We start from the raw sequence: 144,179 nt of genomic DNA, 5'->3' as shown, positions 1-144,179 counted from the left end.
GAGACATGCTGAACATCTTTGTTTTCGTTTACCTTGACGATATCCTGATTTTTTTCACCGTCACTCCAGATTCATGTTCAGCACGTTCGACGTGTCCTCCAGCGCCTTTTAGAGAATTGTCTTTTTGTGAAGGCTGAGAAGTGCACTTTTCATGCCTCCTCCGTCACATTTCTCGGTTCTGTTATTTCCGCTGAAGGCATTAAGATGGATCCCGCTAAAGTCCAAGCTGTCATTGATTGGCCCGTCCCTAAGTCACGCGTCGAGCTGCAGCGCTTTCTCGGCTTCGCGAACTTCTATCGTCGTTTCATCCGTAATTTCGGTCAGGTGGCCGCTCCTCTCACAGCCCTTACTTCTGTCAAGACGTGCTTTAAGTGGTCCGTTTCCGCCCAGGGAGCTTTTGATCTCCTCAAGAATCGTTTTACATCCGCTCCTATCCTTGTTACACCTGACGTCTCTAGACAGTTCGTTGTCGAGGTTGACGCGTCAGAGGTGGGCGTGGGAGCCATTCTTTCTCAGCGCTCCCTCTCTGACGACAAGGTCCACCCATGCGCGTATTTTTCTCATCGCCTGTCGCCGTCGGAACGTAACTATGATGTGGGTAACCGCGAACTGCTCGCCATCCGGTTAGCCCTAGGCGAATGGCGACAGTGGTTGGAGGGGGCGACCGTTCCTTTTGTCGTTTGGACTGACCATAGGAACCTTGAGTACATCCGTTCTGCCAAACGACTTAATGCGCGTCAGGCGCGTTGGGCGCTGTTTTTCGCTCGTTTCGAGTTCGTGATTTCTTATCGTCCGGGCTCTAAGAACACCAAGCCTGATGCTTTGTCTCGTCTCTTCAGTTCTTCAGTAGCCTCCACTGACCCCGAGGGGATTCTCCCTGAGGGGCGTGTTGTCGGGTTGACTGTCTGGGGAATTGAGAGGCAGGTAAAACAAGCGCTCACTCACACTCCGTCGCCGCGCGCTTGTCCTAGGAACCTTCTTTTCGTTCCCGTTCCTACTCGTCTGGCCGTTCTTCAGTGGGCTCACTCTGCCAAGTTAGCCGGCCACCCTGGCGTTCGGGGTACGCTTGCTTCCATTCGCCAGCGTTTTTGGTGGCCCACCCGGGAGCATGACACGCGTCGTTTCGTGGCTGCTTGTTCGGTCTGCGCGCAGACTAAGTCCGGTAACTCTCCTCCTGCCGGCCGTCTCAGGCCGCTTCCTATTCCCTCTCGACCGTGGTCTCACATCGCCTTAGATTTTGTCACCGGACTGCCTTCGTCAGCGGGGAAGACTGTTATTCTTACGGTTGTCGATAGGTTCTCTAAGGCGGCCCATTTCATTCCCCTTGCTAAGCTTCCTTCTGCTAAAGAGACGGCACAAATCATCATCGAGAATGTTTTCAGAATTCATGGCCTTCCGTCAGACGTCGTTTCGGACAGAGGTCCGCAATTCACGTCTCAATTTTGGAGGGAGTTTTGCCGTTTGATTGGGGCTTCCGTCAGTCTCTCTTCCGGCTTTCACCCCCAGTCTAACGGTCAAGCAGAACGGGCCAATCAGACTATTGGTCGCATCTTACGCAGTCTTTCTTTTCGCAACCCTGCGTCTTGGTCAGAACAGCTCCCCTGGGCAGAATACGCCCACAACTCGCTTCCTTCGTCTGCGACCGGGCTATCTCCTTTTCAGAGTAGCCTCGGGTACCAGCCTCCGCTGTTCTCATCTCAGTTCGCCGAGTCCAGCGTCCCCTCCGCTCAGGCTTTTGTCCAACGTTGCGAGCGCACCTGGAAGAGGGTCAGGTCTGCACTTTGCCGTTATAGGACGCAGACTGTGAGGGCTGCTAATAAGCGTAGAACTAAGAGTCCTAGATATTGTCGCGGTCAGAGAGTTTGGCTCTCCACTCAGAACCTTCCCCTTAAGACGGCTTCTCGCAAGTTGACCCCGCGGTTCATTGGTCCGTTCCGTATTTCTCGGGTCATTAATCCTGTCGCAGTTCGACTTCTTCTTCCGCGATACCTTCGTCGCGTCCACCCGGTCTTCCACGTCTCCTGCATTAAGCCCGTTCTTCGCGCCCCCGCTCGTCTTCCCCCCCCCCCCCCCATCCTTGTCGAGGGCGCACCCATCTACAGGGTCCGCAGGATTTTGGACATGCGTCCTCGGGGCCGTGGTCACCAGTACCTTGTCGATTGGGAGGGGTACGGTCCTGAGGAGAGGAGTTGGGTTCCCTCTCGGGACGTGCTGGACCGTGCGCTGATCGAGGATTTCCTCCGTTGCCGCCAGGTTTCCTCCTCGAGTGCGCCAGGAGGCGCTCGGTGAGTGGGGGGGTACTGTCATGTTGTCTTGTCTCTGTCCTTTCCCTTCACCCTGTCTCCCTCTGCTGGTCGTGTCAGGTTACCTTTTCTCCCCTTCTTTCCCCCAGCTGTTCCCTGTCTCCTCCTAACTACCCATTCACCCCGTTCCCCACCTGTTCCCTTTTTCCCTCTGATTAGGTCCCTATATCTCCCTCTGTTTCTGCTCCTGTCCTTGTCGGATTCTTGTTTGTTTGTGTTTCATGCCTGAGCCAGACTATCGTCATGTTTGCTGTAACCTTGTCCTGTCCTGTCGGAATCTGCCGGTCTATCTGAGCCTACCTATGTTTTGTTATTAAAGAAGCTCTGTTTAAGTTAGTTCGCTTTTGGGTCCTCATTCACTCACCATAACATAACCAAGTAGGCTAGTTGAGAACAAGTTGTCATTTACAACTGCGACCTACCAAGATAAAGCAAGCAGTGTGACACAAACAACAACACAGAGTAACACATGGAATAAACAAGCGTACAGTACAATAACACAATTGAAAAAAATAAAGTCTAAATACAGTGTGTGCAAATGGCGTGAGGAGGTAAGGCAATAAATAGGCCATAGTAGCGAAGTAATTACAATTTAGCAGAGTAACACTGGAGTGATAAATGAGCAGATGATGATGTGCAAATAAAGATACTGGTGTGCAAAAGAGCAGAAAAGTAAATAAAAACAATATGGGGATGATGTAGGTAGATTGGGTGGGCTATTTACAGATGGACTATGTACAGCTGCAGTGATCGGTTAACTGCTCAGATAGCTGATGTTTAAAGTTAGTGAGGGAAATATAAGTCTCCAGCTGAAAATGTTTCACATTTTTTCAAACACATTTTCTTTCAGTTCAACAAGGTCACTACACATCAATCATCAGGCCATTACTTTTTATTGCAAACATTTCCTTTACTTTGAAGAAACAGATGCACTATCATGTTACATAAGCACACCCTAAATAGCATGAGGACATCCTGTCAAGGGCATAAACATAAGACACAGACATAAGTAATCGATCACTTTCTGACACATATCGTCTACTATATTCTCTCTCTCTCTCTCTCTCAGCTTTCCAAGAAAACAAAAATGTTGACATTTATGGTCTGTTTACATATACACAGAGCATACAAAACATTAAGGACACCTGCTCTTTCCATGACATGGACTGACCAGATGAATCCAGGTGAAAGTTATGATCCCTTATTGATGTCACTTGTTACATCCACTTCAACCAGTGTAGATGAAGGGTAGGAGAATGGTTAAAGAAGGATTTTAAGCCTTGTGACAATTGAGACATGGAGTGTGTATGTGTGCAATTCAGAGGGTAATTGGGCTAAACTAAATATTTAAATGCCTTTGAACAGGGTATGGTAGTATGTGCCAGGTGCATCAGTTTGAGTGTGTCAAGAACTGGAATGTTGCTGGGTTTTTCACATAACAGTTTCCCGTGTGTATCAAGAATGGTCTACCACCAAAAGGACATCCAGCCAACTTGACACAACTGTGGGAAGCACTGGAGTTAACATGCTCCCTCCCCATCATGACAGTGCAGCTGAAGCAAGCCTCACAGTCCTGGCTCATTTATTTTTCAGAAAGCTACTCTGAGAAACGCCATGCTCTATTAGAGACAAAAAAAGAGAAACAGAAACACAGAGAGAGGAAGATATACTCATGACACCTTGCCCCTTTCTGTATCTACTGCAGCATAAGTGTGAATGATAGCATGCGGAATGTGAAGAGAGCGGTAATGCAGGGAATTGGAGCCCCCACCCGCCCAACAGAAACAAAACTATAAAAAGAGGATACCAAAAACTAATAAGAGCCACAGCTTCAATCCATGGAGTCAGGAGGAGTAAAGAAACATTATTAAACAGTAAAAACTACAACAGGACAGGCAGGATTGAGTGGAAAAGTAATTTATCTCTGAAACACCTAGCAAAAAATCTAAACTCTGCCGCAATATCACAAAATACTTTATTCAGGCTCCGCTTGTTTACTCTCCCTCTGTCCTTCTTGTCTGGCTTCCGGAGGAGTACACAGTATCAATCTTTCTGGATTTAGAAATTATTTCGGATCAATTTATTTTCCACACTTCTCTGTAGGAGTGTGTGTACATGTTGTATTTTCTCTGATGCAGTGTTGGTGTTTTTAACATATTATAAACTATGGGAGTAATAAAGGTTTGCTGTGCATTTTATTCACGTGATAAATAAAGCTTCAATCTACAGGATGTTTTACTCTGTTTTACTCTAAAACATTTTACCTCGAATGACAGTCAGGTCAACAGATCGGAAACGACAAGATGGAGACAGACAGAGAGATGGATAAAGACAACAGACGGGTAGAGAAGTAGAGGAAATGTCAACAAAATAGATTTTGTGTTTGTCAACTGAGGTACAGTGTATTAAGATCTTTCCCAGTTGAGCTATTTTTTCCATCATATTTTTCCATCATATTTCCTCTCTTTTGAGGATATTAAAAATATTAGAAGCTTTAATGATGCTTCAATTTGGAGACAGCTAACAGCCCCACCCCAGCCTTAGCCCATGCTGTCCCTCCCTCCACTGTGCGTCATCGGGTAGTCCTGTACCTGTGACTCAATAGACTACGGAATGTTTACCGCCAGGAGAATGCAGTCTGTCAGCATACAGTATCTGTCAGTGTCCTGAGCAGCAACTGCCCCACCTCATCCTTAGCCCATGCTGTCCCTCCCTCCCCTGTGCCATATTTCCCTCTGTGCATCATCTGGTAGTCCTACACCTGTGACTCAATAGACTACAGACTGTTTACTGCCAGGAAAATGAGTGCAGCGCAGCAGTTGACTAGTGTAGCAAATTTGGGGGGAACCCCCGACCAGGACTCGAACCTGGATCCAGTGACTGTCAATCTGTCTTTCTGTGTAAGGGCCCATGGAAAGAGAATGATTTACACACAGAGAGACAGAAAGAGGATTCCCTCATTGCTCCAGCTCTCAGAAAATTCTAGCAAAGGCATTATCTGAGGCATAGTGTCATCTGCTGTTGTACCTTCCTCCTGTGAGGTCCTGTCCATTGGGACATCTTGCCTATGTCTGTCTGTGATCACGTAAGAGCATTAACTAACAATCATTATTTTTGTTAATGGTTAAGCAAGTGAAAATATAATGAATATAAATTGTTTCCATTCGCCATTTTGTTTTAAACAACATGTTCTTAAGTTAAACACATTACTTGAGAAAGTATAGGTTAATAAGTTTATATCCCACGGCCTACTCATATAAGGCATGGTTATATGATCAGTAGGTCCACTGTACACACGATTTCCTCGTCAACCGAGTCTGAAACGAAAGTGAAACAGTGGATGCAGTGAAAGAATAGGACGACGCGTTTCATACCCAAACAGTATTCGCATGAGGGGTGAAACGATGGATGAATATCCTTATCCCATCACTATAGACGTCAGTTGGACAAACTCTGTCTCTAAAGGGATACAGAACAAGCTTCAGATTTATTTTCAAAGTAAAAAGAAGTCGAGTGGAGGGGACTGCTTGGTGCACTACGAGGATCAACGCTCCACTAGAGCAACTGTTTATTTCAAATCTGAGGATGGTAAGCAGATCACCACGGATGACGATTTGTATCGTACAGTTGTCATTTTATAGCCTACTGTAGGATATCATAATAGTGAAATAGTGTTAACCATACAAATGTAAATATGTACAAGTGACTTCCAGTAAAGTGACGTGTGCATGATGTCGCATTTGTCTCCACAGTCAGGGAAAGCGTTCTATCGAGAGATAACCACGAAATTACTGTAGACAATGAAACTGTGAAGTTGCGCTTGTCATCATCATCATCGGGGGGAAATCTGAAAGAGGCTTGCACTCTGTCGGTGAGTAGTTCATGTCAGTGGTTCCCAAACCTTTTATAGTCCTGTACCCCTTCAAACATTCAACCTCCAGCTGAGAATCCCCTTTAGCATCAGCGCAATCTCAAATGCTGTTTTTTTGTAAGCCTGCCACACGCACACTATATGATACATTTATTAAACATAAGAATAGGTGTGAGTTTTTGTCACAACCCGGCTCGTGGGAAGTGACAAAGAGTTCTTAAAGGACCAGGGCACAAATAATAATAAAATAATCAATAATTTTGCTCTTTATTGAACCATCTTAAAACCTTATTTGTTCATCGAACATTCGGAATAACTCACCACAGGTTAATGAGAAGGGTGTGCTTGAAAAGATGCAAATAACTCTGCAATGTTGGGTTGTATTGGAGAGAGTCTCAGTCTTAAATACTTTTCCACACAAAGTCTGTGCCTGTATTTAGTTTTCATGCTACCTAGGGCCGAGAATCAACTCTCACATAGTTACATGGTTGCAAAGTGCATCAGTGTCTTAACAGCACAATTTGCCAAGTGTTAGGGTTGCGTAAATTCGAATCTGGTATCAGGATAAATATAACAATGAGTCACCGATTTTATACTACGTATTTTTTTATTAGCTAAGTAATAAATGGCAAATGCAACTTTCGTATATACGGGCTCACTGTAATACCACGCAGGGCAGAACAGAGAACTGACAAGACGTATGTAAAACAGTATTCTTTATACTGTGATAGACAGTTCCAACCCGTCTGTTGGCCTATCACAGTAGAGACTGGGCATGGTTTAAACTTGCTCAGCCTATTGCAGGCACTCAGGCGGGTCCCTGCCTCTTGGCGCTTCTGTTGATAGATGTAACTGTTGCTGTAAAGAACATCCATGCGCTCATATCGTTATCTCGCACCTGGCTCCTGTTATCTAACAAAAGACTGCTTGTTCTCACAACACCCCGCTCTGAATGTTCCCCCTTCCCAACTAATTTGAACAGTTCCTGTCTTCATGCTTCTCTGTATTTTTCCATCATGAGAAAGTCCCATGGCCATGATACTTTTAACAATGTTTCAAGTCAGCTATGTTGCATAACACATACACACATCCACACAAGCCAACAGCAGATAATATTCAATCATATATATGGTAATAGCTATAATGTAAAACACAGGATCCAACAATCCCCCCTTTTCACAACCCCAAGGGTGTGAACAAAAATTCAGCAATGAATCATATAACAGTGACAAAGTTTAAAATACCTTCATGTCCTCCATTCGATCCCACTATGTACTAGATTGGCTACCAGCCACCTAGGAACTTACAACCCTCATGTAAAAAGAGAACAACAGCTCATTTAAAAACAGAATAAAAGAAAATGGTGTCAAATTTAAGTCCCCCTTTTGACACCCACTAGGGTGTCACTCATTATCCTTTCTTTCAGCGGTCCCAACATAGTAATATGTTAATAGCATTTCATGAAAATAACAAAAACATAATTATTTTTATTTTTATTTATTTTTTACAGAAAAACAGAAAAGAAAACTCAACCAAGAAAAAATAAAAATCAACAAGTGATATATGCTTTTGTCTCCCCCTTTTGACAAAAACAGGATAAGACTATATTGTTTATTGACATGTAAGATGTAGGATAAAACGTTGGTCATGGAAAACAGAGTAAAGCAGAGCAAAGCATTATAATAAACCATCTGGTCCTCTCAGCTACTCCTATCCTGCACCAGGTGGGCACCATACCACCCAGGGACTCCAAACCTTCACAACAGGGAGAACAATCATACTGGAAAGAAAACTTATCATAAAACAAAAATGTAAAACAAGGAAACGTGGTGGTGTAATATTTATTCTACTACCTCACCCACAGCATACCATGGGTCATCCTCAGTCAGTCCCATCCTCCCCTGAAAGCATGATTCAGTATCAGCATCTCCAACTGTATCATCAAGCAAAGGCATCATGCCTGAAGCCTTCACCACATCTGTAACAGACTTCTTAAAACACGGTATGATGCAAGCAGCACAACACATCAATAACAAAAATACAAGAATTAGGGTCAGAAATCCAGTAACCACCATACCAGTGTACTTACCAAACCAGGCTCCCAACCAAGAGAACAGTCCAGACTCCTCCACCCCCGCCATGGTCCTCATCTCAGCAGATAGTGCACCAAGCCCATTAAGGGCCTTAGATATACTACCCTCTGGACTGGTGTTATTAGGAATATACGTGCAACATTGTTCACCGAACATCTTACAGACACCCCCCTGACTGGCAAGAAGCATATCCAAAGCAAGTCTATTCTGTCTGGCAACCCTAGATGTGGCCTCAAGCTGTTCAGACATACCAGTGAGTGCATCACGGGAGTAATTCACAAAACGCTGTTGATTATAGTAGATATAATTCATCCATGCAGTCTGTCTAGCATCCACTATGGCTGGACCCATAATAGGTAGTAAGTGCCAGAGTCCATCATTCCTACCCAAGGCCTGAAACTCATGAGGAACCCCCACTGGCACTCCCAACAGGTTAGCGTGTATGTCAACTACATCCTCTGTCCATGGAGCACTACGTCTATGTCTCTCATGGGATGGAATGTTTTCAGGTCCCCTGGATACAGAACCCAACAGCTGTTCAGCAGTAACATCAACAATGGTCAGTGGAATTATCAAACTGGTCAGAGCACACGTACCTTGCCAGTCTCCTCTAAGAATGGGTCTCAGCACTCTTTTGGGTCCACAGATCCACCACACATCAGCCAGACCACTAGTTTGGTTTAGGCCTGTAACTGGCCAAGTGGAATTAATGGTTATGTTACTACTGCAATCAGCTTCAGGCAATCTCCCATAATCAATGCCATTACCTGTACCCGTGATGCAACTGTAATTGCCCCCATATGCCTTAACACACCAAGGGGCTCGATGAGGAGGTACTGTAGGAAACACAAGGCTCAAAGAGGAACAGAGAGTTGAATTGGGCTGAACCTGGTAAAAACCTCTCAGAATACACAACCACCCCTCTCCTTCTCCTATAGCAAATGGGTGTGTAGCCAGAACAGGTCTAGCATGACCAATGTTTCATGTAACTCATGCAGTCCTTTCTTTTCAGGGTCTTAGCTGTATACCTCATATAAGACAGCCACAAATTGTCCCTACCATCAAAACCAGTCTCAGTGCCTAATTGATCAATAGCTGAATAGTCTCTAACATTAATTACCTGAATGGGATTTTTAACACAGTGGTGGCAGGTTCGGTCCAGGGGTGGTAGAGGAGTGTGTCTGGCCCTGGTTCATCTGGGACCTCTGGTTTTGGCAGCACCTTAATAGAAAACACACCCATCGTGTCTGTCTCGGTCCTTTGTAGTCCGAGGGTGTAAGTGCCTGCATCAGAGAGCTTAATAGTTTTGATGGTTAGTAGGATGTCATCACCTTTACAAAGTTCAACAGTGCTCCCAGGTTTTCCCCATATCATGGAAAACCTATCCACCTTTGTGGGATCCCCTATGCTATAAGGATACCCTCTTCTCCAATCCCAGAACTGTCCCAAGTCGGTTATCATGTAATCCCCATACGGACACCCTCCCAATTTAATATAATTTAATTTATAATTTTCGTCCACTTGTTCTGTAGACATACATTCAGCACTCCACGGGTCAGAACCTGGAATCCGCTGGTACCTCACCATCTATTGCCATCGATTTCTCCAGAGTCCTGGAAATAAGGCCTCATACACAGGGAATTAGACAACAGCCCCATAAAACTAAAACAGTCACACAGGTGAATGTAGCCCATAATACAGTGATCCTAATATTTTTTCCCATTTTCCGAACATGCTATCAAAACAATTAGTCAGAGGTATCCACCCCAGAGTTTTCTGCCAAACCGTGAGCCAGGGTGGTCAAACCAGCTGAGGCTTCGGGCACTGATTCGTCCGGAGCTGTGTTATTTGGGATGTAAGCACAAACATGGTCCCGATAATCACGCATACTTCTCCCTTTTCAGCCAATAACTTATCTAATGCAAATCTATTCTGCCAAGCCATCAGGCTGGTTGCTTCAGTCTGTTCTGCAAAACCTTTAATAGCATCTCTGGTATAATTGTTAAAGCGCTGTTGATTATAATAAATATAATTAATCCAGTCCACATCCGTGGAACCCCAATGTTATCAATGTATACTTTGTCCTTCCATACTGGGTGAGTGGATTCATATAGCCCTCTCTCTCCAAATGAGCTATGACCTGTGTCCACGATCAATATGGGAACCTGCACCGATATATGCCATAATGGCTCAGTGTCCTAGACTGCCATGTAGTTAGAGACTCCCATTTTGGGCTACATAAAACTCCATTGAGAGATCCTTCCCAATCTCTACTCTAACTTCCTGTCTACCCAGTTCTAGGGATCTCTTATGCTTATTTTGGAACAAAATCCTCATCGTTTAAACCCTGGGTCAAATTAGGATGTGCTGTATCAGGAATATGTCACCCACGATAAGACAGCTCAGACGAACAGCTTCCATGTGAAGCCCCACCCTTTCCCCTAGAACACATCACTTAGCAAGAGCCAGACACATCTTCACTTCTATGAACAAAAACAGGGGTGACAGGGGTGGGAGGGTTACTTCATTCGAGAGATGGCCCCCGGAATTCTGTTAATTCCAGTTCTCCTCTCGAACACTGTTTATTGTTTGACAGTGTCAATGTGTCTTACCCTCCCGCCGTGCGATATGACTCCGGGTAGCTCTTTAGTTGAAGTGTACCTATGATGCAATAAATTGCAAATTAATTACTTAAAAATAATGCAATGTGATTTTCTCGATTTTTGTTTTAGATTCCGTCTCTCACATTTGAAGTGTACCTATGATAAAAATTATAGACCTCTACATGCTTTGTAAGTAGGAAAACCTGCAACATCGGCAGTGTATCAAATACTTGTTCAAGCTCCAAACTGCATTTCAATCATTTTTTATCTCAATCAGTTTCATGGGAATATGCATTAAGATCTTCTTGAATTACTGTTTCGTGAGCGAATTAGAAACGATGATGTTACATACTATTTACCTTGTATTTTGTTTCAATCAAAGCATAGGCTGTTTCCTTCTTGGTGGCGTGAGCTGTTGAGTTTTGGCCTCATTAGAACTAAAAACATTGACATTTAGCTTCACTGAGCATCCTAAAAGAAATGACTGAGGTGTTTATGGTGTAATAGTAATTTAGTCCAACTACTAATCCTAGAGTATAACTGATCCCCAAAAATGGAGGAGGCAGCTGGCAGCGGGAGGAGGTAGGGAACTGGTCTGTCTGCCCAATATAAAGGATCAAAACTGGCGGAGGAATAAAAATAGCATAAATAGGAAAGTATACCAGTTTCAGTTGAGGACCAGGGTGTTGACAACTGTGCCATACAGATTGCAAAATAGTTGGAAAGAGATTTTTGATGTACTGATTCCATGGTATATGAGTTGATATAAAAGAAAAACAAGATTCAAGACTTCGTGCTTTTCCGATAAAATGATTATATAGAATTTTTGCCACCATCAAAATGTTGAAAAATTGGGGCATAAAATCATCGAAGCTCTGCAGATTTTGTTGTGAGGATACAGAATCAATAGACCATTTATTTTGGTATTGCCCACAGGTAGCCTGTTTCTGGTCTCAGGTTCAGGAATGTCTGAAAATGCAATCTGTGGCATTGATCTAAAATTGACCCTAGCAAAAGTACTGTTAGGAGATCTGGAGAGACCGGGTCAGTCAATTGCTAATACTTTTAGTAAAAGTATTTATCTTCAACTCGCAATGAGTTGATTCTATTCGATTAGATAGATTGAAATTGTACGTTAAACATCACAGAATAGTTGACAGATAGTCAAAATAAAACAATAATAAGTAAGTTTATGACACTGAGGGGCAGTGTTTTTACAGCTAGTGTTGGTTTGCCTGAGGCTGATGCCATGCAGGTGTTTGTTCACATGCATATACACACATTCTCATTCAAATTGTCATGTATTGTCATGTTGTGTCTTTCTGTCCTTTCCTTTCACCCTGTCTCCCTCTGCTGGTCGTACTAGGTTACCGTTTCTGTCCCTCTTTCCCCCAGCTGTTCCTTGTCTTCTCTGACTACCTCATTCACCCCTTTTCCCACCTGTTCCCTTTTTCCCTCTGATTAGGTCCCTATATCTCTCTCTGTTTCTGCTCCTGTCTTTGTCGGATTCTTGTTTGTGTGTCTCATGCCTGAACCAGACTATCATCGTGTTTGCTGCAACCTTGTCCTGTCCTGTCGGAATCTACCTGTCCATCTGAGCCCACGTGTGTTCATCATTAAAGAAACTCTGTTTGTTAATTCGCTTTTGGGTCCTCATTCACGCACCTGACACAAATAAATGCATACAAGAACATGCACATACATGTAATAGTGCCAGACGGAGCATGAAAATGTGAAGGAAAAAAACGATATATATATGAAAAAAAAAATGTGAATCACATTTTTATTTGGCGTATCCCTGACGGCACGTACCTCTGGGGGTAAAAAGTTAATTTGAGTTGCCTCTTCATTAATTGATCTGCCCCCCTTCCCCCTTCATAAATAACATAATGTAAAAAAGTAGATTTTCAGCCCAGGCCTGATATTCTAACATGCTGACCAGTCTGACTGCCCATCCGCATGCTGATTTTTGTCCACCCACAGACGCGATCAGGACATGCAGGTTGAAATATCAAAACGAACTCTGAACCAACCATATTAATTTGGGGGCAGGTTGAAAAGCATTAAACATTTATGGCAATTTAGCTAGCTAACTTGCTGTTGCTAGCTAATTTGTCCTTGGATTTAAACATTGGGTTGTTATTTTACCTGAAATGCACAAGGTCCTCCACTCTGACAATTAATTCACAGATAAAAGGGTAAACTGAGTTTGTTTCTAGTAATCTCTCCTCCTTCTTCTTTGGACTTTATATGGCAGTTGGCAACCAACTTTAATGTAGGAGAATATAACACATTGGATCTGGTAAAATATAATACAAACAAAAAAACATGTGTTTTCTATTTTTGTCCCCAATCATCTTTGAAATGCAAGAGAAAGGTCATACATTCAAATAGAATTTTAGGTGTAACTTAGATGTTGTCCACAAGATGGCAGCAGTGTGTGTGCAAAGTTTCAGACTGATCCAGTGAAGAATTACATTACTACAAAACATTTTGTATGAAGTCTGCCAGGAGTTTGCCTAAATGTGCCGAATTGGTACATTTATACATTTTCAAGTACATAACTATAGAGAACATGCAAAAATGCTATTGTAATAAAAAAGTTTACACACTCCCAGGAATTGTCATACATGATGGATCATGTATGATCATCATTCCCTACAGAAAATACACTAAGCTTCCCACATCTAGATAGCCGGGCGGGGGATGTGGAGGCAGAGACAGCAGTGGTGTCAAACTGTAGAACCAGTTCCTACATTTGAAAATAAAGGTTAAGGAATACCAATCCCATAGTGGATAACGTGCATTACCACCACCAACTGGACTGGAGTCTGGACCTCAGTTCATCTTTCAATCACCCACGTGGGTATAGGCTCCTAAAAATCAATAAGGAGATGGGGGAGGCGGGACTTCCAGCACGTCAAGTGTCACAAATAGAACCAAGTTATATTTTAGCGCCTGTCTAAGCAGCCACTTGTGACTAGTGTGGGTGCAATGATTGAATAACATGTATGTGTACATTTATTTTGCAAAGCTTGCGCACGCTACTCGAGCGGTGTGGTCAGCATGTAACATGCTAACCAGACCGCTTGGCAAGTTCGTCCACCATCGATCACATGTTGATTTTGTCCACCCACACCAGACGCGATCAAGACACGCAGGTTGAAATATCAACATGAACTCTGAACCAAATCAAACCAAATATTTTTTTATTTTTTTCCCCTGTTATTGTGGGTGTAGTGAAATGCTCCAACAGTGCAGTAGTATCTAAAAACGATTCACAACAATACACATCAATCTAAAAGTAGAAGAATGGAGTTAAGAAATATATAAATATTAGTTTGAGCAATGTCGGAGTGGCATTGACTAAAATACAGTAGAATCGAATACAGTATATACCAGAGGTATGGACTCGAGGCACATGACTTGGACTCGAGTCAGACTCGAGTCACAAATATGATGACTTGCAACTCGACTTTGACACGAATGACTCGCGACTTAACTTGGACTTGAGCCTTTTGACTCGAACTGACTTGATACCATCTCCAAGCCCAAATATGAAAAATGATGCTATTGAAAAAGTGTGCAGCACATCAACTCTTAATTTAACGGATTACAGTTTGAATCAGACAGCAGCCAATCAAATTGTGCCAGCTGAGAAAAAGTTACGTGTGGCAGTGCAGAGGAATGTCGGCAAGTGAATTCAGATGGAGCCCTTGGAAAGATGATACCCCCAAAAATGTTGGATATAAAGACTACGCTGTATCAACAAAAAACGGATTGCAACTTGCAAAACATGCGGGAAGATAATGACAGACGGAGGCGCAACAACTTCCAACTTTGTTTGACATTTGAAGCTGCACAAAGAACGGTAAGTCGTGGCTAATATAGCCGACGGCTATATCATTCATAACTTTGCCAGTGTAGCATGTTGGCTAACGTAACGTTAAATCAATGAGCCTCCACACAGTCAGTCAGTGCAGGAACGTTATCATTGCACCCAAGATTGAGCTACAACTAGCTAGGCAGTTGGTAGCCTAAATCCTGCCTGATGTTGCGGCTGTTCCTAAAGCCATTGACATATGTTAGCCTACTGTAACCACATTGTGTGTGTGTGTGTGTGTGTTAAGGTTGGGTGATTGTGTACAAGCCTACATCGCCCAATTGCACCCCATAGCGATCCTCGATAGTCGAGGGGGGGGGGGGGGTCTTTCTCATGGCTACCCATGTATTTCCATGGAAATATAAAGTTTATTTGGAAAGTAATAAATATATTTTTAAAGCATTCATGATTTGCGTAAATGTAATATAATAACTATTAGTCTTGTTAAAAATATGAAATGGTATTACATTTGGTGAAGAGCACATTATGACTCAAAACTTAAAGTTTAGGACTTGAGACTTGACTTGATACTTCTCGGTCTTGACTTGAGATTTGACTCGTACTTGCCTGTCTTGGCTTGGGACTTGACTTGGGACTCGAGTGCTAAGACTTGAGACTTACTTGTGACTTGTAAAACAATGACTTGTTTCCACCTCTGGTATATAAACATATGAGAGGAGTAAAGCAGTATGTAAACATTATTTCAACTCAAATCAAATTCTATTAGTCACATGTGCTGAATACAACCTTACAGTGAAATGCTTACTTACGAGCCCCTAACCAACAATGCAATTAAAAAAAATAAGAATAAGAGATAAAAGTAACAAGTAAGAGCAGCAGTGAAATACAGTGCCTTGCGAAAGTATTCGGCCCCCTTGAACTTTGCGACCTTTTGCCACATTTCAGGCTTCAAACATAAAGATATAAAACTGTATTTTTTTGTGAAGAATCAACAACAAGTGGGACACAATCATGAAGTGGAACGACATTTATTGGATATTTCAAACTTTTTTAACAAATCAAAAACTGAAAAATTGGGCGTGCAAAATTATTCAGCCCCTTTACTTTCAGTGCAGCAAACTCTCTCCAGAAGTTCAGTGAGGATCTCTGAATGATCCAATGTTGACCTAAATGACTAATGATGATAAATACAATCCACCTGTGTGTAATCAAGTCTCCGTATAAATGCACCTGCACTGTGATAGTCTCAGAGGTCCGTTAAAAGCGCAGAGGGCATCATGAAGAACAAGGAACACACCAGGCAGGTCCGAGATACTGTTGTGAAGAAGTTTAAAGCCGGATTTAGATACAAAAAGATTTCCCAAGCTTTAAACATCCCAATGAGCACTGTGCAAGCGATAATATTGATTCTTCACAACAGTTTTATATCTTTATGTTTGAAGCCTGAAATGTGGCAAAAGGTCGCAAAGTTCAAGGGGGCCGAATACTTTCGCAAGGCACTGTAACAGTAGCGAGACTATATACAGGGGGGTACTGATACAGAGTCAATGTGCGGGGGCACCGGTTATTTGAGGTAGTATATGTACATGTAGGTAGAGTTATAAAGTGACTATGGAGAGATGACAACAGAGAGTAGCAGTGGTGTGTGGTGGGGGGGGGGGCACTACAAATAGTCTGGGTAGCCATTTGATCAGATCTTCAGGAGTCTTATGGCTTGGAGGTAGATGTTTAGAAGCCTCTTGGACCTAGACTTGGTGCTCCGGTACCACTTGCCGTGCGGTAGCAGAGAGAACAGGCTATGACTAGGGTGGCTTGAGTCTTTGACAATTTTTAGGGCCTTCCTCTGACACCGCCTGGTATAGAGGACCTGGGTGGCAGGAAGCTTGGCCCCAGTGATGTACTGGGCTCTGTCGTACTACCCTCTGTAGTGCCTTGCGATCGGAGGCCGAGCAGTTGCCATACCAGGCGGTAATGCAACCAGTCAGGATGCTCTCGATGGTGCAGCTGTAGAACCTTTTGAGGATCTGAGGACCCATGCCAAATCTTTTCAGTTTTGTCGTGCCCTCTTCACGACTGTCTTGGTGTGCTAGGACCATGTTAGTTTGTTGGTGATGTGGATACCAAGGAACTTGAAGCTCTCAACCTGCTCCACTACAGCCCTGTCGATGAGAATGGGGGTGTGCTCGGTCCTCTTTTTCCTGTAGTCCACAATCATCTCCTTTGTCTTGATCACGTTGAGGGAGAGGTTGTAGTTCTGGTACCACACGGCCAGGTCTCTGACCTCCTCCCTATAGGCTGTCTCGTCGTTGTCAGTGATCCGGCCTACCATTGTTGTGTTATCGGCAAATTGAATGGTGTTGGAGTTGTGCCTGGCCGTGCAGTCATGAGTGAACAGGGAGTACAGGAGGGGACTGAGAACACACCCCTGAGGGGCCCCTATGTTGAGGAGCAGCATGGCAGATGTGTTGTTACCTACCCTTACCACCTGGGGGGGCGGCCTGTTAGGAAGTCCAGGATCCAGTGGCGGAGGGAGGTGTTTAGTCCCATCCTTAGCTTATTGATGAGCTTTTAGGCCTAAACAGTCATTTAAACATTATTAAAGTGACTATTGTTGCATTATTAAAGAGGCCAGTGATTCCAAGTCTATGTATATAGGGCAGCAGCCTTCAAGGTGCATGGTTGCGTAACCGAGTGGAAGCCGGCTAGTAATGGCTATTTAACAGTCTTATGGCCTTAAGATAGAAGCTGTTTTTCAGTCTCTCGGTCCCAACTTTGATGCACCTGTACTGACCTCACCTTCTGGATGATAGCGGGCTGAACACGTGGTTGATGTCCTTGACTATCTTTTTGGCCTTCCTGTGACATCGGGTGCTGTAGGTGTCCTGAAGGGCAGGTAGTTTGCCCCCGTTTATGCGTTGGGCAGACCGCACCACCTTCTGGAGTGCCTTGCGATTGAGGGTGGGGCAGTTGCCATACCAGGCTGTGATACAGCCCAACAGGATGCTCTCAATTGTGCATCTGTAAAAGTTTGTGAGGGTTTTAGGTGACAAACCAAATTTCTTCAGGCTCCTGAGGTTGAAGAGACGCTGTTACACCTTCTTCACCACACTATCTTTTTGGGTGGACCATTTCAGATCGTCAGTGATGTGTACGCCTTCTGCACTGCGGGCCCGTCAATGTGGATAGGGGCATGCTCCCTCTGTTGTTTTCTGAAGTCCACGATTAGCTCGTTTTTTTATTGTTTTTTTTAACCTTAATCTAACTAGGCAAGTAAGTTAAGAACACATTCTTATTTTCAATGACGGCCTAGGAACAGTGGGTTAACTGCCTCGTTCAGGGGCAAAAAGGCGAAAGGCCTGTTTAGACTTCATCCTGTTATTTCACTGACAGATTTCCTGCGCATTCCCAACTGTAGGCTATGCCTTGTTATTGGACTACACTCCACAGCTAGGCTATTTTTAAAAATAAATAAACTATTGATCCTCTGTGTCTAACCTTCTCATGGCTAGGCAATTCTGAATTATTTCATTTATTTCTGAGCACACAGCAGTAATTATATGACTTTGGCAAAGGTATTTCGATTGATCAGGGGTGGTGCAGCTCCTTCAGAACCCTTCGCGATGCTATGATTCCATTAGGAAATAAAAAAAGAAGTGCAACGCCGTAGGAGATGAGAGTTGCAGGCTCATGTCTATCAGAGCAGAGAGATCATAGAAAGTGAATCTAATTCTAGTTCTGTGATAGATACATGGGCACCTTTCACACAACCATGGTCACGCTCGTTTAGAGAATGATTGGACCAAGGCGCAGCGTGCATAAAATTCCACATGTTTAATAAATATGAAACTCAACAAACAAAACAAAATGAAACGTGACGTTCTGGGCTGCTCACAGCTACACAAAAACAAGATCCCACAATCTAAGGTGCGAAAAGGGCTGCCTAAGTATGATCCCCAATCAGAGACAACGATAGACAGCTGCCTCAGATTGGGAACCATACCCGGCCAACAAAGAAATAGAAAAACTAGAATGCCCACTCAAATCACACCCCAACCTAACCAAATAGAGAAATAAAAAGTCTCTCTAAGGTCAGGGCGTGACACACGCGTTGGTCTCAAACATAAATTACAATAACACTATGTTTACATCCACAGTAGTAATTTGATATTAAAATGATTATGGCAGTAGGCAGATTGTAATAGTCATGTAAACCCCTTACTCTGCTTATCTTAAACGGCGTAGCTTATCTTGAGCGGCGTATGGTCGCTTAAACGGCGTATGGTCAAAATCGAAGTAAGCACGCGTCGATTAAAACACCTTTTTTATCGTTGCAATCTTTTGAATTATTAGGAAATGTAAACACCTTAATCTGCAAACCAGCTGTATATTTGATTAATGGATGTGCTAGCAGCAAAGGAGCGAGCCTACTGTAACTCTATAGCGCAAATTAAGTGAGTTTGGAACAACTGAATGTATGCGTCTTAGAAGTAGTTTTCACATACAAACTTTATATGTCTGAACCCAGAATCATATCATCTACCTCATATCATGTTTGCCACAATTAACATGGTCAATGTGATCCACCATTCCAGTGTTTAATTGCTATATTGTAGTTACTTCGCCACCATGGCCTATTTATTTCCTTAACTTACCTCATTTGCACTCACTGTATATAGACTTTTTGTTTTCTTTTGTTCTACTGTATTATTGACTGTATGTTTTGTTTATTCCATGTGTAACTCTGTGTTGTTGTATGTGTCGAATTGCTACTCTTTATCTTGGCCAGGTCGCAGTTGCAAATGAAAACTTGTTCTCAACTAGCCTACCTGGTTAAATAAAGGTTAAATAAAAAAAAAAACTTGTTTTTTTTTTAAATGTGGTAGAACGTTTATTTTGATTGGCGATTTTATGCATTTATCAGAGTGCCATCAAGTTGCCTGATTTCAGATGTAAACAGGATTATTAGGGTAATCGTTCTTCTTGCAAAGCATGTAAACATTTTATTCAAACTGTTATATTAATCTGATTATGTTGCATGTTGAGCAAACCATAAACTCAGCCCGGCCCAAACCGAAACAACTCTTACATACTGACCACACCACTTGCATCGCGTGTGCAAGCGTTGCAAAATAAATGTACACATGAATGTTATTCAATCATTGCACCCACACTGCTTGCACATCAACGAGCGTCTGTGTAGCCAGGTGCTAAAATAGAACTTGGTTCTATTTGTGACTCATGACACACGGCAAGTCCTTCTTCTGCCATCTCCTCCTTGGTTTTTAGGAGTATATACCCACGTGGGTGATTGAAAGATGACCTGAGGTCCAAACTCCAGTCCAGTTGGTAGTGGTAATGCACCTTAAAGTTGGCTGCCAACTGCCATATAAAGTCAGAAAAATAAGAAGTCTGAAGGAGGAGATATTACTAGAAACAAACACGGTTAACCCTTTTATCTGTGGATTCATTGTCGGAGTAGAGGACCTTGTGCATTTCAGGTAAAATAATAACTCAATGTTTATATCCCAGGACAGCTAAATTGCCATAAATGTTTAATGCTTTTTGACCTGACCCCAATTAATATAGTTACCAACAATGACGAGACAGGGAGAGTGGTGCCAGGAAAATAACCTCTCACTCAACGAAAACAATACGGCAGGGTAGCGGCATGGTAACTTAGTGGTTAGAGTAACTGAAGGATGCAAGTTCAAACCTCTGAGCTGACAAGGTACAAATCAGTCATTCTGCCCCTGAACAGGCAGTTAACCCGCTGTCATTGAAAATAAGAATAGGCATTAAAAATATATATACGTATATATATTCTTTTTTAAATCGGCGCCCCAAAATACCGATTTCCGATTGTTATGAAAACTTGAAATCGGCCCTAATTAATCGGCCATTCTGATTAATCGGTCGACCTCTAACCTTGACTTTGGAAGAATGCTTTTGGTCATTGTCCATTTGGAAGACCCATTTGCGACCAAGCTTTAACTTCCTGACTTATGTCTTGAGATGTTGCTTCAAAAGATCTACATAATTTTCCTACCTCATGATGCCATCTATTTTGTGAAGTGCACCAGTCCCTCCTTCAGCAAAGCACCCCCACAACATGCTGCCACCCCCGTGCTTCACGGTTGGGATGGTGTTCTTCGGCTTGCAAGCCTCCCCCTTTTTCCTCCAAACATAGCGATGGTCATTATGGCCAAACAGTTCTATTTTTGTTTCATCAGACCAGAGGACATTTCTCCAAAAAGTAGGATCTTTGTCCCCATGTGCAGTTGCAAACTGTACTCTGGCGTATTTTACGGAAGAGTACAGCAGTTGCTAAGCGGTCTTTCAGGTTATGTTGATATAGGACTCGTTTTACTGTGATTATAGATACTTTTGCACCTATTTCCTCCAGCATCTTCACAAGGTCCTTTGCTGTTGTACCGGGATTGATTTGCACTTTTCGCACCAATGTACGTTCATCTCTTGGAGACAGAACGCGTCTCCTTCCTGAGCGGTATGACAGCTGAGTTGTCCCATGGTGTTTCTACTTGAGTACTATTGTTTGTACAGATGAACGTGGTACCTTCAGGCATTTGGAAATTGCTCCCAAGGATGAAACAGTCTTGTGGTCTACAATTTATTTTCTGAGGTCTTGGATGATTTCGTTTGATTTTCACATGATGTCAAGCAAAGAGGCACTGCGTTTGAAGGTAGGCCTTGAAATACATCCACAGGTACACCTCCAATTGACTCAAATTATCAATTAGCCTATCAGAAGCTTCTACAGCTATGACATCCTTTTCTGGAATCCCCAAGCTGTTTTAAGGCACAGTCAACTTAGTGTATGCAAACTTCTGACCCGCTGGAATTGTGATACAGTGAATTATACGTGAAATAATCTGTCTGTAAACAATTGTTGGAAAAATTACGTGTGTCATGCACAAAGTAGATGTCCTAACCGACTTGCCAAAACTATAGTTTGTTAATTAACAAGAAATTTGTGGAGTTGTTAAAAAACAAGTCTTTGTGACTAGGGGGCAGTATTTTCATTTTTGGAAAAAAAACGTTCCCGTAGTAAACAGGATATTTTGTCAGGACAAGACGCTAAAATATGCATATAATTGACAGTTTAGGATAGAAAACACTATAAAGTTTCCAAAACTGTAAAAATATAGTCTGTGAGTATAACAGAACTGATGTTGCAGGCGAAAGCCTGAGAAAAATCCATTCCGGAAGTGCCTCATGTTTTGAAAGCGCTGCGTTCCAATGAGTCCCTATTGAGCAGTGAATGGGCTATCAACCAGATTACTCTTTCTCCGTATTCCCGAAGGTGTCTACAGCATTGTGACGTAGTTTTACGCATTTATGTTGAAGAATACCCGTAAGCGGCTACATTGCGCAAGTGGTCACCTGATGCTCCCAGAGAGATTCTCGCGTAAAATACAGCGGTAGCCATTACTCCAATCGGTCCTACTGAAGAACTAATTGTCCCGATGGATATATTATCGAATAGATATTTGAAAAACACCTTGAGGATTGATTATAAACAACGTTTGCCATGTTTCTGTCGATATTATGGAGCTAATTTGGAATATTTTTAGCCGTTTTCGTGACTGCAATTTCCAGGCGATTTCTCAGCCAAACGTGAAGAACAAACGGAGCTATTTCGCCTACAAAAATAATATTTTTGGAAAAAAGGAACATTTGCTATCTAACTGGGAGTCTTGTGAGTGAAATCATCTGAAGCTCATCAAAGGTAAACGATTTAATTTGATTGCTTTTCTGATTTCCGTGACCAAGTTACCTGCTGCTAGCTGGACAAAATGCTATGCTAGGCTATTGACAAACGTACACAAATGCTTGTCTAGCTTTGGCTGTAAAGCATATTTTGAAAATCTGAGATGATAAGGTGATTAACAAAAGGCTAAGCTGTGTCTCAATATATTTCATTTGTGATTTTCATGAATAGGAATATTTTCTAGGAATATTTATGTCCGTTGCGTTATGCTAGTTAGTGTCAGGCGATGATTACGCTCCCGCATGCGGGATGGGGAGTCACTAGAGTGAACTTCTGACTTCAACTGTATATATTCACGACATGACCAAAGCTGCTAGAACAGCCTCTAATCTTCTCGGAAGGCTTTCCACTAGATGTTGGAACATTGCTGCAGGGACTTGCTTCCATTCAGCCACAAAAGCATTAGTGAGGTCGGGCACTGATGTTGGGCGATTAGTCCTGGCTCACAGTCGGCGTTCCAATTGATGGGGTTGAGATCAGGGCTCTGTGCAGGCTAGTCAAGTTGTTCCACACCGATCTCGACAAACCTTTTTCTGTATGGACCTTTCTTTCTGCACTGGGGAATTGTCATTCTGAAACAGGAAAGGGCCTTCCCCAAACTGTTGCAACATTGTTGGAAGCACAGAATCGTCTAGAATTTCATTGTATGCTGCAGCATTAAGATCTCCCATCACTGGAAGTAAGGGGCCTAGCCCAAACCATGAAAAACAGCCCCAGACAGTTATTCCTCCTCCACCAAACTTTGCAGTTGGCTCTATGCATTGGGGCAGATTGCGTTCTCCTGGCATCCGCCAAACCCAGATTTTTCCGTTGGACTGCCAGATGGTGAAGCATGATACATCACTCCAGAGAACGCGTTTCCGCTGCTCAAGAGTCCAACGGAGGCGAGCTTTACACTACTCGGCCATGGAAACCCATGTCATGAATCTCCAGACCAACAGTTATTGTGCTGATGTTGCTTCAAGAGGCAGTTTGGAACTCGGTAGTGAGTGTTTCAAACAAGGACAGACAATTTTTACACGCTACATGCTTCAGCACTCGCCGCTCCATTTTGTGAGCTTGTGTGGGCTATCACTTCGAAGCTGAGCCATTGCTGCTCCTTGACGTTTCCACTTCACACTATCAGCACTTACAGTTGGAGGTAGTTTATATACAGTACCAGTCAAAAGTTTGGACCAGCTACTCATTCAAGGGTTTTTCTTTATTTTTACTATTTTCTACATCGTAACCAAAAAAGTGTAAAACAAATCAAAACATATTTTAGATTTTAGATTCTTCAAAGTAGCCACCCTTTGCCTTGATGACAGCTTTGCACACTCTTGCCATTCTCTCAACCAGCTTCACCTGGAATGCTTTTCCAACAGTCTTGGAGGAGTTCCCACATATGCTGAACACTTGATGGCTGCTTTTCCTTCACTCTGCGGTCCAACTCATCCCAAACCGTCTCAAAAAATCAAATCAAATCAATTGGGTTGAGGTCAGGTGATTGTGGAAGCCAGGCCATCTGATGCAGCACTCCATCACTCCATCAAATATCCCTTACACAACCTGGAGGTGTGTTTTGGGTCATTGTCCATTTGAAAAACAATTGATAGTCCCATATAGTGCAAACTAGATGGGATGGCGTATCGCTGCAGAATGCTGTGGTAGCTATGCTGGTTATGTGTGGCTTGATTTCTAAATACATCACAGACAGTGTCACCAGCAAAGCACCATCACACCTCCTCCTCCCTACTTCACGGTGGGAACCACACATGCGGAGATCATCCATTCACCTACTCTGCGTCTCACAAAGACATGGCGGTTGGAACCAAGAATCTCAAATTTGGACTCATCAGACAAAAGGACAGATTTCCACCGGTTTGTCCATTGCTTGTGTTTCTTGGCCCAAGCAAGTCTCTTCTTATTGGTAACCTTTAAGAGTTGTTTCTTTGCAGCAATTCTACCATGAACGCCTGATTCACGCAGTCCACTCTGAACAGTTGATGTTGAGATGTGTCTGTTACTTGAACTTTGAATAATTTATTTGGGCTGCAATTTCTAAGGCTGGTAACTTATCCTCTGCAGCAGAGGTAACTCTGAGTCTTCCTTTCCTGTGACGGTCCTCATGAGAGCAAGTTTCATCCTAGCACTTGATGGTTTTTGCGACGGCACTTGAAGAAACTTTCAGAGTTCTTGAAATTTTCCGGCTTGACTGACCTTTATGTCTTAAAGTAAGGATGGACTGTCCTTTCTCTTTGCTTATTTGAGCTGTTCCTACCATAATATGTACTTGGTCTTTTACCAATTATGGCTAACTTCTGTACCACCACAACACAACTGATTGGCTCAAACGTATTAATTGAAATGCATTCCAGGTGACTACCCCATGAAGCGATTAAGATAATGTCAAGTGTGCAAAGCTGTCATCAAGTCAAAGGGTGGCTACTTTGAAGAATCTCATATATAGAATATCTCAAAATAATAAATATATTTTGAGTTCAACACTTTTTGGGTTACTACATGATTCCATATGTGTTATTTCATAGTTTTGATGTCTTCATTATTATTCTACAATATAGAAAATGGTTTATTGTGTCCAAACTTTTGACTGGCACTGTATATCTATCTATATATTTAGCTGAAATTCTCATGATTTTACAATCTTTTCGGACCAAAAACAAAAATCTAAGCATGCAGCTGTCCAAATTTTGCAAGATTTTAGTTTTGGCTTAACAGAGTTTAACTGCAGGCTAAATTAGTGCTGTCTTGGCTCGACAGGCTAGCCAGGGCTTCAAACTGATGGATAATACATTATTTTTATGGCTACTATTAAACAGCATACTTGTAAAGATTCCCATTGGTTAACTATTTGACATATACATTTAGTTTGTTTTGCTTGTTTTCCAGCTTGGTGCTACAAGCAATGAATTGTCAGGTAACATCTTTTCCTTGCTTCTGTGGTTGTTGATGCATTCCCTTGACCTAATATTATTATATTGAATGTTTTGCCTAATACATTTCATAATGATCCCTATTGGCATATCATTAGACAGTGTTGCAAAAGGCAGCCTTATCAGGCCATATCTACTTGTAAATTTGTCGTAGGCAGAAATGTGCCGGTGAAGTCAGAGAAAGGTGAAATTATGAATGAGGTTATTGGATATGAATATCTAGTGTGTTTAATCCCAGATGTGTCAAGTGAAGCACAGCAAGATCCCAACTCTGAGAGTGGGCCTGGAGAGGGAGGTGGAGCTGAGGTGTCTCCTCAGAGCTCTGCTGTGGTGCTGGAGAGAGTTCCTGAGAGCATGTCGAGAGACTTGCTGTTGTTGCTGGTGGAGACCATCTCTGGCCTGGAGGAAGACAACTTCTCACTGGAGGTCATCAGTGAGACAAACAGAGCTGTTGTGACCTTCAATAATCCCAAAGGTTGGTCACTATTTCAAATTATCGATTTTTTTTAAACAACAAAAAATAAACAATGAATTTAATTTCTGAAGCATTTTAAAACAGATCTCTCCCTCACATGACGGGATTATATTTTAAAAAACTGTTGTGCATGATATTAAGGATATGATTGCCTCCTGTCTTTAGATGTGGAGCGTTTTCTCACTGAGAGCAAGAACAACAAGAGTTTCCAGAAGCAGGGTTTGATTGGCCGGTTGCTAGAGAGGTGCCAGAGTGTGAGAGTGGAGAACCTGGCCTCGAACATACTTCAGGATATGCTGGAGCTCTACATTGAGAAGTGGGCTGGCCCAGCAAAGGACATCACTGTGTTTCGTGAGGAACAGGCAGCCATTGTCACCTTCCATGCACCAGAAGGTAAAACCTGCTGTTTGAATGAGCTGTTTTATTAAATAAATGTTAATCCATTTGTTTATTTGGTAATCTATTTATTTCTATTATAAGAATAATTTAATGTAGCATTGCTATTCTGTTGCTGGCCTCGACAGAAATATTCAGTTTCTGCCCTCAGTTCATGCTATAACAGACAGTTCGTTATCTATGTCATTTCAGTTGTGCACACCACTCTAGATAAACGTCTTGTAATTGGCAAAGTCCCAGTCAACGTGTATCCATATTACGAGTCCTTAGGAACTGCCTTGTATGGAAAGGAGAGGCCAATGTGGAAGATGCCTGACCCCTTCATAGAGTGTGTGCATTCTGCCATATGGAAATTCCTCTCCACGAAGAGACAGTTTTCCCGCATCACTGACCAGATGAAGGCCCACTTCTGTCAAGTAGACATGGATACTCCTGAGGTAAAACTCAGTCCTTTGCCAACCCTGCTAAGGCAGAAAGGACTAACAAGCAAACATGTAGATGGATGGAAGCAGAATGCCTTGATCGTCTTCCGTGACATCATGGCCCAATATGCTGTGTTTGAGTGTTTTGCAAGTGCCCCAGCGTGGAAGGCAGTGGAGAAACAAGTCCGCTCGGTGGTGAAAGAGGATGCTGTCCTAGCTATGGATGCCTCCAAAGGGTCTCTGACAGTTGCAGGTCTGGCCGAAGACACAAAGCGACTCCAGGGGCTGGTGGAAGACCTCATGCAGAGGGCCATGAGTCGGATAGAGAGGCAGAAGGATGGCATCTCGGAGGAGATGGACATGTCCCCTGCCATGTTCTATATCCTACAGCAGGAAGGACTTCTGAAGCGCGCAGCAGACGAAGCCCCAGAGATGGGTTTTTCTTACAGAGACGACACCAAGAAGTTGGTTCTCTCAGGTCTTGTTGCAGAGGTGTACAAGATGAAGAACTGGATTCTGGAGAGGGAGCTCAAGATGAATAAGAAGCAGCTGAATCTGGACCCCCAACTCCTGGACTTCCTGAGGTCAGTGGACAGTATGGAGATGTCCCAGGACCTGTTCACGTCCCGGGGCATCAACGCTGTGTACAGAGTGGAGGGTGGAAAGGTACTTCTGACTGGTAGCTCAGACAGAGCATTGGCTGATGCAGAGCAGAGGGTGAAGACTGCCCTGTCCCTGCAAAGCATGATGGTGGAGGATCAGGAGGTGCTGAGGAAGCCTGAGTGGAAATATCTGAACAACCAGCTGGTGGATGCCTACAACTCCCTAAAGAAAAGAACAGTGGTGATAAAGCTTCACCCAGAGAGGAGAGACAGAATCATTGTGTCTGGCTTCCTGGACCCGGTCAGAGAGGTCAGCAATAGTCTCCGGGACTTTGTTGAAAACTATTCACGAGTCGAAGAGGCTGTCCTTCTCAAGTCCTGTGCCGTGGTTAAATTCATCCAGGAGAACAAATCCCAGGACTGGGAACATTTTGCCAAGCGTGATGAGGTGAACATCCACTTTGACCCCAGAAGGCCCAAAATGGTCCTTTCTGGAGCGCGTCTCTACGTCAAGAAGGTCAAAGAGATCTTTCAGAAGATGGTAGCACCTTTCTGCACTGATAAGCTCACCATCATGAAGCCTGGAGCAAGAAAGTACTTTCAAGAGGAGGGAAGAATGTTTGTTTCCATGGCGATGAAGGAGCATGGCTGTGTGGTGCTGCTGCAGGAAGACTACATGCTGGAGGAAGAAGAGGGCGATGATGAAGATGGGGAGAAAGGATTTGGCCCATCATCCTGCTGTGAGGTGAGGACACACAATGGAATCCTGGTCTCCGTCAGTAAGGCTGACATCTGCAAGTTCAAAGTGGACGCAGTAGTCAACGCAGCCAATGAAGACCTGCAGCATATTGGAGGCCTGGCTTTAGCACTACTCAAGGCTGCTGGTCCACGGCTGCAGGAGCTCAGTGATCAACATGTCCGTAATAACCGCCGACTGCAGCCAGGAGACGCCATTGTGACAGATGCAGGCAATCTGCCCTGTAAGTATGTGGTCCATGCAGTTGGTCCACGGTTCACAGACTTTGACCAGGGAACAGCCATACAGCGTCTGAAACAAGCTGTGAATGAGAGCCTGAGGGAGGCTGCGAAGGTTAACTGCTCAACTGTTGCCGTCCCGGCCGTCAGCTCTGGGATATTCGGCTTTCCTCTGGACCTGTGCACTGAGACCATTGCTGTGGCAGTGCGTGACTACTGTGAGAACCTGAGTGGTCAGACCTCCCTGACTGAGATTCACCTGGTGGACAACAGTGACAACACTGTGAGAGCCCTGGCCAGCGCTGTCCAGAAAACGTTCAATGACCTGCACCCAAAAATGACCATGCCTCCGCAGGGTGCACATAGGGGAAATGGACATCGGGGAAGTGAACAATGGGGAAGAGGACAACGGGGAAGAGGACAACATAGTTACGGACATCAAGGACCTGGATATCAGGGACAGTCAACATGGGGACATAGGCAATGGGAACATGGAGATGGAGGTAGAGTGGGAGGAGGAAGTGCAGGTAGAGGAGGGAGTGGAGGTAGAGGAGGAGGAGGTAGAGGAGGTGGAGGTAGAGGAGGTGGAGGTAGAGGAGGAGGAGAAGGTAGAGGTAGAGGGGGAGGAGAAGGTAGCGGAGGAGGTGGAGGAGGTGGAGGTAGAGGAGGAGGAGAAGGTAGAGGTAGAGGGGGAGGAGAAGGTAGAGGAGGAGGTGGAGGTAGAGGAGGAGGTGGAGGTAGAGGAGGAGGTGGAGGTAGAGGAGGACATGGATATAGGGGAGGAGGAGTTAGAGACGGCATAACTCACAGAAATTATCATGAAAACCAAGAGGAGCAGAGGAGAGAGTATGGCCAAGAGAGGGAGTTTGAGGGGGCAGGCAGTGGGGAAATCCTACAGACCAATCGCACACAAGAGGGTCTGAAGATCATTCTGAGGAAGGGAAATATCCAGGAGGAATATGTGAGTACACATACCGTAGTTATCAGAGCACCACGTAAACCATTGATACGTGTATTATAAGTAGTACATCAGATAACCCAGAGTATAAGGTGTATAATTTGTTTACTTTTCATTCTACTTTTCTTTATCTGGAATGACAGCTGTCTTGTAGAAGTCATAATTTAAGTTTGAATAGAAATACATAGCTGTCCCCTTCTCGCTTCATGAATGTTTGGTCATTTGTTTTGAAACCTCTAGTCTGAGGGCATCGTCAACACCATCTCTGAGGATTTGGACCTGAGTAAAGGTGCTGTGTCCAATGCTATCCTAAAGGCAGCCGGTCCTGGGCTCCAATCAGCAGCCACAGATGAGGCTCGCGTCAACAGATTGGCCTATGGTGACGTTGTGGTCACCGACGGTTACAACCTGCGATGTCAGAGGGTGATCCATACTGTCTGCCCCCATTGGGACCAGGGAGCTGGCTCAGCAGAGAAGGTAAGCTATGAGTTTTTGACAGTGTTTAATTTGTAAATCGGGAGGTCCCGGAACACATAGTGAGTGTGAGGGGTGGGGGTATCCGGAGGGCTCTGAGGTACTGGAACACATTGAGAAAAAAAGTGTCAAACACAACATAGCAGCACAGCAGACAGAGTAAACAGCCAAATAGCCTACTGTCTATGTTGGTTAAATGGACAGCACTCTCCAAGGTGCTGTTCTCTCCAAGGTGCTGATTAATTGAAAGCATGTTAAACGTCACTGCAGTATGCCCACATACTTGAGTATAGCTGCAGGGCTTACACAAGTCCATATTTCTTATAGTCAAATTTTCTAGACATCGATGTATAGCAACATTTTTAGACGACACTGCAGAACACCCGCCATATGCACACATACTCAGCTGTGGGGCTCAGAAGACCCCAATTTAATATCATTTTCAAGACATCAATGTAGCAGTAGAACAAATATCACAATATCAGAATATAACTTCAAATAAAATACATCTCTGTCGGCGACAGCAGAACACACATATGAGAATATATATGCCTCCTGCCATTGTGATAATATGAAGCACATATTCAGATTACCGTAATTGCTGGACTATTAAGCGCACCTGAATATAAACCGCACCCACTGAATTTAAAAAAAATATGTATTTTGTACATAAATAAGCCGCACATGTCAATAATCCGCAGGTGCCTACCGGTACATTGAAACAAATGAACTTTACACAGCCTTTAAACGAAACACGGCTTGTAACAAAAATAAATAGGTTTTTAAACGAAACACGGCTTGTAATAAAAATAAATAGGCTTTAACGAAACGCGGCTTGTAACAAACATTTTAAAAAATAGCAGTAAACAGTAGCCTACCAAGAAAGTCATTGGTCACTATCTTCCTCCTCCTGTGCACTGAAACCACTGAAGTCATCTTCTTAGGTGTTGGAGTTGAATAGCCTCAGAATTGCTTCATCCGATGTTGGATCGTTTTCATTGTCGTTCTCGTCACTTTCATCCGGAGGCAAATTCAACACGCAGCAGTCCAGCCTTTCGAAACCCGTTGATGATAGTGGATTTTTTGATAATGCTCCACGCTGTCAGCAGCTCTATTTCATTTTCCAACAGCCAGATCGATCGCCTTCAACTTGAAAGCTGCATCATATGCATTTCTCCGTGTCTTTGCCATGATGAGGGTGACAAAATAACTACCGTAATCAGAATGATGGGAAGTTTGAGCGCGCTCGATTTACGTCACATTATGTGACGGTGCTCAGTTTTTTGGCGGCATGAATCTTGTGAAAGCGGGAAAAATTCATAAATTAGCCGCGTCATTGTATAAACCGCGAGGTTCAAAGCGTGGGAAGAAAGTAGCGGCTTATAGTCTGGAAATTACGGTACTTTCACAGTACAGAACAAGTTTGTAAAGGGGAAAAAATGTCCTACCTTAGTTTTCCAAACCTCCAGCAAATACTCTCCCCATGTCAAGTCCATTTAACTCCTGAGAGTCCATTTCTTGCTCAAAGCCATGAGCGGGCCTGTGGCTGTGACCTTTAGCCTCCTTCTAAGGCTTTTCTGAAGACTGTCATTTTTTTATTGTCCTCTTTAGCCTCATCTACAAGACTTTCTGCCACCAAATGTTCCCTGGTTCGGGCATGTTCAAAAACCTTGTTATACGTCTGAGGCATAGGATGTTAACTTACTGTACATTGCACCCACTCTTTTGCTAGTTTAATCCCTCCAGTCGTTTCTAGACCCAAGCTATCTTCCCTTTTGCATGTGGTACAGACCAATTTTGATTTATGAATGACAAGCATGGGGTTATGTGTTTGCTTGAACTGCAAATTGCACCTGACCGAGTACTTTGTCTGTGGATGCACTGCCCCCCACCTCCCAGCTCCCCGTCTGCCTCTCCATCTGAGTCTGACTCTCTAGTAGGCCTACTAGCTAGTGGAGGTGGTGATGCTGAACTGTTGGGATTAGCAGCGTTGCTAGCTTAGGCATTGTCATCAGGAACAGTTTGCACCTCACTCCTCCTGCACTGACAGTTCTCTGGTTTGTTTTGGGTTCAATTGACCATCTTTCTCTAGATTTTTGGACTTGAAAAATGTCAAACTCGATTGCCTTTTCTTTTCCATTTTTTATTTGGCTTTCCCAAGATTCAAATTCAGTAGGGAGACGACTAGCCTAGGCTATGTAACGTGATTACGTAGGGACCTCTTCACTAGCTGACCACCTACCAAGACCTGTGTCGAGATCAGTTACTTACCCCACCCTTCCTCCCAATAACATTGATGTACAAATAAAAGAGCAGGTATAGAATCAGTGTGGCAGGAAAGGATGAAGGATCCCCACGCTTTTACATGGTCTTTCTGTTGGGAAGGAGAAATAACGAGGAGGCAACTTGATTTAACGCTGATCGCTTTTATTAGAATGTATACAGTGCGAACAGTGAAACAATTAATAAATCATGTTGTGAGAGGTACCGGATCCGTCCACATAGGTGCGGGAACAAACCAAGTCAAATCTGATAGATGCCGTAACAGGTTCCAGCTCAAATTAAGTACTGGTTATTGAGAGTGCATAGAATGGTTTTAGTAAAATGTTTCTAAAATTGTCCATGTGTTTGTGATTTAAGATATTGAGAACGATGATCAGAGATTGCCTGAGTGTGGCAGTGAAGCATAGGCTGGCATCCCTGTCTTTCCCTGCAATTGGAACTGGGAACATGGGATTCCCTAAGGGCCTGGTGTCCAAGCTTCTTCTGCAGGAGGTCAAAGACTTCAGCCAGAAAAGAAACTCCACACACCTTAAAGAGGTGGCCATCGTGGTCCACCCCAGCGACACCCAAACTGTGGATGTAAGTTTGAAGATGGAAAATTATTTAAAAGTGGATTCAGTGTATATCATCACACAGATGTAGTATTGTTGCATAACCTCACCTTTTTCAGTGTGTGTTGTGCTCTTAAATATGTTTGATAAATGCTCCACACTTTATATCTCCTGTTTACAGTGCTTTGTCAGGGAATTCAAAGGTCAGACACAAGGGTATACTTGGCAGAGTTCACAAGGTGCCGGCCAATCACAACATTCCAAATCTCATGTTGGCCAATCACGGCAGCCCTCTGGTAAACTTAATTCACAGCCTTCAAAGTCTCCCCAAAAATATTCAACCACTGAGACCCTGCTGCCTCTTTAGAGCATGTCTGTTTCCACAGAACCCCCTTGTCTAAACATGTTATTTTCATTAGGCGCAGGCTTCTTTGGACAGGTGTCATCCCCTTCTCTGGGTGTGTACAACATGCAGATTGGTCACATTACTTTTAAAGTGTCATCAGGAGATATCACCAAGGAGTCCAGTGATGTCATTGTCAACTCCTCCAATAAGGACTTTAACCTCAAATCAGGTAACTTGTACCTCTGACAATAGCATAGGTGCAGTAACCAATGTTTCATGTTTATGAGGCTACTAAGACAAATATTAAGGAACACCTTATAAGGATGTTTAACATGTACACATCTGAAATGTTGGAAATCCAAATGAACAGTGTTTACAGCTACACAATCAGGATGCAAGCTAAATCCCATACACCCCCACAGACACACAACTTATTTAATGGTACAATTGTTGACTTAGAATAAAGAGCCATATTGTACTAATGTCTTTGTTTCTTCAGGTGTATCCAAATCCATTTTAGAAGGAGCTGGATTGAAGGTGGAGTTGGAGTGCTCAGAGATTGGTGTGTATCCATGTCCTTGAGTCAACATATACTGTAGTCATGTTTCTGGTCAAGGAGACTGGTGTCATGTTGGATATGAATGAGATGACATTTCAGTACTGTTTGATACTGTCTGGTAAAAGTCTAAAGTCAGTTTCTAATCCATGGGTCCTACAGCACTGGTGTGCATTGATTTTACATTTTAGTAACTTAGATTATTGACATCTAAACCTTTCCTTTTATGCTTTTCTACAGTCAGATCCCCAAGCTTCCAACCATGCAGGATGATCGTGACATCAGCAGGATCTCTCCCATGCAAACACATCATGCACATTGTGGGACAGAATGACCCTGAGATCATTAAAGAGACTGTGTACGATGTTCTCAAGAAGTGTGAGGAGCGAAAGTTCACCTCAGTGTCCTTCCCAGCGCTTGGAACAGGTACTCTGCTTTAAAGGTCTTTATTAGACTACACTGTCTTGTGTAGTTGCATGTTTTTATTGTACTTGTTGCCTGTTCTGTTGTGTTCTTTGTGTCTACTGTAAGGTTGTAAAGTGGCCATATGCTTTGCTTCCATGTGCTCTGAATGGGACTACCTTCTACTTTTCCTAGCCTAATTTTCAAAAAATCTTGTTCTTTCTTCATCTTTCTGCTCCTCCCACCCAAACATACTTTGCCTCGCTCTTTTACTTGTTTTGTTCTCTTCCTTGCATCTTTTTCTTGTCTCCTTCACTTCCTTTCATATTTTCCTTGTATCCTTCCCTTCCATATTTTTCTTGTCTTCTTCCGTTCCACATTTTTCTTGTCACCTTCCTTCCCTTTCATCTTTTTCTTGTCTCCTTCCCTTCCATCTTTTTCTTGTCTCCTTCCCTTTCATATTTTCCTTTTCTCCTTCCCTTTCATATTTTCCTTTTCTCCTTCCCTTCCATATTTTTCTTGTCTCCTTCCCTTCTTTTATTATTTTCCTTGTCTCCTTCCCTTCCATATTTGTCTTGGGATTTGTCACTCTCAGGGACAGATTTGCTTTCATCATGTCATTGTCTATCTGTACTTCTGCCTCCATAGCCATGTCATTGTGTGTCTGCCTCCGTCTGTCTGTCTGTCAGGCCAGGGTGGAGCGAGTCCCTCTGCTGTTGCGGACGCCATGATTGATGCAGTGGTGGACTTTGTGAAGAAGAAAATTGGACAGTTTGTGAGAAGTGTGAACATCCTGATATTCCAGACTGCCATGGTGACTGAGTTCCACAAGAGCATGAAGAGGAGAGTGGGAGAGGGAGTGGAGGAAAAGGACATTTTTACCATGTTTAAAGGTCAGTGAGAACGGACGTGTGCGAGGTAGAAGACAATATGAGCTCAATGTGTACTGATACAATATAGTTATTATAATCATAAGTGACATTTTGTCAAGGAGTTTATGTTGTGTGTGCTCTTTCTTCATAGATTCACACTCTGCCCGTGAGAACTTTGTCATGGAAGGAGAGGAGTTTGCCCCGACTGTGTTCCAGCTGTGTGCAGAGAGCCCCCAGGCTGTGAGCCGTGCCCGGGACTGGGTTGAAAAACTCATAATGAAGGAGCAAACTGAGAAAACCATCAAGAACCCGTACATCAGCCAGCTGAGCCAGGGAGATGTGGAGAAGTTGCAGGCCATGCAGAGGAAGCTGATGGTCAGGATACGCCTGGAGAGGAAGGGCCCAGACTCCCTGATCCGCCTGGAGGGCCTGAGCCGCGATGTGCTTACAGCAGACAGCCTCATCAGGGACATGGTCCTGGACCAGGAGAGGGCAGAGAACCGCAGACAGGCAGCTTTCCTGGTGAGCAGCCTGGTGGAGTGGCAGTACAAAGACCACAGTGGAACAATGGTGTCTTTTGACATGCTCACCAACTACATCCTGGAGGAGGCTGTGAAAGACAACAGCAAAGTGACAATCAAGATCAACAATGAGGATTATGAGGCAAATGTAGCCCACAAGAGAGCTGTCAAGATTAGGGGCATAAGAGACATTGAGTTACTGAGAAAAGACCTGAAAGGTGAGTTCATCCATAATAAATACTCATCTGTCTAGACTGCATTAAAATGAAATTATGGAGAACGGTGATATTAAATATAAAAGAATGTCTTATTTTTAAGATCACATTTTTTTGTGTAATTTTGTGGATGCATACAGTATATCAGGGGTCTCTAACCTTTTTTTGTTGATCACAATACCTACTTTATAGCTTTAAAATAGGCACATTCTTCTCATATCCTCTACCCTACAACGCGTCCCCGGGTTCTTGGTGTACAAGAGATGTTTTCTGTCAATATACCTGGTAAAATAAGGGTTAATAAGCAGTATTTGGCATGACAGGACTCCCATAATTCTCTCACTTCCATAATCCTGTTTTCTCTGTTTGAACTATTTCTGTACTCCCAATATTGCAATTATTTATAAAATGGATTTTTTTGGAGTGCAGGTCAATGCTTACCTCACATCAGAAGACAATTTTTTAGGTAAAAAAATAAGAACAAAAAAGCATTTCGATTTTTTGGTTTAATTCACCTTTATTGAGCATCTAGCAAGAGAGGAATGTGTCGTTCTAGCGATGTTTCTGCGGTTAGACCTACTGCTGTAGCACGTCATGGAACTGAGTATGTCATCAATATGTATTTATAGTTGTGAATGATTGAGTCTTTTTAATGACAATACTTATTGCGGAATTAATTGACACCTAAATGCCAAATTCTCTACTGTGTTTCGTCCAGACGATACATCAGTGTCTCTACCTGCACACTGGGATGACATGAAGGGTTCCCTCTTAATGCTGGTCCCACTAACTCCAGGATCCAAGGGATACAATGACGTAGAGAAGGAATTTCGGAAGACTTTACTCACTGACACCATCATTACAGTATGTTTGTGAAAATGTATACCTGAATATAATTTGCATTCCACAAAAGACTGAGTTTCTATGGTGACGTTATACGAAAGCCTCACATTTTTGCTATCATTTAAAAAAAATGTTACATTAAAGGCAACAAAGCTTTGTGGATTTTTTTTTCAAGAATGGAACTGTAATTCCTGGAACCAGTGAAATGTGTAATTCCTGTTCCTTTGCTGTTCGATACATATTTGGCTAGGTGGGATTGCACTTCAGTAATAAATAAATCACTGTCGATTTATACGTGTTTGCTATTTGAAGATTGAACAAGTCCAGAACGATTCACTGTGGAAGAGCTACCAGATAAGAAAGAAGCTCCTGGAGGAGAAGAACAAGCACACAAACAACGAGAAACTGCTGTTCCATGGCACCAGTTCCGACTCCATCACCCAGATCAACAACCATGGCTTCAATCGCAGCTACGCTGGAACACATGGTATGAGAATGGTCTCATGGAAACATGTCTGATGACCAATATTCTTTACTGTTATATTGAGACCTCTTCCTAAGAGAGGAGGAGCTTGATGTTGAGACATAAATCAATTTGATCAATTCGGTATCATTGTTATATATATTTTTTTAACTCTTGAAGTACAATATGTTTTTCGTCCAGGTGCTGCAATTGGCAATGGATCATACTTTGCTGTGGACTCCAGTTATTCAGCAAAAGTGTATTCTAAAGCTGATGCACAAGGGAACAAGCACATGTACCTGGCCAGGGTTCTTGTTGGAGACTACACTCAGGGACAACCAGGCTTGATCGTTCCTCCTGCCAAACCTTCAGGGAAGGATGCTGATTTGTACGACAGTGTCACAGACAACACCTCCAATCCAACCATGTTTGTGATCTTCAGTGATGTGCAGGCTTATCCAGAGTTCCTCATCACATTTCAGTAAATCAGATTTAACTGTACCTTCATCAGTATATCATTACTTCACAACAAATTCCATATGTCTGTGTAAAGGGTTTTAAAGGTATGTGGGTTAGTTGTAATAGCCATGGCTGAGGTTAGACATCCTTAGAGTAACCAGTGGTGTAAAGTACTTAAATAAAATACTTTGAAGTACTACTTAAGTTTTTGGGGGTGGTTTCTGTACTTTACTATATTTATATTTGTGTCAAATTATACTTTTACTTCATTACATTTGTAAAGTAAATAATGTAGAGGAGACTGGGGATGGTTGAACACGGGACAGTTGTAACCCTTGCAATTCCTCCAATCAGGAGCGAGGTAGAATCATATGATTCACTGTGCACATGCTCAGTTTAGTCCTGAACCCTCATGTGAAAAAGTCCTTGTGATTATGTTAGTAAAATTATGATTAAATGACTGAACAAATCATTTTAAATGGAACCGTAACTAAGTAAACTTATACTCTGTTTTATTATATCTGATTAACAATATGAGTTCATAAAATGGGATTGTGTGACACAGACAAGGAGTAATTAAAGTTAATGAACACCATTCCAACTAGGAAGAAAGAAGTGGACTGTGTAAACAGATAAGGTCATTAACCTATGGTTGAATCGACGAAACTGAGCTCTGGGGTGTTTAAGATAAGACAGTGAGTGCATTCCTAGGTTTTCTGTTAATTAGAACTGTCAGCTAAGTGGTGATCGATAATGTTGAGGGGTCAAAAGTTACCTGGGAGTGTGTTAGTAAGTTAGAATGAACTTTTCACCTCACTTTGTCCCGGTCAAGAGGAGGGGAGTCTGTTAAGCAATGAAATGACGTCATGTTATTTTTATATAAACTGTTGCTCGTGGTAACGTGGGAGTGCGCTCCGAGAATAAATTCTGTTACCTATTATTGAAATGGCTGGTCTCCGTCTATTTTATGCAAACAAGAATCTTACAAATTCTCATAAAATATATTAAGGGTTTTCAATTAATGAAAACACATTGGCATAATTAAATTACAGTAACAGATTACCTCTTAAGATTTTGAGGTAAAAAAGTAATTATTTTGAACAAATTTGTAATGCATAAAGTGTTATAGTTCCATTCACCGAATTTATATCAGGTTTATAACCAGTCCGTGTAGAGATAGTTGATGCAAGTTAGCAATGCTAAAGTTTTAACATTTTAGCTCAAATGGAAGCTAACTAATGGCTGCAAGGGTCAGGGTTGGATATTGGATATTGGATATTTTTGGTACATGTTTTCTTTTACTTTCAGCATGCCGAGATCATGGAAAAGAAAGACAGACGGGAGTACCTCTCCACACTTTGAAAATACCATCAAATGATGTAACAGAGCAGGGGAAATCAATCAGATCAGTTGCAAAGTTGTATGGTATTTGTCATGTGATGCTGTGCAGATTCTGCAAAGAGTGAAGAAGCTACTGGAGAAGGAGTTGAGAGAGCTTATAGACTACCGTAGTGGAAATAGGGTCTTCATTGATGAGCAGGAGCAGAAGTTTTCAGAGTATCTCTTGAGGCCAGCTGATTTATGCCCACTGATATCCAGGCCACCTCTCCGGATGCCTCCCAGCCCAGCTATCCAGCTGCCTCCCATGTCACCTCTCCAGCTGCCTCCCATGTCACCTCTCCAGCTGTCTCCCATTTCACCTCTCCAACTGCCATCCAGGCCACCTCTCCAGCTGCCTCCCATTTAACCTCTTCAACTGCCATCCAGGCCACTTCTCCAGCTGCCTCCCAGGCCACCTTTCCAGCTGCGTCCCATGTCACCTCCAACTGCCTTCCAGACCACCTCTCCAGCTGCCTTTCAGGCCACCTCTCCAGCTGCCTCTCAGGTCACCTCTCCAGCTGCCTTCCAGGCCACCTCACCAACTGCCTTCGAGGCCACCTCTCCAGCTGCCTTCCAGGCCATCTCTCCAGCTGCCTTTCAGGCCACCTCTCCAGCTGCCTACCATGCAACCTCTCCAGCTGCCTTCCAGGCCACCTCTCCAGCTGCCTTCCAGGCCATCTCTCCAGCTGCTTTTCAGGCCATCTCTCCAGCTACCTTTCAGGCCCACTCTCCAGCTGCCTTTCAGGCCGCCTTTCAGGCCACCTCTCCAGCTGCCTTTTAGGCCACCTCTCCAACTGCCTTCCAGGCCACCTCTCCAGCTGCCTTCCAGGCCCGCTGGAAACGCCTGATTACTCTTCGGATTTCAACCCAGTTGATGTACTCCCATTCAAGCACTCAGAAGGCCAAAACAAAATGTGCCCTGCCTAAAAAAAACTGCTGGAAATAAGCAAGCCAAAACAAACCACACTGAACAACAACAAAACAAAACAGATTGAACCAGAAGAATCAGATTCCTCCAACGGGGAAAACTTCTGCATTGTGTGCATGGGGCACTTTAACAATTCCATGTCCAAGGAGGTCTGGTTGCAGTGCTGGGAATGCAAATTAAGGCCCCATCAAACCTGTACCACTGTCACAACGGTGACTGATTAAGTGTCCAACCTTCAGTCACACACCAAATAAACATGGCAATGTTGCTCTAATGGTCTCAATAAAGACATTCAATTAGTTGCATGTCATGATTTATACACTTTTTCAATCTGTTACAATTCACCCCTAGCACTGTTACAACTAACCGAGACCACTCCTTGTATTTATGACCACACCATGCATTTGCAGTTAGATTTACATAATAACCACACCAATTTGTAAAGGACAAATGTAGGTTGTTTGTATCAAGTTTTGAATACACTACCATAAACAATCTCTGAGAAACTGACGGAAAGGTGAGAAGTGTTACAGCCATCACTGGTCTCCCCAACTATTTACTCCATACATTTTCCCTGACACCCAAAAGTACTCGTTGCATTTTCCAATTCACACACTTACTGTATCAAGAGAACATCCCCGGTCATGCCTACTGCCTCTGATCTGGTGGACTCACTAAACACATACTGTATGCTTAATTTGTAAATTATGTCTAAGTGTTGGCGTGCCCCTGGCTATCCGTAAATAAAAACATAAAAAAGCTGTGCTGTCTGGTTTGCTTAATGTGAAGAATTTGAAATGATTCATTCTTTTACTTTTGATACTTAAGTATAAGCAAATATTTTAGTATTTTACTCAAGTAGTATTTTACTAGGTGACTTTCACTTTTATTTTAGTCATTTTCTAAGGTATCTGACACGACTTCCGCCGAAGTCGGCTCCCCTCCTTGTTCGGGCGGCGTTCGGCAGTCGACGTCACCGGGCATTCTAGCAATCGGCGCTCCATTTTTCATTGTTCCATTTGTTTTGTCTTGTTCCCCGCACACCTGGTTTACATTCCCTAATCACACTGCATATATATGTATATATATATTCCTCTGTTCCCCCCATGTCTTTTTGTAGAATTGTTTTATTTTGTGCTTGTTGTATCGCGCCAGTCTGGTTTTTCACCCTGGGCATCGCCTGTACCCTATTTGGGGAATTATTGGTGAACCTTATTATTGTATTATTGACGCTATTTTGCACCCGTCTGTTTGTTGCTCTTGGCTAATAAAGTCACCTGATCACCTATTCTCTGCTCTCCTGCACTTGACTCGAATGACCAGCAGCGAAAACCCTGACAGTATCTTTACTTTTACTCAAGTATGACATTTGGGAGAGTGTAACTGCTCTTTATTGACATATAACTTACATTGCTTAGGACCTGGACCCGGTTGCATAAAACATCTTAAAGCATTTGTTTAAGATTACCAAGAAACACTCTGTGTGCCCCTGATTTAGCCCACTGAAGTAAAAGGTTATTTAGGTAAGCATTAAAATGGGACCATCTTTACAATAAGCCATTCAAAAGAGGATGGCGTAATTGACAGAGACATACATCGTACATTCCATCCTCGGGCGCCGGACATCCTTGGACTTTCCCAACGGACATCCTCTAAAAAAAACTTTGTTTGGGGATGTACAGTCGTGGCCAAAAGTTTTGAGAATGACACAAATATTAATTTCCACAAAGTTTGCTGCTTCATTGTCTTTAGATATTTTTGTCAGATGTTACTATGGAGTACTGAAGTATAATTTCAAGTGTCAAAAGCTTTTATTGACAATTACATGAAGTTGATGCGATACAAAGAGTCAATATTTGCAGTGTTGAACCTTCTTTATCAAGACCTCTGCAATCCGCCCGGGCATGCTGTCAATTAACTTCTGGGCCACATCCTGATTGATGGCAGCCCATTCTTGCATAATCAATGCTTGGAGTATGTCTGAATTTGTGTGGTTTTATTTGTCCACCCACCTCTTGAGGATTGACCACAAGTTCTCAATGGGATTAAGGTCTCGGGGGTTTCCTGGCCATGGATCCAAAATATTGATGTTTTGTTCCCCGAGCCACTTAGTTATCACTTTTGCCTTATGGCAAGGTGCTCCATCATGCTGGAAAAGGCATTGTTTGTCACCAAACTGTTCCTGGAAGGTTGGGAGAAGTTGCTCTCGGAGGATGTGTTGGTACCATTCTATATTCATGGCTGTGGTGTTAGGCATAATTGTGAGAGTGAGCCCACTCCCTTGGCTGAGAAGCAACCCCACACATAAATGGTCTCAGGATGCTTTACTGTTGGCATGACACAGGACTAATGGTAGCGCTCACGTTGTCTTCTCCGGACAAGCTTTTTTCCGGATGCCCCAAACAATCGGAAAGGGGATTCATCAGGAAAAATGACTTTACCCCAGTCCTCAGCAGTCCAATCCCTGTACCTTTTGCAGAATATCATTCTGTTCCTGGTGTTTTTCCTGGAGAGAAGTGGCTTCTTTGCTGCCCTTCTTGACACCAGTTCATCCTCCAAAAGTCTTCGCCTCACTGTGTGTGCAGATGCACTCACACCTGCCTGCTGCCATTCTTGAGCAAGCTCTGTACTGGTGGTGCCCCGATCCCGCAGCTGAATCAACTTTAGGAGACGGTCCTGGAGCTTGCTGGACTTTCTTGGGCACCCTGAAGCCTTCTTCCAAACAATTGAACAGCTCTCCTTGAAGTTCTTGATGATCTGATAAATGGTTGATTTAGGTGCAATCTTACTGGCAGCAATATCCTTGCCTGTGAAGCCCTTTTTGTGCAAAGCAATGATGACGGCACGTGTTTCCTTGCAGGTAACCATGGTTGACAGAGGAAGAACAATGATTCCAAGCACCACACTCCTTTTGAAGCTTCCAGTCTGTTATTCAAACTCAATCAGCATGACAGAGTGATCTCCAGCCTTGTCCTCGTCAACACTCACACCTGTGTTAACGAGAGAATCACTGACATGATGTCAGCTGGTCCTTTTGTGGCAGGGCTGAAATAGAGTGGAAAAGTTTTTTGGAATTCAGTTCATTTGCATGGCAAAGAGGGACTTTGCAATTAATTGCAATTCATCTGATCAGTCTTCATAACATTCTGGAGTATATGTAAATTGTCATCATACAAACTGAGGCAGCAGACTTTGTGAAAATTAATATTTGTGTCATTCTCAAAACTTTTGGCCATGACTGTACATATAATGAACATCAACAGTTGTTGACCATTCATATGTATTTGCTGAGAAGTCTTTTTGAAAGGTTAAACAGGTTCATTACAGTACATTCTCGGACTCTCTGTCCGGACATAACTGTTTGCAGACAGATGTTTCAAAGACCCTCCACACACCCACACACTCACCCAATGATCCAATTAGCTCTTGTGTGGAGATAGAGATAAACAGATCAGGGAGACACACATAGAGAGACAGAGAGATTTCATCAGAAGGTAAATACAATTTTATTTTAAAACCGTTTTTTATTGTTTTCTAAATCTTTAGTATAGGCATTTAAACATATTACAATTCTTAAAGTTTACTATGAATGTATAGCCATAACGTTTTTTTTAACTAAAAATCTATGTAAATCATACATATTATCAACACATAATACCACACTTTAGTACGCATTAAATGTTTATTTTTAAAATTATTTTTTGCTATAAGAAAGATTGTTTTTAAAATGTATCTTGTTCATGAATATACGGTTTTGCTCAGGGATCTCTCTCTCTCTCTTGACAGACAGACAGACACCTCTTGGAGGAGAGATTTCTTTCATTGAATGTAAATGATTTAAAAACCCTTTTATTTTCTTCAAAATATTTAGTAAATAAATGCATACATATTACAATTGTTATTTGGTTGTAGGAAAGATTCTAAATGTATTTTGTTCATAGAAATAATGTTTTCCGTACGTTTCTCTCTGGTTGTAACCTGACACACACACCCACAAGCAAATTTGATGAGAGACAGAGTGCCAGATGAATAGAGATTTCAATCATTAAAAGTAAATTATTTTTAAAACTCCTTATTTTCTTCAAAAATGTTAGTACCGAAATGCATACATATTACAATGATTATTTTGTTGTAGGTGTAACAGGGTTATTTATATTGGTGATTCCCCTTACCACATTATTGTTAAGCCAATGGGGTTTTGGTTTGAGTTTGTCTTGCCTTCACCTATTCAACATGGCATCTTATTGGTTGGTTTGCGTAGCTTCCTTACGAGGGGGGATGTTCCAGTTAGAATTGTCCCAGTGAACAAGCACCAAACCAGCGGTAAGTTGTTGGTTGCAAAGCACTGTACATCAAAAGTGATTTTTATACTCTCAAGTGATGATTTAAATGTACAATTTATATCAAATAGTTTGTAAATGTTATTCGAACATCACACATAAGATGCAGCGTTTTTTGGAGAATATTTGTTGTGCATTTTGTTGTAGAGAATTCCCGCCAGTACTAGCTAGCAACTTACTGTGTCTGGTGGGGGGGTTCATATATTTTGTACAGTGCGTGAGTGCAGAGTTGGATGGTGTGACGTGCATTGCATGACGTGCAATTTTGTGCCGTTCCTATCAGAATAAATCTACATGACTGGTGCTGGAGTTGGAGTTCCGTGTCGATGACTGATTGTACACAACGCAAGAAGAGTACTGTTACATAGGAAAGATTGGGGCTGTGACCTCTCTCTCTCTCTCTCTCCTAGCGTGTAACCTGACACCCGGCCTCACATACACACACACACACACACACACACACACACACACACACACACACACACACACACACACACACACACACACACACACACACACACACACACACACACACACACACACACTTTGAAGTGAGACAGAGGGCCAAAGTAAGTGTCACGCCCTGACCATAGAGAGCCTTTTTAATCTCTATGTTGGTTAGGTCGGGGTGTGATCTAGGTTGTTTTATTTCTATGTTGGCCTGGTATGGTTCCCAATCAAAGGCAGCTGTTTATCGTTGTCTCTGATTGGGGATCATATTTAGGCAGCCATTTCCCCACTGTGTTTTGTGCGATCTTGTTTAGGTGTAGTTGCCTGTGAGCACTCCATAGCTTCACGTGTCATTTGCTCTTTGTTGTTTTTTGTGCGGTTCACTTCTAATAAAATGTTGAATCGATTTCACGCTGCGCTTTGGTCCGAATGTTATTATGACGATCGTGACAGTAAGAGATATTTCATTCAATGAAGGTAAATACAATTTTCTTTACATATCTTTAGTCCCGAAATGCATACATATTACAATTATTATTAAACAATACTACACAATGCATGTTTATATGCATATTTAAAAAAAAATACCTTTTCCATGATAGATCGATCTTGCCGTTATCCCCAAGTTATGTCTTGAGTACAGAAGGGACCATCTTCATAAATGTTCACAATGGTGGAAAAACTGCTGCACTTGTTTCATCATATCAAGCACACCATTAAAACAATCAGGAGCATCACAAAGAATGTCATCGATGGTTTTCTCATTGTGACCCAGCCATGAAGGACACAATACACCTAGAATTGGTCTAGGAGACATGTTTTTTTGTGGTTGAGCTGTGTTAGACTTGTCACAGGACAAGTCTAACACTTACAGTGCCTTGCGAAAGTATTCGGCCCCCTTGAACTTTGCGACCTTTTGCCACATTTCAGGCTTCAAACATAAAGATATAAAACTGTATTTTTTTTGTGAAGAATCAACAACAAGTGGGACACAATCATGAAGTGGAACGACATTTATTGGATATTTAAAACTTTTTTAACAAATCAAAAACTGAAAAATTGGGCGTGCAAAATTATTCAGCCCCCTTAAGTTAATACTTTGTAGCGCCACCTTTTGCTGCGATTACAGCTGTAAGTCGCTTGGGGTATGTCTCTATCAGTTTTGCACATCGAGAGACTGACATTTTTTCACATTCCTCCTTGCAAAACAGCTCGAGCTCAGTGAGGTTGGATGGAGAGCATTTGTGAACAGCAGTTTTCAGTTCTTTCCACAGATTCTCGATTGGATTCAGGTCTGGACTTTGACTTGGCCATTCTAACACCTGGATATGTTTATTTTTGAACCATTCCATTGTAGATTTTGCTTTATGTTTTGGATCATTGTCTTGTTGGAAGACAAATCTCCGTCCCAGTCTCAGGTCTTTTGCAGACTCCATCAGGTTTTCTTCCAGAATGGTCCTGTATTTGGCTCCATCCATCTTCCCATCAATTTTAACCATCTTCCCTGTCCATGCTGAAGAAAAGCAGGCCCAAACCATGATGCTGCCACCACCATGTTTGACAGTGGGGATGGTGTGTTGCTTTTACGCCAAACATAACATTTAGCATTGTTGCCAAAAAGTTCAATTTTGGTTTCATCGGACCAGAGCACCTTCTTCCACATGTTTGGTGTGTCTCCCAGGTGGCTTGTGGCAAACTTTAAACGACACTTTTTATGGATATCTTTAAGAAATGGCTTTCTTCTTGCCACTCTTCCATAAAGGCCAGATTTGTGCAATATACGACTGATTGTTGTCCTATGGACAGAGTCTCCCACCTCAGCTGTAGATCTCTGCAGTTCATCCAGAGTGATCATGGGCCTCTTGGCTGCATCTCTGATCAGTCTTCTCCTTGTATGAGCTGAAAGTTTAGAGGGACGGCCAGGTCTTGGTAGATTTGCAGTGGTCTGATACTCCTTCCATTTCAATATTATCGCTTGCACAGTGCTCCTTGGGATGTTTAAAGCTTGGGAAATCTTTTTGTACCCAAATCCGGCTTTAAACTTCTTCACAACAGTATCTCGGACCTGCCTGGTGTGTTCCTTGTTCTTCATGATGCTCTCTGCGCTTTTAACGGACCTCTGAGACTATCCTAGTGCAGGTGCATTTATACGGAGACTTGATTACACACAGGTGGATTGTATTTATCATCATTAGTCATTTAGGTCAACATTGGATCATTCAGAGATCCTCACTGAACTTCTGGAGAGAGTTTGCTGCACTGAAAGTAAAGGGGCTGAATAATTTTGCACGCCCAATTTTGAAGTTTTTGATTTGTTAAAAAAGTTTGAAATATCCAATAAATGTCGTTCCACTTCATGATTGTGTCCCACTTGTTGTTGATTCTTCACAAAAAAATACAGTTTTATATATTTATGTTTGAAGCCTGAAATGTGGCAAAAGGTCGCAAAGTTCAAGGAGGCCGAATACTTTTGCAAGGCACTACTTATACTCAGGCAGACCGACCCCGGAAATTACTTTTCATTTTACAAGGTCACTACCCAGCAGCTCCATAAGTTCACTCGGAAAATTCCCAACTGTTTCACATTTTTTCAAACACATTTTATTTCAGTTTCTACAAAGTCACTACACACCAATCATCAGGCTATTACTGCTTTACTTCAAAGAAACAGCTGCACTATTATGTTACTTAAGCACACCCGAAATAGCATGAGGACATCTGGACAGGACTTTTTGACACATACCGTATATTATATTCTCTCTGCTGAGAGTGCTATTATATGATACAATATCAGTACTTGTTGCATTTACAACATGTCTAATGAAGTGATAATGCCTGAGAAGCTGATGTTTGGAGGATATGTTGTCACAGGTGTTGTTAAGCCAGAGACCAAGTCGAGGACCGGAAAATTGTGACAGTGTACCCTCCAAACACCAGCTTATAAATTTTATACAACGGGTTACCAACATATTCAAATAATGATTGAAATATTTTCATAAAATGTATTTATACATTTATTTATACTATTTCATCCTTCCACAATATATAGTCCCGACACAACTCTAGGGTTGCTACCCAAGCCGGCTGGTCATTCCTTCTATCGGTTCGGTTGCCAGAGACGTTTTGTTCTGTATCTATGTCCTTCGTTCTAAATGTTCCATTCCCATACTGGCTGCCAACGTTCTTATCCCTTGCTTGCTAGCTAGCCAACTAACTTACAGTCACTGTCACGCCCTGATCTGTTTCACCTGTTCCTGTGATTGTCTCCACCCCCTCCAGGTGTCGCTTATTTTCCCCAGCGCATTTATCCCTGTGTTTCCTGTCTCTCTGTGCCAGTTCGTCTTGTATGTTAGTCAAGTCAACCAGCGTGTTTTTCCCGTACTCCTTTTGCTATTCTCTTATTGATAGATTCCCCGATTTTGACACCTGCTTGACTGTGGACTACTTTCCTGCCTGCCTGATTATCCTGCCTGCCCTGAACTTGATTCTGCCTGTCCTTTGGTACCTTTTGGAATCTGAACTGGTTTTGATCCTTTTGCCTGTCCACGACCATTCTCTTGCTTTACCCTATTAGATTAATACATATCGTAAGACTCCAACCATCTGCCTCCTGTGTCTGCATCTGGGTCTCACCTTGTGTCATGATAGTCACGTCAAACAGTACGGCCAGAGTAACAACAGTAGCTCCATTTGCGTTTGTTTAAGCTGTTTTCTAGTGACATTTATTTGGACACATCCATAACAATGAGCTAATGAGGCGCGATTTCACCTGGTATAGAAAATGTGTTCTCTCGTCAGGACACTTTTTTTTTGTGTTAACACAGCTAACACAATCACTTCAAACTGAAGCTGGAAAGACTGCAAACTAGCTGCACTTCGATTCTTATTAAAAAAAAATTCAAATGTACATTTCTTTGTATATATCCATAAATATTCTGCCAGCTGATTCATGATTTAGACTGGGTGAGAAACGCTTTCTGCCTGTTTGCTTCGTCCCGATGCCAGACACTTTAATTACTATTGGACAGCTGGAGACAGACAGACAGCAAGGTTTATACAAATCTCTTAAAAAACAATGCAAAGTTTTCAAAAAGTTAGAAGATATTTTCAACACCAAAAAATGATACAAATGAATAACTAAAGTCTAAAAAAGTAACACAATAAAATAACAATAACCAGGCTATATTATATACAGTTGAAGTCGGAAGTTTACATACACCTTAGCCAAATACATTTCAACTCAGATTTTTACAAAAGTTTATTCTAGTAAAAAGTTATTGTCTTAGGTCAGTTAGGATCACCACTTTATTTTAAGAATTTGAAATGTCAGAATAATAGTAGAGAGAATGATTTATTTCAGCTTTTATTTCTTTCATCACATTCCCAGTGGGTCAGAAGTTTACATACACTCAATTAGTATTTGGTAGCATTGCCTTTAAATTGTTTAACTTGGGTCAAATGTTTTGGGTAACCTTCCACAAGCTTCCCACAATAAGTTGGGTGAATTTTGTCCCATTCCTCCTGACAGAGCTGGTGTAACTGAGTCAGGTTTGTAGGCCTCCTTGCTCGCACACGCTTTTTCAGTTCTGCCCACACATTTTCTATAGGATTGAGGTCAGGGCTTTGTGGTGGCCACTCCAATACCTTGACTTTGTTGTCCTTAAAACCTGCTCGGGAAAGGGGGCATTATTTTCACCACCGGATGAAAAGCGTGCCCAAAGTAAACTGCCTGTTACTCAGGCCCAGAAGCTAGGATATGCATACAGATTTGGATAGAAAACACTCTAACTTTCCAAAAGTGTTTAAATAATGTCTGTGAGTATAACATAACTGATATGGCAGGCGAAAACCTGACTAAAATCCATCCAGGAAGTACCATTATTTTGAAATGGGTGTTTATCCATTGAAAGGGATATGACCCAGATTGCGTTCCCTATGGCTTCCACTAGATGTGAACAGTCTTTAGACATTGTTTCGGGCTTTAATTCTGAAAAATGAGGGAGAATTACTACTTTGAATGAGTGAACAGTGGAAAGTCCCAGAGCTGTTTGGTGCGAGTGCACCTTTCGTTGTTTTTCCTTAATATTGACGACGCTATTGTCCGGTTGAAATATTATAGATTATATAGACAAAAAACAACCTGAGGATTGATTATAAACGTCGTTTGACATGTTTCTACGAACTTTACTGGTACTATTTGGATTTTTGGTGATTTTTGCCTGTTGTGACCGCCTTTGAGCCAATGGACTACTGAACAAAACAAAGGTTTTTGGACATAAAAAGGGACTTTATCGAACAAAACAAACATTTATTGTGTAACATGGAGTCTTGTGAGTTCAACCATATGAAGATCATCAAAGGTAAGTGATTAATTTTATTGCTCTTTCTGACTTTTGTGACTAATCTACTTGGCTGGAAAATGTTTGTATGGTTTTGTGTGCTGGGCGCTGTCCTCAGATAATTGCATGTTTTGCTTTCGCCGTAAAGCCTTTTTGAAATATGTCACATTGGCTGGATTAACAAGAAGTTAAGCTTTATTTTGATGTATTACACTTGTGATTTTATGAAAGTTAAATATTTATAATACTGTAATTTGAATTTGGCGCACTGCAATTTCAACGGATGTTGTCGAGGTGTCCCGCTAGCGGCACGCCTTTCCCAAACAGGTTTTTAAGAAATTTTGCCACAACTTTGGAAGTATGCTTGGGGTCATTGTCCATTTGGAAAATCCATTTGCGACCATGCTTTAACTTCCTGACTGATGTCTTGAGATGTTGCTTCAATATATCCACATAATCGCCAGCACAGCCCAATGCGGTCTGTTCCACCCCGCCGCACTTGCCGGACTACGGGGAGTATCCAGCCAAGACAGGTTGTGAAGGCACGGAGCTCGAGACCTCCAGTGCGCCTCCAAGGTCCGGTCCATCCGGTGCCTCCTCCACGCACCAGGCCTCCTGTGGCTGCCCCACGCACCAGGCTGTCTCTCCATCTCCTCCCTCCAGGTGCTTCCTCCTGTCCAGCACTTCCAGGGTCTCCCTCCTGTCCAGCGCTGCCAGAGTCTCCCTCCTGTACAGGGCTTCCAGAGTCTCCCTCCTGTCCAGCGCTGCCAGAGTCTCCCTCCTGTCCAGCGCTGCCAGGGCCGCCCGTCAGTCAGGAGCTGCAAGAGCCGCCCGTCAGTCAGGAGCTGCCAGAGCCGCCCGTCAGTCAGGAGCTGCCAGAGCCGCCCTTCACTCCGGAGCTGCCAGAGCCGCCCTTCACCTTGGCGCTGCCAGAGTCGCCCTTCAATCCGGCGCTGCCAGATTCTCCCGTCTTTTCGGGGCCCGCTGAAAGGGTCCCCAGTCCGGGGTCGGCGGCGAGGGTTGCCGCTCCAAAGGCGCCACCGAAGTAGGCACCAACGTCCCGCGCCAGAGCCGCCACCGCGGACAGATGCCCACCCAGACCCTCCCCTATGGGATTAGGTTTTTTGCGGCCGGAGTCCGCACCTTTGGGGGGGTACTGTCACGTCCTGACCTTAGTTCCTTTTTTATGTCTCTGTTTTAGTTTGGTCGGGGCGTGAGTTGGGGTGGGCATTCTAGGTTTTGTAGTCTAGGTTTTGTATTTCTATGTGTTTGTCCTGGTATGGTTCCCAATCAGAGGTAGCTGGCAATCGTTGTCTCTGATTGAGAACCATACTTAAGCAGCCTGTTTTCCCACTATGGGTTGTGGGTAGTTGTTTTCTGTCTTTGTGTGTCTGCACCAGACATAACTGTTTTGTTAGTTCCGCTTTGTTGTTCTTTTGTTCTAGTGTTCAGTTTCTTTATTAAATTGATCATGAACACGTACCACGCTGCACCTTGGTCCTCTTCACCTTCTTCCACCTACGACAACCGTTACAGCGTGAGTGTGTGTGCAAATGTTAAGTGTGTGTCTGGTGATAAAGCAGCTCTCTGCATGGTTTTGCTGCCCCAGAAATCCCTCTTTTCTCTAGCCTCCCGCTGTCTCTGTCACATCCCATAATGCCACACACCGTTGACTGCTAAACTCCTGGAAGCAGCTGGAGATCCGGGGGCCAGGTTCCTCTAAGCGCTCTCAGTGTGGGGCTTGGCACACTCATGGTGGATTCTGCTACTGGCACAGATTGTGTGTGTCTACCCCCTTAGTGTATGGATGATGTATGTACTCTATTTATTTCAGTCGCAGTGTATGCTGTGTCATAAATCTGTTCTTTAGTGCCATGCAGATTAGTGTCTTCATAGCGGGAGACAATAACTCTACATCTGTTTTTCCAGTCATTTGAAAGTTGATGAAAGTTCAAAGCCAAATTTTAACTCTAAAATGTTAAACTGTGGTGAACTATCATATTGTCCTACACTCTCTTTTCTTGTTTATTATCTCCCTGCTTTTCTTCCTACTCCAGCTCTATCTGTCATTGGCGACGTTCCCTCCAGCTCGTTGCTCATCCAGTTGAGCTGGCAGTTAGTGCTGTTGATGGTTAGTGGAGGGAAGGGTTGGCTGTTGGCTGTTGGCTGTTTGCCAAATCGACTCAGTCATGTATATGAGCTTCCTCTCTTTTGAAATGTGTTTAATAATACGACTATGGTTTTACTCTACACAACCCCCAAGACTTTTCTATTTCTCTCACTCCTTTGTGCAAAGACTCATTCTCCACACTAATATAATATATTAATGTCTTCATCTTTCTTTCTTCTTGCTCACCATTCAATTAGTTTCCTCTAACTGATCCAATTAACACTCATTTCAGTTGTTTCTACCTTTCATAATAGCTACACACTTTACAAAAGCTGCTTAAAGCAAACCTTCAAAGAGGAGGTTTGACTGGATTAGTGATATGCTGTATGATATGCTGGTACTTGTTCTGACAGTGTGGCTGGCTATTTTTTGAGTGCTATTTTTACCCTGACTCTCTTGGTAAAGTGCTCCTCTCCTGGGAGACAGGGTTGTGTGAACCACCTCAGGTCATGAAAGAAGTGTGTGTGTTTGGGTTTATAAATAGAATATAAACACTTCATATATTTCAATGAACTGTTGGTATTTGTCGGTGACAAGGAAAGGTTATTGTGGTGGTAACCTTGTCTGAGGAATAATTGTCAGCTTTTCTAGACAGAGAAAGGTGGAGATAGAATTAGACGGAGTGAAAGAGCAGCCTCCTGCATTGACTGACTAAGCATTTCCCCAGTTCAGTGGAGTGAGAAACAGAATGTGGTCTAAAAGCTCGGTGTCTCCATACAGAGCCAGCTTACATAATGGGTCCCAATCCAGTGTGTGTATGTCTCTCTGGGTGTATTGTGAATGTATATTTGTATGCCTGTGTGAATGAATCTCTTGGTGTATGCGTGTGACCGCAGGCAGGCGTGCGTGTCCTCTGTGTCCCCAGCAGCTTCCTTCCTGTATGACTGCATTCTGTAGATTCACTGTATTTGTGAAAGTTTGCATTATTAATGATGGTAAAACTCATTGCTCTGCTGTTTAGTAGGCAAACTTTTCTTCACGCAAAGTCCCTTTTCTGGTCAAGGGCTCAGCTTCCACTGACAATTTAACACATTACATCACAAATGTCCTCTGTGTCTTTACTGAGAAACAGTTCAATCATGCAGTCATATTGGACGCGTCATCAGAGGCGTCATGCCCATAGGGGGCACAGGGCCACGTGCCCCCTCAGATTTGTCCTGTTAACCCGTTCATGCGTGAGTTCCAAATATCTCTAACGGTCACCCCAGCATGAGTTTTTTTTGGACCCTGATGTTAGAACATTCTCTCCATTCCAGAATGTGATTGTTACGCAACAGTACATTTAATCCGCGTTGCCCTCAAACCAAGGAATTAAGCCTGTTTTTATTTATAAGCTATTTCAACTTCAATTTCAAATGATTTTCTAACAAGTTTTTATTTTCTAAGAACAGTTTGAATTGAGGTGTGTTTTGCCTCCTCATTCATTCACATAAAAATAGTCATTTTAACTTTTGCTGACAATTTCATTTTTGGAACATTTCTGACCCGGACAAAATTCCCCAAGCACTTCCCAATTGTTTGTGCAGTTCAAGTCTGCAGACATTTGCGCATCTCCCGTCAGAGCAGGATCTTTGGAAATGTGTGCGTTTCTATCAAAGTAAGTGCCTTATTACGTTGTAATAGTTTCTGTACGTCGTTTCTATTGTAGCTCACTGTATGTATGGAGCATAATATTTTTGTGTTAACATTAATAAGTTAATTTTAGCAATCCTGGGCTTGAACGGAGAACAGGAATGATGAAAAGGGTGAAGATAATGGATGGCAGGTGAAGGGAAAGGAAAGATTCAAGAATTGTTATCTTTATTTTACCAGGAGATCTCTTGAGGTTATATTTTTAAAGGTTTTTAGAAGCAGGGAAGAATTTGAAATGTGAGCGATAGGAGAAGGAATAGAGCAGTCCAGAAAGGTTTACTAGGAAGGGTAAAGATGGACATGATATTACACTCATACACAGATATTTATGAGAGGATGCAGAGGCGGTGAACAAGGAACAGATGAGAATAGAAAGTTATCATAGAGGGTTATACTGTAGATGTGCTTAGGACACGTCAAGATTTCACTGCAATGCTAGACTTAGTGGGCTGTTTCGCTTGGACATCAACGGAACCACTGAGGTGTGATGCATTAGTCTTATGTTTTGGGGAAGAGTTACAAAGGGACTATCTTTAAAGACATTCTCCGGTACTTTGGCAACTAAAAATATCATTTTTAAAATCTCCCCTTGGGGCTGGATGTGTCAATGTGTAGTTCATATATGCATAATCTTTTAGCAGTTGTCGTGTCTTTACTATCATTAACTGAAGACTGATAGGTTTTATCAAAGATTCTCTGTAATTAGTTATTACGCGATTAGACTGATTCATTACTAGGAAGTCGGGGCACCAAGGAAAAATATTCAGATTACAAAGTTATCATTTCCTAAAATAACTTTTCGTATATTTTATCTGATCAATTAGTCTTTGAATTAATTAATTATTTACTTTACCTCACGTTAGTCTCATTCCAAACGTCGTAAATTGTTGGCTATCTGCACGAACCCAGTCTTCACTATGAGTCATCCATACATCAATTGTCTTAAATAATGTATTTATTACTAACTAAGTAATTCACAGAAATGCATAAACAAACAAACAAACAAGGTAAATGTGGTTACATGAAATGATCGGAGAATGTGCCCTAGTGGGCTAAACCGGCATGGCGGCTTGTTAGACAAAAGGGGAAGTGGGGGTTGACTAAGAAGTCACTACAGAGTGATAATTATAACAATTGAAATGCTAATCCTTTGCACATGAACGCTCACTCATTCGGGAACAATTGCAATCAATATATATATTTATGCTCAGTGTGTCATCTTGATCGCTGGTGAAAAGTTCATTTATTTTGTAGAATTGTCCGTCTCTCTCCCTCTCTCTCTCGGTTGTTATAGAATGGATGTTTCGGCGGTTGTCGTTCTTTGCGTTCAATGATACCGAATTCCTAGCTGCAGACTAGTAATTCATATCAAAGACTTGTTCTTATTCTGTCGGTATCGATAGTCTAAGAGTTTAACCACGTGGTATGGTTAAAAGATTCAGCAATGGTCTGCAACATTTTGTCCTCCCTTGATTGAGAGAATCATGGTCTGCAACCTTTAGCCATCTCGTAATTGAGGTAAGCTCGGTCTGCTGATCGAAAACCCGAGTGAGGGCTGTCCCAGGATGTCTGACCCTAACTGGGCTCAGGGGCGGTCCTCTGATTTAGTTCAAATCAAAATGGAATTGTATTTTTCTTCATTAAACAGTCCAAAATCATATTACACAATTATACAAACAGTATCATACTCACTCATTCATCTTATACAACAATTAGATGTAAACCTCATATCTGAGACTATTATATTAACAGCATTATGGTAATGTGGCCACACCGTCTCCCATGAGCTTCCCCAAGTTGTGACAAACGGACCAGTTCGTAGCTGGATTCTTTACCGATCTTTTATACTTTCTCCGGAACATGAAATTTGTTAGTACCTCAAGTTCTGTGAGGTGGAAGGAATTCCTTTGTTCTCCATGAAAATCTACTCTCTCTATACTGTGTGTCCATGAGGAGATTCTCAGGAATTTACGACGTCTCTCTGACCACAGTAACCTAGTTGAAGGAGGAAAGGGGGAGGCAGTGAGAGGGGGATGGGCTTGCTATACCCAAAGAGGCCAACGTCATGACACAGTGGTGTAAAGTAACTAAGTAAAATATTTTGATGTACTTCTAAGGTCGTGCTTTGGGGTATCTGTACTTGACTATTTATATTTTAGAAAATTTTTACTTTTACTCCACTACATTCCTACAGAAAATATTTACTTTTTACTAGCATACATTTTTTTTGGTGGACTCACTAAACACAAATGTTTTGTTCGTAAATTATGTCTGCCTGTTGGAGTGTGCCCCTGGCTATCTGTACATTTAAAAAATAAAGATTGTGGTGTCTAGTTTGCATTTGAAAGTATGTATAGCATTTACTTTAACATTTGATACTTAAGAATATTTAAAACCAAATATCTTTAGACTTTTACTCAAGTAGTATTTTACTGGTTGACTTTTACTTTTACTTGATCCGTTTTCTATTGAGGTATATTTTATTTTTACTCAGTATGACAATTGGGTACTTTTCCCCACCACTATCTGAGCATTATTATGAGATGAGGGAGACATGGCAGAGGAGAAAGGATCTGAGTAGTATAACTTAAGTAGTATAACTTAAGTAGTACTTTAAAGTATTTTTACTTAAGTACTTTACACCACTGGAAACAGTAGAATAGATACTAACAGTATTTTATCTACAGTATGACTCCTGCACTTAAGACAATGAAAACAGGCACGAATCATCGCAAGGAACATCAAGGGAATGAATAATCCACCAATCAAACCAAAAACAACCCACTGCTGGCTTACATCCTCTGACGGTTGTCATGATCATAGTCCATCCATGTTTGAACAGTGTGGTTGGGGTCTAGAAGAACTTAAAGCTAGAGCAAAGCCCCGGCTGCATGAACAGGCAGAAAAACAGCGCTGATTCATATCAGAAAGGGTCCAGAACCCAGATCTGATTAAATTGGTGTAAAAATACCAGAGTGAAGCTGAACTGTAGTTTCTGTTCTCACAACAGTCTGTCTGTGAGTGCCTCATCGCAGGGTCTGCAGGTAACCTGCTGAAACCCTGGGTGGCAACTTGCAAAGCCATTAAAATGGGTAAAAACACTGTAATTTCCATGCAGGTTTTCAGCATTATCTGTTCTCCCTTTTACCTACTCTCCACTACCACCCACCGTGTTTGCAACCTTGTTAATTGTCAGTTTCATGGATATGAGCAGCCTGGAGTGTTTTATTTAATTTTTTAATGAATCTATTCAGCGGACAGGAGAGAGTCAGATATTCTCTGCTCACCCTCTCCAATTAAACTCAGGCCTCCTGGTGTGAGGAAGGCTGGTGGAAGGCCGGAGGAAGGGAGGAAGGGTGGGGAGACGGAGAGGAGAGACAGGGGCTGTGTGGAGGACGAACAAGGAACAGAGAAATTGAAGGTGCTGCCGATGAAGGGACTTTAATACGTATTCACATACTGTACATGCACAGCTTGTTTTTCAAATGTCTTGTTTTGCTATGCTTAACTGCAGTGCCATGGTCCATTTATAGTCTTGAATCTAGATACTTTGTTTTCAGTGTGTGTTTTGAGCATATGTAATTATTAATATTGATCACTATGTTGTGAATTTATGAGCTAGCCAATGAGGGAAGGTTCTAGAGCACCAACCTTTCCTCTCTATGCTCTCCCAACAGCTCTGAACTTCAAGGCCATCCAGCAGCGATTGCAAGTCTGTTGAAGCACAAACTTAGAGCATTATTTATGACTTTCCTCCTTTGTGTCCAGTCACAGTGAGAGGAGGCTACTGTTGCCTTCTGCCACTTTCCATCCCTTTCATGACAAGATCAGGGATTACTTTGGATGATTAAGTAATGACAACATGACAAACATCATGCTAGCTACATACATATTTACCATCATATGATTCCTGATCTTTGATTTTATTTTTATTTTATTTCACCTTTATTTAACCAGCTAGGCCAGTTGAGAACAAGTTCTCATTTACAACTGCGACCTGGCCAAGATAAAGCAAAACAGTGTGACAAAAACAACTCAGTTACACATAAACAAACGGTACAGTCAATAAAACAATAGAAAAATCTATGTACAGTGTGTGCAAATGTAGAAGATTAGGGAGGTAAGGCAATAAATAGGCCATAGAGGCTAAATCAATTACAATTTAGCAGTAACACTGGAGTGATAGATGTGCAGATGATGATGTAAAAGAGGAGATCCTGGGGTGCAAAAGAGCAAGAGGGTAAGTAATAATATAGGGGTTGGGTAGTTGGGTGGACTATTTACAAATTGGCTGTGTACAGGTACAGCTGATGCTTAAAGCTAGAGAGGGAGATATAAGACTCCAGCTTCAGTGATTTTTGCAATTTGTTCCAGTCATTGGCAGCAGAGAACTGGAAGGAAAGGCGGCCAAAGTAAGTGTTGGCTTTGGGGATAACCAGTGAAATATACCTGCTGGAGCGCGTGCTACGGGTGGGTGTTGCTATGGTGACCAGTGAGCTGAGATAAGGCGGGGCTTTACCTAGCAAATACTTATAGATGACCTGGAGCCAGTGTGTTTGGCGAAGAATATGTAGTGAGGGCCAGCCAATGAGAGCATACAGGTCGCAGTGGATAGTATATGGTGACAAAACGGATTGCACTGTGATAGACTACATCCAGTTTGCTGAGTAGAGTGTTTGAGGCTATTTTGTAAACGACATCCCCGAAGTCAAGGATGAGTAGGATAGTCAGTTTTACGAGGGTATGTTTGGTAGCATGAGTGAAGGAGGCTTTGTTTCAAAATAGGAAGCCAATTCTAGACTTCATTTTGGATTGGAGATGCTTGATGTGAGTCTGGAAGGAGAGTTTACAGTCTAACCAGACACCTAGATATTTGTAGTTGTCCACATATTCTAGGTCAGCGCCGTCCAGAGTAGTGATGCTAGTCGGGCGGGAGGGTGCAGGCAGCAAACGGTTGAAGAGCATGCACTTCGTTTTATTTGCATTTAAAAGCCGTTGGAGGCCACGGAAGGAGTGTTGTATGGCGTTGAAGCTCGTTTGGAGGTTAGTTAGCACAGTGTCCTAAGAAGGGCCAGATGTATACAGAATGGTGTTGTCTGCATAGAGGTGGATCAGATAATCACCAGCAGCAAGAGCAACATCATTGATATATACAGAGAAAAGAGTCGGCCTGAGAATTGAACCCTGTGGCACCCCCATAGAGACTGCCAGAGGTCCGGACAACAGGCCCTCCGATTTGACACACTGAACTCTGTCTGAGAAGTAGTTGGTTAACCAGGAGAGGCAGTCATTTGAGAAGCCAAGACTATTGAGTCTGCTGATAGGAATGAGGTGATTGACAGAGTCGAAAGCCTTGGCCAGGTCGATGAAGACGGCTGCACAGTACTGTCTTTTATTGATGGGGGTTATGATATTGTTTAGGACCTTGAGCATGGCGGAGGTGCACCCATGACCAGCTCGGATACCAGATTGCATAGTGTAAGGTAAGGTAAGGTATGGTGGGAATCTAAATGTTTGTTGACCTGTTGGTTAACTTGGCTTTAGAAGATTTTAGAAAAGACAGGACAGGATGGATAAGGTAATCTGTTTGTTAACTTGGCTTTCGAAGACCTTAGAAAGGCAGGGTAGAATAGATATAGGTCTGTAGCAGTTTGGGTCTAGAGTGTCTCCCCCTTTGAAGAGGGAGATGACGGCGGCAGCTTTCCAATCTTTGGGGATCTCAGACGATACGAAAGAGAGGTTGCATAGGCTAGTAAAAGGGGTTGCAACAATTTCGGCAGATCATTTTAGAAAGAGATGGTCCAGATTGTCTAGCCCAGCTGATTTGTTGAGATCCAGATTTTGCAGCTCTTTTGAAACGTCAGCTGTCTGGATTTGGGTGAATGAGAAGCGGGGGGGACTTGGGCAAGTTGCTGTGGGGGTGCAGGGCTGTTGACCAGGGTAGGGGTAGCCAGGTGGAAAGCATGGCCAGCAGTAGAAAAATGCTTATTGAAATGATCAATTATCGTAGATGTATCAGTGGTGACAGTGTTTCCTATCCTCAGTGCAGTGGGCAGCTGGGAGGAGGTGCTCTTATTCTCCATGGACTTTACAGTGTCCCAACACTTTTGGGAATTAGTGCTACAGGAAACAAATTTCTCTTTGAAAAAGCTAGCTTTAGCTTTCCAAACTGACTGAATATATTGGTTCCTGACTTCCCTGAAAAGTTGCATATGGCGGGGGCTATTCGATGCTAATGCAGAACACCACAGGATGTTTTTGTGCTGGTCAAGGGCAGTCAAGTCTGGGGTGAACCAAGGGCTATATCTGTTCTTAGTTCTACATTTTTTGAACGGGGCATGCTTATTTAAGATGGTGAGGAAAGCACTTTGAAGAATAACCAGGCATCCTCTACTGATGGGATGAGGTCAATATCCTTCCAGGATAACCCGGGCCAGGTCGATTAGAAAGTCCTGCTTGCTGAAGTGTTTTAGGGAACGTTTAACAGTGATGAGGGGTGGTCGGTTGACCGTGGACCCATTACGCACGCAGGCAATGAGGCAGTGATCGCTGAGATCCTGGTTGAAGACAGCAGAGGTGTATTTAGAGGGCAAGTTGGTCAGGATGATATCTTTGAGGGTGCCGATGGTTACGGATTTAGGGTTGTTCCTGGTAGGTTCCTTGATCATTTGTGTGAGATTGAGGGCATCTAGCTTGGTGACCATCCTTTATTTCCCCTTCCCACTGCTCAGGTTCATCTGTACTTGTCTGCCTCAGAGAGCCACCCTCCTGCACCACTAGCTGCATTCCGAAACAGTAATTCAGCAGAGCACAACACATCTAGTAATCTATGTAGCTGTGTGTTCTAGAGCCCCTACTGTTCTGCCCTGGTCTCTCACTGTGGCAAACTCTGAGTTTACATCTGTTCCCACTCTCACTCCAATAATGTCAGCTGGCCACTTGTTGACCCCAATCCCAAGAGGTGAAGACTTAGACACACCTGAGTGAGCTTCTTCTCTTTGCATCTATAGGCCTACAATACACACATCCACAAAGTCAACCTCCCACTTGCACTTACACTCTCATTTACTAACACAGCTCAAATGAGATCATGTATCCTCAGTGTATGAGATTTCTGACTGTGCCGAGGGAGCACTCTAAATTTGGAACAAGGAGGAAGCCAGTGTGTCTCGTAACATCTTTCATTAACCTGCCGTCCTTTGACCTACATGTCACTCCATTCCCACTGGATCTGTAGCTTCACAATGCTGCCCACTGGAAGGGATACTGAGGACAGAGTTTTATATTCTGTATGACAGGGGACCAAAAGGCAATTCAGCATTAAGTCCAAATAACCCAATTTATTATTCTGGGTGAGAGCCATTTCCTCTGTGTTCAACAGAAGTACAGAAATTGTAGTTTCATCCTCCTTTGTTGGCCTCTAAACCCTGAGCTCTTCTCAGCTCCGGGCTAATAGACACTGTATCTCTGATGTAATATCTGGCTTTAAAAATAGAGAATGATTAACATTATACCCACCCTTCCCGGTGGTGTGTTCTGACCCCATAAGAATTGTAGTAATGCCAATGGTTTGAACAGAGTGGGTGAAAATATCTGGGTTGACCTGGCCACAGGCAGTGGTGGAAAAAGTACTCAATTGTCATGCTTGAGTAAAACGAAGAAGGAAATGCTGTAGATTCAATTCCTTAAGCAATGTTTTTTTTAACGGACAGCCAGTGGCACACTCCAACACTCAGGCACGATTTACAAACACAATATTTCTGTTAAGTGAGTGCCCCAGATCAGCAGCAATAGGGATGACAATGTGTTATATTGATAGGTGCATGAATTGGACCATATTGCTGTCCTGCCTAAGCATTCAAAATGTAGAGTACTTTTGGGTGTCAGGGAAAATGTATTGGAATAAAAAGTATACGTTTTCTTTAGGAATGTAGTGGAGTAAAAGTAAAAGATGTCAACAAATATAAATAGTAATGTACAGATACTAAGACACTGACGGAAGACCACATGTGCCACTGTTTATGTAATGAGTTTCTTAATGAGGTGGTAATAGCACTTATGGGCTGTTATTATGGGGTGGAAATACTGCAGCAGCAGCAGCTTAGTTGGTGCCGAATGAAGATGGGGTTTTGGGTACTTTTGGATACTGTTTCTTTAGCGTTATTCTATAATGTAGAATTGCTACAGTAGTTGGTATACTGTATAGTGTACTGTAATGCAGGTGGAGCTGCTCCTGACTTCATACATTTTCGACATAGCAGCAGTGCTTTCCAGTCAAATAATAGCATTACCGTTTGTTTGCCTTTCAGAAGGATTGTTTTTACTGCACAGGGAGCAAAGTGGCAACACTGCATGAAGAGGTTTAGCAAATTTATGGCAGAGTTCGATTTAGGCTAGCGTTGCACAATGACGTACCAAATGGGACAATAAATAGGCTGATTAAGATTATGATCATTTTATTGGTCAATTGCACACAAGGGCCAACCGAAATTTGACTTTTTCTTTTAACCCAACCCCTACGAAAGACACACATACAGTGGGGCAAAAAAGTATTTAGGCAGCCACCAATTGTGCAGGGTCTCCCACTTAAAAAGATGAGAGAGGACTGTAATTTTCATCATAGGTTCACTTCAACTATCACAGACAAAATGAGGAAAAAAAATCCAGAAAATCACATTGTAGGATTTTTAATGAATTTATTTGCAAATTATGGTGGAAAATAAGTATTTGGTCACCTACAAACAAGGTAGATTTCTGGCTCTCACAGACCTGTAACTTCTTCTTTAAGAGGCTCCTCTGTCCTCCACTCGTTACCTGTATTAATGGCACCTGTTTGAACTTGTTATCAATATAAAAGACACCTGTCCACAACCTCAAACAGTCACACTCCAAACTCCACTATGGCCAAGACCAAAGAGCTGTCAAAGGACACCAGAAACAAAATTGTAGACCTGCACCAGGCTGAGAAGACTGAATCTGCAATAGGTAAGCAGCTTGGTTTGAAGAAATCAACTGTGGGAGCAATTATTAGGAAATGGAAGACATACAAGACCACTGACCACTCCATTTAGTGATAGGTGTTACCTGTGTTACCTGTGTTTGTTGCGTATCATTATAAAGCAGGTTGCTAACGTGGTAACATTCATGAACATACAAGTGTCTTATATCATTTAAAAGTTTAAATTCTTGTTAATCTAACTGCGTTGTCCAATTTAAAAAATGCTTCACGGCCAAAGCATACCATGCGATTGTCTGAGGACGGCGCCACCACATCATCATATTTTTCAACCAGCACAGGCTTCATAAAATCACAAATAGCGATTAAATAAATCCCTTACTTTTGAACATCTTCCTCTGTTTGCAATCCCAAGGGTCCTAGCTACAACATGAATGGTCGTGTTGTTAGATAAAATCCTACTTTATATCCCAAAAAGTCTGTTTAGTTGGCACCATCGATTTCAGTAATCCACTCGTTCAACATGCAGACAAAGGAGTCCAAAAAGCTACTGCTAAACTTCATCCAAACAAGTCAAACGACATTTCTATTTAATCCTCAGGTACTCTAAAATGTAAATAAACTATAATATTTCATATGGAAAGTAGTATGTTCAATAGGACAGGAAGCCTAGTGGTTAGAGCGTTGGACTAGTAACCGGAAGGTTGCAAGTTCAAACCCTGAGCTGACAAGATACAAATCTGTCGTTCTGCCCCTGAACAGGCAGTTAACCCACTGTTCCTAGGCCGTCATTGAAAATAAGAATTTGTTCTTAACTGACTTGCCTGGTTAAATAAAGGTCAAATAAAAATAAAATAAATTTGTAAGCACGCGCCAAAAGACTGATATTGTTCCGGGGCTCTTCTCACAAAAACTTCAAATACTTGTTCATTTTTCAAAAACAAGCCTTAAACCTTGAATAAAGACTGTTGACATGTAGTGGAAGCCATAGGAATTTCAATCTGGGAGATTAATTTACATAGAAACAATAAATTTCCATAATAAGAGCCTGGGGGCAAAAAAATACTAAATTCTTCCTGCCTGGATTTCTGCCTGCCATATCAATTATGTTACAGTCTCAGACATTATTTGAACAGTTTTAGAAACTTCAACGTGTTTTCTATCTAATGCGACCAATTATGTGCATATCCTGGCTACTGGGCTGGAGTAACAGGCAGTTTACTTTGGGCACGTCAGTTAGGCGGAAATTCAGGAAACTAGACCCCTTAATGCCTATCTATTTTTAAACCAGCTATCAGAGTGCATCCTTCACTTCTCATCAATCAAGCACTCCTCCCCTTCTCCTCCAGACATCTATATCTTCTCATCCTCTGTGTACCCCCTCCCCCTCGTGAAGTTCCCCCCTCACTGTTAGACATGTACAGTATACACTTGATCATGTACACCCCCAACAAAAGCCTATTTCTCTCTCTCGCTCTCTCATTTTCTCTCTCTCTCTCTTTCTTTCTCTCTCTCGCTCTGTTTCTCTCTCTCTCTCTCTCTCTCTCTCTTTATTATGTGGCAGGTATATTGTTTATTTTGAAAGAGTTATTGCTATCCTGGTATGCAGCTGTGTGCCTCTAGCTGTACTGGCAAGACAGACACTACACAAAGCCTACATGCCCTGTTCTCTTTCCCCGCCAGTACTCTCTCTGTTGTTTCCATTTCGTGATAGGTGGCTATACCTGTGTTTATTGCGTGTCATTATAAAGCAGGTTGCTAACATGGTATTTAGGTGCACATGTGTGTATAGAGTATATGGCTTTATGAGTGCGTTTCTATGCGATAGTGTTTATATTTGTCCATGCATGTGCCTGTGGGCATGACTGAGCAGTGCTTAATTTGTAAATCGGGATGTTCCGGAACAAACAGTGAACAAGAGAGGGGGTTGACCTAGGGAGTTCTGAGGTTCCGGAACGCATAAAATAAAAAAAAAGAATAAAGCATTACATTCATCTCTTCGCATTTGCGTAGTGACACAGAGCAGTAGAGTAGAGACACTTGCAGAAGTGGCACACATGGGAAACATTTTTAGTAGCATAATGTCCGGGAAAATGTTGGCCTTTTATAAATGCATTTCATGCCATTCTACATCATTTTACATGACTGGATACTTTGGCAGAATCTTTGTTAATACAACACAAATGATCGATATATCAGGCTACTTTGACACTGACAAACTGAGAATCAGAGATCAATAAAAACAACCTTGTCTTGAATCCATCAATAGCCTAGGCTAGGTGTGTGAAGACACATATTGTAGGCTACAATATGAGGAGGAATTGATAGTCCTAAAAATGCTTTCCAGTTTCACTGACTCACCCAATGATGCACAGCTCATTCACTGGTGATGGCTCATGCACTCGTGCCAAAAGCCCATCTCTCTTTCGGTGGCCTACAGCATAGAGTCTAAATAAATGATTAAGTGCAACGCTTGAGAGATGAGAGTTCAGGCTCATGTCTATCAGAGCAGAGAGGGAGAGAGATCATAGTAAGTGAATCTCATTCTAGTGTCGTGACTTTACTTTAATTAATCTGTAGACTGGTATTTATCTAATCAACTAACTATGTTTAATTGTTACCAGATTAAATTAATCATGTAACAATTAACTCAGTAGGATTTGGGGCACCAAGAGAGCGGTTCTTTAAAGAGTTACCATCTCCTAAATTAAACATCCATAAACAGTAAACTTATTAATCATAACCTTGTATTATATCATCAGTCTGAACAGTCATAACCTTGCATCTGCAAAAACCTGAGCCTTGCTTATGATTCAGTAATACACAAATTTGTTTATTTATTTACTAGCTAAATAAATTGTAACACAGGATAAACATACACACTTAATATATTAGAAACAGGTCACTAGCGGACTGAAAACAATATGGCTGCTCGTTGCAAAATACATGGAGAGGGCGAGAGAGAGAAAGGGAGAGACATAATACGTTGGTACATTTAGAAGCTACTTTCGCAGTAATCAAATACTTTGCACACAAACCCCTTCCCTCTTTGAGTAAGAAATCATGAATGTATTTACGTGAAATGCCTTGGTTCGTCATGTATTTCTGTCGGAACCAGGCCGCCTTGGAAAGGGAGTTGGGCCTTTTCGTGGCACGCTTGTAAGGCTCTGATTGTCCAAAAGGGGTTCCCACCCGTCTTCCACTGTTGTTCTCCTCTGCCATCGTCCGGTGTTTGGTGACTTGTCATGTAGTCCTGAACAGAACTACAGTTTATTCTACTTCCATTCGCTCTGGAAGAGGCTTATTTGAAGATGGGCTTGTGTCGGTGGTTCCCAGTGGGGTGATGAGAGTAGCGTACTACAGTGATTGGAGAAGAGTAGTAGAATGGTCCTACTTAAATTCCCTTTCGAAGATACTTTACTAAGGACAGCTAATCAGCCGTGACCAGTGATTGTCCGGGACTTGACTATCGTCTCTACCTCGTGTTGAGATTCAGAGTTCAAACCACTTTAAAGGTGAGACACAGCCCAAAGTCACTCTGGTCTGATATGTTAATTCTTAACCCACCATTTTAAACAGTTTGTTCAAAATGGGCGGTTCTGACAGGCTGACATGCTCTCTGACATTTCCTCTTATAGTTTCTCAAATTAAATCCCGCCATGTGCACACATACTCAGCTGTGGGGCTTACAAGACTCGAATGTCATATACTTTTCAAGATATCAATGTAGCAGTAGAACAAACATATCACAATCATTTGATTTGATATCAGAATATACAGTGCCTTCAGAAAGTATTCAGACCCCTTGACTTTTTCCACATTTTGTTACGTTACAGTCTTATTCTAAAATGGATTAAGTAAAAAGAAAGAAAAGAAAGATCTTCAACAATCTACACAGAATAACCCATAATGACAAGGGGAAAACAGGTTTGTCGAATGCTTTGCAAATGTGTTAAAACTAGAAAACAGAAATACCTTATTTGCATAAGTATTCAGACCCTTTGCTATGAGACTCGAAATTGAGCTCAGGTGCATCCTGTTTCCATTGATCATCCTTGAGTTGTTTCTACAATTTGATTGGAGTCTACCAGCTCCATTCGTTTTTTTGTTGGATACGCTATGAAGCACATATCGCTTGTCCATAAATATTTTAAAGTGTTTGATAGCTCCCATCTCTTTTACCACTGCGAGCTCAAGCCTGTGTGCCGAGCAGTGCCAAACAGTTCTATTGGGGAAGAGGGCCTGGAGCCTTGCTGTTACTCCGCTCTTGCGTCCCAGCATGACAGACGCAACATCACACGTAATTCCAATGAGGGTTTTGGAGATAAAGTCCTCAGTAAACTTTACACCCTCTAATGCAGATTACAGATTACGAACAATTCCCCCATCAGATAATTCCTCCAGTTCCACAAGATCAACAAAAATGTTAGCTGGTACGTTCTTATCTGCCAGCTGAAGTTTGATGTATACAATCAAGGCACTCTTTTTTTATTCAAACTAGTAGCCTCATCGAGCATTAGGCTGATTTTGGGAGAGCACTGTACTATTTTTTCAAATAGTTTCAATTCAGATTAAATATGCTGCTGTACATTGCCTTGCAAAAGTATTCACCTCACTTGGCATTTTTCCTATTTTGTTGCCTTACAACCTGGAATTAAAATTGATTTTGGGTGGGTTTGTATCATTTGATTTACATAACATGCCTACCTCTTTGAAGATGCAAAATATTCTTCCAACTATTAAATGGGACTTGGTTTGGGCATGTTCAAAATACTGTTTTCTGAGGGCTTTTTGTTGCTTTTTTACATCAGAGGCAGAGGATTGTACTGTACATTCCACCCACTCTTTTCTTAGTTTCTATGTTGTCCAACTCCGCTTTGAATTTTGCTTGACAAGCCGGGGGTTATAAGTTTGCTTGGTCTTGAACTGAGCCTCAATCCAAATTACACCTGCTCCAGGCACTTCGTCGGTAGATGGACTACCCCCCGCTCCTCGTCAACCTCTCCCTCTGAGTCTGACTCTCTAGTAGGCCTACTAGTGGAGGTGCCGGTCGTGATGCTGAACTAGCGGGATAAGCAGCGCTGCTAGCTAAGGCATTGCCATCAGGAGCAGTTTGCTTTTCACTCCTCTCATCCGGCACTGGCAGTTCTCTGTCTCGTTTCAGTTTCGATTCACGCTGTTTTTCAGGATTTTTGCACTTGATAAACTTTTATTTTCTTATTTTCTTATTCCTTTCTGATTTGGCTTTCTCTCAGTTTCAACTTCAGTAGGGAGACGACTAGCCTTGGCTATGTGACGTGTTTTCACAGGGACCTCTTCACTGGGCTTTTATATATGGTTTTTCTGGTAGGCAGGAGAAGTAACCAGGAGGCAAATTGATTTAACTCTGATTGCTTTTTTTTTAAAATTACAGTGCAAACAGTGAAAAAATTGTATAAATAATGCCGCGTGATGTACACGAGCCGGGCAAATAGGTGCCGGAACAAATAAGGTCAAATCTGAGAGGTGCCGGGTCCTGTCCCGGCAGAATCCAGCTCAAATATTTACAATTAACTTTGCAACTCTTCCAACTATTTACTTTTTTCACAACTGCCACCAGTTTGGTGCCACAACATTGCAGAAATACTCATATCACCAATGGTATTCACTAAGTTGATGGTTTGTATGTAGGGTAATGTTTCACAGCTTTTGTCATTCTATTTTTTATTTTAGAATGATCTTATTTCATTATTTCATACCTTTTACAGGGACACACAGAGGACACACAGAGGGCCAGATATAATTTCAGACACTTGTTGATAATCTAAAGTCCCAAAAATGGCCACTAGATGTCTCGTGATAAATTACATAAAATCCTTGAAAGTTACCAAAATTCTGGTAGTTTACTAGTAACCTTTGAAAGTTTCCAGTAATTTACCCTCCTTTGCAACCCTAATCCTGGCTGAACGTTTCTGCTCAACCTACCCCAATATACAGTTATGCTATTAGTGTTTGGTTGTGATATTATTATACAATGAATAGTAGTCATATGAATGGCTTCAGTAATTGCAATGTGAGATATGCCTTCCCGTGGGGATAATCCACTTCTGAAACTCGTACAATGGACCAAGCAAGGCCCAACACTAATCTGGACTTCAAATACAAATGTGAAAGGCTTTTTAAAAGCATATCATCGTCTGACCTCACACCTTTTATTTTTTTATTTTATTTATCCGTTATTTTACCAGGTAAGTTGACTGAGAACACGTTCTCATTTGCAACAACGACCTGGGGAATAGTTACAGGTGAGAGGATGGGGATGAAAGAATAGGAATACCTATTCCCCACCTTTCCCTCTTCCAGGCTTCCATCCATCCCTCTATCCCATCCTTCCACAGCCTCTTCACACAATAATCCCAATAACTCGTCCTACTTCACTCTTAGAAAAAAAGGTGCTATCTAGAATCTAAAAGGGTTCTTCAGCGGTCCCCATAGGAGAACCTTTTAAAGAACCCTTTTTGGTTCCAGATAGAACTATTATGGTTCCAGGTAGAACCATTTTGGGTTCCATGTAGAACCCTTTCTACATGGAATCCAAAAGGGTTCTTTCTACCTGTAACCAAAAATAGTTATCTTATTGGGACAGCCGAAGAATCCTTTTGGAACCCTTTTTTCTAAGAGTGTACTGTCATCTCAGTGACGTCCTCCTCTAGCAGTCACAATCCCTGCAGCTGGCTGGCGTATTAACACAATGACTGCAAATAATAATCAGTGGCTTAAGGCTCACTTAAAATAAATTGAAATAGAGAAAAAATAAATTACGTGGTGGAAGGGGAAGATGGAGCAGAGGGATGTCAGTTTTTTGGAGGCTCATCTGCAATTGGGTATGCGCCAGAGTGGGGTAGGAAGAGTGTGTATGTGTGTGAGACAGAGAGAGAGAGAGAGAGAGCGAGAGAGAACACAAGCACAAGCGGTCGGGTGGTGGCTGGTGTTCTCTGCTGCAGCGATCTGTCCTGGAGCAGAGCTACACAGCTACACTACACAGCAGCACAGCACAGCCGCAGGGTTCCAGCTACAAGCAGCCCAGAGAGGACTAGCCAACACACAGAGAGAGACCCCGCTGGCTGTCCACAGAGACACGCAGAGAAACACACCAGAAAGGGGGAGATAGAGGGTGATCAAATAGACATAAATATAGAGGACAGGAGGGGAGAGGAGGTACTCGTCATCTCCATGGACACAGGGAACTTTCAGCAGTGCACTCTGCTCTCCACGATGGTTATTCATATTTCCCTTCTCATCCGACAGCAGAAAACTTTTCCTTTTAAAAGTTTGAGAGACGGAGGTTCGAGTATTTCTTACCTACCAACATCTCTTTGTGTCACTTGTTGGCTGTTTTGTGTGTGTGTGTGTGTGTGTGTGTGTGTGTGTGTGTGTGTGTGTGTGTGCGTGTGCGCGTGTGCGTGTGTGTGGGTGGGTTAGTGTTGGTGTTGGTGAGAAAGTGTATTAGTGAGTGTGCGATTGAGTGTATAAGTGATTAAGTGAGTGTTTGTCTGAATGAGTAAATGATTGAGTTTGAATGCATCAATGTTAGAAAGGCTAGAAGACGGGTACCTCTAACTTACAAGCAACTTCATCTTTCCTCACAGTTTTCCCAGTGAGGATCCAATCTCTTCTCTAAGGACCTTGTCAAGAAGATTTGTGTTTTCTACCGGGATCATTTCAAAGGATACCTCCTTCGCGTGTAAGGAACCACTGGATATATTTCTCCACCTTAGACTCCTATCAACACTTTGAAGGAGGCATTCCTCTCTCCTATAAGGACCCTTTGAGAGACTCTTTTACCTACTCTACTCTATTAGGAGTGGGTGAGAAGGACAGTGGCAGATTTTCTCCAAGGATTTTCGCTGTCTCTGTGTCAGGATGGCTGGCTGTACCTGCCGCTGCAGACAGGGGGTGCTCAAGTTCATCCAGTCTTTACGCAGACTCGTTTTTGGGACCCTCACTAAAGGTACTGCACCCTCCTCAACTAACACTCCTTTAGCTCTTCTACTTTTTTTCATTAGCTAGTGGAATAGTGACATTAGCTAGGGTAACAGTGACATTAGCTAGGGTAACAGTGACATTAGCTAGGGTAACAGTGACATTAGCTAGGGTAACAGTGACATTAGCTAGTGTAATAGTGACATTAGCTAGGGTAACAGTGACATTAGCTAGGGTGACAGTGACATTAGCTAGGGTGACAGTGACATTAGCTAGGGTAACAGTGACATTAGCTAGGGTAATAGTGACATTAGCTAGGGTAACAGTGACATTAGCTAGTGTAATAGTGACATTAGCTAGGGTAACAGTGACATTAGCTAGGGTGACAGTGACATTAGCTTGGTGCTGGGTCAAGCTTGAGGCTGACAGTAGTGAACAGTGGTGTCACATCCATCCAGTGATGCCCCGTTGTTGCCCCGTCATCGCCCCTGAGGAACTAAGTGATGAGCTCAAGTTGTGACACTGGCGTATCCTCTGTTTACTCCCCCTAGGCAACTTCTGTGTCTTTACTCTCTACCGCCCCCTCCTGTTTCACCAGGTCCTCTCCTACGCCTGTCCTTTATGCCTGCATTTTCCTCTCTCCTTACCTCCTTCACACAGCTATCTGATTGTATCTCCCTCTGGTGTCAGTGGCCTGCTGTCTCTATTCCTCACCTCCTATCCCCACATCAGCAGAAAAGCGCTGCATGGTGTGTCACTATGGCAACACAGCTCAGGGAGACCTGACAGAAAGAGAAATAGCTAAATGCTGCTCTATACAGCACTTGACCACTCTGACTAATAAAGCTCCTCTTATCACATACAGTCTATTGTCCACTTTATCGTCCTCTTCTTCACACACTGCCTGCTCTACCTGGTGTCTGCAGAAGGCTGTGAGTGTGGCTGGAGGCACGGGCTCTGGCTCCTCAGGTTCAGCACCCTTTTATTGAGCTTCTTCAATGGAGACTAATCAAATCATTCAGACGCTGGCCATTAGTCTGTGTTCTCAATGATATCACAGGCTGGAAAAAGTGAGAACAACCTGTTCACTTTCTCTGGGCTGCAAAATCTACACTAGCCAATCCATCACTGTCAAATGAACCAGGCAGTATTAGATGGCAGTTAAATTAAACCACAATTGTGAGCATTTCACTGGAGCTAAGACTTTCTGACAGGGCCTGATAACACTCAGTGGTAGTTGAGCAGTCCCTCTAACTGACAGTTTTGGTTTGATGCTTGGTAATGCAAGTGTTGAGAACTAAGCATAAAGACTGGCCAGTTCCTGGCACTACTGTCATAGAGTCTCTCTGTCTCTCTCTCAAAACTTTCAAATTTCTTGACATTTTCCACAATGACTGACCTTCATGTCTCAAAGAAATTATGGACTGTCTTTTCTCTTTGCTTATTTGAGCTGTTCTTGCCATAATATGGACTTGGTGTTTTACCAAATAGGGCTATCTTCTGAATACCACCCCTACCTTCTCACAACTCAACTGATTGGCTCAAATGCATTAAGAAGGAAAGAAACTGTACATATTTACAGCTGTAACAATGATAAGTGTCGATTGGGGGGTTGGGGCAGGATAAATGTTTTTGACTGTCTCCACAGTGGCAATGTTGATGAGGATGGGGGAGTGCCCAACCTGGTTCCTCCTGAAGTCCACAATCAACTCCTTTGTTTTGCTGACGTTGAGGGAGAGGTTGTTTACCTAATTTTTGCACTCAAGCCTTGCTCAAGGTCATATCCACATATTTTCCAACTAGTCGGCTCGACCCAGCGACCTTTCGGTAACTGGTCCAACGTTAGGCTAACTGCCAACCCTGAATCCTAGAAGCCAAAAAAAAAATAGTCCACAGAAATGGCCTGCAACAGTTACAATCAACCATTGAAAATATGCTAATTGTGAGCTGTTTCCCAGTTTCCCATGGCAACCCTAATCTAGGTGCCACGGTCGGTTTAGCATGGTCGGTTTAGCATGGCCTATCGTGGAATGGTGTGTCTCTGTTTGATGGTATTTTACAGTGAGCAAAAACAAGACTTGCTCTCTTATTTTTCACCCTGCTTTACAGCTCTGTGTGGTACAGTAAGATCTGTGTGGCACAGTAAGATCTATGTGGTACTGTAAGATCTGTGTGGTACAGTAAGATCTGTGTGGTACAGTAAGATCTATGTGGTACAGTAAGATCTATGTGGTACTGTAAGATCTGTGTGATACAGTAAGATCTATGTGGTACTGTAAGATCTGTGTGGTACAGTAAGATCTATGTGGTACTGTAAGGACTGGAGGAAAATGAAAAAGTGCTTTACATTTTTTGAAAATCGATCAATCTGGCCCTTTTGGAAGTAAAACCAGAAGTAAAAGCATTCCCTCACGCTCTGGCAAAAAGCATTGTTACCTGAGTGCTTTTTACCTTTTGGGGATTTGTGTGTGTGTGTGTGTGTGTGTGTGTGTGTGTGTGTGTGTGTGTGTGTGTGTGTGTGTGTCCACATTACTTTTACTTTAATGCTGTATCAGCCTTCAATGTGATATTTCAACATAAGCTTGTCTTTGTGCCTGCGCTGCCTTTGTGGATTGTGCAAAGCAGTGTGTGTGGGGGCGCGTGTGCGCATCTGTGTGTATGTGTGTGTGTGTGTGCATATATGTTTCAGTGTGTGCGTGTGTGGATTCTAAACCTGAATTCATGCAGGACTAAGACCTTCCTCTCACTACCCTCTCCTTGAGGCTAAAGACACAATTGAAGTGTCAGTTTACAAGATGTTCTTTACCGTTTCCATTTCAGGCTTCTTTATCTTTCTCACCCTCTCCCTCCAACTCTCTCCTGTTGATTTCCTTATGTTCCAGTATCTTTCCTTTTTACTGTACCCTCTGTCCTTTCATCCTCTCATTACAAATACTTTTTCTTCTCTCATTGGCACAGCTGGAATGTTCTGATGCCAAATTTTCTCCGGCAGTGTCTTATGTAAATGTAACATTAGATCCAGCAACAACAAAAAATCAGGCTCACAACACTACCACCCTTTTCTTCCACCTCTTCTCTTTCCTCACACAATGAGTAAATAATGAGAACAAGATGATTGTGTATATACAGGTATTTACATAGGTTTGTGTGTATTTCTGGATTTGTGTGTAAGTGTATGCCTGGGGTGCATCGTGACCTCAGCCATAAACATAGGCTGATAGGACCTGACCTGAGTTGCCACCTATCTGCAGGACTGGCTAGGGTGTCTCTTATCTGCAGGCTGTATGGTGCTGGCTATGGTGCCTTTTATCTGCAGGCTGCATGGTGCTGGCTAGGATGCCTCTTGTCTGCAGGCTGCATGGTGCTGGATAGGGTGCCTTTTATCTGCAGGCTGCATGGTGCTGGCTAGGATGCCTCTTGTCTGCAGGCTGCATGGTGCTGGATAGGGTGCCTTTTATCTGCAGGCTGCATGAGGTTGGGAGGGGTGCCTCCTACTGTATCTGCAGGCTGCAGGGGCTGGCTGGGGTGTGCAATGGAGTGATAAAATGAGAGAGAGAGAGAGAGAGAGAGAGAGAGAGAGAGAGAGAGAGAGAGAGAGAGAGAGAGAGAGAGAGAGAGAGAGAGAGAGAGAGAGAGAGAGAGAGAGAGAGAGAGAGAGAGAGAGAGAGAGAGAGAGAGAGAGAGAGAGAGAGAGAGAGAGAGAGAGAGAGAGAGAGAGAGAGAGAGAGAGAGAGAGAGAGAGAGAGACACCACAGATACAATTAGCTTGTTAGCGACTGGAGTGTACAACAGGTACTTCTCTCTCGACCTTAGAGGAAACCCTACCTAACTTAGACTCAATGGATTCTAACAAAGATTTAATTCGTTTCAAAAACCACCTGCAGGATGACCCCATCTTCTCTGATAAAAGTCAGAGAAAGTATTTAGTTTGGCCCATTAGACATCACTGCTCAGTGCTCACTGTCCATTTGAGCTTTCAAATTAAACACACATATTTAAATATGTTGATAATGACACATAAATGTGGTCTATTGCTATATGTCTATTGCTATTGCAAATCACTATGACACCCCCCTCCCCCTCTATGTTTATAAGCCTGTATTACAATTGATATTCATTAAGAATGCATGGTCCATTAATTAAAGGGCATTTTTGTGTCTAAGGTTAAAGCAGCTATATGATATTCCAGTGTTTTTACTCTGGATTGAGAAAGATATTTGATCCGACAGAATTGTCACTTTATTCTCTCCTTGTACATTGCTCCAAATGTGAAGACAAGGTGTAACTATTTCCTAGAACACCAACACCACCATACGAGACAAGTTAAACACCTTTTTCTCCCGCTTCGAGCATAATGACTCTGAGCTGACGAGGAGAGCCCCTGAGGACAATGTGGGATACGTCTCCACGGAGGATGTATGGAAGCCTTTCAAGCGTGTTAACTCTTGCAAGGTATCCCTAGCCGCACCCTCAGAGCATGTGCAGACCAGATAGCTGTTGTGTTTTCAGACATTTACAATCTCTCTCTAGCTCAGGCTGTTATCCCAACCTGCTTCAAGATGTGGACTATCATCCCTGTGCCCAAGAAAGGGAAAGTAACTGAACTGAATGACTACCGACCCTTAGGACTCACTACTGTCATCATGAAGTGCTTTGAGATGCCAGTCATAGACCACATCACCTCCTCTCTCCCCGACACACTCGACCCTCTCCAATTCACCTACCGCACTGACAGATCCACAGATGACACAATTTCCATTTCACTGCACACTGCCCTCACCCACCTGGACAAAAGGAATGCATAATGCTGTTCATCAACTACAGCTTGGCCTTCAATACCATAGTGCCCTCTAAGCTCATCACAAAGCTCTCTTCCCTATGCAACTGGGTCCTAGACTTCCTGACGGGCTGGACCCATGTGGTGAAGGTGGGCAACATTATCTCCTCCACACTGATCCTCACCACTGGGGCCCAACAAGGGTGCATCCTCAGTCCCCTCCTGTACTCCATGTATACCCATGAATGCGTTGCCTCATTCAGTTCCAACTCCATTATCAAGTTTGCTGACGACATGACAGTGCCAGGCCTGGTTACCAACAACAACGAGTTGTTGGCCAATTGTGCACCGCCCTATGGGACTCCAGTTGTGATACAGCCCGGGATCGAACCAGAGTCTGTAGTGACGCCTCTAGCACTGAGATGCAGTCCTTCTGATTTACTTACCTGCACTGATGGAGCTTGAAGCAAAAGAAGTTCACTGTACCCTGTGATTATATCGATGAATGTGACTAATAAACCCATCTAATCAAATGTATTTATATAGCCCTTCGTACATCAGCTGATATTTCAAAGTGCTGTACAGAAACCCAGCCTAAAACCCCAAACAGCAAGCAATGCAGGTGTTGAAGCACGTTGGCTAGGAAAAACTCCCTAGAAAGGCCAAAACCTAGGAAGAAACCTAGAGAGGAACCAGGCTATGAGGGGTGGCCAGTCCTCTGCTGGCTGTGCCGGGTGGAGATTATAACAGAACATGGCCAAGATGTTCAAATGTTCATAAATGACAAGCATGGTCAAATAATAGGCCTGGGACAGATAGCACAGTGAACATGTCAGGATTCCATAGCCACAGGAAGAACAGTTGAAACTGGAGCAGCAGCACGGCCAGGTGGACTAGGGACAGCAAGGAGTCATCATGCCAGGTTGTCCTGAGGCATGGTCCCTGTGCTCAGGTCCTCCGAGAGAGAGAAAGAAAGAGAGAAAGAGAAAATTAGAGATAGCATATTTAAATTCACACAGGACACCGGATAAGACAGGAGAAGTACTCCAGATATAACAAACTGACCCGAGCCCCCCGACACATAAACCACTGCAGCATAAATACTAGCTGAGACAGGAGGGGTCAGGAGACACTGTGGCCCCATCCGATGATACCCCCGGTGATACAGGGCCAAACAGGAAGGATATAACCCCACCCACTTTGCCAAAGCACAGCCCCCACACCACTAGAGGGATATCTTCAACCACCAACTTATCATCCTGAGACAAGGCCGAGTATAGCCCACAAAGATCTCCGCCACGGTACAACCCAAGGGAGGGGCGCCAACCCAGACAGGAAGATCACATCAGTGACTCAACCCACTCAAGTGACGCACCCCTCCTAGGGACGGCATGAAAGAGCACCAGTAAGCCAGTGACTCAGCCCCTGTAATAGGGGTAGAGGCAGAGAATCCCAGTGGAAAGAGGGGAACCGGCCAGGCAGAGACAGCAAGGGCGGTTCATTGCTTCAGAGCCTTTCCGTTCACCTTCACACTCCTGGGCCAAGACTACACTCAATCATATGACCCACTGAAGAGATGAGTCTTCAGTAAAGACTTAAAGGCTGAGACCGAGTTTGCGTCTCTCACAAGGGTAGCCAGACCATTCCATAAAAATGGAGCTCTATATGAGAAAGCCCTGCCTCCAGCTGTTTGCTTAGAAATTCTAGGGACAATTAGGATACCTGCGTCTTGTGACCGTAGCGTACGTGTAGGTATGTACGGCAGGACCAAATCAGAGAGATAGGTAGGAGCAAGCCCATGTAATGCTTTGTAGGTTAGCAGTAAAACCTTGAAATCAGCCCTTGCCTTGACAGGAAGCCAGTGTAGGGAGGCTAGCACTGGAGTAATATGATCACATTTTATGGTTCTAGTCAGGATTCTAGCAGCTGTATTTAGCACTAACTGAAGTTTATTTAGTGCTTTATCCGGGTAGCCGGAATGTAGAGCATTGCAGTAGTCTAACCTAGAAGAAACAAAAGCATGGATACATTTTCTGCGCCATTTTTGGAAAGAAAGTTTTTGATTTTTGCAATGTTACGTAGATGGAAAAAGCTGTCCTTGAAACAGTCTTGATATGTTCGTCAAAAGAGAGATCAGGGTCCAGAGTAACACCGAGGTTTTTCACAGTTTTATTTGAGACGACTGTACAACCATTAAGAGTAATTGTCAGATTCAACAGAAGATATCTTTGTTTCTTGGGACCTAGAACAAGCATCTCTGTTTTGTCCAAGTTTAAAAGTAGAAAAGTTTGCAGCCATCCACTTCCTTATGTCTGAAACACAGGATTCTAGTGAGGGCAATTTTGGGGCTTCACCATGTTTCATTGAAATGAACAGCTGTGTGTCATCCGCATAGCAGTGAAAGTTAACATTATGTTTTCAAATGACATCCCCAAGAGGTAAAATATATAGTGAAAACAATAGTGGTCCTAAAACGGAACCTTGAGGAACACCAAAATTTAAGTTGATTTGTCAGAGGACAAACCATTCACAGAGACAAACTGATGTTTTTCCTACAGATAAGATCGAAACCAGGCCAGAACTTGTCCGTGTAGACCAATTTGGGTTTCCAATCTCTCCAAAAGACTGTGGTGATCGATGGTATCAAAAGCAGCACTAAGGTCTAGGAGCACGAGGACAGATGCAGAGCCTCGGTTTGATGCCATTAAAAGGTAATTTACCACCTTCACAAGTGCAGTCTCAGTGCTATGATGGGGTCTAAAACCAGACTGAAGCATTTCGTATACATTGTTTGTCTTCAGGAAGGCGCAACAGCCTTTTCTAAAAATGTTGAGAGGAATAGAAAATTTGATATAGGCCGATAGTTTTTTTATATTTTCTGGGTCAAGGTTTGGCTTTTTCAAGAGAGGCTTTATTACTGCCACTTTTAGTGAGTTTGGTACACATCCGGTGGATAGAGAGCCGTTTGTTATGTTCAACATAGGAGGGCCAAGCACAGGAAGCATTTATTTCAGTAGTTTAGTTGGAATAGGGTCCAGTATGCAGCTTGAAGGTTTAGAGGCCATGATTATTTTCATCATTGTGTCAAGAGATATAGTACTAAAACACTTGAGTGTCTCTCTTGATCCTAGGTCCTGGCAGAGTTGTGCAGACTCAGGACAACTGAGCGTTGAAGGAATACGCAGATTTAAAGAGGAGTCCGTAATTTGCTTCTAATAATCATGATATTTTCCTCAAAGAAGTTCATGAATTTATTACTGCTGAAGTGAAAGCCATCCTCACTTGGGGAATGTTGCTTTTTAGTTAGCTTTGCGACAGTATCAAAAATAAATTTCAGATTGTTCTTATTTTCCTCAATTAAGTCCGAAAAATAGGATGATCGAGCAGCAGTAAGGGCTCTTCGATACTGCACGGTACTGTCTTTCCAAGCTAGACTTCCAGTTTGGTGTGGCGCCATTACCGTTCCAATTTTCTGGAAGCTTGCTTCAGAGCTCGGGTATTTTCTGCATACCAGGGAGCAAGTTTCTTATGAGAAATGTTTTTAGTTTTTAGGGGTGCAACTGCATCTAGGGTATTGCGCAAGGTTAAATTGAGTTCCTCAGTTAGGTGGTTAACTGATTTTTGTCCTCTGACGTCCTTGGGTAGGCAGAGGGAGTCTGGAAGGGCATCAAGGAATCTTTGTGTTGTCTGTGAATTTATAGCACGACTTTTGATGCTCCTTGGTTGGGGTCTGAGCAGATTATTTGTTGCAATTGCAAACGTAATAAAATGGTGGTCCGATAGTTCAGGATTATGAGGAAAAACATTAAGATCCACAACATTTATTCCATGGGACAAAACTAGGTCCAGAGACATGTTGGACAAAACCCACTGAGTCGATGATGGCTCTGAAAGCCTTTTGGAGTGAGTCTGTGGACTTTTCCATGTGAATATTAATGTCACCAAAAATTAGAATATTATCTGCTATGACTACAAGGTCCGATAGGAATTCAGTGAACTCAATGAGGAACGCTGTATATGGCCCAGGAGGCCTGTAAACAGTAGCTATAAAAAGTGATTGAGTAGGCTGCATAGATTTCATGACTAGAAGCTCAAAAGACGAAAAAGTAATTGTTTTTTTTGTAAATTGAAATTTGCTATCGTAAATGTTAGCAACACCTCCGCCTTTGCGGGATGAATATGGTCACTAGTGCAACCAGGAGGTGAGGCCTCATTTAACACAGTAAATTCGTCAGGCTTAAGCCATGTTTCAGTCAGGCCAATCACATCAAGATTATGATCAGTGATTAGTTCATTGACTATAATTGCCTTTGAAGTAAGGGATCTAACATTAAGTAGTCCTATTTTGAGATGTGAGGTATCACGATCTCTTTCAATAATGACAGGAATGGAGGAGGTCTTTATCCTAGTGAGATTGCTAAGGTGAACACCGCCATGTTTAGTTTTGCCCAACCCAGGTCGAGGCACAGACACGGTCTCAATGGGGATAGCTGAGCTGACTACACTGACTGTGCTAGTGGCAGACTCCACTAAGCTGGCAGGCTGGCTAACAGCCTGCTGCCTGGCCTGCACCCTATTTCATTGTGGAGCTAGAAGAGTTAGAGCCCTGTCTATGTTGGTAGAATCTAACTTCTAATCGCACAAATTACATCCCTTGGAGTCGTGAAGTGTTATTTTTAGCAAATCTGTCCATTGGACTGTGGCAGATCTGATTTCCTCAGGCATATCTAAACAACTTAATTAATAAATAAAATAATACCAAGATAATTACCATAGACATGCTTGAGCTGTATCAGTTACCATGGTTATGGTTAAGAGTTATTTTTGAAAGACCTTTCAGGGGTCTTGAGGGGGAAGCTTGAGGGAGTGAAGCGAAACATTGAAGTAGGAGTGAGGGCAACAAGAGTGGTGCTGCTGACTGCATCTTCTGCCCAATCACTCAGCTCTCTCCCAGAGGAGTATGGGTAAAGGTGGGTGATTCTCTGGAGAGACCATAGTAGCACAAACTGAAAACAGACTCACACGCTTGGACACACACAGAGATACAGACACATTCTCTCACGAACAGGCAAACACAATGAAGAGTCTTACGCACGCAGACACACACACACACACAGGTACCCACACAACACATGCAAAACTCTCATGGGCCCACACACCTTGATACACTCACATCTATGTTCAAGGTCTGATCATGCATATTGTCATACACTTGGGTGAGTTTAGCTAGAAGACCTGGACTCAGGTCCCATTGGGTGTGGTGTGGGACCACAGCAAGCCCCTCCATTACATTCTATACCTGACCCTTACGTATTCAACACCCCTCCCTCTTACCCCCCACTGCTCTCTCTCTCAGTCATCTGACTCTGCCCTTCAAGACATGCTCACTGTGACTCAGCCTTCTAAACAGTACATCCTGGACCACTCTCCTTTCCTCTCCTCCACTTACAACACCTCCCCAGTCCCCACTCTGTTTTCTACACCTCCCCAGTCCCCACTCTGTTACAACACCTCCCCAGTCCCACCTCTGTTTCAACATCTCCCCAGTCCCCACTCTCTTTCAACACCTCCCCAGTCCCCACTCTGTTTTCTACACCTCCTCAGTCCCCACTCTGTTACAACACCTCCCCAGTCCCACCTCTGTTTCAACATCTCCACAGTCCCCACTCTGGTTTCTACACCTCCCCAGTCCCCACTCTGGTTTCAACACCTCCCCAGTCCCCACCCTGGTTTAACACCTCACCAGTCCCCATTCTGGTTTAACACCTGCTTTCAACATCTCCCCAGTCACCACTCTGCATTCTACTACTCCCCAGTCCCCACTCTAGTTTCTACCCTTCCTCAGTCCCCCACTCTGCATTCTACACCTCCCCAGTCCACACTCTGCTTTCTACATCTCCCCAGTCCCCACTCTAGTTTCTACCCTTCCTCAGTCCACCCTCTGCTTTCTACATCTCCCCAGTCACCACTCTGGTTTCTATACCTCCATAGTCCCCACTCTAGTTTCTACCGTTCCTCAGTCCCCCACTCTGAATTCTACACTTCCCCAGTCCCCACTCTTCTTTCTACACCTTCCCCACCACTCTACATTCTACATCTCCCCAGTCCCCACTCTGCATTCTACACCTACCCAGTCCCCACTCTGCTTTCTACACCTACCTAGGCCCCCCTCTGCTTTCTACACCTACCCAGTCCCCACTCTGCTTTCTACACCTACCCAGTCCCCACTCTGCATTCTACATCTACCCAGTCCCCACTCTGCTTTCTACACCTACCCAGTCCCCACTCTGCTTTCTACACCTACCCAGTCCCCACTCTGCTTTCCACACCTACCCAGTCCCCACTCTGCTTTCCACACCTACCCAGTCCCCACTCTGCTTTCTACACCTACCCAGTCCCCACTCTGCTTTCTACACCTACCCAGTCCCCACTATGCTTTCTACACCTTCCCCACCACTCTACATTATACACCTCCCCACTCTGTGTTCTTCACTTCCCCACTCCCCACTGCTCAACCTGTTCTTCCTCTACTCTCATATATATATATATATATATATACACAGAGGGGCAAAAAAGTATTTAGTCAGCCACCAATTGTGCAAGTTCTCCCACTTAAAAAGATGAGAGAGGCCTGTTATTTTCATCATAGGTACACTTCAACTATGACAGACAAAATGAGAAAATTAAAATCCAGAAAATCACATTGTAGGATTTTTAATGAATTTACTTGCAAATTATGGTGGAAAATAAGTATTTGGTCAATAACAAAAGTTTCTCTCAATACTTGGCAATGACATAGATCAAACGTTTTCTGTAAGTCTTCACAAGGTTTTCACACACTGTTGCTGGTATTTTGGCCCATTCCTCCATGCAGATCTCCTCTAGAGCAGTGATGTTTTGGGGCTGTTGCTGGGCAACACGGACTTTCAACTCACTCCAAAGATTTTCTATGGGGTTGAGATCTGGAGACTGGCTAGGCCACTCCAGGACCTTGAAATGCTTCTTACAAAGCCACTCCTTCGTTGCCCGGGCGGTGTGTTTGGGATCATTGTCATGCTGAAAGACCCAGCCACGTTTCATCTTCAATGCCCTTGCTGATGGAAGGAGGTTTTCACTCAAAATATCACGATACATGGCCCCATTCATTCTTTCCATTACACGGATCAGTCGTCCTGGTCCCTTTGCAGAAAAACAGCCCCAAAGCATGATGTTTCCACCCCCATGTTTCACAGTAGATATGGTGTTCTTTGGATTGCAACTCACCATTCTTTGTCCTCCAAACACGACGAGTTGAGTTTTTACCAAAACATTTTATTTTGGTTTCATCTGACCATGTGATATTCTCCCAATCTTCTTCTGGATCATACAAATGCTCTCTAGCAAACTTCAGATGGGCCTGGACATGTACTGGCTTAAGCAGGGGGACACGTCTGGCACTACAGGATTTGAGTCCCTGGCGGCGTAGTGTGTTACTGATGGTAGGCTTTGTTACTTTGGTCCCAGCTCTCTGCAGGTCATTCACTAGGTCCCCCCGTGTGGTTCTGGGATTTTTGCTCACCGTTCTTGTGATCATTTTGACCCCACGGGGTGAGATCTTGCGTGGAGGCCCAGATCGAGGAAGATTATCAGTGGTTTTGTATGTCTTCCATTTCCTAATAATTGCTCCCACAGTTGATTTCTTTAAACCAAGCTGCTTACCCATTGCAGATTCAGTCTTCCCAGCCTGGTGCAGGTCTACAATTTTGTTACTGGTGTCCTTTGACAGCTCTTTGGTCTTGGCCATAGTGGAGTTTGGAGTGTGACTGTTTGAGGTTGTGGACAGGTGTCTTTTATACTGATAACAAGTTCAAACAGGTGCCATTAATACAGGTAACGAGTGGAGGACAGAGGAGCCTCTTAAAGAAGAAGTTACAGGTCTGTGAGAGCCAGAAATCTTGCTTGTTTGTAGGTGACTAAATACATATTTTCCACCATAATTTGCAAATAAATTCATTAAAAATCCTACAATGTGATTTTCTGGATTTTTTTCTCTCATTTTGTCTGTAATAGTTGAAGTCTACCTATGATGAAAATTACAGGCCTCTCTCATCTTTTTAAGTTGGAGAACTTGCACAGTTGGTGGCTGACTAAATACTTTTTTGCCCCACTGTGTATATATATATGTGTATATATATATATATATATATATATATATATATATATATATATATATATATATATATACAGTTGAATTCGAAAGTTTGCATACACTTAGGTTGGAGTTATTAAAACTAGTTTTTCAACCACTCCACAAATGTTTTGTTAACAAATTATAGTTGTGGTAAGTCAGTTAGGACATCTACCTTATGCATGACACAAGTCATTTTTCCAATAATTGTTTACAGACAGTATATTTTACTTATAATCACAATTCCGGTGAGTCAGAAGTTTATATCCACTAAGTTGACTGTGTTTTTAAACAACTTGGAAAATTCCAGAAAATGATGTCATGGCTTTAGAAGCTTCTGATAGGGTAATTTACCTCATTTGAGTTAATTGGAGGTGTACCTGTTGATGTATTTAAAGGCCTACCTTCAAACTCAGTGCCTCTTTGCTTGACATCATGGGAAAATCAAAAGAAATCAGCCAAGACCTCAGAAAATTGTAGACCTCCACAAGTCTGGTTCATCTTTGGGAGCAATTTCCAAATGCCTGAAGGTACTGTACAAACAATAGTACGCAAGTATAAACACCATGGGACCACGCAGCCGTCATACAGCTCAGGAAGGAGACGCGTTCTGTCTCCTGGAGATGAATGTACTTTGCTGCGAAAAGTGCAAATCAATCCCAGAACAACAGCAAAAGACCTTGTGAAGATGCTGGAGGAAACAGGTACAAAAGTATCTATATCCAAAGTAAAACGAGTCCTATATCGACATAACCTGAAGGCCGCTCAGCAAGGAAGAAGCCACTGCTCCAAAACCGCCATACAAAAGCCAGACTACGGTTTGCAACTGCACATGGGGACAAAGATATTGGAGAAATGTCCTCTGGTCTGATGAAACAAAAATAGAGCTGCTTAGCCATAATGACCATCATTATGTTTGGAGGAAAAAGAGGGATGCTTGCAAGCCGAAGAACACCATCCCAACCGTGAAGCACAGGGGTGGCAGCATCATGTTGTGGGGATGCTTTGCTGCAGGAGGGACTGGTGCACTTCACAAAATAGATGGCATCATGAGGTAGGAAAATTATGTGGCTCTATTGAAGCAACATCTCAAGACATCAGTCAGGAAGTTAAAGCTTGGTCGCAAATGGGTCTTCCAAATGGACAATGACCTCAAGCATACTTCCACAGTTGTGGCAAAATGGCTTAAGGACAACAAAGTCAAGGTATTGGAATGGCCATCACAAAGCCCTGACCTCAATCCTATAGAAAATGTGTGGGCAGAACTGAAAAAGCATGTGTGAGCAAGGAGGCCTACAAACCTGATTCAGTTACACCAGCTCCGTCAGGAGGAATGGGCCAAAATTCACCCAACTTATTGTGGGAAGCTTGGTGAAGGCTACACGAAAAGTTTGACCCAAGTTAAACTATTTAAAGGCAACGCTACCAAATACGAATTGAGTGTATGTAAACTTCTGACCCACTGGGAATGTGATGAAAGAAATCAAAGATGAAATAAATGATTCTCTCTACTATTATTCGGACATTTCACATTCTTAAAATAAAGTGGTGATCCTAATTGACCTAAGACAGGGAATTTGTTCTGAGATTAACTGTCAGGAATTGTGAAAAACTGAGTTTAAATGTATTTGGCTAAGGTGTATGTAAACTTCCGACTTCAACTGTATACAGTGGCTTGCGAAAGTATTCACCCCCTTGGCATTTTCCCTATTTTGTTGCCTTACAACCTGGAATTAAAATCTATATTTTGTCCGGGCATTTGTATCATTTGATTTATACAACTTGCCTACAACTTTGAAGATGCAAAATATTTGTTTTGTGAAACAAACAAGAAATAACACAAAAAAAAAGAAAACTTGAGTGTGTATAACTGTTCACCCCTCCCAAAGTCAATACTTTGTAGAGCCACCTTTTGCAGCAATTACAGCTGCAAGTCTCTTGGGGTATGTCTCTATAAGCTTGCCACATCTAGCCCCTGGGACTTTTTGACCATTCTTCAAGGCAAAACTGCTCCAGCTCCTTCAAGTTGGATGGGTTCCTGCTGTTGTACAGCAATCTTTAAGTCATACCACAGATTTTCAATTGGATTGAGGTCTGGGCTTTGACGAGGCCATTCCAAGACATTACAATTTTTTCCCTTAAACCACTCGAGTGTTACTTTAGCAGTATGCTTCAGGTCATTGTCCTGCTGGAAGGTGAACCTCCGCCCAAGTCTCAAATCTCTGGAAGAGTGAAACAGGCTTCCCTCAAGAATTTCCCTGTATTTAGCGCCATCCATCATTCCTTCAATTATGACCAGTTTCCTGGTCTCTGCCAATGAAAAACATCCCCACAGCATGATGCTGCCACCACCATTCCTCACTGTAGACATGGTGTTCTCAGGGTGATGAGAGGTGTTGGTTTTGCGCCAGACCAAGCATTTTACTTGATGACCCTAAAGCTCAATTTTAGTCTCATCTGACCAGAGTACCTTCTTCCATATGTTTGGGGAGTCTCCCACATGCCTTTTGCTTATTTTTTTTTAAGCAATTACTATTTTATGGCCACTCTTCCGTGTGCGGCTTAAAGTGGTCCTATGGACAGATACTCCAATCTCCAATCGCCCAACTCTGTGGAGGGTACGTCTTAAAGTGGTCCTATGGACAGATACTCCAATCTCCACTGTGGAGCTTTGCAGCTCCTTCAGGGTTGTCTTTGGTCTCTTTGTTGCCTCTCTGATTAATTCCCTCCTTGTCTGGTCAGTGAGTTTTGGTGGGCGGCCCTTCTCTTGGAAAGGTTTGTTGTGGTGCCATATTCTTACCATTTTTTTAATAATGGATTTAATGGTGCCCTGTGGGTTGTTCAATTTTTATTTATTTTTTTACCCAACCCTGATCTGTACTTCTCCACAATGTTGTCCCTGACCTGTTTGGAGAGCTCCTTGGTCTTCATGGTGCCACATGTTTAGTGGTGTTGCAGAATCTGGGGCCGTTCGGAAGAGGTGTATATATACTGAGATCATGTGACACTTAGATTGCACACAGGTGGACTTTGTTTAACTAATTATGTGTCTTCTGAAGGCAATTGGTTGCACCATATCTTATTTAGGGGCTTCATAGCAAAGGGGGTGAATACATTCCATTTAGTCTTTTAACCTTTTGCGACGAGCAAACCCGTATCCGGAAGCGTAATCATAGCCTCAACTGCATTAGCATAACGCAACGGACATAAATACCCCTATAAACTTTTCCTATTCATGAAAATCGCAAATGAAGTGAAATAAATATATTCAAACACAAGCTTAGCCTTTTGTTAACAACACTGTCATCTCAGATTTTCAAAATATGTGTTACAGCCAACGCTAGACAAGCATTTGTGTAAGTTTATCATGGCATAATGCTATGCTAGGCTCTGCTGGCAGCAGGCAACATTTTCACGAAAACAAGAAAAGCAACCAAATTAAATAATTTACCTTTGAAGAACTTCAGATGCTTTCACTCAGGAGACTCCCAGTTAGATAGTAAATGTTCCTTTTTTCCAAAAATATTATTTTTGTAGGCAAAATAGCTCCCTTTTGTTCATCATGCTTGGCTGAGAAATCGACCCTAAAATGCTACAACTATAACGCCAAACTTTTTTCCAAATTTGCTCCATAATATCGACAGAAACACGGCAAATGTTGTTTAGGATCCATCCTCAAGGTGTTTTTAACAAATATATTCGATAATATATCCGTCTAGGCAGTTGGTTTCTCATAAGAAGCGATTGGAAAAATGGCTACCTCAGTATTTTACGCAAGGTTTTCTGCGGGAGACACCATGTGACCACATGCCATATATGGTCCCTTACAGCCATTCTTCAAGGGAAATGCCTAAAAAGACATCACAATGCTGTAGACACATTGGGGAAAACGTGGAAAACGTAAGCTCATTTGTAGCTCATTCACAGCCATATAAGGAGTCATTGGCATGAGGCGGTTTCAAAAAATGCGGCACTTCCTGGTTGGATTTTTATCTGGGTTTCGCCTGTAACATCAGTTCTATGGCACTCACAGACAATATCTTTGCGGTTTTGGAAACGTCAGAGTGTCTTCTTTCCAAAGCATAGTCGAGCATCTTTTCGTGACAAAATATCTTGTTTAAAACGGGAACGTTTTTCATCCAAAAATTAAAATAGCGCCCCCTAAATCCAACTGGTTATTACGAATTTTTTTAAACAAGTTATTTTTTTAATTTCACTTCACCAATTTGGCCTATTTTGTGTATGTCCAATACATGAAATCCAAATAAAAATCCATTTAAATGACAGGTTGTAATGCAACAAAATAGGAAAAACGCCAAGGGGGATGAATCTTTTTGCAAGGCACTGTTTATATATACAGTTCCAGTCAAAGGTTTGGACACACCTAGTCCTTCCAAGGTTTTTCTTTATTTTTTATATATTTTCGACATTGTATAATAATAGTGAAGACATAAAAACTATGAAATAACACATTTGGAATCATGTAGTAACAAAAAAAGTGTTCGAAGCAAATCGAAGTGTATTTTATATTTGAGATTTTTCAATGTAGCCACCCTTTGCCTTGACGACTGATTTGCACACTCTTTTTTATTTGAGTTACTGTTTGTTTTGGCAAATGTTTCTTAGAAACGACGCAACCGTATTTTCTTCTAACGTGGTTCCTGCTATCTATATTTGCAACCGTTGTGTACGTGTGCTGCTTCTGTGAGCCACAGCCGAGGCGTTCATATTTGAAAAACTTTCCTTCACACCACAATCGGTAGTGTAACACAACACATAAGACATTTGGGCTACATTGCTGATGTCTGTCATCTCGTCAACCATGATGGTTACAAAGGGGGTTTTCTTCAATTCTTCCTTCATATCATTAAATTCAGGTAATCAGGCTATGGTAGCTGTAGCCAAATGGCAGTTTAACGTGCTGTCGTACTCAGCCAAGAAATCCAGTATTTCCAAGTAGTTTCCCTTATTAGCTGATTCTTTACCCTCATCATGTCCTCTGAATGTTAATTATTGCTTGCCTAAAAACACAACTGTATGAATAAGGCACTTTAGAATCTCCCTGTTGTGCCTGACTTTATCATTGTGGGCAAGTGTCTCATTGCACCACTGCTCGTTAAGAAGGTCTACTCTTGCTTCCCCAAATGTTTTTAAACTCACTGTAGCTCGCAGGTGTGAAGTTGAGTTTTTGTGTCGAAGTGCTGACTTTGTCAAACAGGCTAAATCTTTGAAACCAGTTGTCCAGGATGAGCTATTATCAGTGCTGAAGAGAAAGCAATTCCAACTGTAAGCTTTTTTTGTCAGCTCACGGCCGGTTATCCACGGATGCGCTCATAATTATTAACTTGAAAATACCTTTCAAAACTCTTTTCTCGTTGCACCAAATAGGCATTGCAGGAGTTGTTCTCCCAGTCTGTATAAGATTGAACTTTTCATAAAAAGTTAGTCTTGAAAAGGGCTATGCTAACAATTTAGCCACCCCATTGTCCTCGATTACTCTCTCTGCATTTGCCATCGCCATCGTTACATACACTCACTGCAAAAAGCTAGCCAGTTAGCTAGGCTTAAGCGTGAGAAAACAAGATAATGCTCGCTATTGGCTCTGAATTAGTGACTTATACTTAGGCCTTGAGGCCTCATACAATTATCCCACCTATTACAGGACAATTTGTGATTGGTTGATTCTACTGTCATTCCAAAATGCTGCTCTAATTGAAGTCAATGTCTTCTTTTTCCAACACAAACTGAAGAAATTCAATAGGAAGACCATTACAATTAAGACAAAAAAATATTAAATCAATGGAAAACAAAATTACAAATTATAATATATAAAAATACATGCAGATTTGTATCTATCCTAAGGCCCTCTCTGAGGGCGTAGAGGGCTCTGATGGTTCCCCACTGTCAGATACTGATCCTGTCATTGACAAGATCTTCATTGCCCATTTCTCACCCCTGTTCCTAGTTGTAGGCTCAAACGTAGGTGTTATTTAATTATGGGGATTGTACAGGAGGGTATGGCACTACGCTCGATTCGGTATGGTATATAGTATATATAGTACTTTATAGTATGGTATGGCAAGGTACACTACACAATTATATAGTGTAGTATAGAATGAGACAAATAGAGGGAAGAAATGCACTTTTTGTGTTCTATTACGTCAGTTAATTTGTTGTACTTCCGGTATTCCATTCAATCATAAGGAAATGAGAGATCATTGGCTTGATGTAATGATGACAGGAGGATGATTAAAGCTATTATATTGGGTCGATATATGATTAAATAAAATATTGTTATATTTTACATTTGATTACATATTGTGATTGCAAGACTATACTCTATTTGAACTTTACAAATCAAAACTGTGCAGTTTTATCAGTTAGGCTGTATCAAAATGTTGGAAATTAAGTCTAAGTGAATTATCTAAGCCATGTTTTTTCGCCACAACAAAGATTATTCAATGAGAATCCGAATATGTTAAATAAGCAGACAAATTGCACGGGCTGGAATTATTTAGTCATTAATGCCACAAAGTTATTATATCGGATATGGCCATATTTGGAGTAGCGTATCATAGAAGAGGTCTCAACCTTAATTGCAATTGTCTACAATGCTGCCACCTGTTGGTCATGAATTGGCACCACAACAACTTATTACAGGCACTGCTACACTGTGTGTGTTTGTGTGTTTTCTGTGTACCGGTGTGTGTGCTCTGTGTTTATGTGCTTTATGTGATGAGTATGTATGCTTCATTGTAATGCACCTCTTAAAATATCAACAGATATGGTAGAGATACATTGATCTATTAGAGATGCAACTCTCAAATACAGAAACCTGAGTTTTGAAAATGTGAAGAAAATAGAGCAATACATTTTTCTCCTTTGCTTTGTCTCTGGTGAGACTCGTTTTATCTCATTTTGCCACCAGATGGCAATGTGCTCCTGCCCTATCAGTGTCCATGTCAGACAGTAGAATGCCATGAATGAGAGAGAATATTTGAAACAAAATAGTATATTATAGGAATGGGGAATAATTTGAATTTAAATAATTTGTGTGTGTGTGTGGGGGGGGGGGGGTGGGGGGTGGGGGGGGAATGAGCAGGGAACTTCAGGAGGGGGGTGGGGTACAGAGAGGATGAGAGGATATAGATGTCTGCTGGAGAGGTGGGAGGAGTGCTTGATTGATGAGAAGTGAAGGATGCTCTCTGTTAGGAGCTGGAGCAAGATATGTATGGCATGGTGATCTCATGTTTGTGGTGCTCATAGTGGCCTGGGACTTTAATGCAGGCAAACATTTTTACCAGCATATCACGTGCTACCAGAGGGAAAAAAATCCTAGACCATCTTTACTCCACACACAGAGATGCATACATACAAAGTGCTCCCCCACACTCCATTTGGCAAATCTGACCATAATTATATCCTCCTGGTTCCTGCTTACAAGCAAAAACTAAAGCAGGAAGTACCAGTGACTACGGAAGTGGTCAGATGACGCGCATGCTAAGCTACAGGACTGTTTTGCTAGCACAGACTGGAACACCAGCTGTTCTGGACGACTGTGTGATAACGCTCTCGGTAGCCAATGTGAACAAAACCTTTAAACAGGTCAACATTTACAAAACCGCTGGGCCAGACGGACTACCAGAACATTTACTCAGAGCATGTGCGGACCAACTGTCAAGTGTCTTCACTGACATTTTCAACCTCTGCCTGACCGAGTCTGAAATACCAACATGTTTCAAGCAGACCACCATAGTCCCTGTGCCCAAGGAAGCTAAGGTAACCTGCCTAAATGATTACTGCCCCATGGCACTCACGTCGATAGCCATGAAATGCTTTGAAAGGCCATGGCTCACATCAACAGCCTCCTCCCGGACACCCTAGACCCATTCCAATTCGCATACCACCCCAACAGATCCACAGCTGACGCAGTCTCAATCACACTCCACACTGCCCTTTCTCAGCTGGAAAAAAGGAACACCTATGTGAGAATGCTGTTCATTGACTACAGCACAGCGTTCAACAGCATAGTGCCCACGAAGCGCATCACTAAGCTAAGGACTCTGGGACTAAACACCTCCCTCTGCAACTGGATCCTGGACTTCCTGACAGGCCACCTCCAGGTGGTAAGAGTAGTCAACAACACGTCTGCCACGCTGATCCTTAACACGGGGGCCCCTCAGGGGTGTGTACTTAATCGCCTCATGTATTCTCTGTTCACCTATGTCTGCGTGGCCAAACACGACTTCAACACCATCATTACATTTGCTGACGACACAACAGTGGTAGGCCTGATCACCGACAACAATGAGACGGCCTATAGGTAGGAGGTCAGAAAACTGCCAGTGTGGTGCCAGGACAACAACCTCTCCCTCAATGTGAGCAAGACAAAGGAGCTGATCGTGGACTACAGGAAAAGGCGGGCCGAACAGGCCCCAATTAACATCGACGGGGCTCTACGGGGAGCGGGTCGAGAGTTTCAAGTTCCTGTTCTTATTTCCCCTCAGGAGACTGAAAAGATTTGGCATGGGTCCCTAGATACTCAAAAGGTTCTACAGCTGCACCATCAAGAGCATCCTGATCAGTTGCATCACTGCCTGGTATGGCAACTGCTAAGCATCTGACTGTAAGGCGCTACAGAGGGTAGTGCGAACGGTCAGTACATCACTGGGGCCAAGCTTCCTGCCATCCAGGACCCCCCCTCTTGTACACTGCTGCTACTCTGTGTTTGTTTGTTACCTATGCATATGCTTCGTCCCCACCTACATGTACAGATTACCTCAACTAGAAGGTACCCCTACACACTGACTCGGTACCGGTGCCCCCTCTATATAGCCTCGTTATTGTTATTCTTATTGTGTTACTTTTTATTATTACTATTATTATTATTTTTAGCCTACTTGGTAAATATTTTCTTCTTCTTGAACTGCACTGTTGGTTAAGGGCTTGAAAGTAAGCATTTCACGGTAAAGTCCACACTTGTTGGCAAATAAAGTTTGATTTGATTTCATAGTTATGTATGATTTAATGTATTTATCTGTATATGCTGGTGGTGTGTTGTGTGTGCATATAAAGCAAATTATTGTAAAGTTGAGAGAGAAATAGGCTTTTGTTGGGGTTGTAAATGATCAAGTGTCAAGTACACGTGTGTAAATCAATATTAAGAAATGAGGGGGAACGTAGAGAGCGATATACAGGCTCCTCTTCTCTACCCTCCTCTCCTCCTAACTCCTCTTTGCTGGTTGGTGTCCTCTCCTCTACACTCCTCTCCGCCTAACTCCTCTTTGCTGGTTGGTGTCCTCTCCTCTACCCTCCTAACTCCTCTTTGCTGGTTGGTGTCCTCTCCTCTGCCCTTCTCTACTCCTAACTCCTCTTTGCTGGTTGGTGTCCTCTCCTCTATCCTCCTCTCCTCCTAACTCCTCTTTGCTGGTTGGTGTCCTCTCCTCTCTGTCAGGACCCGGTGTGACGAGAGGGAAAAAGAGGGCAGAGCAGGAGAGGGATGGATGTTAAGGTTAAAATGAGAGAGTGCGGGGGAGAGTTACAGGAAGATGAAACGATGAGGGTTCTTGTGTGGACAGATTAAAGGGGGTTCGATTGAGGCCCAGCATCACTGAGGCTTGTTATGGCAGCTGACAGTACCATCCACATAGACAGGGGAAAGTCTCATAATTTCCCCCTGATCTCCAGCACTCCCTCCTCTCTTTCGGAGGATATTTTCTCGTCAGATCATGAGTTTCTCTATTCCCCTTTCTCCGTGGAGCCATCTTTTTCCCTAATTTAAACTGTCTCTACCAACTCATAACCTTTTCTCCCTCACATCATTACACCATCCAAGGACGACGACACACAGCGAGAAAGTGAACAAATGTTGTAGTTTTTAATTGTCCCTTCCAGTGCACTCCGATCTCCACTGTATTGTCCTGTGTAATCCCTCTGTTCTCTCTGTAGGGGGAGATTTAGTCAGTGATCCACAGATTAAAACATCCTTTCACCATCCTCCCTGAGGTTTCTAATTAACTATCTAATTTAATCTATATTTAATCTTCTCAGCTCTGGGCCCGTATCCACAAAGAGTCTCAGAGTAGGAGTACTGACCTAGGATCTGTCCAAATAACATTATTCATTATGATCTAAAATTCTAAACTGATCCAAGATCAGCACTCCTACCCTGAGACGCTTTATGGATAAGGGCCCTGATCTCTCCTCAGTGTCTGAAGAGCACTGGGCGTGTTCGACTCGCATCCCTGACAGATACATACAATAGCTAGTGTGGGACAGTTGTCATTGGCAACAGGTAGGGGAACTAACTCTGTGAATACTGTTGTACTGAAACTGAGCGTGTGTGGAGACAAAGGGCAGGACATGGTCAGGAGCATTCTGGGATGTGTTAATTAATCTACTCTCAACTTTTCATTATAAAGTACCGGTGTAGTTTGTTGCATTTGAATGAGTCTGTTGGCCAACTTTCCAAGTACTGTATGTTGCGTTTATTAGTGCTGTTGACTTTCATGAACGAAAGATGAGGGAGGAAGGGTTCTTAGGAGGGAAAGAGAAACCATTGATCTACCACAAAAAAGGGTTTAACAATAATCTCGTCTCCTTCACGTATTTAGGGATTGTATGAGATAGTGGGCACTGAAGAATTGAGACGAGAAGGAGAGAAGTACAAACTGTGTTAATCAAATGTGCATCCCAGCAAAAAGTGCATATGTGAAAATCCACAAGATAGTAAAGGAGGGGGAACTAGAGAGGAGGATTCAGGGAGCAGAAAAACCAGTCAGAGAGAGGGAGAGAGGAAGAGTGAGGATCACAGACTTTTGAAACAAAGACAATGCTTTCCAACAGAGAGGAGCATGCACTTGTGTATTAGAGCAACAGAGACAGAGGTATAAAGAACAGAATTACAGAGAGGAACTCAGAAAGACAGGGACGGAGAGAGGTAGAGCACTCAAAAATCTTGAGAAGAGGAAGAGACATTGAGATGGGGGTTGTGCTGGGAACTTTCCCCATGCACACCAAACAGGTTGACTACAGAAGACGAGGTATGAGAATGTATCATCATATACATGGAAGTGTGTGTGTGTGTGTGTGTGTGTGTGTGTGTGTGTGTGTGTGTGTGTGTGTGTGTGTGTGTGTGTGTGTGTGTGTGTGTGTGTGTGTGTGTGTGTGTGTGTGTGTGTGTGTGTGTGTGTGTGTGTGTGTGTGTGTGAGAAAGTGTGTACGTGCGTGTGTGTGCGTATGTGAGTGTATGTGAAATGACCAAGTCAATAGCGCAGCACTCTCCAAGAGACCGATTTCAGGGCTTGATTAGAGCCTGTTCACTTATTGATCATTGATTTTGTTTAGGAGGATTCAGGACATTAGTCTGTACACAAATGTAAACTTTGATGTGAGCGGACTGTTTGCATTTGTTTTAGAGGAGGTACTTTGTGTGAGTGTGTTTAATACAGTATGAGGGTGCTGTGAGTGTGTTTAATACGGTATGAGGGTGCTGTGAGTGTGTTTAATACGGTATGAGGGTGCTGTGAATGTGTTCAATACAGTATGAGGGTGCTGTGAGTATGTTCAATACAGTATGAGGGTGCTGTGAATGTGTTCAATACAGTATGAGGGTGCTGTGAATGTGTTCAATATAGTATGAGGGTGCTGTGAGTATGTTCAATACAGTATGAGGGTGCTGTGAGTGTGTTTAATACAGTATTATTGTCCTGTGAGTGTGTTTAATGCAGTGTGGAGGTCCTGTGAGTGTGTTTAGTACAGTATGAGGGAGCTGTGAGTATGTTCAATACAGTATGAGGGTGCTGTGAGTATGTTCAATACAGTATGAGGGTGCTGTGAGTGTGTTCAATACAGTATGAGGGTGCTGTGAGTGTGTTCAAAACAGTATGAGGGTGCTGTGAGTATGTTCAATACAGTATGAGGGTGCTGTGAGTGTGTTCAATACAGTATGAGGGTGCTGTGGGTATGTTCAATACAGTATGAGGGTGCTGTGAGTGTGTTCAATACAGTATTATGGTCCTGTTATTATGGTCCTGTGAGTGGGTTTAATACAGTGTGGGGGTCCTGTGAGTGTGTTTAGTACAGTATGAGGGCGTGTGAGTGTGTTTAATACAATACGAGGGTGCTGTGAGTGTGTTTAATACAGTATGAGGGTGCTGTGAGTGTGTTTAATACAGTATGAGGGTCCTGTGAGTGTGTTTAAAGCAGTATGAGGGTCCTGTGAGTGTGTTTAAAGCAGTATGAGGGTCCTGTGAGTGTGTCAATACTGTATGAGGGTGCTGTGAGTATGTTTAATACAGTATGAGGGAGCTGTGAGTGTGTTTAATACAGTATGAGGGTGCTGTGAGTGTGTTTAATACAGTATGAGGGTGCTGTGAGTGTGTTTAATACAGTATGAGGGTCCTGTGAGTGTGTTTAAAGCAGTATGAGGGTCCTGTGAGTGTGTTTAATACAGTATGAGGGTGCTGTGAGTATGTTCAATACAGTATGAGGGTGCTGTGAGTATGTTCAATACAGTATGAGGGTGCTGTGAGTGTGTTCAATACAGTATGAGGGTGCTGTGAGTGTGTTCAATACAGTATGAGGGTGCTGTGAGTATGTTCAATACAGTATGAGGGTGCTGTGAGTGTGTTCAATACAGTATGAGGGTGCTGTGGGTATGTTCAATACAGTATGAGGGTGCTGTGAGTGTGTTCAATACAGTATTATGGTCCTGTTATTATGGTCCTGTGAGTGGGTTTAATACAGTGTGGGGGTCCTGTGAGTGTGTTTAGTACAGTATGAGGGCGTGTGAGTGTGTTTAATACAATACGAGGGTGCTGTGAGTGTGTTTAATACAGTATGAGGGTGCTGTGAGTGTGTTTAATACAGTATGAGGGTCCTGTGAGTGTGTTTAAAGCAGAATGAGGGTCCTGTGAGTGTGTTTAAAGCAGTATGAGGGTCCTGTGAGTGTGTCAATACTGTATGAGGGTGCTGTGAGTATGTTTAATACAGTATGAGGGAGCTGTGAGTGTGTTTAATACAGTATGAGGGTGCTGTGAGTGTGTTTAATACAGTATGAGGGTGCTGTGAGTGTGTTTAATACAGTATGAGGGTCCTGTGAGTGTGTTTAAAGCAGTATGAGGGTCCTGTGAGTGTGTTTAATACAGTATGAGGGTGCTGTGAGTGTGTTTAATACAGTATGAGGATGCTGTGAGTGTGTTTAAAGCAGTATGAGGATGCTGTGAGTTTGTTTAACACAGTATGAGGGTGCTGTGAGTGTGTCCTGTGAGTGTGTTTCATACAGTATGAGGGTCATGTGAGTGTGTTTAATCAAGTTTGAGGGTGCTGTGAGTGTGTTTAATACAGTATGAGGATGCTGTGAGTGTGTTTAAAGCAGTATGAGGATGCTGTGAGTTTGTTTAACACAGTATGAGGGTGCTGTGAGTGTGTCCTGTGAGTGTGTTTAATACAGTATGAGGGTCATGTGAGTGTGTTTAATCAAGTTTGAGGGTGCTGTGAGTGTGTTTAATACAGTGTGGGGGTCCTGTGAGTGTGTTTAGTACAGTATGAGGGCGCTGTGAGTGTGTCAATACAGTATGAGTGTGCTGTGAGTATGTTGAATACAGTATGAGGGTGCTGTGAGTATGTTCAATACAGTATGAGGGTTCTGTGAGTGTGTTCAATACAGTATTATGGTCCTGTGAGTGTGTTTAATACAATGTGGGGGTCCTGTGAGTGTGTATAGTACAGTGTGAGGGCAATGTGAGTGTGTCAATACAGTATGAGGGTGCTGTGAGTATGTTCAGTACAGTATGAGGGTGCTGTAAGTGTGTTCAATACAGTATTATGGTCCTGTGAGTGTGTTTAATACAGTGTGGGGGTCCTGTGAGTGTGTTTAGTACAGTATGAGGGCGCTGTGAGTGTGTCAATACAGTATGAGGGTGCTGTGAGTATGTTCAATACAGTATGAGGGTGCTGTGGGTATGTTCAATACAGTATGAGGGTGCTGTGAGTGTGTTTAATACAGTATGAGGGTGCTGTGAGTATGTTCAATACAGTATGAGGGTGCTGTGGGTATGTTCAATACAGTATGAGGGTGCTGTGAGTGTGTTTAATACAGTATGAGGGTGCTGTGAGTGTGTTTAATACAGTATGAGGGTCCTGTGAGTGTGTTTAATACAGTATGAGGGTCCTGTGAGTGTGTTTAATGCAGTATGAGGATGCTGTGAGTGTGTTTAATACAGTATCAGGGTCCCGTGAGTGTGTTTAATCATGTTTGAGGGTGCTGTGAGTGTGTTTAATACAGTGTGGGGGTCCTGTGAGTGTGTTTAGTACAGTATGAGGGCGCTGTGAGTGTGTCAATACAGTATATGGGTGCTGTGAGTATGTTCAATACAGTATGAGGGTGCTGTGAGTATGTTCAATACAGTATGAGGGTGCTGTGAGTATGTTCAATACAGTATGAGGGTGCTGTGAGTGTGTTCAATACAGTATTATTGTCCTGTGAGTGTGTTTAATGCAGTGTGGGGGTCCTGTGAGTGTGTTTAGTACAGTATGAGGGCGCTGTGAGTGTGTCAATACAGTATATGGGTGCTGTGAGTATGTTCAATACAGTATGAGGGTGCTGTGGGTATGTTCAATACAGTATGAGGGTGCTGTGGGTATGTTCAATACAGTATGAGGGTGCTGTGAGTATGTTCAATACAGTATGAGGGTGCTGTGGGTATGTTCAATACAGTATGAGGGTGCTGTGAGTGTGTTCAATACAGTATTATTGTCCCGTGAGTGTGTTTAATACAGTGTGGGGGTCCTGTGAGTGTGTTTAGTACAGTATGAGGGCGCTGTGAGTGTGTCAATACAGTATGAGGGTGCTGTGAGTATGTTCAACACAGTATGAGGGTGCTGTGGGTATGTTCAATACAGTATGAGGGTGCTGTGAGTGTGTTCAATACAGTATTATGGTCCTGTGAGTGGGTTTAATACAGTTTGGGGGTCCGAGAGAGAGAGAGAGAGAGATGTTCAGGTGTTGTGCTGGTGTTTCTGTGTCTTTTCTCTATGAGCAGTTATCAAAGTGTTACTGATCGGCTTTTTCAAAAACCATTATCTCTTAATTGTTACTATTGGCTGTGAGCTGTTTTTAATGAAGAAAGAGAGGGAGAGAGACCGGGGTGATAGAAAGCAGAGAAAAAGAGGGAAGAGGCTGTAAACAAGAGATAAGAATGGGAGATACAGTATGAGAATGGTGGGAGAGGCCGATGGTTACACACCCATGAAGATTCATGCCTTGATGTTTAATTAAACGCTACTGCATGTCTGCTAAGATTCTGTTTCAACTCAACCAGGGCACTCGCGTACCATGCAATCCATTCCATGCATACACACTCACACACACTCACACAGGGTTGGGGTGTAATTCATCACATGTAAGATTACAGAAAACTACATGATTACTTTTTGGATTCCTTTTAAATTCAGAAAGGATGTTTGCGAAAAAATACATTATGATGCTTTGTTTTTTCAATGACATTCAATTCAGCGTTGAAAAAAGGTGCAGGTTTAAGTTTGTTCCACCTGAGCGAGTCTGACCACAAGTCAGAGACCACTATGATGACACAGCACATGCGTTTGATGGATCCTTTTTGTCTTCTTCTAGGGGAAAGTAATCCAAAAGCAACTGCAAGTAATCCGATTATGTTACTGAGTTTGGGTAATCCAAAAGTTACGCTACTGACTACAATTTTGGACAGGTAAATAACTAGTAACTAATGGATTACATTTAGAAAGTAACCTACGCAACAATCCATGCGTACAAGTGCAAAAACACACACACAGACACACACACAGACTTAAAACATTCTTACTTTAGTAACTAAGAGACTAACGTTAGCTTGTGTGTAACCTGTTGTCTTTCAGATGGTTGGCTATACTAACACTGCCTGATCATTTACTTCTACTGGCTATGCTGACATACTGTACATGACATACTGTACATGACAGTGTTTCAAACTAGTGGAGCAACACTGATCTATTGTCAGTACTGAGATTAGTACAAAGGGCATCTGACAGAGTCCAAGGACATAACACAAACTGATGTAAAGGGAATACTGAATGTATTTGCTATTGATATCAAGGGTAGTTGTCTGTTGGATCTCTTCTCATCATAGTTATCAACAGCCTGTCCAGTAGAGTTCATGGAATAGAATGAATGCATAATTTAACCATTTGATGTATCTATGGACTTTGTTTTTGCCCAATTGAGAGGGAATGCATATTAAACAATGGGAGATGTTTTACAACACTGACACACACATATGCATATATATACACACACAGAGAGAGAGAGAGAGAGAGAGAGAGAGAGAGAGAGAGAGAGAGAGAGAGAGAGAGAGAGAGAGAGAGAGAGAGAGAGAGAGAGAGAGAGAGAGAGAGAGAGAGAGAGAGAGAGAGAGAGAGAGAGAGAGAGAGAGAGAGAGAGAGAGAGAGAGAGAGAGAGAGAGAGAGAGAGAGAGAGAGAGAGAGAGAGAGAGAGAATTTACGCTGTTGGTACAGAGTTAATGGGATTAGAAATTCTGGGTAAAACCTCTAAGAATGTTTGAAGCCCTTGATTCAAATCCCCTGGAGCTTTCTGGTGGGAATTGTAACTCCCCTCTCTCTCTCTCTCTCTCTCTCTCTGTCTGTCTGTCTGTCTGTCTGGGATAGAAAACACTCTAAAGTTTCTAAAACTGTTAAAATAATGTCTGTGAGCATAACATAACTTATTTGGCAGGCGAAACCCAGAGGACAAACCATCCAGGCACCTGGTTGCAGTTCCTATGGCTTCCACTAGATGTCAACAGTCTTTAGAAATTGGTTCATGTTTTTCCTTTGAGAAATGAAGAAGTACGGCTGTACTTTCCAAGCCAAGTGGACTCTTTTGTTGGGTGCGCGCGACCTGGAGCTCGCTCCACTTTGATTTTATCCGCTATTGAACACAGTATATTCCGTCTTACATTTTATCGATTATTTACGTTTTATGATACCTAAAGTTGGATTAGGAAAGTTGTTTGAAATGTTTGGACCAAGTTTACAGGTAACTTATTAGATCATTTGTAGTCATGTTGGGCGAGTTGGAACCGGTGTATTTCTGAATCAAACTAGCCAAATAAATCACAAAATGACCATTTGTGATGTTTCTGGGACATATTGGAGTGCCAACAGAAGAAGATCTTCAAAGGTAAGGCATGAATTATATAGTTATTTCTGACTTTCATGTCGCACCTGCTTGGTTGAAATATGATTTTCATGTGTTTGTATGATGGGGCGCTGTCCTCAAATAATCGCATGGTTTGCTTTCGCTGTAAAGCCTTTTTGAAATCTGACATGGTGGCTGGATTAACAAGAAGTTAAGCTTTATTTTGGTGTATTGCACTTGTGATTTTATGAATGTAAAATATTTTGAATCATTTAATTTGAATTTCGCTAGCGGAACGTCTAGCCGTAACAGGTTTAAGGACTAAATAGACTGGGTTATAGTGGTTGTGAGAGGACTGTCTATTAATGGAGTGTTAAGAATCAGACACAGCTGCCTAGGTTTGGTAGGCTATGAATTTCCTAATTTTTCTCCTACACATAATTCAAGCCCAGAGGGGATTCAGTCTTTCTAACTACTTACTACTCAACGAGCTGTGTAAGGCAATAAGCAAACAAGAAAATGCTCATCCAGAAGTGGCACTCCTAGTGGCCGGGGACTTTAATGCAGGCAAAATGAAATCCTTTTTACCTAATTTCTACTAGCATGTCACATGTGCAACCAGAGACGCCACACACAGAGACGCATACAAAACTCTCCCTCGCCCCCCATTTGGTAAATCTGACCATAATTATATCCTCCTGATTCCTGCTCACAAGCAAAAACTAAAGCAGGAAGTACCAGTGACTCGCTCAATACGGAAGTGGTCAGATGAAGCAGATTAATACGCTACAGGACTGTTTTGCTAGCACAGACTGGAATATGTTCCGGGATTCATTCGATGGCATTTAGGAGTATACCACCTCAGTCACCGGCTTCATCTATAAGTGCATCGACGACATCTTCCCCAGAGTGACCGCTCATACACTATCGTTCAGAAGTTTGGGGTCACTTAGAACTGTCCTTGTTTTTGAAATAAAAGCCCATTTTTTTGTCCATTAAAATAAGATCAAATTGATCAGAAATACAGGTTAGACATTATAAATGTTGGGGCTGTAGTGGAGCGGGTCGAGAGTTTCAAGCTCCTTGGTGTCCACAAGCTCTTTGGTGTCCACATTACCAACAAACTATCATGGTCCAAACACACCAAGACAGTTGTGAAGAGGGCACGTCAACACCTTTTCCCCCTCAGAAGACTGAATAGATTTGGCATGGGTCCACAGATCCTCAAAAAGTTCTACAGCCGCACCATCGAGAGCATCCTGACAGGTTGCATCCCCACTTGGTTCGGCAACTGCTCGGCATCCGACCATAAGGCGCTACAGATGGTAATGCGTATGGCCCAGTACATCACTGGGGCCAAGCTTCTTGCCATCTAGGACCTATATACTAGGCAGTATCAGAGGAAGGCCCAAATTGTCAAAGACTCCAGTCACCCAAGGCTTGGACTGTTCTCTCTGTTACCACATGGCAAGTGATACCGGAGCTCCAAGTCTAGGTCCAAAAGGCTCCTTAACAGCTTCTACCCACAAGCCATAAGACTGCTGAACAATTAATTACATTTTCACCCTGACTATTTTTCATTGACACTGCTGATACTGCTGTTTATTATCTATGCATTTTCACTTTACCCCATGCCTACATGTACAAATTACCTCGACTAACCCCCGCACATTGACCCTGTATATAGCATCGTTATTGTTATTTTATTGTGTTACTTTTTATTTTATTTATTACTTTAGTTTATTTAGTAAATATTTTCTTAACTGTATTTCTTGAACTGCATTGTTGGTTAAGGGCTTGTAAGTAAGCATTTAACGGTAAGGTCTGCACCTGTTGTATTTGGTGCATGTGACAATTAAAATTGTATTTGATATTACCCCCTCTCTATTTCTCTTCTCTCGCTATTCCCCCTCTCTGAATACTAATTGTGCCCATCGTAATAATGCAGTTACTTACAGTGCCTTGCGAAAGTATTCGGCCCCCTTGAACTTTGCGACCTTTTGCCACATTTCAGGCTTCAAACATAAAGATATAAAACTGTATTTTTTTGTGAAGAATCAACAACAAGTGGGACACAATCATGAAGTGGAACGACATTTATTGGATATTTCAAACTTTTTTAACTAATCAAAAACTGAAAAATTGGGTGTGCAAAATTATTCAGCACCCCTTAAGTTAATACTTTGTAGCGCCACCTTTTGCTGCGATTACAGCTGTAAGTCGCTTGGGGTATGTCTCTATCAGTTTTGCACATCGAGAGACTGAAATTTTTCCCCATTCCTCCTTGCAAAACAGCTCGAGCTCAGTGAGGTTGGATGGAGAGCATTTGTGAACAGCAGTTTTCAGTTCTTTCCACAGATTCTCGATTGGATTCAGGTCTGGACTTTGACTTGGCCATTCTAACACCTGGATATGTTTATTTTTGAACCATTCCATTGTAGATTTTGCTTTATGTTTTGGATCATTGTCTTGTTGGAAGACAAATCTCCGTCCCAGTCTCTGGTCTTTTGCAGACTCCATCAGGTTTTCTTCCAGAATGGTCCTGTATTTGGCTCCATCCATCTTCCCATCAATTTTAACCATCTTTCCTGTCCCTGCTGAAGAAAAGCAGGCCCAAACCATGATGCTGCCACCAACATGCTTGACAGTGGGGATGGTGTGTTCAGGGTGATGAGCTGTGTTGCTTTTACGCCAAACATAATGTTTTGCATTGTTGCCAAAAAGTTCAATTTTGGTTTCATCTGACCAGAGCACCTTCTTCCACATGTTTGGTGTGTCTCCCAGGTGGCTTGTGGCAAACTTTAAACAACACTTTTTATGGATATCTTTAAGAAATGGCTTTCTTCTTGCCACTCTTCCATAAAGGCCAGATTTGTGCAATATACGACTGATTGTTGTCCTATGGACAGAGTCTCCCACCTCAGCTGTAGATCTCTGCAGTTCATCCAGAGTGATCATGGGCCTCTTGGCTGCATCTCTGATCAGTCTTCTCCTTGTATGAGCTGAAAGTTTAGAGGGACGGCCAGGTCTTGGTAGATTTGCAGTGGTCTGATACTCCTTCCATTTCAATATTATCGCTTGCACAGTGCTCCTTGGGATGTTTAAAGCTTGGGAAATCTTTTTGTATCCAAATCCGGCTTTAAACTTCTTCACAACAGTATCTCGGACCTGCCTGGTGTGTTCCTTGTTCTTCATGATGCTCTCTGCGCTTTTAACGGACTTCTGAGACTATCACAGTGCAGGTGTATTTATACGGAGACTTGATTACACACAGGTGGATTGTATTTATCATCATTAGTCATTTAGGTCAACATTGGATCATTCAGAGATCCTCACTGAACTTCTGGAGAGAGTTTGCTGCACTGAAAGTAAAGGGGCTGAATCATTTTGCACACCCAGTTTTTCAGTTTTTTATTTGTTAAAAAAGTTTGAAATATCCAATAAATGTCGTTCCACTTCATGATTGTGTCCCACTTGTTGTTGATTCTTTACAAAAAAAATACAGTTTTATATATTTATGTTTGAAGCCTGAAATGTGGCAAAAGGTCGCAAAGTTCAAGGGGGCCGAATACTTTCGCAAGGCACTGTATATATTCCCACAGCATGTAGAACCATGACAGTTATGCAAAACAATATTCACCACTCGAATGCAACAGAGATAGGGTTGAGTAGAATCCCGCCATGTGCAGAGGAAAGACTGTATTAGTCTATAATAGGCCGCAATGTGCTCTGCAGCCAGAAATTCACCATCATTGGGAGTAATTGGAATCTCAGTCCTCGAAAAAGTTTGTTTTCTTATAATTAATTAGGATGTGAAGTTTTGATTTGACTTGAAGAACATCCCCCTCTGCTCTCTCAGATATATCCCCTCCCTCTCCTTCTTTTCCCATATCCCTCCTTCCACTAGGCAAGTCATTTCAGAACAAATACTTATTTACAATGACGGCTTAATGGGACTTAATGAGAACAAACGTCAGACAAGCAGGTGGCCAAAAACAAGCAGCTATTTATACAGACCATTAGAGATAGAGAAGGACACTCCAGCTGGAGGACTGGGCTGCCCTCTGAGACACACACACAGCATGTGCACACATGCATACGCGAGTGTGTGTTTACGTGCGTACATGCATACACAACTCTGTGTGTGGGTGGGTGCATGGGATTGTGTAGATGTTTTTACATAAAATCAGTCGTCATTATAAGTTCCTTCATTACCTTTTTCTCATGAAATGAAGAATCCACATCTCCCCTCCTCATCCCTCCTAGCTGGCTCTGACATGTTGTTCTCAGGCAAAATACACATAACATGCAACACCAAGGCAGGACACTGCCATATGTCAAAGCAATCATGCTGTGTGTGTGTGTGTGTGTGTGTGTGTGTGTGTGTGTGTGTGTGTGTGTGTGTGTGTGTGTGTGTGTGTGTGTGTGTGTGTGTGTGTGTGTGTGTGTGTGTGTGTGTGTGTGTGTGCTAGTGGATTAGAAATACAGAGAGCTCTAAGGTAACAGGAGGAGAGGCCCACTTAGCTTTAGATATTCCACTCTGTCATAGGGTAGACATGGAGGGAAGGTCATATGGAGAGAAGATGCAGCACCATAGTGAAATGTGGACAGTATGGAACACTCTCAGCCTTACATACTCTACATCCATACCATTCATTGTATGGGGGTGTGAGCACAGCAACAGTTATTGACACTGCATAACAACAGGGTATGGAGAGAGAGTGAGAGGGTGGGAGGGAAGGATGGAGGAAGGGAAAGGGAAGGAAGGAAGAATGGAGAGTGAAAAAGAGGGAAAGAGAGAGAGCGGTGACCGAGGAGTGGAGAGAAGAGTGGGAGGGGCATGGAGAAGCAGGAGCAGCTTGTGTGCGTTTGGGGAAGGAGAATTTGAGCTATATTTCATTCACACAGAAACGACGGTAAAGGAACAGGGGCACCACCATAGAGAGACCCAACATTGACCAGACTAAGAGACGAGACAAGAGGGGGGCAGGGGCTTATTCAGAGAGATAGGGAGGGAGAAGGACAGAAAAGGGAAGATAAATAGAGAGAAGAGGACTGCTTAGTCGTTTGTTTGAACAAGCAGATTTTCACGGCAACAACATGGGCGCAGTGGTGGGCACTTTGACCATGCAGACCAAGCAGAGGAGACGACCGTCCAGAGGTACGTCAACAACATCAACCAGACAGACAGAGAGACAGACACAACAGAGACAGACAGACAGACAGACACAACAGAGACAGACAGACAGACAGACAGACAGACAGACAGACAGACAGACAGACAGACAGACAGGAGAGATAGACAGACAGACCAGAGAGACAGACAAGCAGACAGACCAGAGAGACGAGGACAGAGAGACAGAGAACGACAAACTAGAAAGACAAGACACATAGAGGGACAACCAAACAGAATAGAGCACCTGAACTACACACTCATGACTGAGGGAATAACCATCAGCATGGCTGTGACATGTCTTAGTCGCTATAGTAAGACACATACTTAAAGCTGGCATGTACAATGATATGATATTATAATCTATTGGATCGTTCTCTGTGACTTCATTGTTTAAATCTGATGGTCAATGATTATCGATTCAGATCATAACTCATCACAATGAGATGATAATATGACAATATAAGGGAGATCTTGCTTAGAACAAGTCTTAGACTGCTTTCTTTGCAACAGTATATTGCATTATACTTGTGGGCTTCACAAACGTTTACCTTCTCTAATATGTCTGATAGATAGACAGACAGATAAGTCAATAAGGAGGCAAACAAAGTACAATAGACCCACATAAATGAATTCCATTACTGCTGATAGACAAACATAGAGGAATGAGTTCCACTCGTGCTGCCCTAATGGTTGTACACTAACAAGTGTGGACAAAATGAGAAATCAGGGGACGGCACAACAGAGAAAATGAAAGAGTGAGACTGACTAACAGAGAAAATGAGAGAGAGATGGATAGCATTGCTAACACATAAGTTTAAACATAGACTGAGGAACAGTGATCAGGGGAGACCTCTGTGAAATATGTGTCATTTCTTGCTGTGGTGCACGTGGCTGTACCACAGTCATGGTTGAGAGATGCCCTTGAGAAAGACAGGGTCCAGAATCATTGCCCATGACTCAATGGTTTTTCGTTACAGTGTGTGTACGTGCGTGAGCTCTTGCTTGTGTGTGCACAGATACGCATGCATGTGTACTCGGTAGAGAAAGAGTGTGTGTGGGTGTGTTTGTGTGTGAGCATGTACATTAGCACTCTGCTCACATCTCATAACTCTTCCTTTCCGTATGCTTGAGAGGGCCGTTGTCATGGAGACTGCAGGGTTGTGGGGGCATAAGGGGAATGTGAACAATACTCTGTGGTGCCTATTGGATGGATGATGAAGTTAGGGAGCTATGTTATGGAGCAGGGTTCCCAAACTTTTTCACTCAGTCCCCCCTTCCAGCTTTGGAAAAGATCCTGCGGCCCACATCTATTTTTATGGGCACAAGCACTGTTCATGACATAAACTGTTCACACCCCTCTTGTTGGCAGAGAGAAAAAAATTGCAGGTTTAAGGCTTATTTCCTGGAATTCGACACATTCTGTCATGGGGTGCAGAGAACATTTTGCAGTTTTAAGCTAATTTTCTTGCATTTCTATACTTTTTTCCGTGTCTAATGTGTATTCATGTAATATTTGAGTGACTCGAACGTTGCTACAAAATCTATGGGCTAAAAAACCTAGCTATGGCTTCTTGATCTGGACATTTTTGACAAGTTATAAATAGCTCTCTAAATTATGCAATGACTAACATGACCAGAGTAAAACTGATGATGCACTGTCCAATCTACTATACCAACTTTCAATTGTTTTACGGGGGACACACCGTGACCATTTCCAAACTGTTGACTATCTAAAACATTTTAATGCTATATTAGTTATGGCTTGGGGCTAGGGTTACCAATTCTCATTAGCAATCAACTAGGAGGATTGATCTCCTTGATTAAAATCCTGTCAGTGATTAGGGCTGATGTTAGTTTTGATCATGTGACCTTGATTCCCAGAGATTAGACGCAGTGATATATTCAGATGAATCTCAAAAACCACTTGGCAACACATAGTAAATAATTTGACCATCACTAACACATCTAATCCCCTTCAAAAGTTTGTGAGAGAAAAACCTCCTTCAGACAGCTTGTTTTCTACTGGGGAGGAGAGATGGAGTGTGTGACACAGAGATGCTTGTAGCATGTCAGATGCACAGTCACCTTGTGCCACCTTGGGGATCTAGACCCTTACTCATTATGTACTCATCTCTGACACTCTCTCTGACTGTCTGATTTACCCACAAACCTGTGTCCAGACCTATTTCCACAGAGGTTTTATTTGGTCCTGTTGCCAAGGGACTCAGTAATGGGAATGTTTGTCTTTCAGTTAATTGGGTTTATTTTTCAGTGATGTGTAGTTTTGAAGCTCTGTCCATAGGTTGTTGTGCATTAGTAATCAGACTGTAGTTGTGTCAGTATTGTAGTTGTGTAGGATAAAAGTATTGAGGCCATGTTAGTATTGAAAGGCCAAGCTGGTTTCTCCATGTGACCAGGATGAGCAGAATGAAGGTATGTTCCCTCACCATCCTGCTGGGCTCGGTCTGATGAGGTTCTCATTCACTGTGTCTAAATCTTCCCCCCGGTTCTTCTCATCCCGGTCCCATCTTCCAAACACTCTTAGAAAAAAGGAGCTATCTACATGGAACCCAAAAGGGTTCTACCTAGAACCAAAAAGGGTTATCCTATGGGGACAAACGAATAACCCTTTTGGAAACCTTTTTTTCTATGAGTGTAAACTGGTTCCTCTATTGTTCTCTGCCTCCATGTGTTTGTGTCGTCCTCTCCTCTCTTTCACTCTCTCCCTCTTTTTTTCTTCATCACTAAAGCTTGCTTCCTTTTCACACATTCACTCTGTCCTACCACCCACTATTTCCTACCCTCTTTTCATCCTCTTTCATTCCCACCTTATCTCTCTCCCCTTTCCCTAGCTCTGTGTTAGTTACTCTATAAGTCATTAACTGATGTTATTCAGGTTGTCCTCTGTACTCTTTTTCATGATTACTGGTGTGAGTGTGTGTGCCTGTTTGTGTTATAGGAGTAGCTAGTTATCTGCAGCAGGGCAAGTGCTTTCTGAGGTGTGTGTATGCTGTAGAGTTTTATAGTAAATAGCCTGTCAGTATCCATTATGTAAATCTTGTTCAGTCAGGCCGACAGTAGATAAACGCACAGAACAATAAGCCAGCCACACACGCATTCAGTGAAGCTCTCCTTACCAATGTTGGTTTACGTGGGAGGAGGTCTTACGCATGCACTTTGCTGGTTTATGTGTTCATCTTTTTAATACATGTATTCAATTAGTGCCTGTGTTCAAAACATGTTGGAAATCTGTCTGTCTCCATGACAAAAATAAATGTCTAAAATGTCAGAGATTCCAACAGTGAGCGAGGGAAAGATTGATAGAGAGATTGGTGAGAAGGACTGAGAGAGTGTATTGACCAAAAGGTAAAGTGGAAATTAAAACAAGAGGAGTAGAATAACCAATATTGGAAGAGAGCGGGACCAAGATAGAGAAGGGGGATAAATTCTCACCAGTCGATTTAAGAATTTGTCAATTTCACAGCAATCACGGTGAATTAACTTCACATAGAGTGTGATAAAGATATTCCTCGTAACAAAGTTAGTGAGGAAGGAGTGTCTTTGTGAGAATGAGTCTGTGATGAGTGTGTGAAGTCTGTCTCCTGAAGAAGAGCCCTCTAACGTGTACGCTTCATTATCTCATCATCTTTAATCCAGATGATCATAAACCTGTAGTCTGTCATCTTCAACTGCATGATCAGTTTTCGTACCAGTGGAGGCTCCTCAGAGGAGGTACCATCCTCCTCAGCGAATTTCATAAAAATAACAATAGTAAAAACATTTTAAAAGTTATTGTTTTTAGATAAAACTATACTAAATATAATCACGTCACCAAATAATTGATTAAAACACATTTTGCAATGAAAGTCTACAGTAGTCTCAACAGCACTCTGTAGGGTAGCACCATGGTGTAGCCAGACGACAGCTAGCTTCTGTCCTCCTCTGGATACATTGACTTCAAGGCAAAACCTAGTAGGCTCATGGTTCTCATCCCCTTCTATAGACTTACACAGTAATTATGACAATTTCCAGAGGACGTCCTCCAACCTATCAGAGCTCTTGCAGCATGAACTGACATGTTGTCCACCCAATCAAAGGATCAGAGAATGAATCTAGTACTGAAATCATTAGCTACAGCTAGCTAGTACTGTAGTGCATAAAATGTGGTGAGTAGTTGACTCAAAGAGAGAGAAAGACAGTAGTTGAACAACAACAAAAAAATTCAAAATGAAGGAGAAGCAAGAGAGAAATAGAGAGAGATAGTATTTTTTTTTTACTTTCAGTTTCACAAAACGTTACTTAGCTAGCAAATGCAGCTAGCTAGTTTAGCCTACTGTAACACCCTGAATTAACAGAGGGGTTCTATGTTAGCTAGCACACTATGACTTTCCAACACAGCATTGGAACTCTTCCAAGTCAATGTAAGCTTTTGGTTTTACAAATATATTGCAATGGGGCCCGTCGGTGTAACTACTTACTGACTGACTGTACACTGCAACGTTACTGTATGAATGTAGCGCGTTGACTAATGTTTTAGTCCCATTAGATATGCTGACTATGACATTACTTTAGCTAATATGGTGACAACGATGTAAGCTGTGTGTAATGGTTTGGCTTGGAAAGGTTTTTTCGACAGTCACATACAGCTGATGTGTTGTGCATTGAAGTCCACAAGCGAAGTGAAGAGGTAAGAGGAGAGCGCATTGATACAAGAATGACTGCAACGTGCCTGCTATGAAAGTGAACTGTGTTTACGTGTGATCAGGGGTGTATTCATTCCGCTGATTCTGTTGAAAAACGTTTCTTAAACGAAAGCAAACGGGAAAAAATGGGGATAAACATACCTGAATTTGTCCAATAGAAACTCTTGTTTGCAACTGTTGAACTAATGATTACACCCTATATCAGCTAGATGCAGGCAAGAGTGTGCAAGGCTGTATTGAATGTCACTGGCTGTCCATGTGTCACTGTCTGTCACCTCAAATTTGTCTCTCGACCTGTATGCACCTACGTTGTAAAATTTAATTCATAGGCTAGGTTGTAGTAACCTCAGGGTGGATACAGGGAAAATTCTAGCATCATGTTGTAGCCTAAACCTATCACTGTTACATTGAATGACAGTCATCCAATATGCTGTAATAGAAATAAGGCTATGCTCATTAGAAAAAATGTCCTCCCTCATCTTAAACGGCACTGTCCGCAACTGTTTGGTACTGATACGTGATCTGAATTCACTGACATCCTCATTTGATCAGTTCAAGTATGGATTCAAATTAAATCACGTCTCCCTGATACAGTAATGAGCAGAGGATTTAACCCTCTAACAACCAAAGCACAATATATCAAGATTCAATATGAGCTGTACTGCACAAATGGATTCAACGGATAAAGAAAAGCCTATCCAGCAAGGCTGTCCAGGATGGTAGAGTGGTGATTACACAGTGTGTTAAGGGACCTATTACCAAGGAGCTGCGTGTAGGAGCTAGGCACTAAAGACCACTCCACACTTCACGCAAACAGAGCGATGGAGTGTCATATATGGTCCGTTCCCAAATGATTACCACACAAAAGTATGTAGAACTATGATGTGAAAGCGACTCTCTGTCGCTGAGTTTGCGTGAAGTGTGTAGGGCCCATAAGACACAGCTGTAGGGGGATTATAGCTTTGTCATATCCTGCTGGAGTTATACCCAAGAGGTACAGACAGACACCCATTGTGATGCAGTGTGACTCATTAGGAGTTACAGGAAGGTCAGTACAGCAGTCAGTAAGTCTTTTCAGTCTGAATGATGGGAGGGGGGGGGGGGGGGCTCACTGACGCCCTCTGCAAAGTACCACCTTCCACATGGTCCATTTCCCCTGCATCATGAGTCTCATTTCGTTCATGTTCATGTCCCTCCCTAGCACCCTTTCCCTCCCTCGCACCCTGTGTGTGTGTGTGTGTGTGTGTGTGTGTGTGTGTGTGTGTGTGTGTGTGTGTGTGTGTGTGTGTGTGTGTGTGTGTGTGTGTGTGTGTGTGCGTGTGCGTGTGAGCACATGCATATGTGAGTGTATAGATTAGATTCAAAATTATTGTCATTGAACAAGTACAAGTACAGTACAACGAAATGCAGTTAGCATCTAAGCAGAAGCGCAAATAAAAGAGTACAAAAAATGTACAAGTTTAACAATTAAGTACAATGTATATCATTAAGTGGGATGTATAAATGTGCAATGAAGGCAAATGGCAAGTACAAATGGCAAGTCTAAATGTGCAATGAAGGCAAATTGAAAGTGCAAGGAGGCATGCAATTGAAATGCAGGAATAGCAGCAATGAGGTTACCGAGGTACACATGTACAACTGAATAACGTCCTTAATCAGACTTTGCAAAGCAATATCAGAGTCCAGTAGTACCGTGAAGAGTGCAAAGAGAGTAATACAACAAGGTCCCTGAGAGGCAGTACTAAGTGGTGGGTGGTTGGATGTGGCTAGTGCCGTGTCACAGAGTTCAGTTGGAAAGAGACTGTTCTTGAGCCTGCTAGTGCAGGAATGTAGAGACCTGTACCGCCTGCCTGATGGTAGGAGGGCAAACATCTATCATTCCATTGTGGTCTTTTCCCCCCTCAGCAGTTTCCCTCTCCTAACAGTTGGACTGTATATAAAGATCGCCCAACCTCATAATTAGCTACCAAGAAGCCATTTCAGGCTATCAATCAAGTCAGAGTAGCTACTCACTGGGCACACACTGGTTGAATCAACATTGTTTCCACCTCATTTCAATGAAATTACGTTGAACCAATGTGGAATAGACTTTGAATTGATGTCTGTGCCCAGTGGGTAGCTTGTCTAACTACTGTATCTTACCTGGCATGCCTGCTGGCAAGGTTGGTAGACTTTAGAAAAACTAAACTAAATGTACTGAATAAGACTCACAATCCTTTCATTCTTTTACCCAGATTTTAGCAGCGATGCAGAGAAGCATATTTAGTTTCTTAAAAAATAGAACCACCAGTCGGATACAGGCAGCTCAGATATGCAGAAAAATAGACATACTGTATTTTTTACATAGAATTAAGCATAATGATTATGGCTCTAGATTGCAGGAAAGAGCTTTTTGAAAATGCCAAATTCTCCAATTTACGGACAGGGAGGGGTTCCCGGACCACCCTCGAGCCTTCCTCACATACTTTGTGCCCCATCAGATTTTTGGAGTGCGTGACGCCCCTATGTTTGTTCTGAGAGGAGCACTGATGTGTCTGTTTCCTCTCCTACAGTATACCAGAGGAGAGTATACTCCCCTGAGAGGACACCAGCTCATCACATCATTACCCAACATCCATCTCTCTCTGGCACCCAAAGCACAAAGTTACCATCAGTACAGTTCCCCAAGTCAATGGAGAGAGTCCAATTTGCCATACCTCTCATCCCTCCTCACTCCCTTCAGGATGACATGCATCCTTCGAAACACAACCCAGCCAAGCCACACTGCTTCTTGACACAATGCCCACTTAACCCAGCCACACCAATGTGTCGGAGGAAACACTGTACACCTGGTGACCGACCCGCCACAGGAGTTGCTAGAGTGTGATGGGACAAGAACATTAGCCAGCTGCGACAGTCCCTGGACCCGAACCAGGATCGCTAGTGGCACAGTTAGCACTGCGATACAGTGCCTTAGACAACTGCGCCACTCAGGAGGCCCAGGTTGATGTTTATGAGTCTTGTCCAGGAGGCAGAACTAAGTCATTTCCACTAGATGGGCCAGCTGCAAAGTCAAAATTGGCTATTTTGTAAAAATTCCTGAAACCAAACATTTACTTTTTGGTCTTCATTTAAGGTTAGGGTTAGGCATTAGGATTAGCGGTGTGCTTAAGGTTAAGGCTTAAAAAAAATCTGATTTTGTGGCTGTGCCAGGTAGTGACACTCTGCAGAGCTACCTCCAGAACAAGATTGATGACAAAAAATGCTAACCTGCTCCCTCCCTCCTCAAAGGCGGCCGCATGCTTCCAGGTACGGTTTGTGCATATATTATGACTTCATTTTGCGATGTTTTTGTTCGTTTTGGAGTTCGGTTAGGGTTCGTCGACTGTTCGGGCACACCCACCCGAAGTTTGGAAGCCGAAGTCTACACCCCTTCTGTAATATTCATATGTGTAAACATACTGAATTGTAATTGGATGCATTTTACCGCCATATCATATGGCGGTTGGTTGGTTAAGACCACCCAAATGGTTAGGTCATCGTTAGTTTGATCCTGGTTGGCGATACGTGAACATGCCAGTTATAGCTAGCTAATAAAGAGCTACGTTAATAAATATCCTGTAGTACTGCATTTTATCATTTTGTACAAAGTGTGCACCTTCGTCCTTGATTGGTCAACTGTAGGGTTGACACGAGTTTCTGCTTTTTGTTGATTTAGCACGAAACTATGTGGATTCGACATGACAAACGACAACATCGAGCATCGATTGACTGAGAAGTACCTTCTCCACTGCATTATATAAAGACTAGCATGTAAATGCCAATTCATGGAGGGAGATTGCAGAGACACTGGGGTCCGACCCAACCGCTTGTTCAAAAAATTGGGGAAGAGTTTGTGACAAGTTCGACAATGCAAAGAAAAGAACCAAGGGCCGCAGTGGAGATTCCGGTGGAAAGGCTACTCCAGAAATGTTGCTGCTGGCTTGTTTGGCACGTGGAGCATGGGAAGACTGAAAGCAACATGCCATCTTCACCAAAGGATGGGGTATGTTATTGTATGTTATATTGTAGTCGGCGAAAAGAGTAGCCATGTTTTGCTGACAGTAGCTAGCAAGCTAGCACTAGCTATTTGGCTGGCTAGCAGCGTACACAGGCAGGGATAGCAAGCCAACCAACTAAACTAAAGATCTTTACAACTTTTGATCCAATGCCATTTTGTCATAGAAAGAAAATAATTTTGTTTGAGCAAAGTTGAGTAGCTAGGCCAGGCCTACTCAACTCTGCTCAAATGTTTGCAACAATATATAGTCTATTGTAGTCTCGGTTAATGATATTCGATGTTCATTAATGTTTTGGATGTGTACTAAACAGCCCTTTACTTTTCTTTTTCAACGCTCAAACACCAGTGAATGGAGACACCACCTGGTTTGTTCTCTGCGCCCTAGCATTGCCTTTTCACTGGCCCCAAGCACTACCTCTGCCATCAGTGCTGTCTGGTGATCAGCCCCCAGTCCATATCCTGCACAGATTTGCAGTGCAGAATTAGAAACAGTCTCCATGCAGGACCTGGGAAGCTCTATCCTGAACCCACCTCAAAGACGTACTTCACTGACAGAGCATCAGCAGTGGTAGCAGGGGTGTGAGAAGAAGGGAGAAAAGAGCTGCAGACACAGTCCTTGACACATCACTCGCAAAGGCATTGGAAATGATTGAAGACATGCAGTGCGATCGGAAAGTATTCCATCCCCTTGACTTTTTCCACATTTTGTTACGATAGTCTTATTGTAAAATTGATTAAAACCTTTTTTTCCCTCATCCATCTACACACAATACCCCATAATGACAAAGCAAAAATGGATTTTGAGACATTTTTGCAAATGTATGCAAATAAAAAAAATTGAAATATCACATTTACATAAGTATTCAGAACCTTTACTCAGTACTTTGTTGAAGCACCTTTGGCAGCAATTACGGCCTCAAGTATTCATGGGTATGATGCTACAAGTTTGGCACACCTCTAGTTTCTCCCATTCTTCTCTACAGATCCTCTCAAGCTCTGTCAGGTTGGATCGGGAGCGTCTCTGCACAGCTATTTTCAGGTCTCTCCAGAGATGTTCGATCGGGTTCATGTCCGGGCTCTGGCTGGGCCACTCAAGAACATCCAGAGACTTGTCCCGAAGCCACTGTACTTAGGGTCGTTGTCCTGTTGGAAGGTGAACCTTCGCCCCACTTTGTCCCGTTCATCTTTCCCTCTATCCTGACTAGTTTCCCAATCCCTGCTGCTAAAAAACATCCCCACAGCATGTAGCTGCCACCACCATAATTCACCATTGGGATTGTGCCAGGTCTCCTCCAGACGTGACACTTGGCATTCAGGCCAAAGAGTTCCATCTTTGGTTCATCAGACCAGAGAATCTTATTTCTCATGGTCTGACAGTCCTTTAGGCGTCTTTTGGCAAACCAAGGAGTGGCTTCCGTCTGGCCACTCTACCATAAAGGCCTGATTGGTGGAGTGCTGCAGAGATGGTTGTCCTTCTGGAAGGTTCTCCCATCTCCACAGAGGAACTCTGGAGTTCTGTCAGAGTGACCATCAGGTTCTTGGTCGCTTCCCTGACCAAGGCCCTTCTCCCCCGATTGCTCAGTTTGGTTGGGCAGCCAGCTCAAGGAAGAGTCATGGTGGTTCCAAACTTCTTCCAATTAAGAATGATGGAGGCCATTGTGTTTGTGGGGACCTTCAATGCTGCAGAAATGTTTTGGTACCCTTCCCCAAATCTGTGCCTCAACACAATCCTGTGTCGGACAATTCCTTCAACCTCATGGCTTGGTTTTTGCTCTGACATACACTGTCAACTATGGGACCTCATATAAACAGCTGTATGCCTTTCCAAATCATGTCCAATCAATTGAATTTACCATAGGTGGACTCCAATCAAGTTGCAGAAATATCTCATGGATGATCAATGGAAGCAGGATTCGCCTGAGCTCAATTTCGAGTCTCCATAGCAAAGGGTCAGAATACTTATGTAAATAAAGCTTTTCTGTTTTTTATTTTTCATGATTTTGCAAAATAGAAAAATAAATCAAAACAACCATCCCACTCCTTCAGTCACATTCAAATCACATCCCTACACAGACTCAGGTGCCTGTTAGGATGGAACATTTAGGCCATTTGGGCCTCACAGGTGCCTGTGAGGACAGAATAGGCAGCCAACACATGCTCAGCATATGTGGGAACTCCTTCAAGACTGTTGGAAAAGCATTCCAGGTGAAGCTGGTTGTGAGGCAAAGGTCGGCTACTTTGAAGAATCTCAAATAAAATATATTTTGATTTGTTTAATACTTTTTTGGTTATTACATGATTGCATATGTGTTATGTCATAGTTTTGATGTCTTCACTATTATTCTACAATGTAGAAAATAGTAAAAATAAAGAAAAACCCTGGAATGAGTAGGTGTTTCCAAACTTTTGAAGTGCCATGATATTGAAGTGCCAAAGTCGGTATGCTTTGTTTATTGGTTGTATGGTGCATTGGCATAGAAACCTGTTGTCGGAAAATTCATTTAATATATTTTATATAATTATGTTGAAAATCTGATTTCCCCTTAGCTGATCATTGTCGGCAGCCAGTTCTGATCGTAGTGTAATGAAACGGGCAAAGAGAGTGAGCTCATCTCTGGTGGTTGGCGAAGCCCTGTGTGGGATCAACTGTGCCACAAAAGCTTGCTGAAGTGGTGAAGTTGATATCCGCGTTTATGAACATAGGGTTACTACAGTTATTGTTTTTGTGATCGTAAACATTATCTGTAATTAATTCTATGGGGGGAGGGTTTTCCATTTATTTTACTGTACAAGGGGGAGGGTCTTATGAAAATATATTTTGCATTGGGGGGGGGGGGGGGGGTGCATTTTTTTTATGACACATTAAGTTGGAACAGCCTCTCCCCACAATACATTTTGATCTGTCCCTTATATAAACACACAATGAATCTCTATCTATCTAGACAAGATTGATGATGAGTTGGAGATGACCATGGTGTGTCACAGGCCTGAGGGTCTGGAGCAGTTGGAGGCCCAGACCAACTTCACCAAGAGAGAGCTACAGATCCTCTACCGCGGCTTCAAGAATGTACGCACAGCCTTCTCCCTTTCTTTACTGTCTGTCTATCTTTGTCTTCTTTTCCTCTCTCTTTCTGCCTGTCTTTACTCTATCTCTCTCCCTGCCACTTATGTATACTCCTGCTTATGTTGATTCTCATCTTCACAAGTGTTTGTCAAAGCTCTGTTCTCTTTCATCTGCGACTCCAATATGTAAATGATTTTAGCTTCGCGCCTTCATCACTTCATATGGTGCTAATCAGATTGTACTGCCTGCAGCCAGAACAACTAAGCCTTTCATACACCATAGCAACAATTACATGCTGCATTACCCATATAAACCAAACATTTTTTAAATAAAATATATATAAACATATATTCTCTACATACACACATGCTCAAATACCCACCCACACATTGACATACACCCACATACAAGTTATATGGAAATTGCTAGTTAATTTCCAGTTAATTAGCTGTCAGATTTGATTGACGCTAATTCTCTGTAACCATGGGTGGTGCCATTCGAGTGTAAATGATTGGTTGATCTGGCCGTTACCCAGAAGAAGCTGCATTATTTTAGCTTGAAATAGTGTTTTCACATGGTTTCCACAGGAGTGTCCAAGTGGAGTGGTGAATGAAGAAACATTTAAACACATCTACGCCCAGTTCTTCCCCCATGGAGGTACAGTACAGCCAGATACCTCTCATTTAAACACATCTACGCACAGTTCTTCCCCCATGGAGGTACAGTACAGCCAGATACCTCTCATTTAGACACATCTACGCACAGTTCTTCCCCCATGGAGGTACAGTACAGCCAGATACCTCTCATTTAAACACATCTACGCACAGTTCTTCCCCCATGGAGGTACAGTACAGCCAGATACCTCTCATTTAGACACATCTACGCACAGTTCTTCCCCCATGGAGGTACAGTACAGCCAGATACCTCTCATTTAGACACATCTACGCCCAGTTCTTCCCCCATGGAGGTACAGTACAGCCAGATACCTCTCGTTTAGACACATAACATGCCCTTCCTTACTTGTTTGGGACTCATTTACTAGCACTACTTTGGGATTATAAAATCTCATGCCTGTATCTGGTTGTGTTGCAGATGCCAGCACTTACGCTCATTATCTCTTCAATGCATTTGACACAACAAACAATGGATCCATTAAGTTTGAGGTAAAAACCAAAACACCATCACTATTACTCAGTGGACAGTTTAAATCAGGGGAGGCAACTAGATTCAGCCGTGGGACGATTTTTGTTGGAGCCGAAGGACGGGCGAACAGAACATATTTATAATTTGTACACTACAAATTGACCACAACTAAGCCCAAAAAGACATTGTAATTTGAAAATAAAAATACATTCATACCTTGATTACATTGAGATACAATCATATAATGTATATTTTTTTATTTGTGGGAATACTTTGGAACAGATTTCCTAAACTCAACATTTTCTTTTCCCCGAATATATATATTTATTTATTTATTTATTATTATTATTATTTTTTCTTTCTTTACTGAAAACTTTTGGGGGCCAAAAGAAATCACTCGTGGGCCACCTGTTGCCGACCCCTGCTTTAAATGAAGGAATATGAAGAATTATGTCTATCTTATTCACTCAGTCTTTACTAAGTATTTTATCTTTAATCTCGCTCATGTGGTGACTCTCTCAGGAGTTTGTAATGGGACTGTCTACACTGCTGCGGGGTACTATGAGAGAGAAGCTGGAGTGGACTTTTCATCTTTACGACATCAACAACGATGGATACATTAACAGAGAGGTCTCTGTTTGTATTTACATGTCAGTTATGTATTGAAAGATTCACATATGAAGTAATCTTGTTTTAATACCGTTTGTATTTATGTGTTTCAGGAGATGACTGAGATTGTGAGGGCCATTTACGACATGATGGGGAAATATACCTACCCTGCACTCAAGGGAGATGTCCCTAAACAGCATGTGGATGCTTTTTTCCAGGTGACTTGATATCCTAGAGTATAATGTAATATTAAAGCACATGCATACTCTACCCCTTAGTAGGGCACACCAGTTTAAACCACATAACAATTTCATACTTACCTACAAATTTACATTTCACTCACTTTTTCCCTTCCCACAGAAAATGGATAAAAACAAAGCTGGAGTTGTGACTTTAGAGGAGTTCATTGTCGCATGCCAGGAGGTATGTATAGAACATGCATGTTTATACATTTTATATTGCTGTTGGTGTCCACAGTGCATTCAGGAAGTATTCAGACCCCTTCCCCTTTTCCACATTTTGTTACATTACAGACTTATTCGAAAATGAATTAAATAAAACAAATTATCATAAATCTACACACAATACCCCATAATGATAAAGTGAAAACAGGCTTTTATAGATTTTAGCTAATTTATTAAATATATATATATTTTTTATAATTGAATATTGTTAAAACATACAATCTACGTGCAGTGAAGCTGCTCAAAATTTACATTACATTCAGTCATCTAACCGGCTCTTGTCCAGAGCGACCCACAAGAGCAACCAGGGTCAAGCACCTCACCCAAGGGCACGTCTCCCACTAAGTCAAAATGGGGACCCGAACCAGCGACCTTTCTGCCTCCGGCCCAAGCTCCCAACTGCCAGGCCACCAACCATCCAAGATCCTCCAGCAGTTCTCAGAGAGCTGCCCCTCAACCATCCGAGCTGCAACATTCTGTCTTACCATCTTTCTCCTCTTCTCCCCTCAGGATGAAATGATGATGAGATCCATGCAGCTCTTCGAAAATGTGATGTAAAAAAGGAGCCGATGGAAGGAAGGAGAGAATTAGATAATGAGAGAGATTGTGTGTGTTTCAGTGCATTCGTGTGAGTTCATGTGCGCATGTGCGTGTGTCCACACGTTTGTTTATCCGTGCGTGTCTGTCAGAGTGGATGAATGTGGATGTATATCAATCTCTCTCATCCTCTCATCTAACTTGTCAGCATTCATGTGTTTGCCAAATAATGTCTCTGCCTGGCTACCTGCCTGGGTATGGATCAGATGAAGCCAGAACCGCTGAGAGAACCCTGGACTTGCTAGTCATATTGCTGAGCCTGGGAGTATGCAAACGAATTACCTGGAAAATGCTTTCTGCCTTTTTATGTGACATAAAGGTTTGTAAATCAGATGATCATACAATATAGACTGCAGTGGGATACAGCTGAGAAAACTCAAACCCATACGCTGCTCCCCAATTAGGCCTATGTGGAAACTCCTGAAAGACTCCTGACCCCTACCTGTCAAACACTGAAACTACGCCGGGATACTTTGGGTTCTTTTGACTCTGTTCTTTTTGCCAAAATAGATGCATGCTTGAGCCAGAGGGATTCCTCCCTCCCTACCATAGAAATAGAATCATGATTCTACGTCTATGCGCCCTACCAACCATTTGTTTGTCCAGGACTTGGACCTTTAAACTCATTCATTCAGTGATTGATTTATCGATAGCTATGATCTACATATCTGCTTATTTATTAATGTGTTTATGCTCGAAAAATATGAGGTTGTCCTAATGTATTATTTGTTTGTTTTAATTGTTGTTTCTGTTTCACTGTTGTCGTGGTGACCTCTGTACCTCTGTTGGCTTGGCTGTCGCACTCCTGTCTATCCTTGTAATTGTGTCTGTCCTGATGCCTGTTCTACTGTATGCTTATAAATACACCTAATAGACTTGGTTTATGACTGATGATACATCCTCTTGTATGATGGCTGAATCAAACTAATGATAGAAGATGAACATCTGAGTAACGCAACGTGAAAGGTGTTGGTCATTGGTGTTTTGACTTGTCTGTTGAAGTGTGTAGTGAGGGATACAGGAGTTAAGCTAAACCCCCAAACTCATCACAGGACAAAACCAACATTCTTCTAATGTGAAACAACTATAATTTTTCTTCAACGAATTACTAATTTGTGCTGACTTTGTCAGTTCCTCCTCAGTGTACATTATGGCAAATAGATACAGTGCATTCGGAAAGTATTCAGACCCCTTCCCCTTTTCCACATTTTCTTGTGTTACAGCCTTATTCTAAAATTAATTAAATTATTTGTCTCGTCAATCTACACACAATACCCCATAATGACAAAGCAAAAATAGGTTTCTAGAAATGTTTTCTAATTTATTAAATATAAAAAACAGAAATACCTTTATTTACATAGGTATTCAGACCCTTTGCTATGAGACTCGAAATTGAGCTAAGGTGCATCCTGTTTCCATTGATCATCCTTGAGCTGTTTCTACAACTTGATTGGAGTCCACCTGTGGTAAATTCAATTGATTGGACATAATTTGGAATGGCACACACCTGTCTATATAAGTTTTCACAGTTGACGGTGCGTGTTAGAGCAAAAACCAAGCCGTGAGGTCGATGGAATTGTCCGTATAGCGCAGAGACAATATTGTGTCAAAGTACAGATTTGAGGAAGGGAACCAAAATATGTCTGCAGCATTGAAGGCCCCCAAGAACACAGTGGCCTCCATCATTCTTAAATTGAAGAAGTTTGGAACTACCAAGACTCGATCTGAGAGCTGGAGAAGGGCCTTGGTCAGGGAGGTGTCCAAGAACCCAATGGTCACTCTGACAAATCTCTAGAGTTACTCTGTGGAGATGGGAGAACCTTCCAGAAGGACAACCATCTCTCAGAACTCCACCAATCAGGCCTTTATGGTAGAGTGGCCAGACGGAAGCCACTCCTCAGTAAAATGCACATGACAGCCTGCTTGGAGTTTGCCTTAAGGCACCTAACAACTCTGAGACCATGAGAAACAAGATTCTCTGGTCTTATGAAACCAAGATGGAACTCTTTAGCCTGAATGCGAAGTGTCACGCCTGGAAGAAACTTGGCACCATCCTTACAGTGATGCATGTTGGTGGCAGTCATCAGGACCTCAGACTGGAGCGAAGTTTCACCTTCCATCAGGACAATGACCATAAGCACATAGCCAAGAGAATGCAGGAGTGGCTTCGGGACAAGTCTCTGAATGTCCTTGAGTGGTCCAGCCAGAGCCTGGACTTGAACCCAATTGAACATCTCTGGAGAAACCTGAAAATAGCTGTGCAGCGACGCTCCCCATCCAACCTGACAGAACTTGAGAGGATCTGCAGAGACGAATGGGAGAAACTCCCCAAATATAGGTGTGCCAAGCTTGTAGCGTCATACCCATGAATAGTTGAGTTTGTAAAGTTTGAAAAAAGGGAAGTTGTCTTGACTATTTTACAAATGCACTATAGATATATATTGATTATGTTGCAATTATTTTTGCCTCAGGTGTCAAAGGGGTAAATAATGATGAATGATAATCAGCGCTTAAAACAATCTGAATATAAAATGTAACAAAGAGGTTCACCTCATACAATACTCTATCTTTGACAGACAGATAGGAGAGAGCTTAAGCTTTCATGTTCTGTTGTACATTGCAAATGCTACCAATAAAATGTTTTGAGAAAATGTGTGTGTGTGTGCACAGAGGGAGAGGAGAGAAAGAGGGATCTCTGGATTAAATAAAATATGAAGTTAGTCAGTCAAATGAAATTACATTTTATTGGTTACATACACATATTTAGCAGATGTTATTGCGGGTGTGGCAAAATGCTTGTGTTCCTAGCTCCAACAGCACAGTAGTATCTAACAAAACACACAACTCTAAAAGTAAAATAATAATATTAAGAAATATATAAATATTAGATCGAGCAATGTCGGAGTGGCATTGACTAAAATACAGTAGAATAGAATAGAATATAGTATTTACATATGAGATGAGTAAAGCGGTATGTAAACATTTTTAAAGTGGTCAGTGATTCTAAGACTATGTATATAGGGCAGCAGCCTCTTAAGGTGCAGTGTTGCGTAACCGGGTGGAAGCCGGCTAGTAATGGCTATTTAACAGTCTGACAGCCTTGAGATGGAAGCTGTTTTTCAGTCTCTCGGTCCCAGCTTTGATGCACCTGTACTGACCTTGCCTTCTGGATGATAGCAGGGTTAACAGGCCATGGCTCAGGTGGTTGATGTCCTTGACTATCTTTTTGGCCTTCCTGTGAAATCGGGTGCTGTTGGTGTCCTGGAGGGCAGGTAGTATCAAATCATTTTATTTGTCACGTGCCGAATTTAACAGGTGTAGGTAGACCTTACCGTGAAATGCTTACTTACAAGCCCTTAACCAACAATGCAGTTCAAGAAATAGAGTTAAGAAAATATTGACTAAATAAAGGGAAGACATTTTATAAAACAAAAAAGTAACAAGAAAATTAAATAACAATAACGAGGCTATATACGGGGGTACCGGTACCGAGTCAATGTGCGGGAATACAGGTTAGTCAAGGTAATTTGTAAAGTTACCATGCATAGATAAACAGTTTGCCCGCGGTGATGCGTTGGGCAGACCACACCACCCTCTGGAGAGCCCTGCGGTTGCGGGCGGTACAGTTGCCATACCAGGCGGTGATACCAGGCAGTGATAATGTTTGTGAGGGTTTTAGGGGCAAGACAATTTTTTTCAGCATCCTGAGTTTGAAGAGGCACTGTTGCGCCTTCTTCATCACACTGTTTGTGTGGGTAGACCACTTCTGATCGTCAGTGATGTGTACGCAGAGGAACTTGAAGCTTTCCACCTTCTCCACTGCGGTCCAGTTGATGTGGATAGGGGCGTGCTCCCTCTGCTGTTTCCTGAAGTCCACGATCAGCTCCTTTAGTTTTGTTAACGTTGAGTGACATGTTATTTTCCTGGCATCACTCTCCCAAGGCCCTCACCTCCTCACTGTAGGCTTTCTCGTCATTGTTGGTAATCAGGTCTACTACTGTTTTGACGTCTGCAAACTTGAGGATTGAGTTGGAGGCGTGCATGGCCACGCAGTCATGGGTGAACAGGGAGTACCCTTGTGGGGCCCCAGTGTTGAGGATCAGCGAAGTGGTGTTGTTGTTTCCTACCTTCATCACCTGGGGGCGGCCCGTCGGGAAGTATGGTGTTGAATGCTGAGCTATAGTCAATGAACAGCATTCTTACATAGGTATTCCTCTTGTCCAGATGGGATAGGGCAGTAAGACGGTGATTGCATCGTCTGTGGACCTATTGGGGCGGTAAGCAAATTGAAGTGGGTCTAGGGTGTCAGGTAAGGTAAAGGTGATATGATCCTTAACTAGCCTCTCAAAGCACTTCATGATGACAGAAGTGAGTGCTACGGGGCGATAGTCATTTAGTTCAGTTACCATTGCTTTCTTGGGTACAGGAACAATGGTGGACACTTTGAAGCAAGTGGGGACAGCAGACTGGGATAGGGAGAGATTAATATGTCCACAAACACTCCAGCCAGCTGGTCTGTGCATGCTCTGAGGACGCGGCTAGGGATGTCATCTGGGCCGGCAGCCTTGCAAGGGTTAACACCCTTAAATGTCTTACTCATGTCGGCCATGGAGAAGGAGAGCCCACAGTCCTTGGTAGCGGGCTGCGTTGGTTGCACTTTCCTGACAGTGGGTGAAGAAGGTGTCTAGCTTTTCTGGAAGCAAGACATTGGTGTCCGTGATGTGGCTGGTTTTCCCTTTGTAGTCCGTAGACCCTGCCACATATGTCTAGTGTCTGACATGCTGACCACACCGCTTGCGTAGCGTGTACGAGCTTTGTAAAATAAATGTACACATACATGTTATCCAATCATTGCTCCAACACTGCTAGAACTTTGTTCTATTTGTTGTGCTTGACACGCAAGTCCCGCCTCTCCCATCTCCTCGTTGGTTATATACCCACGTGCCATCTTCTCATTGGTTTTTAAGAGCATATACCCATGTGGGTGATTGAAGATGAACTGAGGTCCACAATCCAGTCCTGTTGGTAGTGCACCTTAAAACTGGCTGCCAACCGCCATATAAAGTCCAAAAAATAAGAAGCCCGAAGGAGGAGAGATTACTGGAAATTAACTGTGGGGTTAATTGTAGAGGAGTGGAGGACCTTGTGCATTTCAGGTAAAATAACAACCCGATGTTAATATCCCAGGACAAATTAGCTAACAACAGCAAGCAGCTAGCTAAATTGCCATACATGTTTTTTTGAGCTGTCCCCAAATTAATATAGTTGGTTCAGAGTTCGTTTTGACATTTCAACCTGTGTGTCCTGATCGTGTCTGGTGTTGGTAGACAAAATCAAGAAGCGGGATGGCGGACGCACGTCAGCGGTTGAATTGCGACTCCACTTTGTCTCTAATGATCATGAATATTTATAAATACGCCTCTTTCAGTAAATAACTGTGATGATTGGGCTATACCAAAGAAAATCTTCCATCAATCTAGAAAGGAGGTGTGGCCATTGAGTCCGTGTAGCGTATGCCTGCGTTGAAATAGGTATTTCAGTTCATTTCGGAAGAGCCCGCTGTTAGTAATCAAATTGAACGGGATGGACGAGGAACAAATGGGACCACAGACCTTTCTCTATGGTGAGATGTTTTATTTTATTTTTTTAAGTAACATAATTTGGTGTTTTCAGTATAGTTTCAAATCCATGTCAACTAGTTAGCAAGAAAAAGAGCTGTTCATCAGACGCCAACATCGCACGAGGTAGCTACACAGCCAGCACAATGGCTAGCTACAGTAACTAATGTTAGTTAGCTAAAATTAATTGGGCGATGTGAGTTTCGTCAATGTATGGTTCAATAACGATTTCTGAATACAATGTCATTAGTTACAATGCTTGGGAATGGAAATAATGTACCCAGTTGTCAGCTTAGTAGATAGCCACGAGACATGGACGGTATTATAGTAGTTAGCTTGCAAACCATCTTGAGACCTTTTTTTAGTAGTTCGCTAAATTGGGTAATGCTTTCATCATATTGGTTCCCTGGTTGATTTAATTTGTTGTGGTAGTTGGGCCAGACTGATAAGTTCACATTGCTGGACAAATTTGACATTACAGGCGATGTTCCACAAACTACCGGGCTAGCTAGTTGGCCCTCCATGCGTCTGAACACGTGTTTTAAAGATGGCGCACAAGGCCGTCTAGAAACGTGCTCATGCTATGCAGCAAGATGTTAACATTGCCTAAGTTGCTAGTTTTGGCTAAAGCTTTTTTAACTAGTTACCTGTGATAACGTAATGAAAGTGGATAAATTAACATGTTATTGTTAAAGACGTGGCATTAAGTCCCAGATTGAAATGGTGATTGGACAATTAAAATAATACGTGAATTCCAAATGGTACATGTGGTGGTTTTTGTAAGTAGTTTGACTCGCATAATGTTCATAGCAGCATGTCTAAGAGCTAGTTAGTTGCATTGGACACGTTCCCTTTGTCAGTGCTCACAACTCTTCCAACCACGTGAGTATGTGACCCATATTTTGGCCTCACCTCAGACACCTCAAACTGGGAGATGTCCAGTAATGGGCAACCTTTTCCACAAGTTAACGGTTTGGGTGCATGCTTTTCCTTTTCCAGGAACGCAAGTGATTCAACATGGCATAGTCTTCAATTGAGTCGTTATTAGTTGCATCAGCCGTTTTACTGGCTGGAAAAACACCTGAAGACCCACCATTTTATTACAGGATAAGAAATTGCCCAGCCCAACATTGCCATCGACTAAGGGAAAGGGGTACAGTGTAGTATTTCCTCATATGTAATTGACACTTTTTTCAATAGGGTGCGAGTTGAAATCTGGGAAGGATGTTGTCTTCAACCCAGAAGAGGATGACTTTGAGCACCAACTGGACCTAAGGATGGTGAGGGTTACTGGTGCTTATTTTATATAATATGAATTGATGGCAATATTTCTGTTTAACCATTTCTTGTTATAGGTATGATAAACTATTTATGAACTTTATATGTCTCCTGTTGATTGGTCTTAGGTGTGTGTGGACCCCAGCACCAAGGATGAGCTGCATGTTGTGGAGGTGGAAGGACAGGACGCAGAGGGTGAGAAGGTGAAGGCTGTGCTAGCTGCGCTCAAACCCTCCACCTTGCCAAGTGTGAGTAGTCAGTTGTCAATACTTCTCTTCTATCCCTGAGTGGGAGATGGTGGTTGTATGGCCTTGTGTAGAGTTCATGCCTACTGAGCAGTTAATTGTGTGTTGCAGGTGTGTCTTAGTGGGTTCGCAATCACATCCCCAGCAGTTTTCCGTCTCAAGGCTGGTTCTGGTCCAATCCACATCAGTGGCCAGCACCTTGTCAGTGAGTATTGCTTATCTCAGGACTGTTACTCCCATGGTATATTTGGTGCTGCCATGGCATCTGTAGTCAGATGATAGTTGTTGAGATGACTTACTGATGTGTTTTCAACACTGCATACCAAAAGACTGAAATATCAAATACAGAGAATTATTAGATTTTTGTTTTAATGTATCTTTATTAATTACCCTCTCTGGGATATGTGGGACGGTAGCGTCCCACCTGGCCAAAAGCCAGTGAAAATGCAGAGCGCCAAATTCAAATAAATGACTCTACAAATCTAACTTGACAAAAAAAAAAAAATCTGGATGTTTGTCCTCTGGTTTCGCCTGCTAAATAAGTTCTGTTATACTCGGACATGATTCAAACAGTTTTAGAAACTTCAGAGTTTTCTATCCAAATCTATTAATATCTTATCTTCTGGGGATGAGTAGCAGGCAGTTGAATTTGGGCATGCTTTTCATTCCAAATGCTGCCCCCGATCCTAGGGAAGTTGTCATATTCTATCTACTCAAAGTTAACTTGTTGTTTTTCCACCAGTGATGGGAGGAGACCAAACTTTTGACGAGGACGATGATGAAGAGGAAGGGGTACAAACGCCCAAGAAAAGGGCTGCATCAGTACCAGCACTTAAATCTCAGGTTGGTCCCGGATACTGGCCTTTGATCCAACACGCCAACGGGGAAATAACCTGCGTTACAAAATGTATATATCTGGTGCCCTAATATTGCATGGCCTCCCTAGTCAAAGATGATCTTTGTTGAGCTGATTTACTGATGCATTTTCAACACTGCTTACCAAAAGACTGAGACTGAAGAGGGTCATTCCCATTTCTGAATGTTATCCACTCTTTACTCTTGCGTCACATCCTCACCTCATGACACTTACCATATCCTTCCCTTTCTCCTCTTCACAGAAGAAGATGAAGATGGATGACTATGAGGAGTAAGTGTAGTGTTTGACTGACTAACCAATGTTCCATGGTGAGGTTTAATCTAGAATTGATTTGTAACATCTCTTTAGGGATGACGATGATGATGAGGAGGAGAGTGAGGCTGAAGAAACTCCTGTTAAGGTGAGTGCATTTATTTGCCCACCTGTAATATTTAGTTAAGTTCAGCCTATTTTCATTCTAACTTTGAAAATGACACAAGAAACCTCTGTTTTACTCAGGTTAAGAAGACTCCGTCCAAACCTCAGACTCCTGCCCAGAATGGAAAGGGCCCTAAAGCCAACACTCCAGCTGGCAAACAGGTAGTCCTCTTCACACATCTTCTGCCGTACATTGTTTCTAGTCAAAGATGATATTTGTTGAGTTGATTTACTGATGCATTTTCAACACTGCTTACCAAAAGACTGAGACTGAAGATGACCACTCCTGTATCTGAGTATTGTAGTGATGCATGTTAGTCATGTTACATGTCTTGTCTAACAAGTTCTGTTTTTCAGTCAAATACGCCTGGTGACAAAAATGGCCAGACCCCCAAAGCAACCCCTAAAACACCTCAGACCTCCAAACCAGTACTCACCATCCCTGAGCTGAAGGCCAAGATGAAAGCGACTATGGAGAAGGTGGGTGTATGTTTTCTGTCTTGATGTATATATTATCTGGAAATACACTTGCCTAAAACGGAGATAGGATGAACTGATCTAGCTGATGTTAAAGAACTGTTAACCAAAAGACTGACCGAACACAAGATTAAAGGGACATCTGAATACCTATAGTAATGTCATTATTTCAGGGAGTGAACCTGCCTAAACTCCAGCCCAAGTTCGAGAGCTTTGTGAAGAACAGCTTCAGAGTCACAGACGCCAAGGTATGGTAATGCTCCCAAGGAATGTTGTGAAATTTGACCTGTCTGTCTGGAACGTAATGTGGTTCAATTGGAAGTTTGTGAAATGACAACCATAGTGCTGTTGGAACACATCCTGGAAGAGCAATAAAGACAACTTGGTTTTGATCAGCAGTGAAAAACCCCAGTACCTCTAAAGTTCTGATATCTCACTATGACATTATGATTTATGCTTTGGTAAATGTTTTTCCCATCTTTTTTCAGGCAATGGCTGAACTGTGGAAGTGGAGACAGACTGTGGAAGACAAAAAATAAATATTTTGGTAAACCTTTTTTGATTTTATTTTGCAACCCCCCCCCCTCCCTCCTTGGCCTCTCCTGGCCCTTCCCATGTCAATCAAACTTCTGCAGCCCGTCCAGTCCCCAGTGTACTGCTGTGGCACGCCGACTAATATGGAACTAATGACTGAGCCCCTGACCCTACCAGCACCACGACCCTCTCAGAGGGTGGGAGGGGTGATACTATTCCAGCTTTCATGTGGGTAGACCTGGGAAAACCCACTTGGAACATAACATTTTATAAATGTGTAAAATACATACTTGCTACTGTTTGAATGTAGCATTTTTAAAGTCTGGTCAGTTGGTTTTGAAGGACTGTCCCTCTGGCAGTTTGGAAGGTATCTGTTCATATGCATGTTCTTTTTGGGGGTATGTTTGTAAATGGGTCAAGTGACTTGATGGCTGTTCATGTCATCCATACGCTGTTGGTGTCTGGATGCTCCTGTCAATCCCTTCCAGAGGGTAGGTTCCTCAGGGTCTGAGATGTTAACATTGAACACTTAATATAAGACAAAATGTTAACTGGTCCAATCAGGTTTTAAGTCATGCTCACGGTTTTATATTTTGCTAGAAGGGTAGAGCGAAGTAGCTAACACACCGGTGTCAGATGTCATCTGAAAGTTAATAAATAATTATATTGTATCATACCTGCTTTGTGACCTTGTAACTTCTGTTCTATTGAATTGCTATACAATGTAAAATTAACAGCTCTCTAGCCACAGGAATATTGATCTGCAATAAAAAAAAATATTGGGGGAACACTTGCCTTTTATTGATGACTACATGGTACAATATAATTGTGACCCCTATCTGCATGGCTGTTAATGAGCATAAGGATTAATGATCTGGACGGTGTTCCAGTTTAATACCATAATACAGACTTAGTCTGAATGACAAAATACCTTATGGTTGATAAACTATTGGCCTACTCTAATACTCATTCAGACATGAAAAGGGGCATTGTCTGACCAGAAGCTACAAGACAGTTGATTTTTCTTTATTGCCCATAGCAACTGCAGAAAACTACAATTTGTGAATTAGGCTTTTTATTGGTCCTGTATGAGCAGAGAAACTCCCCACCCCAGAACATGGTCTGCGCTGTCTCACTACTGGTGTCCACTAGAGGGTCTGTACTAGCTCTCATTTGGTTTTTCGCATACACAATCACTTGTCACATCCTCAAAAGGTCTCATCACTGTTATGCAGATAGTTTCCAACTTTGTCTCACCTCAGGCTAAATGTCAATCGCTGTCTGGCAGACATTGCTGAGACTAGACAGCACTGCTATTCCTTGAAGGCCTGCCACCTCCAGGACCTCCATCACTGATGACAGCTGCATTGTGTCCACTTCCCTGACTGAGGGATGACACCCTTTACTGGATGAAAGTCAGTTCGTAGGTTTGGGATGTCATTGTCTCATTCCCCTACGGGTCAGTATTGACTCTGGCCAGTAAAGGGGCTAGTGTACACATCATCCCTTTGCCCGGCAGCCTTGGTTGTGTTGCATCCATGAGGGGTGATCTCACCCCCCCCAGAGACCTGGAGACTTCCTGTATCAATTAACCTTAGCAGTTACGCTGTATTAATTAATGGCTGCTCTCCCTAACGGCATCAGACTGTCAGGAAGAGGGTTAGTACTGTTGCATCATCACGTTCAGCTCTACTGCGTGTGGCTATGAATAGTCCTACCATACAAATAGCTATTGGTGATGCTGAGATATACAGTACCAGTCAAAAGTTTGCACACACCTACTCATTCAAGGGTTATTATTTTGACAATTTTCTACATCGTAGAATAGTGAAGACAAAACTATGAAAAAAACACATATGGAGTCATGTAGTAACCAAAAAAGTGTTAAACCAAAATTTGTTTAATATCTTAGATTCTTCAAAGTAGCCACCCTTTGCCATGGCAGCTTTGCGCACTTGGCATTCTCTTAACCGGCTTCACCTGGGATGCTTTTCCAACAGTCTTGAAGGTGTTCCCACATATGCTGGGTACTTGTTGGCTGATTTTCCTTCACTGCGGTCCAACTCATCCAAAACCATCTCAATTGGCTTCAGGTCGGGTGATTGTGGAGGCCAGGCCATCTGATGCATCACTCCATCACTCTCCTTCTTGGTCAAATAGCCCTTACACAGCCTGGAGGTGTGTTGGGTCATTGTCCTGTTGAAAAACAAATGACAGTCCCACTAAGCACAAACTAGATAGAATGGTGTATCGCTGCAGAATGCTGTGGTAGCCATGCTGGTTAAGTGTGACTTGAATTCTAAATCAAATCATATTTTATTATTCACATGCGCCGAAATAAACAGGTGTAGACTTTACAGTGACATGCTTACTTACGAGCCCCTAACCAACAGCGCAGTTTTAAAAAATACGGATAAGAATATGAAAAATAAGTAATATAACAATATATACAGGTGGTTACCGATACAGAGTCAAAGTGCGGTGACACTGGTTAGTTGAGGTAGTATGTACATGTAGGTAGAGGTAATTAAAGTGACTATGCATAGATGACAACAGAGAGTAGCAGTGGTGTGGAGGGGGGGTGGGACAATGTAAATAGTCTGGGTAGTCATTTAACTAGATGTTCAGGAGTCTTATGGCTTGGTGGTCGAAGCTGTTTAGAAGCCTCTTGGACCTAGACTTGGCGCTCTGGTACCGCTTGTCGTGTGGTAGCAGAGAGAACGGTCTATGACTAGGGTGGCTGGAGTCTTGGACAATTTTTAGGGCCTTCCTTTGACATCGCCTGTTATGGAGGTCCTGAATGGCAGGAAGCTTGGCTGGGCCGTTCGCACTACCCTCTGTAGTGCCTTGTGGTCGGAGGCCGAGCAGTTGCCATACCAGGCAGTGATGGTGCAGCTGTCAACTTTTGAGGGTCTGAGGACCTATGCCATATTTTTTCAGTCTCCTGAGGGGGAATAGGTTTTATCGTGCCAGCTTCACGACTGTCTTGGTGTGCTTGGACCATGTTAGTTTGTTGGTGATGAGGACGCCAAGGAACTTGAAGCTCTCAACTTGCTCCACAGCAGCCCCGTCGATGAGAATGGGGGCGTGCTCTGTCCTCTTTTTCCTGTAGTCCACAATCATCATTTGTCTTCATCACGTTGAGGGTGAGGTTGTTGTCCTGGCACCACATGGCCAGGTCTCTGACCCCATCCCTATAGGCTGTCTCGTTGTTGTCGGTGATCAGGCCTACCACAGATGTGTCATCGGTGTTGGAGTCTCGAGGTCATGAGTGATCAGGGAGTACAGGAGGGGGATGAGCACTCACCCCTGAGGGGCCTCTGTGTTGAGGATCAGCGTGGCGGATGTGTTGTTACCTACCCTTACCACCTGGGGGCGGCCCGTCAGGAAGTCCATGATCCAGTTGCAGAGGGAGGTGTTTAGTCCCAGGGTCCTTAGCGTATTGATGAGCTTTGAGGGCACTATGGTGTTGAGCGCAGAGCTGTAGTCAATGAATAGCATTCTCACATAGGTGTTCCTTTTGTCCAGGTGGGAAAGGACAGTATGGAGCGCAATAGAGACTGCATCATCTGTGGATCTGTTGGACGGTATGCAAATTGAATGTGGGTCTAGGGTTTCTGGGATGATGGTGTTGATGTAAGCCATGACCAGCCTTTCAATACACTTCATTGCTACAGACGTGAGTGCTACGGGACGGTCGTCATTAAGGCAGGTTATCTTAGTGTTCTTGGGCACAGGCACTATGGTGATCTGCTTAAAACATGTTGGTATTATAGACTCGGACAGGGAAAGGTTGAAAATGTAAATGAAGACACTTGCTAGTTGGTCAGCGCATGCTCGCAATACACGTCCTGGTAATCAGTCAAGCCCTGCGGCCTTGTGAATGTTGACCTGTCTAAAGGTCTTACTCACTCATCGGCTGCGGAGAGCGTGATCACAGTCTTCCGGTACTGCTGGTGCTCTCATGCATGTTTCAGTGTTATTTGCCTCGAAGCGAGCATAGAAGTTGTTTCGCTTGTGTCACTGGGCAGCTCTCGTCTGTGCTTCCCTTTGTAGCCTGTAATGGTTTGCAGGACCTGCCACATCCGGCGAGCATCAGAGCCGGTTTAGTACGACTCGATCTTAGTCCAGTATTGATGCTTTGCCTGTTTGATGGTTCGTCGGAGGGCATAGTGGGATTTCTTATAAACTTCCAGGTTAAAGTCCCGCTCCTTAAAAGCGGAAGCTCTAGCCTTTAGCTCAGTGTGGATTATGAACGTAATCCATGACTTCTGGTTGGGGTATGTACGTACGGTCACTGTGGGAACAATGTCATCGATGCACTTATTGATGAAGCCAATGACAGATGTGGTGTACTCTTCAATGCCGTTGGAGAAATCTCGGGAACATATTCCAGTCTGTGCAAGCAAAACAGTCCTGTAGCTTAGCATCTGCTTCATATGGCCACTTTTTATTGATCTAGTCACTGGTGCTTCCTGCTTTAATTTTTGCAAGTAAGCAGAAATCAGGAGGATGGGATTATGGTCAGATTTGCCAAATGGAGGGCGAGGGAGAGCTTTGTATGCATCTCTGCGTGTGGAGTATAGGTGGTCCAGAGTTCTTTTCCCTCTGGTTGCACATTTAACAAGCTTATAGAAATTTGGTAAAACTGATTTAAGTTTCCCTGCATTAAAGTCCCCGGCTACTAAGAACGCCACCTCTGGGTGAGTGTTTTCTTGTTTGCTTATGGCGGGATACAGCTCATTCAATGCTATCTTACTGCCAGCCTCTGACTTTGGTGGTATGTAAACAGCTACAAAGAATATAGATGGAAATTCTCTCGGTAGGAAGTGTGGTCTGCAGTTTATCATGAGAAACTCTACCTCAGGCGAGCAAAATAGCTCAAGACTTCCTTAGATATCGTGCACCAGCTGTTGTTTACAAAAATACATACAGTGAGGGAAAAAAGTATTGGATCCCCTGCTGATTTTGTATGTTTGCCCACTGACAAAGTAATTATCAGTCTATATCAGTCTATAATTGTAATCTCAGTTCGTTACCTGTATAAAAGACACCTGGGAGCCAGACATCTTTCTGATTGAGAGGGGGTCAAATACTTATTTCCCTCATTAAAATGCAAATCAATTTATAACATTTTTGACATGCGTTTTTCTGGATTTTTTTGTTGTTATTCTGTCTCTCACTGTTCAAATAAACCTACCATTAAAATTATAGACTGATCATTTCTTTGTCAGTGGGCAAACGTACAAAATCAGCAGGGGATCAAATACTTTTTTCCCTCCCTGTAGACCGCCGCCCCTTGTCTTACCAGATGCCGCTGTTCTATCCTGCCGGTACATCATATAACCAGCCAGCTGTATATTGTCGTTCAGCCACGACTCCGTGAAGCATAAGATGTTAAAAAAATGTATGTCCAGTTGGCAGTTTATTCTTCCCAATAACTCGTCCATTTTATTGTCCAAAGATTGCATGTTTGCTAACAGAATTGAGGGAAGTGGGGGTTTATTCAATCGCCTCCGAATACTCAGAAGGCAGCACGCTCTCCGGCCTCTCTTTCTCCACCTTCTCTTCATGCAGATCACTGGGGTCGGGGCCTGTACCCGAGGGAGCCGTATATCTTCCGCCTAAGGCTCATCAGATTTGTGAAAGAAGAAAAATGATTCTGCTAGTCCGTGGTGAGTAATCGCAGTCCTGAGTTATTTTCGGTCATTAGAGACGGTAGCGTTAACATTATCTACAAAATGAGTAAAAAAAATACATTACAAACAACGCAGATAAACAAACAAAAAAACATAATAAATCACTGACTGTGTCACCAACAAAGCACACCCACACCATCACACCTCCTCCATGCTTCACGGTGGGAACCATACATGCAGAGATCATCCGTTCACCTACTTTGCATCTCACAAAGACACGGCGGTTGGAACCAAAAATTGCAAATTTGGACTCATCAGACCAAAGGACATAATTCCACAGGTCTAATGTACATTGCTCGTGTTTCTTGGCCCAAGCAAGTCTCTTCTTATTATTGGTGTCCTTTACAGTGGTTTCTTTGCAGCAAATCGAGCATGAAAGCCTGATTCACACAGTCTCCTCTGAACAGATGAGGTTGAGATGTGTTTCTTACTTGATCTCTGTGAAACATTTATTTGGGCTGCAATTTCTGAGACTGGTAACTCGAATGAACGTGTCCTCTGCAGCAGAGGTACAGTTGAAGTCGGAAGTTTACATACACTTATGTTGGAGTCATTCAAACTCGTTTTTCAACCACTCCACAAATTTCTTGTTAACAAATTATAGTTTTGGCAAGTTGGTTAGGACATCTACTTCGTGCATGATACAAGTAATTTTTCCAACAATTGTTTAAAGGCAGATTATTTCACTTATAATTCACTGTATCACAATTCCAGTGGGTCAGAGGTTTACATACATTAAATTGTCTGTTCCTTTAAACAGCTTGGAAAATTACAGAAAATGATGTCATTGACCTCATTTGAGTAAATTGGAGGTGTACCTGTGGATGTATTTCAAGGCCTACCTTCAAACTCAGTGCCTCTTTGCTTGACATCGTGGGAAAATCAAAATAAATCAGCCTGGTTTCCAAATGCCCGAAGGTACCATGTTCATCTGTACAAACAATAGTACGCAAGCATAAAAACCACGGGACCACACAGCCATCATACCGCTCAGGAAGTAGACGCGTTCTGTCTCCTAGAGATGAACGTACTTTGGTGCGAAAAGTGTAAATCAATCCCAGAACAACAATCCCACAACAACAAAGGACCTTGTGAAGATGCTGGAGGAAACAGGTACAAAAGTATCTATATCCACAGTAAAACGAGTCCTATATCAGCATATCCTGAAAGGCCGCTCAGCAAGGAAGAAGCCACTGCTCCAAAACTGCCATAAAAAAAAGCCAGACTACGGTTTGAAACTGCACATGGGGACAAAGATCCTACTTTTTTTGAGAAATGTCCTCTGGTCTGATGGAACAAAAATAGAACTGTTTGGCCATAATGGCCATCGTTATGTTTGGAGGAAAAAGGGTGAGGCTTGCAAGCCGAAGAACACCATCCCAACCGTGAAGCACAGGGGTGGCAGCATCATGTTATGGGTGTGCTTTGCTGCAGGAGGGACTTCTGCCTCATGGCATCATGAGGCAGAAAAATGATGTGGATAGAATGAAGCAACATCTCAAGACAACAGTCAGGAAGTTAACTTCTTGCGTATCATTGGGAAGCTACTGTCCCACCTTGCCAACATCCGGGGAAATTGCAATGCATGAAATTGCAGTGCGCAAAAATTGTAATATTAAACATTAATGAAATTACAAGTGTTATACATCAGTTAAAAATTTTACTTCTTGTTAATCCAGCCGCTTTGTCAGATTTCAAAAACGCTTTATGGCGAAAGCACCCCATGTGATTATCTGAGGACAGCGCCCCGCACAAAAAAAGCATTACATACATTTTCAACCAATCAGAGGTAACACGAAAGTCAGAAATAGCGATAAAATAAATCACTTACCTTTGAAGTTCTTCATCTGGTTGCAATCACAAGGGTCCAATCTACATAACAAATGGTCCTTTTGTTTGATAAAGTCCTTCTTTATATCCCAAAAAGTCAGTTTCATTGGCGCGCTTGACTAAGTAATCAACCCAGTTCCCTCGTTCAAAATGCAAACAAATGAAACCCTTAAATTACCAATAAACTTCTTCCAAACATATCAAACAATGTTCCTAATCAATCCTCAGGTACCCTAATATGTAAATAAATGATAAAATTTAAGATGGAGAATACCGGAGACCATTACCGGAGATAAATAACGAAGTGCACACCCTCTCCGGAACGCGCAACAAACACTACAGCCAAATTGAGAGCCACTTAGAAAAACTACAAATTCTAGCTCATTTTTCAATCAAAAAACAAGCCTGAAACTCTGTTGACCTCTATTGGAAGCCATAGGAACTGCAATCTGGGAGGTCTTCCTTTTATATCCCCATTCCCAGCCATTGTTATCAGTGGTGAGCTGAAAAACAAATTCTGGATGGATTGTCCTCGGGTTTTCACCTGCCATATCGGTTCTGTTATACTCACAGACATTATTGTAACAGTTTTGGAAACTAGAGTATTTTCTATCCAATACGAACAGTTATAGGCATATCCTAGCTTCTGGGCCTTAGTAACAGGCAGTTTACTTTGGGCACCTCATTCATCCAAACTTCTGAATACTGCCCCCTAGCCCGAAGAAGTTAAAGCTTGGTCGCAAATGGGTCTTTCAAATGGACAATGACCCCAAGCAGACTTCCACAGTTGTGGCTAATGGCTTAAGGACAACAAAGTCAAGGTATTGGAGTGGCCATCACAAAGCCCTGACCTCAATCATATAGAACATTTGTGGGCAGAACTGAAAAAGTGTGTGTGAGCAAGGAGGCCTAAAAACCTGACTCAGTTACACCAGCTCTGTCAGGAGGAATTGTGGGAAGCTTGTGGAAGGCTTCCCGAAACGTTGGACCCAAGTTAAAAAATGTTAAGTCAATGCTACCACATACTAATTGAGTGTATGTAAACTTCTGACCCACTGGGAATGTGATGAAAGAAATATAAGCTGAAATAAATCATTCTCTCTACTATTATTCTGACATTTCACATTCTTAAAATGAAGCGGTGATCCTAACTGACCTAAGAGAGGGAATTTTTACCAGGATTTAATGTCAGGAATTGTGAAAAACAGAGTTTAAATGTATTTGCCTGAGGTGTATGTAAACTTCTGACTTCAGCTGTAACTCTGGGTCTTCCTTCCCTGTCGCGGTCCTCCTGAGAGCCTGTTTAATCATAAGGCTTGATGGTTTTTGCAAAAGCACTTGATGAAACATTCAAAGTTCTTGAAATTCTCTTCTTATTTGAGCTGTTCTTGCCATAATATGGATGTGGTCTTTTACCAAATAGGGCTATCTTCTGTATACCATCCCTACCTTATCACAACACAACTGCTTGGCTCAAACACATTAAGAAGGAAAGAAATTCCACAAATTATAAAGGTACAGTGCCTTGCGAAAGTATTCGGCCCCCTTGAACTTTGCGACCTATTGCCACATTTCAGGCTTCAAACATAAAGATATAAAACTGTATTTTTTTGTGAAGAATCAACAACAAGTGGGACACAATCATGAAGTGGAACGACATTTATTGGATATTTCAAACTTTTTTAACAAATCAAAAACTGAAAAATTGGGTGTGCAAAATTATTCAGCCCCCTTAAGTTAATACTTTGTAGCGCCACCTTTTGCTGCGATTACAGCTGTAAGTCGCTTGGGGTATGTCTCTATCAGTTTTGCACATTGAGAGAATGACATTTTTTCCCATTCCTCCTTGCAAAACAGCTCGAGCTCAGTGAGGTTGGATGGAGAGCATTTGTGAACAGCAGTTTTCAGTTCTTTCCACAGATTCTCGGTTGGATTCAGGTCTGGACTTTGACTTGGCCATTCTAACACCTGGATATGTTTATTTTTGAACCATTCCATTGTAGATTTTGCTTTATGTTTTGGATCATTGTCTTGTTGGAAGACAAATCTCCGTCCCAGTCTCAGGTCTTTTGCAGACTCCATCAGGTTTTCTTCTAGAATGGTCCTGTATTTGGCTCCATCCATCTTCCCATCAATTTTAACCATCTTCCCTGTCCCTGCTGAAGAAAAGCAGGCCCAAACCATGATGCTGCCACCACCATGTTTGACAGTGGGGATGGTGTGTTCAGCTGTGTTGCTTTTACGCCAAACATAACGTTTTGCATTGTTGCCAAAAAGTTCAATTTTGGTTTCATCTGACCAGAGCACCTTCTTCCACATGTTTGGTGTGTCTCCCAGGTGGCTTGTGGCAAACTTTAAACAACACTTTTTATGGATATCTTTAAGAAATGGCTTTCTTCTTGCCACTCTTCCATAAAGGCCAGATTTGTGCAATATACGACTGATTGTTGTCCTATAGACAGAGTCTCCCACCTCAGCTGTAGATCTCTGCAGTTCATCCAGAGTGATCATGGGCCTCTTGGCTGCATCTCTGATCAGTCTTCTCCTTGTAAGAGGTGAAAGTTTAGAGGGACGGCCAGGTCTTGGTAGATTTGCAGTGGTCTGATACTCCTTCCATTTCAATATCATCGCTTGCACAGTGCTCCTTGGGATGTTTAAAGCTTGGGAAATCTTTTTGTATCCAAATCCGGCTTTAAACTTCTTCACAACAGTATCTCGGACCTGCCTGGTGTGTTCCTTGTTCTTCATGATGCTCTCTGCGCTTTTAACGGACCTCTGAGACTATCACAGTGCAGGTGCATTTATACGGAGACTTGATTACACACAGGTGGATTGTATTTATCATCATTAGTCATTTAGGTCAACATTGGATCATTCAGAGATCCTCACTGAACTTCTGGAGAGAGTTTGCTGCACTGAAAGTAAAGGGGCTGAATAATTTTGCACGCCCAATTTTTCAGTTTTTGATTTGTTAAAAAAGTTTGAAATATCCAATAAATGTCGTTCCACTTCATGATTGTGTCCCACTTGTTGTTGATTCTTCACAAAAAAATACAGTTTTATATCTTTATGTTTGAAGCCTGAAATGTGGCAAAAGGTCGCAAAGTTCAAGGGGGCCGAATACTTTCGCAAGGCACTGTACACCTGTTAATTGAAATGCATTCCAGGTGACTAACTTTCACCTTTATTTAACTAGGCAAGTCAGTTAAGAACAAATTCTTATTTACAATGACAGCCTACCCCAGCAACGCTGGGCCAATTGTGCACCGTCCTATGGGACTCCCAATCATGGCAGGATGTGATGCTGCCTGGATTTGAACCATGTACTGTAGTGACTCCTCTTGCACTGAGATGCAAGTGCCTTACACCACTGTGCCAATTTGGAGCCCAAAGAGAATAGTTGAGAGAATGTTGCTGTCAGAGTGTGCAAAGTTGTCATCAAGGCAAAGGGTCTCTACTATAAAATATATTTTGATTTGTTTAACACTTTTTTGGTAACTACATGATTCCATATTTATTATTTCATAGTTTTTATGTCTTTACTATTATTCTTCAATGTAGAAAATAGTAAAAATAAAGAAAGACCCTGGATTGAATAGGTGTGCCCAAACCTTTGACTGGTACTGTATGTTATAATTTTGTTTGGATCACATTCATAATGGACACCACACTCAGACCTATCCATCTCCCTCAGGTCAGCTGAATGTGAGTCAGCAGCACTCAGGGAGAGGGACTTTGATGGAGAGAGTCTTTTTATGGTCTCTGTGGATCTCCTCACCCCCTGTAAGTGCCTTAGATCTGTCGAATAGGCAAAATCTGCCCTGGTCAATGTGTTGTGTCCAAGAGAGCGTTAGTGATATGGATCTTTATGGTGCAGTTCAGTTTGCATTGAAGTTGAGTGTAATGACCATGTTGTGCAGATATTACATTGTATATGTAAACAACACAGTAGCTATGGAGACCAATAGAACAACACAGGAAAATAAAGAGAGTGATTCAAAGCAAAAACAAGATAATACTTTTTTGTCATTAGGTTTTAGTTAGTTGTTTACATATTTATCAAATACAAAGTATAATACATCGGGAGGCATCCTGTTATCATCCATCTGTTGCACTGCCTCAAACATTCCCAGATGTCTCATAGGACTCAGGTCGAGTATGCCACCCTCATGCCCGTCCCAGTGAATGGGTATAGCCTGACATGAATGAAACAGCTTCCTCTTACTGGTTTGCTTCTTGCCCCACTGGCACATGTTATTCTTCTAAAATAGCCCTTGAGCTGTGTATTGACCATTCAATTAAATATATATATTTATATATACAGTGGGGGGAACAAGTATTTGATACACTGCCGATTTTGCCGATATTCCTACATACAAAGCTTGTAGAGGTCTGTAATTTTTTATCATAGGTACACTTCAACTGTGAGAGACGGAATCTAAAACAAAAATCCAGAAAATCACATTGTATGATTTTTAAGTAATTAATTTGCATTTTATTGCATGACATAATTATTTGATACATCAGAAAAGCAGAACTTAATATTTGGTACAGAAACCTTGGTTTGCAATTACAGAGACCATAAGTTTCCTGTAGTTCTTGACCAGGTTTGCACACACTGCAGCAGGGATTTTGGCCCACTCCTCCATACAGACCTTCTCTAGATCCTTCAGGTTTTGGGGCTGTCGCTGGGCAATACAGACTTTCAGCTCCCTCCAAAGATTTTCTATTGGGTTCAGGTCTGGAGACTGGCTAGGCCACTCCAGGACCTTGAGATGCTTCTTACGGAGCCACTCCTTAGTTGCCCTGGCTGTGTGTTTCGGGTCGTTGTCATGCTGGAAAACTCAGCCACGACCCATCTTCAATGCTCTTACTGAGGGAAGGAGGTTGTTGGCCAAGATCTCGCGATACATGGCCCCATCCATCCTCCCCTCAATACGGTGCAGTCGTCCTGTCCCCTTTGCAGAAAAGCATCCCCAAAGAATGATGTTTCCACCTCCATGCTTCACAGTTGGGATGGTGTTCTTGGGGTTGTACTTATCCTTCTTCTTCCTCCAAACACGGCGAGTGGAGTTTAGACCAAAAAGCTCTATTTTTGTCTCATCAGACCACATGACCTTCTCCCATTCCTCCTCTGGATCATCCAGATGGTCATTGGCAAACTTCAGACGGGTCTGGACATGCGCTGGCTTGAGCAGGGGGACCTTGCGTGCGCTGCAGGATTTTAATCCATGACGGCGTAGTGTGTTACTAATGATTTTCTTTGAGACTGTGGTCCCAGCTCTCTTCAGGTCATTGACCAGGTCCTGCCGTGTAGTTCTGGGCTGATCCCTCACCTTCCTTGTGATCATTGATGCCCCACGAGGTGAGATCTTGCATGGAGCCCCAGACCGAGGGTGATTGACCGTCATCTTGAACTTCTTCCATTTTCTAATAATTGCACCAACAGTTGTTGCCTTCTCACCAAGCTGCTTGCCTATTGTCCTGTAGCCCATCCCAGCCTTGTGCAGGTCTACAATTTTATCCCTGATGTCCTTACACAGCTCTCTGGTCTTGGCCATTGTGGAGAGGTTGGAGTCTGTTTGATTGAGTGTGTGGACAGATGTCTTTTATACAGGTAATGAGTTCAAACAGGTGCAGTTAATACAGGTAATGAGTGGAGAACAGGAGGGCTTCTTAAAGAAAAACTAACAGGTCTGTGAGAGACGGAATTCTTACTGGTTGGTCGGTGATCAAATACTGATGTCATGCAATAAAATGCAAATTAATTACTTAAAAATCATACAATGTCATTCTCTGGATTTTTGTTTTAGATTCCGTCTCTCACAGTTGAAGTGTACCTATGATAAAAATTACAGACCTCTACATGCTTTGTAAGTAGGAAAACCTGCAAAATCGGCAGTGTATCAAATACTTGTTCTCCCCACTGTATATGTATTGCTAGTGTTCCGGGTCTATCCTGTTTAAGAAGGTATGGGTTATCTAGTTTTGGATGCCCAGACAAAACTAAACACTACCCCAATAGAACAGAAAGCAGTCGATCCTACAAAATCTCACTTGTAGATATCTGGTTTTATAGTTTCCCATCTTATTTAAATGTAACCACTGCATTACCCCTAATTGAGTTTTAGAGTGATAATAAATTGGAATTGAAGCCTGTACGTGTACCTACATTCATTGGCTTTCTAGGATCAGTGTTGCCTATGTCCGCCAATACAAAAATCCTTCTTACTAGCAGGCCAGAGAGGAAACAATTAGATTTATTTCAAGATGGAAAAGGAGAGGATGATTAGATTGATTCCATGCAACAACAAATGTTTATATCTTCTCAAAATATTAGTGTATTCTCACTCTCTCCATTTCCCATCAATTTTCTCAGCAGACTGGTCAGCTTTTAGATGCAAGGGCACAGAGCTGGTAGTGTAATTAGTGGTGAATGAACAGATGGGACGTGGGAGGAAGAAATGTTCCAATCTGTGCTGCGTCAGTCAGTCAATATGTCCATTTGGAATTATGGGGCTGGCTCAGTGTCGCATGTATGTGTCGCATACATCGCCACAGGTCATAAGCTACCACCCCATGACTTATCGGACACAAGGGCCCATGCAGCATACGTTCTGTATGGCCAGATCATATCAGGGTAGGAAACTACAGAGTTTTTGTTTCATCTTCAGACTCACTTTGGCTATGTTCTGGAAGGACAATAATAAATCACTCAATTCACTTTGTTCACCAGTCAGTCACCTTGGTGCAGTTTCTTAGATATCAGTCAGTAAGCTTTTGGGCAAGTGAGATTGTGTAATGTCCAGAGGGCCCCACCCTGTCCCTGTCACACTAGAGCGGTGACACGGCCCATCTTTGCTGCTTCCTCAGAAGCCCACGGCTGCAGGTTCTGCAGTGCGAACAG

The 144,179-nt window shown here is 42.6% G+C and overlaps 4 protein-coding genes across 5 annotated transcripts in view; 3 read left to right on the top strand and 1 right to left on the bottom strand.

The window, feature by feature from the left end:
* Positions 1-5,634: 5,634 nt before the first annotated feature.
* Positions 5,635-7,996, top strand: prp14 (Poly polymerase 14). The gene is given in 3 exon segments (NM_001160609.1): positions 5,635-5,891; positions 6,056-6,174; positions 7,879-7,996. Coding segments are annotated over 3 exon segments (429 nt in total). The 5' UTR covers positions 5,635-5,692; the 3' UTR covers positions 7,990-7,996.
* Positions 7,997-69,355: 61,359 nt separating this feature from the next.
* On the top strand, positions 69,356-122,948 carry LOC110509916 (A-type potassium channel modulatory protein KCNIP1). 2 transcript variants are annotated; one of them, XM_021591133.3, is made up of 9 exons: positions 69,356-69,768; positions 70,073-70,434; positions 117,363-117,487; positions 118,072-118,141; positions 118,577-118,647; positions 119,150-119,257; positions 119,350-119,454; positions 119,597-119,659; positions 120,211-122,948. In XM_021591133.3, the coding sequence occupies exons 2-9, from the start codon at positions 70,347-70,349 to the stop codon at positions 120,256-120,258; spliced, it is 678 nt and encodes a 225-aa protein (XP_021446808.2). In that variant the 5' UTR covers positions 69,356-69,768; positions 70,073-70,346; the 3' UTR covers positions 120,259-122,948. The 2 variants fall into 2 exon arrangements, with proteins under 2 accessions (XP_021446808.2, XP_021446809.2); XM_021591134.3 differs by lacking the exons at positions 69,356-69,768; positions 70,073-70,434 and adding an exon at positions 105,229-105,663.
* A 2,674-nt stretch (positions 122,949-125,622) lies between these two features.
* Positions 125,623-130,531, top strand: LOC110509917 (nucleophosmin). The gene is made up of 11 exons (XM_036967828.2): positions 125,623-125,920; positions 127,116-127,195; positions 127,322-127,441; positions 127,550-127,643; positions 128,181-128,281; positions 128,557-128,585; positions 128,664-128,715; positions 128,814-128,894; positions 129,090-129,212; positions 129,383-129,457; positions 129,698-130,531. Exons 1-11 carry the CDS (start codon positions 125,881-125,883, stop codon positions 129,746-129,748), a joined length of 846 nt encoding a protein of 281 aa, XP_036823723.2. The 5' UTR covers positions 125,623-125,880; the 3' UTR covers positions 129,749-130,531.
* Positions 130,532-143,968: 13,437 nt separating this feature from the next.
* Positions 143,969-144,179, bottom strand: part of tlx3b (T cell leukemia homeobox 3b) — a 7,388-nt gene continuing 7,177 nt past the window's right edge. The window contains exon 3 of the mRNA XM_021591137.3: positions 143,969-144,179. This exon is cut by the window's right edge and continues 136 nt beyond it. Within this exon, the coding sequence (XP_021446812.3) occupies positions 144,102-144,179 (78 nt within the window). The 3' untranslated portion in view covers positions 143,969-144,101.

Source organism: Oncorhynchus mykiss, chromosome 29 (genome assembly GCF_057628025.1).
Source record: "Oncorhynchus mykiss isolate SJ-2025 chromosome 29, ASM5762802v1, whole genome shotgun sequence".
In the NCBI taxonomy this organism is placed as follows: Eukaryota; Metazoa; Chordata; class Actinopteri; order Salmoniformes; family Salmonidae; genus Oncorhynchus; species Oncorhynchus mykiss.
The sequence above is the reverse complement of the archived record's forward strand: the minus strand, read 5'-3'. Positions and strand labels throughout refer to the sequence as shown.

Coding starts and splice junctions, on each gene's coding strand:
- LOC110509916 (XM_021591133.3), top strand. CDS start 70,347: ATGGCTGGCTGTACCTGCCGCTGCAGACAGGGGGTGCTCAAGTTCATC. Junction 117,488..118,071: donor TCTACCGCGGCTTCAAGAAT/GTACGCACAGCC, acceptor TGGTTTCCACAG/GAGTGTCCAAGTGGAGTGGT. Junction 118,648..119,149: donor ATGGATCCATTAAGTTTGAG/GTAAAAACCAAA, acceptor TGACTCTCTCAG/GAGTTTGTAATGGGACTGTC.
- LOC110509917 (XM_036967828.2), top strand. CDS start 125,881: ATGGACGAGGAACAAATGGGACCACAGACCTTTCTCTATG. Junction 125,921..127,115: donor ACCACAGACCTTTCTCTATG/GTGAGATGTTTT, acceptor TTTTTTCAATAG/GGTGCGAGTTGAAATCTGGG. Junction 127,442..127,549: donor AACCCTCCACCTTGCCAAGT/GTGAGTAGTCAG, acceptor TGTGTGTTGCAG/GTGTGTCTTAGTGGGTTCGC.